The sequence below is a fragment of the Pan paniscus genome, chromosome 7 (genome assembly GCF_029289425.2).
Source record: "Pan paniscus chromosome 7, NHGRI_mPanPan1-v2.0_pri, whole genome shotgun sequence".
Classification (NCBI taxonomy): domain Eukaryota; kingdom Metazoa; phylum Chordata; class Mammalia; order Primates; family Hominidae; genus Pan; species Pan paniscus.
The window spans coordinates 35,482,973-35,627,151 of record NC_073256.2 but is presented as its reverse complement, the minus strand read 5'-3'; the positions used below and the strand labels follow the sequence as shown (position 1 = coordinate 35,627,151).

Sequence of the window (144,179 nt, the reverse complement as noted above, 5' to 3'; positions counted from 1 at the left end):
AAAAAAAGTATTACCAGCTTGTTTATAAACATCTGGATGATCAAAGAGTAAAAAGCCAAAATAGATAATCCCCTCATGTAGGATTCAACATTCTTTGTTGCTTGAGAGGTCCACCCTGCTCAGAGGGCTCAAACTGAACAAGTTTAGCTGGCACTCATCTTTTGATTCATCCAAGAAACATATGTCCCAAATGTTAGTACGTGTCAACGTCTGTGTTAGATACCAGGGCTATAAGAGTGCATAAACCAGACATGGTTACCGCTCATGAAATTTTCTGTAGATTATTTTCAGATAATAAGAAAAGTTAAGCTTGCCTAACAGAGTAAAGCCTTTTTAACTTGGATTGAATTAATTCAGATATCCCAGCAACTCGTACACTGGTATACAAGATTCTTTTTGGTAACCTTGTAAATTACATTGAAAGTCATCAGAGTCAGTAATAAGTTCAAAACAAGGGTTCAATGTGCACATTGTTAAATTCTCTGTCCTTCCCAACTTGATGGGCCAGTACATGTGGCAATGTTGATTCCTCCCTCCTCCTTGATACCCTTTCCTCCCCAGGCTTCAGGACACCACACTCTCTCAGTTTTCCTTCCCGTCATTGGGCGCTCCTTCTCAGTCTTCTTTGCTGGTTCCTACTCATCTCCTGAACTCTCAGTGTTGGTCATCTTTGGTCCATTTCTCTGCTCATTTACGTTCTCACATGTGGTAGAACAAATGTATCCAGTGCCAAGTCTTTAAATCCACTTACATGCTGAAGACTCCTGAATTTATTCCCACATTCTATACCTCTCTCCCAAATGCCAACTTCATGTGTGCAACTGCTTACTCAGCACCTCTATTTCATGACAGCACATCCATTCCAGATCTAATGCAACCCTCCACGCCACCTAACTGATGCCTTCTGCGTCTCAACTGATCATCCTTTCGGTTGTATGGGTCAAAAACAATGGAATCATTTTTGACTCCGTTCTTTCTTACACAACTCAAATCTGTCTATGAGTTCTGCTGTCGCTACTGTAAAAATACGTCCAGAATCTGACCACCTCTCACCATTTCCAGTGCCCACGCCATGGTTTCACACACCATCATCGCTCACCTGGATTGATGCAGTAGCCTAGGTCCACAGCGGCCAGAAAGATCTTTTCAAATAAGTCGCAGCACATCACCTCTGTACTCAACACCCTGCAGTGGATTCTCATGTCACCCCACGTAAAACCAAAGTCCTCACAGTGGCCTCTGGCCTGAGGCCCTCCATGATCTCTGCTTTCTCCCCACATCTCTGACCTGTCACCTACTTCCCTTTCCCTTGCTCACTACACTTCAGCCAAAATGACCTCCTTGCTCTTCCTCACACATGCTGGGTTGACCCCTGCCTCTGTGCTTGGAAATCAAACTCCCCTGGCCGGAGATATATTTCTCCACAATACCCGCATGGTTAAATCTTTCAGCTCCTTCAGTTCTCTGCTTAAATTTCATGAGTTCTTCTCCTTCTCTGGCTACTGTATTTAAAATTGAAACCTTCCTCTAGCATTCTCAGTCCTTCTTGCCCTACTTTTTGCTTTGTGTCATGCCACTGATGATCCTCTAACAAATTGTCTAATGTACTTATGTTTTTTATTTCATTTTCCTTCCCCCAATTAGAAATGTAAGCTCCAACATCTGTCAATAGATATTTTTTGAATGAATAAATTAAAAGGGTGTCCAATGAATTATGGACAGTTAAAATGCATTCAGTTCTTGGATTTGTAAAAGGGCAAGTTTATGGGAGGCTATGGTGAATCACTACCCTTCCCCCTCCTTTGAATGACATACAGTTCTTTGTTTTGTATATCTTAATTTTCAGTAGGTATTAGTCCTGGAATAAATTGCATTTCATTAAAATATGCTACAATTAAGACCTTGATTAAGTCAAACTGGTCCCTGCCCTTTATCTTTTCCCATTCACTGACCTCTCTGAAGATGCCCTGGCTAATCACTAGTCATAGTTAAGTACATAAATCCCTGACTGCCTTTCTTCCTAAAACAGGTCACATGGAGTTGCCCATTTAGTAGTAAACTTGATCACAAGTTAGCCCCTGGAATTTGGAGCAAGCTTATGACTTTCAGTGTAAGACTCATAATTGAAATCTTTTTCATGCTCGCAGTTGGCCTCAGGTGTCTCTCACTACAGCTCCAGCTCAGCTGTTCTGGAGTGGACTGTCTTTCCTACCAAAATACTTCCAACGTGCTATGTACATTACAAACGCAATTCCAAATCACACCATTCCTCACATCCCTACAAATCTGGTGAAAAGCCATACTTTGATTCAGCTCTTCGAGAGGACTCATGGGATCCAAAGGGATGAAGGACACAGTTCAGTCTGAATTTTAAGTCACCTTACTCCATGTACTCACCCTTACTCCATGTCACATACCCTTCAAATATGATGAAAATCCATTCACATAATGCAGTAAACACAGAGACAGAATTTAATTTTATCTGTACGTAAGAAAATAGGTAATCATGACAAAGCCCTTCTGGTTTCCCAAATTTCACTGAATTATAATCACACATAATTTTTGAAACGATATGAACTTATTTTTATAAGGATTATATCTTTTATAACATGATCATGAAGATAGACAACTACCTAGAAACTATTTTATTATTTGGATGTTTTGTTTCAAAAGAATTAGAGAAAAAGGTTTTTTTTTATTGTTTAGTGTATATTTTGCTGATGAACTCCCCTGCACCACTCTGTTCCTCTGGGGTGGCAATGCTAGTGAATAAAAGGTCTAATTAATTTAAGTATGACAGGAATGCTTAATTGTATACTTCACATGAGGAGAAACTTTAGGACACCAGGAAGAAATACTGGCAAAGAAATAAAACCCAGCCATCCATAAACGCACTTACTCATTTGCATTTTTAAAATGTAATCCAATCAATAACATACCTAAAATGAACTACCATTAAGTATGCACTTCAGAGTGAAGTGCTAAGACGAGAAATGCAGCATATATTTTCGCTTGTGAGTATCTCTCAAATAAAAATGGATTTTATAACACTTCAGGCAACTAATATTTATAACTGAATTTAAAAGTCATGGCCAGATAAAAAGTCAAATTAGGAAAAATGCTACATAAATGATATAAAGTGTGATATTATCATTTTGAAAGGAAAATTCTCAAGCAATCATGTCTGGTTTCTTTACAGCTATCCTATTGTTCTCAAGAAATCAGAGCATCCTACCCAGCGCCTCCTCCTCCTACCCCCTGCCTTGATAATTTCGCCCTTTTCACTTCTGCCATTTGATTGAAACAACAATCAAGACAATTATAATAAAATTCCCTTAAAGGAATTAGGAAAAAATTTTCAACAATTTTCTAATGGACTATTAAAAACCTCATTCAATTATTTTATGCTTTCATTATAAATTCTCTGTAGTATTTCTAAATGGTAATATGTAATAACAGAATTCCACATAATATTAAAACTGTCTTTCTAATCATCTTTAGAATATTGTTTTCCCAACAGACAGCATTAAGAATCTATGCCATATTCTAATCTGTCATTCTGCAAGATAGACAAGATAAAATTTCTACACTCATCATAAGCAGTGCTGGAATCTCAGGGGACCCATGAATACACCACTTCCTGGAGAAGAGAAGGCTGGGTGATATGATACAACTGTCAAAACGCAGTGGCATAAATCAGCAGTATAAATTATGAAATGTAAGTATAGCTCTATTTTTCTGAGAAGGAAAATCACAAATTCTCCATCAAGATAAAACATAAAAACAAATGAAACAAAAAAATCAATGAGGACCATTTCATGGAGAACCCCTCGCCCCCATATATACTCATCTATGGGATACATTTGTCTTTTTTCCCCACTAGCACACTTCTCACCATGGTAACGAAAAAAGATCAAACACCTGAGCTCGCTGGACCATGCAGCCTGAGATGTGGGCGCAACCACCTCAGCCCTGCCAGCTGGACACTGCCCAGGCTGGAACACTGGACCCGCTGTTACCAGGCTGGGGGAGCCTGGAGCACAGGTGGTTCCAGCGCTCTGTGGTGACCGGCTGCCAGGCAACAGCTCTTTCCAAAGGCGGTTCCTCAGGTGCAACGTCAGCTCCGCTTCACCCGCCTGCCCTTCGTTTCTGTCCATTTCTAAGCTAAGCTCTCCAGGCTCGCCGTAGATTCAGAGAGTTGCATTCATGCCCAGTTTCACCCACAAGGTCACAGGCCCTGGGCAGAGTAAAAGTGGCCTGAGCATCAGGTAAGAAGTGAGGGAGCTAAAACAACCTCCTACTTCATAGCAGAGGCACACACTGCTGCTTATAATCTTACTCTGAGACTATGTCAACCACTAAATATATGTGGTAAGATCTGTAACATGACTTAAAATTCATTTCTACTTACGTGCTCCCCAAAAGCTCTTTTTACCTGCCTCATTGTTTATCCTTTTCCATTGGCCAGGCAGCCAACTCACATGTCTAGGAGTGAGACGTTTTGCTTTCCATTTCTGCTTTCCTACCACTCTGCTGTGGAAATGGCATCCGGAAAGGTGGCAACTCCTCTCCTCATGCCCAAGCCAGCTAGAAAGCTTTGGTTTTGGGTTTTTTCCCAGAGGCTGTTTTTTTTCCTGACTACTAGGAAAAGATCTCTATTAAGTTATCTTCTAAATCATTTCTGTGGCGGGAAATGCCTGGCAAGTAAATGCTTTTGAATGAACCCTACCCAAGCCCTCAAGAAGCTGCCTTCTTTCTAACCTCATGGAAACACACCTTCTCTAGAGACAATTAATTATCTTGATTTAAGAAACCATCCCATCAGCTTCTGTTTAATTACTGGAAACATTCCTGCAAGTACCAATTTAATGGCATGGAAGACATTCTCAGTAAGCAATTGCAAGCGAACTTTTCCATAATAAGCCTCAGTTTAAACTGAGGTTTGACCCCAGATCCTGTCCTCTCACTTATTTGCATTATACAATTGAATAAGACTAAGTAGAAACTATGAGATTAATTCATTCAACATTTATTGCGCATTTGTACATGCTAAGACTGTGCTAATTGCCTTAAATGTTTTTCTCTAATAGGGTTTAATAGCAAATAGTAATGCTGCATTGTCCAGTACATCAAAAGAAAAGGAAGTCTCTGACACACTAAATGGAACCAAAAAAAGCATTAAGCAGAGCCCTTTCTCTTACTCCCCTTTCCGACTTGACCATTTATATTAAAGTAAAATGGCAGCACGGATCAAGAGTTTGGAACATATCATATTTTATACATTTGAATTTTTGATTTGAAGAAATGTTGAGTTTTTATTACCCTATTCACATAAATTCAAATCTTTAAAATATTCAACAATATCAAGAAAAGTCACAGAATATATTTTGAATCATATTGCTAACAACTAATAATTTTTTTTGTTTTTTTTTGAGACAGGGTCTCGCTCTGTCACCCCAGGCTGAAGTGCAGTGGTGTGATCTCGGCTCACTGTAGCCTTTGCCTCCCCGGTTCAGGCAATTTCTTCTGCCTTAGCCTCCCGAGCAGCTGTGACTACAGGCACGCACCACCACACCTGGCTAATATTTGTATTTTTTGGTAGAGACAGGGTTCCACTATGTTGGCCAGGCTGGTCTCAAACTCCTGACCTCAACTGATCCTCCCACCTTGGCCTCCCAAAGTGCTGGGATTACAAGGGTGAGCCACCGTGCTGGCCAATAAGTAATCATTTCTAAGGTGATGTAGGCATTAAATGTTTTGCATACATCAGTTTTCTATGGATGTGCCTTACATTCCACTTAAAACTATTTTAATATTTAAAACAGCTGGCAAAACCAACTAATGGCAAAAACTGCAATTACTTTTGCATCAACTTAATAGAACATCTGTATTCCCAAGATCTACTGCCTGTTCTTTTTTGTGAAAAATGCTTTATTGTCCTACACAGTTTTTAAAGTAATAGTTTAAGTATCAGGAATATCAAGATATTAATAATATAAAGCAACAGTTTAAAATCAATAACAAGAATACATTTCTTCTTCTGTGTAGCTCAAATTCATTTCATGCTGGAAAACAATTGAGAGCCCCAGCAGTCTCTATCCTTGAGTCTGCAGTGGCCTTGAATGAATGGTAGGTCATAACTTCACAGAATCCAAGTAGGAGGCTTTATGTATTTTGTTCTTAGGGATGTTTGTTTTCTTGTTTGTTTAAAAGAATGAAAACATGGCTGCGTATCTCTCAAACTGATCCCTAAGTATTATAATCACTGTGGAATATAATAGGCTGCAATCACTGCTGAAGGATGTTTAGTAATAAAGACAGCAAAACTGCGAGTAAAACCTCAAGATTCTAGTGGTCTACCTTCCCACATACTCCAAAGCTCAGCAAACTATTGCCCAAGGGCCAAGATTGGCCACATATTTTTGTTGAATAAAAGCCACTCCCATTTGTTAAAGTATCTTCTATGGCCGCTCTCTAAGAGTTGAGTGGCTGGAACAGAGACCACACGGCTTGCAAAGCCAAAAATACGTACTATATAGCCCCAAACTACAAAGCCCTTTAAAACTCTAAAATTGTGTAAAGACTGTTGGCTTATTTTCAGAGCTCTGTCAACTCTCTGTAAACGATAATAAAGTTAAAAAGAGTTGCTGCATAACTTCAATGGGCTAAGATATTTGGAGAGGGCTTTGCTGGGAAAAGGAGACATCTGGACATCTGCATCACAGCAGCTAAGGTCATAGTTGACACCTCCGCTAGGTAACTCAGAGGAAGAACATTGAACTTGTGGCAACTCTGGAATTTAGTTTAACTCTTTCATTTAAAAATACAGAAGGGGTTAGCCTGGATGACCTTTAAGCTTTTCAAAATTCATGATTGTTTAAAATGACGAAACTAAAACCATACGCAAATTCAGAACTACATAAGTGCGCAACATCATCATAAACGTCTCATAGCACCTGCCTAAGGAGCAGGAAAGTAATATATTTAAGAAAAATGGGAACTGAACTGGTTACACAAGGGTATGTGGAAGTTTCCTGTACTATTGAAACTTTTCGGTAAATTTGAAATAAAGAAAACGGTATGAAATAGTTAAAACAATTTAAATGTTAGCACTTAAAAGGGGAAACTTCAGTGAACCTTCTTCAACAAGCGAAGTTAACACAGCAGCAGCCACAAGGGATCTGTAAAACATAAACCACGTCGTGTGCTCGCTGAATGGAGCATGCCTGAGGCTGCAGACCACCCTCACTCCCTCTCATAGTGCATCCTAAAGTTTCCCGTACAAATGTTACCTTTGAGTTTATCTTACTTGATGGAAACCAACCTAATATCTAAAGAGAGCAAAGAGAGTTAAGACACGAAAGAAGCCAGGAGTGGAGAGAGGGACAGGAGGGACAGGGGAGAGGGAAAAGGAGTGGTAAGGGAAGGAAAGGATGGAGGGGGAGGAATAGGAATAGAAGAGCCTCGTTCATCAACAAACGAGATAAACGTGGTCCAAATGATTAGAAGTATAACTGTCTTTTGTGATCTTTTCTTTAGCAGAATAGGAAGCTGACTTAACCAAAAATACTTGACTCTCACACAATATATGTACATCCCATATATTTTACATATAGACGTATTCCAAAAAGAGGTTATTTTTATAAAATACAAACACTAAGCAAAAATTATGCTAACTGAAAAAGTGCCTAGAGAGCCACATACATCCACGTTGTTAAATATAGAAACTAACTGTAATGAGAATCATTATCTCCAGTTTCCAAGGATACCAGGATAAGCACTACTCCTAAATTGCAGTTCATTCAGCAAAGGGCACAGAATAATTTATATTCAGGGTCATCCCTAGCTGAGAGCAGATGCGGAAGGAGGACCAGGGTAAATCACCTTGTTTCTTCTATTCCATTTGCTACCTGATCCAGTTCCCAGCCCTCGACCCCCACACTCTGGTCCCAACCTTGGCCAATGTTTTATGGAAGAAATTTGGAAAATCTGCTTGTAAATGGCAACTTCCAAGAGAAAAAGAATCTTCAAAAGGCAGGGCAGTCTGAGATGTGATTAATGCTGGGGGTGGGGTGGGGGCTGGTATTTCCATTTGCTTTGTCTGTGAAAAGGAAAGGAGTCTGGGAGTCTGGTTTTGTGTGTCAGTCACACTAGTCGCCATCTTTCCCAGTGCCTATAAGGAAATTTCAACTTCCCACTCAACCAAGGCTATGCAAAGCTTGCCAGTCATAAACTGCCATGGTCTCTAGAATCAAATTCAGCTTCAACTTGTTCTTCCTTCTTAGACTCTAGAATCTAGATCTTTCATAACAATTACTTTTTGTTTCTACAGCAATAAAAATATAAAAGCTACTTTCTGAAAACCTAGGAGATAGTGCCTCTGAATCATTTATTTGTTTATTCAAGACCACTTACTGTTGCTTTCAATGTGGCAGGCATTGCGCCAGGCCAGGCAGACAGGCATTGCGCCAGGCAGACAGGCATTGCGCCAGGCAGGCAGGGACAAGAAGTGATAGATAAGGTATCAATTACAGGCCACGCCACTTAGGCAGTTTAAAAAGAGGCATTCTTCCTCTTAGTCAAATCGTCACTTACTAAAATACTGATGCGGATTTTATGGATACTCTAGATTTGTCTTAAACTTACAGAAAGTACATATAAACATACGATTCAGATATAATAGCAATTTTCCATTTAGTTCCTTCCCCATCACCTGTCTACCCAATACAATAGTAAGATCTGCCATATAGCACCTCAGCTAGGAGCAGACATCCTTCTAACGGGCAGAAGAGCTCTCTCTGCCTTCAAATGCTTCTTCTTAATGGACATGAGACACTGTACCAAGATAAGCGTCTTAGCTTAATGTGATAATACAGGAGAATAGGCTATTTTGATAATGAAGGCCTTCTAGGATGTCCCTTCTTTGCAGGTTATATTAATCGATACTGGTCACTGTTTTTAAGAGGACGAAGGAATGAAACACAACAAAGGTTCCCAACAGTTATGTAACATATACAGTCTATCTCAATAAGGCAAGCTATTTTAATATTAACAGCTAATACAAAATTTACTACACGTCCTTTCCTATATATTTTAGATGACTTGACGACTGCATACCTAAATGCATCCTCATGATAATGCCTGTACAGCCTCATCTTTTCCTAACAACAGACTCAAGGTTTTTTTTTTTTTTGGACTATTAAGCTTGTTTCTAAATCCCTTCAAGTAATAACAGCAAATTTTAAAACTATATGAAATAAAAGTCTCGGTTCTCTTACAACTTACATCAGTGATTATTTTGATGTATTATTATGACACTTTCTCACAAGGCGCAACATTTTGAGGTAAGATGGCTTCAGACAAGATTTTATGTCTGAATCTTGAGGCTTTGAAAATGCTGAGCTTGTGAAGGCTCAATATAATAGGCCACTATTTAATCTTTTCCCTTGTCCCACCCAAAGCTAGCACTTGGTAGGGCAAAAACAGACACTTTGTTAGGTGGAGCACGAAACACAGAAAGCATTCACAAGTCACTGGCAGAAAGGTCATTTTCTGTTTTAACATCTTTTTCTGATAACCCAGATCAGTTTTCATAAAACCCCTGAAGGTAGAAACCAGCTTACATTAAGCGACATCATTGTACTCCCTACTTGTGCATAATAATCAACTTTTTAAAAAATTTTAATCTTCAGCATTAAAAGTATCCTACCCACCAATTCAGGAACCTCGAACTCGGACTGGAGCCACTTTGCTCTCTGGATGTAAAAACCTCAGACGATCACCTCTTTTTTTCTCTCCCTACTGTTCAAACACCTAAATTATGGTTTAGTGTGTTGCACATGTCCTCAAAAATACTTTCTAGTAGCTCACCTCCTCCACATCCTTTTTAACTAGAAAAGTGTCCAACTGGCAATCCTCAAATCATAAAGGCAGCAAAAACGCCCCTGAGCGCTGTCACAAATTTCTAACGAGTGGATTGACGCCAACCAGCAAGGGATCCAGCTCCGCCGCCAAGGCCAGCACCCCCGCGCGGGTCTGGCGCAGCTCGGGGCCGGGCCCAGCTCAGCCCTTCAGCCCCCGGCGCACCTCGCCGGCCTCGGCCTCCCCTCTCCACAGCGGTCCCGGGGACCGTCCGCCCCTCTAGGGGGTGTGGCCGGGGCGGCGGCGGTGAGCGGAAGGCGGCGGGAGGCTCGGCGGCGAGTGCGGGGCGGAGGCGGCACCATAACCCGAGAGTTGGGAGGGGAGGGCGAGGGGCGTGCGCGTGGAAAAAGCTGCCCCGAGGCTGCTTTCGGCGGCGGAGCCGGCGGGACGCGGCAGGTTGGCAGCGCCCGGGGCGCATCCGGCGGGCGAGAGCGGTGGCGCGGCTGAGCGTCCCGGGACAGTCAGGGTGGGCTGCGCTGCGCTGGGGGCGCCGCGGCGGGGGGCGCACTCACCTATGCACAGCTGGATGGCGTAGGCGTAGTAGGACCAGCCGAGCAGGAGAGTGATGAAGACCACCGGGATCCAGTACAGCACCCGCCGGCACCGCCGCCTGGCGCTGCTGCCCGGGCCCGAGGGCGCCATCTTCCAGCCGCATCCACCTGCCCAGCTCCGCCGCCGCCCGCGGGCCTGGCTCCGGGGCGGGCTGGGCGGGCCCGGCACCCCTGGCTGGACGGGCTCCTGGGCGGCGGCGGGGTGCGCTGCGGCCACTGCCGCCGCCGTGGCGCTAACTCCCCATCCCGCAGCCCCGAGCCGGCGCGGCGGACTCCCGGCTCCTCAGCCCGGCGGAGGCGGCGGCTGCGAGCGGAGGACGAGGAGGCGGAGGGGGGCGGTGAGGCGGCGGCGTCGGGAGGCTGCGCTCCGCCCCCGCCGTTCCCCGCCGCCCGGCCGCCTCCCCTGGCGTGGCCGGCTGCGCCCTCGGGCGGGCTCTGCGGGGATACGGAGCCCTGGCTCGGGCCACCTCGCGGGCTCCCACCGTGGCCCCGCCGCCTCCGGCTCGGCCTCTGGATTCCGGGGAGGCGGGGGCTGCTCGGCGCTGGCCCCCGGGCGGAGGGGGCGGTGGCGGCCCCTCCCTAGGCCTCCGGCACCCGGGGCAGTTGGGTTGCGAGCGCTTCCGCGCTTGGCGCAGGGCGGGGGTCGGAGGCGAGGCCGGCGGAGCAGCTGCTGCGCGCGGGACTCCGCGCCTGCTGCGACCCAGGCGCCCTGAGAAAGTCTGCAGCACGGAGGCCCGCGTCCCCGCAGCCCGCGTGGAACCCTCGCGCTTCAACTTGCGGGTCCCTGGGAGCCCGCGGGGGCCGCGAGGAGCCTCCCTTTACTACTCGGGCTTTGGGGGGAAGCAGAAATGCACAGCGAAGAGGGGGTGCCGAGCCGGCGTATGGCATGGGAGGGGCTGTGGAGAGCGAGGAAGAAGCATTTTTGGTTGTGAATCCAGGCACCTCTGGAGTTAGAAACACAAGTTCTTTGCTCTGAGAATGTTGATGCTTTGGATAAATGATTGAGTGATTGTGACAGGGGCCGTTCCCACTGTCCCCTCCCTCGAGTACGGTGGTTCCTTCCACCAACTATTTATTCTTTTCCTCAACCCGCTCCTCACTACGGTGTTTACTTTCGTGGTGGCAATTCCAAACTTAGCAGATAGCTGACTCCAAAGCGGTTCCCAAAAAACACCGTAAGGGAACCTAAAGGTAGTCAGCCCAAACCTCTGATTTTATGATTCACGAAATGGAAAATAAATGCTTCCTTTGCTTTTCCTTCATCTGATTATGAACGCACCTGATCCACAGGGAAACATTTCAATCAATGAGTGTGTGTAAATTATGTGCATCACTACTATACATAATAAGCACAATTTTTCTTAACATTAGTGAATATGTGTATTTACACCACACAGCAACCCCAGTGAATGAAATTACTTCTTATTCATGTGTAGAAGTAAAAAAAAAAAATACTGATTTACATGAATTCAGTCAAAGAAATTTAGCTCTGGTGTCTGCGATTATCTTTCTGTGACTGGATTACACAACAAGCTAATCTCTCCCGAAATAGCTATAGGTTACCGCCCCCCCCCCCCCACATCTCTTTCCATTTCTCTTCAAAAATGCATAGAAAATGTCAGTCAAGTTTCTGTGGGACTTTAAATAATTGAAAAGAGAGACATATTATGTCCCAGTGAATCACTTGATTTTGCTGTAGCCTTTTATATTCTCTGTGGATATTCTGTATATTAATGTAAAAATAAAACTTCTCTGGATTCCTTAATGTTTTCCATGGATATTAATCCTGTGTTCCCCCCCAATCAGAAGAGAGTAAAAAACAGGAATTAAAAGTTCCTCCTGGGACTGAAATACCCTCACAAAGAGAAGCAAATCAGTGACTGAAGGTCAATAGAGACCATCAAGGAATGAAAAGGAAGGAGTCGGATTTTCCATACTGGAAACAGTGGAGAAAGTGCAAATAGTGCCTCTGTAGATCCTGGATGCGACGATGCCCTGTGCTCTTCCTCCTCTCACAGTCTTACAGGGTCTTGAAATCGGAAATGGAATAGCATTCTGCCCAGTTTTCACATCATCTACCCTTTTGGAAAAGTATGCAGGTGTCATATCTCTGAAGGAGCTACATTTTTATTACTCATCTAAGATGTTGTTTAATTGTTCCTATTTATAATAATTGTGAAATATTTTCACAATTTAATAATTTTCACAATATAATAATTGTGAATAATAATTGTGAAAATATTTGTGAGATATTTTCAACTTTTTTTTTGTTATTGCCATTTTAAGGATACTACTATTACTGGGTTTTTCAAGTTCTCTTATCTTAAATACAAAAAAAGTCTGGAGTAGGAAGAAGCATCTCCACAGCCACAAGATAACAGGATTGATCTCTGCGTAGTCTCTGATTAGGCATAAGCAGCATGCACAAATGTAAGCTCTTTGGTGAGTAGCCAATCTCTAGATACTAGTCTTTGATGAGAGTGGAAGGAGAACTTTTATTTTGAGGTATAGAGAGCCTTTGATTTATTTTCTTTTTCTTTAGGACTACATAAACAGAAAAAATAATTTGAAGGTCACAGACAAGAAGAAACTTCACTAGAGACTTACTGTTTAGAAATACAGAAGATTCAACTCACGAATTTTAATTCAGATGTTCAGTAAGCATAAGAAATTGTAGGTTTCATGTATAACTGTGATTAAACTGATATGACCATTTATGAAAAAGAAAGCCAGCCACAGCAAAGGAGGAAGAAGGCAACGCTAAGGAAGAGAAGAGACGAGCGGACAGCCAGGCAAGGAGGAGGGTGAGGGGAGTGACTGAGAACGGGAGAAAAGCCCCCTTGCTAGATTCATCCAGTCCCTAATGACCATGACTCCATCCTCGCTAGGCCTCTGCCTGTATGCTCCTTGCACTCAGCGGTCTAGCAACATCATTCACCTCTCAAACTTTCACAACTCTTATTTTCAGTTCCTGCCCCATGAAGGAATCTCACTCTTTTTTTGAGACATAATTTCGCACTGTTGCCTGGGCTGGAGTGCAATGGTGCCATCTCGGCTCACTGCAACCTCCGCCTCCCGGGTTCAAGCGATTCTCCTGCCTCAGCTTCCCGAGTAGCTGGGATTACAGGTGCCCGCCACCGTGCCCGGCTAATTTTTTGTATTTGTAGTAGAGACAGGGTTTCAGTATGTTGGCCGAACTGGTCTCAAACTCCTGACCTGGTGATCCGCCCGCCTCGGCCTCCGAAAGTGTTGGAATTACAGGTGTGAGCCACCGTGCCCAGCCCAGGAACCTTAAACGTTCCTCCTCTCCCTCCAGCCCAGTCCCCCAAATTCTTGAGTTCCCAAACCTCAAGTCTACCGTACTTTCATGATTAATACTGCTAATCTTCCTTCTGCCTGCAGATCCAGATTACCATTTTAACATAGTCTCTTGCATAGTATGAATCAAACATAGCATGCTAGCCAAACCCAGGAAGGCGTGGACGCACCTGCTGCTAGAGAGCACAGATCCCCCTTAATGTTGCCTATGCCAACCTCATCTCAAGCTTTTCAGCCAAACCACCTACCAGAAACTATTAGGACACTTGCTTGATATTTACTCCTTCCTTTTGGAAGGGTTCTTAGAGGGCAACATTGCAACAAGATATGAGGTCAGTCGTATTAGTCTCATGTATATGAGACGTTGATTGTCTTGAGTTTGCTAAGAGGGTATGATACTTCACAAATACAAGGAGTTCTAAATCTTACAAGGATTGGAAGCAATGAAGCTGAGGTCTGGATCTATATCTTATTTACTCATGGCTCTCCCATCCTTACTAGAGTGGTCTGCATGAATACTGATAGATTCTCTTTCATTATTTTCTCAAACTTAATCTTATCACCTTTTGGGGGAGAAGAGCTCTTTAGAAGGCAGCAGTCCATGACATCAGTGACTCCAGTGTCAATGTGCATGTTTATAATAGCGGTCAAAACATTCTCTGTGGGAGAAGAATAGCATGCCTAAACCACTTTTTGTTTCTGGAGATACATAAAATAAAAGAAAAGGAATCGTGCTTAGGGAATGTAGGAATGAAGTTAGATATGTTTTGGCTGTCAGAGATTTATGTTTGCATTTCAGCTGTAATTATATTGAATAAAATGGGAGATAATTTCAAAAGCCTAAGGATGTCTCTGTATACAGTTGATTGGGTCGAAACACTGGGAAAATGTAAAGTGGAGCAAACTGTCCCTGGCAAACCTGCCTTTCAGGCACACTAGGGCTTCCACGGTAGCATTAATGTGTCCTGCCACTAGATGGCAGGCACACACCAAGCAGTGCAGCAGTCTTCACCTTTTCTCCATAGATTTCAATAGTTATCAACTGTTAGCTTAAGCAAGGCAATTATAAATATGAATTATAACTTCATGAACAATTATATATCATTGTAACTAATTATAATTATGCTATAATTGGTCAGGCGCGGTGGCTTACGCCTGTAATCCCAGCACTTTGGGAGGCCAAGGCGGGCAGATCACCTGAGGTCAGAAGTTTGAGAGCTGCCTGGCCAACATGGCGAAACCCCATCTCTACTAAAAATACAAAAAATTAGCTGGGCGTGGTGGCAGGTGCCTGTAATGTCAGCTACTTGGAAGGCTGAGGCAGGAGAACTGCTTGAACCTGGGAGGTGGAGGCTGCAGTGAGCCAAGATCACGCCAATGCACTCCAGCCTGGGCAACAAGAGCAAAACTTCTTCTCAAAACAAAAAGTTATGTTATAATTATACAGTTTTTATATTATAATTTAATGGCTAACGATTAATAAAAATGACAACCCTATTCAAAAAATTTAAAAGACTTAAAGCATTTTTCTATATAGTAAATCATTCTGATTCTGCATGCACTTCTTTAGAATTTGCACTAAGGTCAATCTCTTTGGAAATAAAATAGGAAATTTTCATTGAAATAATATTTTTGCTTACACTGATTCCCTTCTTTGCCCCTAAATGGGGAGGAGCACTGTCTATGAACCCAAAAGGTGAGCAGACATGTCCTTCCAGCGGACTGACACAGCTATACTATGGATCTCTAAGGGGTGATACGATGTCCCAAGTTCAACTGGAGATTATTAGAAGTGGCCGTTGTGGAGTTGAGAGCTGAACAGCCAGCAGAGAGTGACCAAGGGCAGCAGAATTCTGCAGTGTAGTGGCAAGTGTCCAGGGATGTCAAGAACAGCAATGGCATCCTAGGTTGACCGTTCTTGGTGGCAAGATCTTGGCCATGCACCAGCTTCCTTTGTTCCAGCTCAAGCTTCATTCTCCAGGCTTCCTTTTGATTTTGGAGGAGTGCCTGTATAACTGCATAACATTTTTTATGTAAGTCAACTAGAGTTGACTTGTGTTTACAACCAAGAACTCTGAATGGCACGTAGTTTTAATTTCATTCTGCATTTCATTGCTTAAAGAGTTAGTTTCAGCTCACGGAGACCAAGGCACCTTGAGAAATAGGGATACAGGAATTTGGGGGTGAAGAAGCTTACTTGGTGCCATTCAAATCACACTCTCTTGACCTGCATTGTTCAATAAGTACCCACTAGTAACATTTGTTGCCACTATTCAAATTTGTTAAAATTAACATGAAATGAAATTGGAAATTCTTAGTTGCAATAGTCACATTTCAAATGCTCAATAGCCACATGTGGCTAGTGGCTACTGCATTGGATGCTGCAGATCTAGAACATTCCATCATTGAAGAAAGTTCTGTTGGACAGAACTGGTTAGACATTTTGTCTTGTCTGAATATTCATAAGGCTTTATTCTTGTAAATGTAAGAAACAAAAAAGTCCCCTATGTAATAATCCCTTCACTGTTTTATAGAAACAAAAATTAGAGGTAACAGGAAGTTGAAAACAATTTTACGTTTTGGTACTAGGAAATTTCTTCCTTTGAAGAGGAATCCAAAGAGTAAAGAACCACCTTTTCGCTGTGTCTACTGTGAGAATGAAGACCATTCTCTGCAACTGGACTGTCCATATTCCAGAAAATGTAGATATCACTTTGAAGGGACACCCAGTAATTGCAAAAGGCCCTAGAGGAACGCTGTGGATGGACTTCAATCACATCAATGTAGACCTCAGTCTCCTTGGAAAGAAAAAAAATGAGGCTCCGGCACTGACAAAAAATGGTGGGGAAACAGAAAGGAACTGGCTGCCGTTTGCACTATTTGTAGTCATGCACAGGACATGGTCAAGGATGTTGTGCTGGGCTTCCGCTGCAAGATGAGCTCTGACTCACTTCTCCATCAATGTCGTTATCCAGAAGAATAGGTCTCTGGTTGAGTTCTGAAATTTCCTCGGTGAAAAATAAATCCACAGGGTTTGGCAGTGGCCAGGTGTTGCTTGTTCAGTATCTCAAGCCCAGAAAGATGAATTAACCCTTGTAGGAAATGACATTGATCTTGTTGCAAATTCAGCTGCTTTGATTCAGCCAGCCACGACAATTAAATAAAAACAAGGATATCAGAAAATGTGTGGATGGTATTTATGTCTCTGAAAAAGGAACAGTTAAGCAGGCTGCTGAATAAGACCTAAGAGTAGTCCAGCTACAGAAACAAGATGCCGGATGATTCCTAAGACCTATTTGTGATATTTAAAGGATGCAATAAAAGACCTATTGATTTGGGGGAGAAAAGAAGAGTAAGGTGCCAGTTGGATCATAGAAAAAACACTATACATCGATTTCTTCAACCTAAGGCTTATATGTGTAAATGTAAAAAACAAAAAAGTCCCCTATGTAATAATCCCTTCACTGTTTTATAGAAACAAAAATGAGAAGTAACAGGAAGTTGAAAACAATTTTACGTTTTTGGTACTAGGAGATTTCTTCCTTTGAAGATGAATCTAAAGAGTAAAAAACCATCTTTTCGCTGTGTCTACTGTGAGAATGAAGACCATTGTCTGCAACCAGACTGTCCATGTTCCAGAAAATGTAGATATCTACATGATTACTTTAAAGTGTATGCACGGAGAAACTTAGAATGCTATGTCCAAATTCCTTTACATAAAGCTAAATATTAGATTTAGATTTTAAACCAACAGTGCTTGAAGATATAGCTTTATTCCTGGATAACTCCAGCCTTGAAACACAGAATGGTGTCTTTATCCAGTGGCCGTTAAGACCTTTTCTGTTCTGTTGGAAGAGCAGGTAATCACTGGGGGCACCTGAGGAATAACTGCTTATATTCAGTTCTGTCTCTGTCAAATTGTAGGCTAGATTAATCATGTTGGGTTTTCTGTACAGCAGATATGAGTGGAGGTAAAGTCAACGTGTCTTGCCCAGTGGTCTGTGGAAACCCACATTGGTTCTGGTTCAAGACATGCTCCCCTGGAGGAAAAAAAAGAAAGAAAGACAGAAAGAAAGAAAACAAAATACATCAAATAAGTTTTAATATTTCATTTTAATAAGTATGGCTAAGTATTGTCAAAGACTTTAAATGTAAGTTGGACATGAAGTTTACACTGCAATTTATAACTGTACAAGGAAAAAAGGCTAACCAGAGTTTTCTCTGGCCTTCAAAAAGAGCAGGCAAAATAAAGAATAAATATTTAATGATGACATTTAACAAAAAAGGCATGTTGGCTTCGGATTTGTAGGAGAAAAATTTTTATCATCAGGGATTCTTCCATCAACTAGAATTTATCCAGGGTAATTACGTCCTATAGCTCAAAGACTTTGAATTATTATTTTCAAGTGATACTCAGGCACTGTGTATTCTGAATTTCTTGGGATTCTTTCCATGGTTGATAAAACCTTTCTCTATTTGCTCATATTTCAGTCTTCTTGGTAATGGGTCATGTTATATGAAATGCTAGGTTGATAGTGGAATATCAATAGCCTTTATATCTGGAGTACGAGACAGGATGTGTTTTTGTTTTTCAGACATTCAGTATAGATGTTGAGGGTTCTGAATCCAAATGATTAGAGATTTTGGATTTTATGTTTTCAGCCAAATAAGAGGTTTGGGTAACACATTTTTATTCTTTTAAGCTTTCTCTTGAATTCAATAAAATGTTAAAGATGACATTTTTTAACTTTCAGGAATCACAAAAGATTTGACAACGTGGCATAATCACTTTGTGAATTGTTGAAAGAATATGTTGATTTAATTATGATGTAGAAATTACACAGTTCTAAAATTTTTTTTAATGAGTAGAAAAGGTAAATTGGACTATATATATGATGTGATACATATATATATGTGTGCGTGTGTTTCCAGTAATAACAATAGTGACCTATTCCTAATTATAGACATTTATAATTACTCTTTAATGAGCAGCATTTTGGAATATGAATACACAAACCTGAATGCAAATTCCAAGGACTGAAACTAAAGTTAAAACATCAGTATTCCACTGTTTGGTGAAATATAGTAAGCACTGCAATGAATTATATACTGCAACCAACACTGGAATAAAATACCTAGCTCAGCTACAGTTATTAATTCATTTTCTTTATAAAGAGGTCAGTTATAACTGTTTTCATTATAAAATAGCTAAAGTATCTGATGTGTTTGCAAAATTTAAGAATCATAACCCTATTGAGGCTGCTTAAATATGACTAGAAATTTTTCAAAATTTTGTAGTGTATTATTTAACAAATATTTACTAATCGCCTGCCATGTGCCCAGATATTCGTGATATTCAAATTTAAAAATTTAGGCCAGGTGTAGTGGCTCACACTTGTAATCCCAGCACTTTGGGAGGCCGAGGCAGGCGGATCACGAGGTCAGGAGTTAGAGACCAACCTAGCCAACACAGTGAAATCCTGTCTCTACTAAAAATACAAAAAGTTAGCTGGGCCTGGTGGCGGACGCCTGTAATTCCAGCTACTCGGGAGACTGAGGCAGGAGACTCACTTGAACCCAGGAGGTGGAGGTTGCAGTGAGCCAAGATCGCGCCATTGCACTCCAGCCTGGGCGACAAGAGTGAAACTCTGTATCTCTCTCTGTCACACACACACACACACACACACAAACACACACACACAATAAATAAATAAATAAAAATTTAGTCTTTAGCTTCAAGGAGCTTCTGGGCTAGTGAGGAGATCAATGTGCAAACATTTTCTATAATAAGATAAATAACAAGTACATTGGCAGTAAAGGAGAAGTGACTCAATGTGCCTGGAATAGTCAGGAAAGCCTTGAGAGAAAAGTAGAATTTGTGCTAAAGCTTAAAAAACATGTAGGAGTTTGCATCATGGAGAAAGGAAGGGATGATTCCCTTGTGCAGGGAATGCCTTCTCTTCTGGAGAGGCCAATTTTGAGAACTAGAAGAAAATAACACACGAGGGATTTCAATGGGAGGAATTTAAAACAGGAAATGAAATTCAAAGATGTTGGAACAGTAGAATGAACAATTAGGATGAGGGGAAACAAACACAAAGATTACCAATTGTAGAAAGTCACTACCACCTCTAGGGCTGGAAGGACAAAGGGAAGGTGGTGTTACTTCAGCCCAAGATGAATCATGGGTCACCTGGTAGTTGTTGGGGACCGTGGAGGTGATTTAGCCACTACTAGAGACATAGCCTGAGACACACACACACAGAGAGAGAGAGAGAGACAGAGAGAAGAAAGAAGAGAGAAAGAGGAGAGAGAGAGAGAGAACGCAAATTTACCTGAAAGCCAGATGGTATGAGAGCATGGGAAATGTAGTTTGCAGGGGTCAGTGCCCTGTATATAAAGTAAAGCAAAAGAAAAACAATCTAAGACCAAACAGGCAACCGACTAGAACAAGCAAGCTTAGAAACCCCCGCCTGGAACACCAGCACTTTGGCTTTGGGAGGCCGAGGCAGGCAGATCACTTGAGGTCAGGAATTCGAGACCAGCCTGGCCAACATGGTGAAACCCCGTCTCCACTAAAAATACAAAAATTAGCCAGGCGTGGTGGCGGGCACTGTTAGTCCCAGCTACTCAGGAGGCTGAGGGACGAGAATTGCTTAAACCTGGGAGGTGGAGGTTGCAGTGAGCCACTCCAATCTAAGCACTCCACTCTGAGACAGAGGGAGACTCTGTCTCGATAAGAAAAAAAAAAGAATAGAAAAAAATGAAATCTTGGACTGGGACAATGGCAAGAGGAATGGAGAGGAAGAAACAGATTCTAGGAAAGGCCCAGAGACCAGTTAGCTAACAGATGTGAAAGACAGGAAGAAGCAGGTGTTCTAGATTTTGGAAAGGAAAAATCTGCAGAAAGGAAATCCAGAGGAAAGGCTTTCAAGGTAAATGGGCCCATCACACTCCATGGGGCTCACCGGCAACTAAGGAAGAAAAAAGACTTTGGCCACCACATCTACTATTAACTACAACCTTCACGAGACTGTGACCTCCAAGTGAGACGCAGAAAAGAGACACAGAGTTGGGAAGTAGGAATGGTTATTTCTGCTTCAGCGGAGGCTACATATGCCCATCCCATTTGGGTGTTAACTGAGGTAACATCTGAAGTTTTATCCTTTCATCATTCCTTCAAGCGTTTAACAATAACTCTTTCGTTTGGCTCCGGTTTGCTTAGCTCTGCAGCTACTCAGAGAATGTTAGGGCTGCACCTTTGAAAAATTATTTCATTGTGTGCACCCTTTCTCATGCTACAGATGAGAAAACAGGAGCACGAAGAAATTAGACGAGTTGCCCAAGGCGACACTGCTATGTGGACAAGCCAGGAACCCGGGTCTCCTGAGGCCCAGCCTGCTGTTCCTCCCACATCACCGCGAGCCAAGAGGATCAGCTTGTTTTCTCTTAGACTCCAAGCGTGGCAAGCTTAATCAAAGAAGCTAAGCCCGGGAATTTAAAATTCACAGGGGGAACCAAGTAAAATGTCATGGTTAGGTTTTCTGAAAAGAATATTAAGTATACCCAGGATAGTTGATATTCTTGGGTAAAAGATCTAACCTAGAAAAAGCAGAAGAATCACTGAGGGGCTACAATGCTATGGCACTGGGGGCATGACAGTTATTCATTGTGTGGGGCTGTCCTGAGCACTGCAGGCCATTCAGCACGTCTGGTTCCTTTGCACAACTAAATACAGGGCCACCCCCTTTCCTAGGCAGTATGACAAACAAAACCATCCTCCTACTGGGTGGGGATTGGGGGTGGGAGAGGGTTTGGAAAGAGTACCGGCTTCGAGACAACCGCTGATAGACTAAAAAAATGGTACAGAAGTTCCATCTTAAATAGGCATTGGTGGGTGGGGTTATTTTTACCATCATGTTCCCTCACACAGAAAAAGAATACTTTCATGTCAACTATATAATGAAACAGTCTCATTCGGAAGAACATTAAATTTGTTTCCAGAGACAGTGAAGAGAAGATAAAGTTTTATCATGTTTGCACTGCAGAGGGATAGTCATATTTCAGGCTAGATATTTAGAAGTATAACTGAAATACCAGTGTAAGAGTCTGATTTCCCTCGGAGGGTTGCAACGGAAACATCTGTGTTTGAATTATACTTCTGTCACCTGCTAGCTGTTTGATCTTAAGCAAGTTACTTAAATTTTCCAACGTTTCCTGAGACATTTCTTATTTCCTAAAGAAGAACACAGGGAAAGTAACATGTGAAGGTCCTTTAACAGGTCCATCCATTCATCCATTCAACACATTTGGATGACTTCCTGTGTTCTAGGTATTGTGCTTGGCGATGGTTATAGGACGTGCAAAAAAATAAGCCCAACCAAACCAAAAACAAGGAGCTTGCCTTCGTGAAGTTCATAGCACAGATAAAGAAAATGTCTGCTCCTACAGCTCTTATTTGAATGGGGATAATTTTATCAGGAGGTCATTGAAAATGTCCTGCTGGTTTGTACACTGTCTCTGCTTAAATAACACTTGCTATGAAATGTGTATTAGGTTGGTGCAAAAGTAATTGCGGTTTTTGCCATTACTTTTAAAGTGGTGGCGCATGCCTGTAATCCCGGTACTTTTATTTTTTATTTTTGTGTTATTATTATTATTTTTTCTGAGATGGAGTCTTGCTCTGTCGCCCAGGCTAGAGTGCAGTGGCGAGATCTCGGCTCCCTGTAACCTCCACTTCCTGGGTTCAAGCGATTCTCCTGCCTCAGCCTCCCGAGTAGCTGGGATTACAGGCACATGCCACCACGACTGGATAATTTTTGTATTTTTCGTAGAGACAGGGTTTCACCATCTTGGCCAGGCTGGTCTTGAACTGTTGACCTCATGATCCACCCGCCTCGGCCTCCCAAAGTGCTGGGATTACAGGCGTGAGCCACCACACCCGGCCCATCCCAGTACTTTTAATGGCAAAAACCGTGATTACTTTTGCACCAACCTAATATATCCAGACACAAGAGTCAGTTTGAAATGCCATGACCTAAACTGCAGGCAGTCTGTGTCTAAAAGCCCAATTATCCATAATTAGTGGGTTACCTGGACATGTTTCTGTGAATGCTTTGATGCCAAAATATATATTCCTCAAATATTGCTGATGTAAATTTTTAGTATAAAGATACAGATTGTAAGTAAGAGTTTTGGAATCTTCTCATCAAAGCAGCACATGCTGCAGCTCCGTAACACAGTCCCTTTATTGGATATTTGCATTTGCACCTCTAGATGCCTTCTCCACCCTTGTGTTATGGAAGGCTCACCCTTTAAGATCTAGGGCTCCTTTGTGTCTGGATTTTGGTTGGTTCAACCAGTGGGAGGTAGGCAGTGGCTCAAAGGCCGGACAAGAATATGAGGATGTTCGTTCCACCTCCCCCAGCCTGACACTGAAGATCACAGCTTCTGTGGGATACAGTACCTGTCTCTCCTTGTCCCTCAGGCCTGGGATGGGGGTGAGCACCTAACTCCCAAGGGTACTCAACCACACTCTGTCGGTTTCCTTTAATTAAATTCTTCTCAGTTACCAAGTTTGAGTGCATCATCTCTTCCCTTACTAATATAACACCCCCGCAGCCTGTCTGTCAATCTCAGTACAGTCTATTTTTGCTGAATAGAAAAAAAATAACATAAAAAATAACATAAGGAAAAAAACATAAAAGTTGGCCAGACGTGGTGGCTCATGACTGTAATCCTACCACTTTGGGAGGCTGAGGCAGGCAGATCACTTGAGGTCAGCAGTTCCAGACCAGCCTGGCCAACAAGGTGAAACCCAGTCTCTACTAAAAATATAAAAATTAGCCGGGTGTGGTGGGAGGCACCTGTAGTCCCAGCTACTCAGGAGGCTGAGGCAGGAGAATCACTTGAACCCAGGAGGCGGAGGCTGCAGTGAGCCGAGATCACACTACTGTACTCCAGCCTGGAGACAGAGCGAGACTCTGTCTCAAAAAAAAAAAAAAAAAAAAAGTCTACTGAATTCCTTATTTAGAAAGTCAATATTATCTTTAATTATCTCTTTTAAAATAAAAAATAACAAAATTATATATAGCAGAACAATACATCACAGTTATAGAGCAGAAACTCTGAAAACAGAGAAAGATAAAAACTTCCCATGATTTTACCAATTAGCACAACCATTGTTATTTTAGCTTGTTTCCATCTGGTCTCTTTTTGTGTGTTTTCTTTTTAGAGTTGAAATGATAGCCTACATACAATTTTGTGTTCTCATAAATATTTCATTACAAACATTTTTTTCATGCTGCTATACAGGCTTCAGAATTATTTTATTAAATTAAAAAAAAGTTTTTTGAGACAGGATCTTGCTCTGTTGTTCAGGCTGCAGTGCAGTGGCATGATCATAGCTCACTGCAGCCTCCAACTCCTGGGCTCAAGTGATCCTCCTGCCTCAGCCTCCCAAAGTGCTGGGATTACTACCATGCCCAGTCTAGAATAATTTTAAATATTTGCACAGTATTCTATTCTGTAGACGTACTATAATTCATTAAACCATGCCCTTATTGTTAATTATGTAGGTGTTTTCTAATTTTTCACTGGCATAACATACCATAAATGACTTGGCTCATCTAACATTCCCCTTCTATTTAGTTGTTTTCTTTGGACAGGGCCGCAGAAGTAAAATTAAATCAAAGAGTCAGTTTGAAAAACTATGTAACTGTGATGATTTTAAATATGTGCACAAATTCTTTGATACTTTGCCTTTCAAGAAGTGAAGGCTCATCCCCTACCCCTGAGTGCTGAGTGGACTTAGTGTCTTAGTCCATTCTGGCTGCTATAATAAAGTATCATAAACTAGGTAGCTTCTAAACAACAGAAATTTCTTTCTCACAGTTCTGGAGGCTGGGAAGTCTAGGATGAAGCCACTGGCAGATTTGATGTCTGGTGAAGGCCAGCTTTCTGGTTCCCTCAAAGATGCTTTTTCTCTGTACTCTTACATAGTAGAAGTGGCCAACGCGCTTGCTGGGGCCTCTTTTGTAAGGGTGCTAATTTCTTTCATGAGGGCTTCATCCTCAGGACCTAATCACTTCCCAAGGCTCTGATATGGTTCAGCTGTGTCCCCACCCAAATCTCATCTTGAATTATAGCTCCCATAATTCCCACGTGTTGTGGGAGGGGCCCAGTGGGAGATAATTGAATCATGGGGACGGTTTCCTCATACTGTTCTTGTGGTCATGAATAAGTCCCACGAGATCTGATGACTTTATAAGGGGAAATCCCTTTCACTTGGCTCTCATTCTCTCTTTGCCTGCTATCATGTAAGATGTGCCTTTTGCCTTCTGCTATGATTGTGAGGCCTCTCCAGCCACGTGGAACTGTGAGTCCATTAAACCTCTTTTTCTCTATAAATTAGCCAGTCTTATGTATGTCTTTATCAGCAGCGTGAAAATGGACTAACACAGGCTCCACCCCTAAACGCTGCCATCACCTAGGGCTTAGGGTTCCCACATATGAATTTTGGCAGAACACAAACATTCAGACCATAGCACTTAGTGACTCACTTCTAATGAATAAAATAAAGCAGAATTAATAGTGGGAAATTTCAAAGACTGGTTCAAAAAAAGACACCACGGCTTCCTCCTCAGCCTCACATCACTTGCGCCGTGAGAAGTTAGCTGCCCTGTCATGAGCAGCCCCATGGAGAGGGCCATGTAGCAGAGGATGGGGGTCGCCATGTGAGTGAGTGTTCTGGAAGTCAGTCCTCCAGCTGCAGTCATTCCTTCTGATGCCTGTAGTGCGAGCCAACAGCTTGACTGCACCCTCAGGAGAGACCTTGAGTTAGACTCACCCAGCAAAGCTGCTCCTGACTGACTCAGAAACTGTGGGAAATAATGTTTGTTTTCTTAGGCGCCTGCAATTTGGGGTAATTTGCAATGCCGCAATAGATAAATAATACAGCAACAACGGAACTATTGTTTTGGAGCATTTGTTTAACTCGGTTCGAACATGAGGCACTTAATGAGCATCCCAACTCCAGTTAAACGCAACAAATTACTGCCATTTAAGGTACATGTAAAGAGCCAGTGAGGGACATAGGGAGGACGAAGAGGGAGAGAAAAGGGAGAAGAGAATAAGAGAGGAAAAAAGGAAAATATAAGTTAGCAAGAGAGGGACATGGGGAAGATGACTACATGTCCTAGTTTAGCTTGGACAGTCCCAGTTTGTAGCACTGTCTTGATGTAATTCTGAATAGAGTCCCTTTTCACTTTCAAAAGTGTCCTGGTTTGGATGATAAATTATATGACCCTAGATACAGGCCAATAATATGCCTTCCCCCAATCCAGTTCTTCGCTTTAATATTCCGTCTTTTCCCGATACCTCGTGCCCAGTCTGCTCCAGCTCCACAGCAATGGTCAAGAGTCCTAAATTTCCCACCAAACCATAGTCTCACTGGCACCTCTTCCATGGCTTAGAAGTCACCTCTGTTTACTTCCCAGTACTCTTGCATCACAGTAAGGAATTCATCATGGTGGTTAAGAGCTTGGCTCAGGAATTAGGCAACCTGGGTCTGAGTCTTGGTTTTATCCTTATTGCTATATAACCCTAGGGAAATTACTTAACTTCTTTATGCCTCAGGTATGAGGTGGGGCTTATATTATCTACTCTCTCATAGGAATGTTGAGGATATTAATAACAGTATGTGCATAAAATGCTCAGCATAGTATCTGGCATATATGTATGTATATATATGCTAAGCATTTTATATGCATAATATATGTGATGACTGTATGTTAGCTACTATCAGCATTTAGTACCCGAGAAAAAAATCCGTCTCATGGAGATGCTTTTTTTGTTGTTGTTTTTGAGACAGAGTCCTGTTCTGTCGCCCAGGCTGGAGTGCAGTGGCGTGATCTCGGCCCACTGCAACCTACACTTCGTGGGTTCGAGCAATTCTCCTGCCTCAGCCTCCTGAGTAGCTGGGACTACAGGCGCGTGCCACCACGCCCGGCTAATTTTTTGTATTTTTAATGGAGACAGGGTTTCACCCTGTTAGCCAGGATGGTCTTGATCTCCTGACCTTGTGATCCACCCACCTCAGCCTCCCAAAGTGCTGGGATTACAGGCGTGAGCCACTGCACCCGGCTGGAGTTGCTTTTTAGTTGCTGGGACATGCGTCTTACTAGAAAACTCTCAAGTAAGTCATTGTATTTTTGTTTTAATGTTAGGAGGTAGAAAAAGTTAGGAAATGTGTCAAGCAGTAAAGGAAAAGTCAAGCAGACTATATCTATCTTTCAGGCTCGATATGCCTTACTTTGCTTATTCATTCATTCATTCACTTATTTTTCAACAAATATATATTTGTTATCTATCAAATACCAGGCACTATGCTAAGCACAGGATTAAACAGCACTTTTCAAAAAATAAATACCTAGAGCTTTATTCCCATTTCTTAAAGGAAAATCTTACATTAAAAAAAGCTGTTGTGTGGCACTACTAAGTAAGTAGGGGTTTGAAGCCAAATTTAGAAATTATATATAGACACATATGTTTTTCTGATGATCAAATCTTTCAAATTGGCTTTGAACAAACAGGAGCAATTTTCTGCTATAAAAAGGAATGCATTTTAGCTTTTGACCTAATGATTAAAAAAAAAAAAAACTAAGAGTGGGAAAATGCAAATTACATGAATATATAATTTGGCATCGGTGAGATATCAGCAGAAGGAGCTGCTGACAGGAAGACAGTTTTTTTTTTTTCTTTTTAGCCGTAGGCATTCCTCATTTCTGTTTTTAGGAACAAGGAAAACTAGTAGACAGAAATATCCCTGGGTACATGGACTACATATTTCACATGCACAGCATAAAATATTTAATAAAACGAAGGAGGTGCCTGAAAAATCGAGACTTCAATAGATGAAGGTGGTCACAACAATTAAAATACATCCTTTCTTCCCCCTCATGGAACAGGATAATGAGGTATAGAAAAAACATGTAGGGTTGCTTTAAATTATTTGGCAATATTTGCCAGATGAAATTTTGAAAAAACATTTTCTTTTCACCGTTTTCATTCCACTTGAATAATGAGTACCACATTATAGGTTTCGATAGCCCATGAATTTTTATCTTTATTTTAATCGTTAAGGTCAAGTTAGCATTGATCACTAATAAGCTGATTCTCAATGAATAGTATTATTTTAGGAATAATAGGAACTAACGTTTATTAAATGTTTACTATGTGCTCAGTTCAGTGCTTTAAAGGCGATTTCCCATTTAATTCTCACCACCACCCAAGGACACAGCTGCTATCATGATCTCATCTCACACATGAAAAAGCTGAGAGGTGGAAAGTGTTACGACCTTGTTTAATTACAAAGGAAGTTAGCAAAAGAGCCAAGACTAGAACTCAGAGAAGTCTGACTCCAGAGCCCATGCTTACCTGCCATGCTATTCTGAATGGAAGGGCTCATGTAGTTCAACTGTTTATTCATATTTTCTAATTTGTTCTTTTTGAAATAGCGATTCCTGTTCAGATTCCACTTTTAATCCTTGCCCATTTTCTCAATTCTATGCAAGGCTCATTTAACTTAATAGTTATGCAAGTCCACACCTGTCTGAATGATACACTGGCTCGTTCATTTAGTTGAAAGGTAGACACCAAATTAATTTTTAAAAAGACATATGAACCTAATTGAAAAAAAATTCATGAATCACCTTAATGAGGAATTGGTACCAGGAAATCCAGTACAGAGAACCTTAGACAATTTGCTTTTGGAAAAGCGCTAATCAACCACATATTCATCTGGAATGAAAATGCCTCTCTAGCAAGACATTGTGTGATAATGAAGTACAGGAGGTGAGAGCCGTCTCAGTGACTTTTAATTATTTCTCATTCTGTGTCTGAAGACGATGGTGCGTGTATTACCGAAAAGTGAGGTGACCAGTATTCTTTCCAGCATTGGGTAAATTAAAGACAAAGTGGACATCATTTGCGAATTCTTGCATTTTTTTCTTTGCAGCTGTTGTTCATCATTTCCTTCCCTAATTTGTTCCAAGATTAGCTGACTTGTGACAGTCATTTCCTTGTGGTCCACCACCCTGCCATGACGGTTGAAGGTATGTTCTGTGTTCTTTAAACCTCTATTTCTTTTTTTCCGAAACAGCTTCTGCCTCATTCAAAATAAGAACATTATAACATCTTGCTATTATCTATTTTACATACATTTACATTCTGCTGGAGTTACACCCTTTTTAATGCAAACCTCTTTGGAATTTGGTTGTTGAGTCCCTCATTCTTATTGATGAAACTCAAGAAATCAGATCAGACATCATAACTCTTTAAACATCAAATTCTCTTAAGAGTTTATCACTACGCGGGTGACATCTTTGGTATCATGAGCATTTTTACCATCTTAATATTCCTTCCTCCATTATAATTTTGAGAAAATCAAAATCCACTTCCATGTAATAGAAAATATTACTCTTGGCTGGGCATGGTGGTTCATGCCTGTAATCCCAGCACTTTGGAAGGCTGAGGCGGGCGGATCACAAAGTCAAGAGATCAAGACCATCCCAGCCAACATGGTGAAACCCTGTCTCTATGAAAAATACAAAAAATTAGCTGGGCGTGGTGGTGTGCACCTGTAGTCCCAGCTACTCAGGAGGCTGAGGCGGGAGAACTGCTTGAATCTGGGAATCGGAGGTTGCAGTGAGCCGAGATTGTGCCACTGCATTCCAGCCTGGCGACAGAGCGAGACTCTGTCTCAAAAAAAAAAAAAAAAAAACAAAAAGGAAAAGAAAATATTACTCTTTCCCTTGTCTGTTTCTTACCATCCTGTATTTATCCAAACTTAGACATACTTACATACTTGCATACTGGCCCAAATTCCCATATCCCAAGAAAAGATAGGCTACATAGTTTTTGAAGCCCAGTGTGAAATGAAAATACAGGGCCCTTTTTTTTTTTTTTTTTTTAAAAGCAGGAAATAGTGTGGTTTAAGGTATTAAATATAAAACTTTTTTCTTCCTTCCGTGGTCTGTCTCTCTCAACTTGTCGTAGTGTTTTTATGTGCTATTTAATGTCATTCTAAGTAAATAAAATTTAAAAAAATTTATTAATACGATGTTCTCACAGCCACTGGGAGAAAAAAATTAGTATGATGTTTACTGCTTATATTGGGCAATGCCAGTTTTAAATGCAAATAGAACATTTAACTCCTACGTAGAATCACTGAAATCACATAATTCATACCTCATGGCACTGATAAGCCAACCTTAGATAGGGGTACATAGGCAACCCCAAGGATATTGCAACCTTTGGGCTAGAAGCCTTTACGTACTTGGATTGAAGATAAGTGAAAGAAAGGTTTGGACGGGAATGGTGGCTCACGCCTGTAATCCCAGCACTTTGGGAGGCCGATCATGAGGTCAAGAGATCAAGACCATCCTGGCCAACATGGTGAAACCCCGTTTCTACTAAAAATACAAAAATTAGCCGGGCATGGTGGCGTGCACCTGTAGTTCCAGCTACTTGGGAGGCTGAGGCAGGAGAATCACTTGAACCCAGGAGGCGGAGGTTGCAGTGAGCTGAGATCGCGCCATTGCACCCCAGCCTGGCAACAGAGCGAGACTTCGTCTCAAAAAAAAAAAAAAAAAGGTTTATCTCCCCTGAGTTGTGGTCCCCAGTTGGCTACAGCCTCTGCACCACGGCACTGCCAGCCTAGGGTAGAATGGCTTCCACCATGCTCTGCCTGAAGACTTTCTGGGTCACGTATGCCCTGCCCAACTCCTGTGTATACCTGCACCCAGGCCCCTGTTGGGGGATGAAGACTGGCAGCAGTAGCTGGACAGGGTGGGAAGGGTGAGGCCCTTGGCAAGACAGAGGGTAGCCAAGAATCCTAGGAAGGTGGGGACGGAATGGGAAGGAGAGCCATGAGTGAGCAGAGGCTCTAATCCCCTCCACAAGCTCCATTTTCCCAGTGACTTAAAAATTGTTAAGAATTTCAAAAGGGTGACAGCGGAGGATTAAAACCCATATGTGGGGCCCTTCTGACATGGAGCTTCGTGCAACTGCGGTAGTCACAAGGCCATGAACCCAACCCAACTGTACAAGGGACTTCGTATTTAACCCAAGGAGATAGGTATAAGCAAACAACATTGCTTTACAATAAAATAATGAAAAATAACTTTTTTATTGTTGCTGTCCGTGATTCATACATAGAAATCTAAAAATACCTACTTTATTTTCTTTAAAAATATATGAGAAATGTCCCTCTCATGAATATAAGAAAACTCTTAGGGAAATATAATTTTCCCTGCTGTAACCGTATTCCAGCCTACTGGTTAATAACCATGATGATGATACTAGCTGAACATACCCTATGTGTTGTGTTGGAGATTGTGCTAGGTATTTTCCATGAAGTTACTTTATGTGAATTATCTCAACTATGTCCTATAACATGGAATAAGTACAATTTTTAGCTCTACTTTATAGATGAAGAAGCTAACATAGAGAAGTCAACTTGTCCAAGATCAGAAAATGAAAAGAATGATCTAGTTGAGTTTATTACACTAACGTAGAATAATTTAATATAGGAAGCCTATAAAAAGATATATTACATCTGGAGATCAAGTTAGAAAAATGATATAACCGATTTATCAGTGACTACTGAAAGGCATTTGAGATGATTCAACACTCAATCCTTTTTCTTCCAAATCCAGGAAATAAAGGATACTTTCTTCTGATCAACAGCAAAATGTTAATTTGAAGGATTATAGAGATCATCCTACTAAAATGGGAATTCGAAAGATTTCTGCTGCCTCTATTAGTATTTTACACTCTTCTGGAGGCTATGATCAATGCGATAATACAGAAGATAGAAATAGAAGCAATAATGTAGATAGGGCAAAGACACATTTGCCGTAGTTTGCATGTAATATGACTGCCCACCAGAAAACCTAAGAGAATCAATTGAAAAACTTTCAGAACTACCAAGAGTTCAGTTAAGTGCTGAACAAATAAAATCAGCTGCTTCTCTGTATACCAACAAAAATCAGATAGAAAATCTAACGGGAAAAATGTCCTTTTTTTTTTTTTTTGAGACAGTCTTGCTCAGTTGCGCAGGCTGGAGTGCAGTGGCGCAATCTCAGCTCACTACAACTTCCACCTCCCAGGTTCAAGCAATTCTCCTTCCTCAGCCTCCCGAGTAGCGAGACTACTCCTGCCCACCATCACACCTGGCTAATTTTGGTATTTCTAGTAGGGACGGGGTTTCACCATCTTGGCCAGGCTGGTCTCAAACTCCTGACCTTGTGGTCCACCTGCCCTGGCCTTTCAAAGTGCTGGGATTACAGGCATGAGCCACTGCGCCTGGCCAAATGTCCATTCTTAAAAGCAACAATAGGTATGCATATTATAGGAAAGACCATAATTGTAAGAAGCAGGCATGACCTGGATAATGAAACCCATAAATCTTGACTTGTAAGTAGAATATACAACTGAACTCAAATAATTATCACTGAATGAAATGGTATAGTATAAAGGTGTTGTGATGGTTAACGTCATGTGTCAACCTGACTGGGCCATTTGGTGCCCAGATACTTGACAAATGTTATTCTGGGTGTGTCTGTGAGGGTGTTTTTGGAGGAGTTTAACATTTAAATCAGTAGACTAAAGCAGATTGCTATCCCTAATGTGGGCAGGCCACATCCAATCATTTGAAAGTCTGAAGAGAACAAAAAGGCTGACTTTCGGCCAGTGTGGTGGCTCACGCCTATGATCCCAGCAATTTGGGAGGCCAAGGCGGGCGTATCACGAGGTCAGGATATCGAGACCATCCTGGCTAACACGGTGAAACCCCGTCTCTACTAAAAAATAAAAAAATTAGCCAGGCGTGGTGGTGGGCACCTGTAGTCCCACCTACTCGGGAGGCTGAGGCAGGAGAATGGTGTGAACCTGGGAGGTGGAGCTTGCAGGGAGCAGAGATCATGCCACCATACTCCAGCCTGAGTGACAGAGTGAGGCTCCGTCTCAAACAAACAAACAAACAAAAGGCTGACTTTCTTCTGAGTAAGACAATTCCTTCTGCCCAACTGCTTTCAAGTTGAAACATGAGCTCTTCCTAGATCTTAAGCCTGCCAGCCTTTGGACTAGAACTACACCATTGGCTCTCCTGGTTCTCAGGCTTTAGGATTGAAATAAGAAATACAACATCTGCTCACCTGAGTCTCCAGCTTGCCACCTGCCCCTGCAGATCTTGGGATTTGTCAGCCTCCATAATCACATGTGCCGATTTCTTACAATAAATCTCTTTATGTACATCCCATTGGTTCTGTTTCTCTGGAGAACCATAATACAATTGTCAATCAGTCCAAATTAATTTATAATTTTAAAGTGAGTAAATAAAAATCTCACTTGGAGAAGATGAAACAATTCTAATATTCATCTGAAAGGATAAGCCAGTATGAATAGTTTTTAAAAATTAAAAAGAAGAGGAATTTACATGTGGCTATTGAAGAGGGAGGCACGTTAGTCTTACAAAATAGTCTAACATATTATAAAGTAAGTAAAACAATGTAGTTACAAGAACAGCCAGATAGTCCAAATGAAGAGAATAGTTTATTTCTTTACATCCCCACACAAGGAGTATGCTGAAATAGATTTAGGTATGTAAAAATCTTTTTAAATATTTAAAATATAATTTGCATTATATTAGGTGGCAAAAAGGAAGAATGATTCCATAAATAGTGCTGGATAAGTTGGTTAGATATTTGTGGGTCAAACAAACTAGGTCCTCATTTTTTACCAGGTAACAAAATTAGTCCCAGGTGGATTTTTTTTAGTTATATGCAAAGAAAATAGAAACAATAAAATATATGACAGAATATTTATTAAATTGGAAGAGGTATTTCTAAGCTTAAAAGCAATAAGGAAATGGCAACTAAAAAGATCACATCCAAATATATAAAAATGAAAATCTTTGAGATATATATATATAAATAAAACTGAAATAATACACTGGAAGAATACGTGCAACTTATAGGACAGCCAAATGATCTATATATTTGATATACAAAGAGAGTGACTGAATAGATTTAAAAAAATATATGTGGCAAAAGACAGAAATAGATAATCCATAAATAACAAAAATCTTAATGGTTAGCAAAAAATGTCAATAACAAAGGGGTTTATTTCCAGCTTCTGTTAATAGTGGAGCAGTTTGATTGGACTAATCCTCCAATTAAAAACAAACAACTAGATAGTGCACTTTCCCCATCATAACCAGAATACAGGGGTTCAGGAATCAAAAGTAGGATGAAAGAATGGCTCCTCTATTATATTTGTCTTAGTCTGTTTCAGCTGCTATAACAAAACACCTTATACTGGGTAATTCATAAACAACAGAAACTTATTTCTTACAGTTCTAGATGCTGGGAAGTCCCAGATCAAGCAGATTCAGTGCCTGGCGAGGGCTTGCTTTCTGCTTCCAATATGGCATCTTCTTGTGGCTCTTCACCTGGAGGAAGGGGTGAACAGTTCCCTTGCACCTCTTTTACCAAGGCACTAATCTCATTTATGAGGGTTCCACTTTCATGACTTAATCACTTCCTAAAGGCCCCACTTCTTAATACTATTACGTTTGTGATTAGATTTCAACATATAAATTTTGGGAGGTCACCAACATTCAGACCATAGCAACACTTAACAACACACTTGCAGAATATTTGCTGCTGCTTCTGGCATCTTTGAGCTCTGCCATTTCAGAGATCTGAGTTCTTAAAGGGAACATGGTTTCCACCATAAGACACAATGGTTCCACTGAATTGGAGAAAGATTTCCATTTGGCTATTCTGGACTCCTCATGCTACTGAATCAACAGGCAGAAGAAAGGTGGATTGCTCTACTAGGTGGAGTGACTGATCCCTATTGCCAAGAGGAAACTGGGTTGCCTTTATACATTAGGGGCAAGGAAGACTATGTCTGTAACCCAGGAGACAGTTTGGGGTGTATATTAGTACTCCATATGCAATAGAAAAGTGTAGTAGAAAAGTACAGAAACCAAAATAAAAGGCAGGATAATTGAGGACTTGGAACTTTCAGGAATGAGAGTTTGAATTACTCTACCAGGTTCTGGCTGGAGGTGGGCGAAATCAATGAACAGTAGAAGAAGTAAGCCATAAGTAACAATTAGGGCCTTGTGACCAACTGCAGAAAAAAGGGCTGTAGTCATTTTGCATATTTCCTTTTTTGCTCTTCATATGTATGTAGTTATGTATATATGCTCACATTTTCCTCTTCTTGCTCCCTTCTATAACAAAAATTTTATATGCAAGTTGCTAGAGGTTAAATTCACAATTAGTCTTTGGGCAACAGACTATCCAGTGGAACTGTGATGATTCTAAAGGGCAATTAATATAGCCACAGCACTGTATGCAATGATTGTTGCATCTCCTCATTTTGGAGATGATGAGTATCCTGTTAGGTGAAATGTAGAGTTATTATTGTATGGCATTCAAGTGTGCGTAGAAGGTATATATGGACAGTGAGTACTCAAAGGGGCAGACTATGCTGTTTATTGATTTATTTCCTCTTAGCTCCAAATTCACCATATTTTGGCCTACTTTGTAATAAATGAAGATGGATTTTGGAAATATTTCTCCTTTGCTAGCTAGCCGAGTGTTAAACCTTGTCAGTAGAGGGTTCTGGAGGATGCTGGAGGAGGAAGGGATTTTCCTTTCCTGGTTCTGGTATGATTCACTCTCTAGGCTATTGTAGGGCACACTCCACCCTCCCCTGCATGCTTATTCCCTGTGTGGTTTCTCCCATGCTGCAGGCTGCAATTTTCTCAAGTGTTCAGCTGGAGATTATCCGGGATTTCCCAGATGGTATGGGCCTGCACACCAAACCAAGTCACTGCTCCCCACATCTTTTCAGTCCTAGAATCCCAGGGCCGTCCTGCAAGCATGCTGGGCTCCTAGAGGGCTGCTTCTCCAGATTTCAGTTCCAGCAGTGCCCAGCCACCACCAGCTCCCTCTGACACTCAGTGAGTTCACTCTGATGATTTAAGACTTCACTTTCTGTGGATGGCCCCCCTGGCACCCCAGAAACTTCTAGCAACTCCCACTTATGCTCCCACTTACGAGGCACCTTAGTGACTTCTCCACTATCCAGTGAATCAAAGGTGTGCCCTTTCCAGAGACATCTGGATTTCAGCCCTAGTAGGGGGAAAGCTCTGTATTGGGAGCTCTATCTCAGTCTTAGCCATAACGGTTGCTCCTGATATCTGCTAGTCTTTTATTTGTTAAAATTATCTTAACTTTCACTAGTCAATTTGCCATTATTCTAATCATTTCTTACATTAAAATTTCCTTGTTTAAATGGTGGTTTTTGTCTCCTAACTGGACCCCAACTACTACATCTGGTAATACTCCTTGCCTTGGCATCATTTTGTCTGATGTTAATACAGCCACTCCAGTTTCTTATTACTGTTTACATAGGATCTTTTTTCTCTATCATTTTACATGTACTCTATCCATGTCTTTATATATAAAATACATATTTTCTAGGCAGCAGATAATCTTCATTAAAAACTGATTAACATCTGAGTTTTAGTTGGAATGTTTAGTGAACTTACATTTAACAAAATTACTAATTTGGTTGAATTTATGTAATCACTTTGCTATTTCATTCTATTTGTTGTACCCATTTTTTTGTTTCCTACTTTCCTGCATTATGGTTTAGCCATTTAAAAAAATTACTGCATTTTAACTCACTTACGGTTCTATGAGTCGCAATCTATATTAACTGAAATAATACTATGCCATTGCACCTACAATACAATCTTACAACAGTATACTTCTATTTGCCCCTTTCTGTCCTTTGCAATATTATCAAATAATTTAATGATAAACGCGGCAATGCATTATTTTCATTTTAAAGAGTCAATTGCCTTTTTCTTTTTCTTTTCTTTTCTTTTTTTTTTTTTTTTTTGAGACAGAGTCTTGCTCCCAGGCTGCAGTGCAATGGTGCGATCTCGGCTCACTGCAACCTCCACCTCAATCAAGTGATTCTTCTGCCTTGGCCTCCTGAGTAGCTGGGATTACAGGCATGCACCACCACGCCCGGCTAATTTTTGTATTTTTGTAGAGATGGGGTTTTACCATGTTGCCCAGGATGGTTTTGAATTCCTAACCTCAGGCGACCCACCGCCTCAGTCCCCCAAAGTGCTGGGATTACAGGTGTGAGCCACCATGCCTAGTCTCAATTGCCTTTTTATACACTTAAGGGAAAACACTGTATATTTTACTAAACATTTATCATTTACATGGTGAACTTTATTTTGTATGTATCAAAATTTTTGGCTAGTTTCATTCCCCAACTGCCTAAAGAAGTTCTTTTAACTCTTCCAATGTGCAGGTCTGCTGGTTACATTCTCTCCGACAGTATTTATCAGGAGGTGTCTTTATATAACCATTATTTTAAAAGACTATTTTACTGAATATACTATTCCAGTTTGACACTTTTTTCTTTCCACCATTTAAAGATACTATATGATTATTTTCTGTTCTCCATTGTTACTGATAAGTCAGCACTGATTCTTATCATTACCCTTGTATATATCTTTTGTCTCTGAAAAAAAATTTTTGTTTTTGCTTTCTAGCCATTTAATTAGGATATGAACTGATGTGGGTTTGTTTGGGGTTAAACTTCTTGAAACTCTTACACATTTCTTCAAATTTGGGAAGAATTTTGGTTAGAACTTTTTCAATTTTTCTTTTACTCTCCCACCCTCTTCCCCTCTTCTTGATCTCCAATTACACTTACAGTAGTCTGTTTTGTGTGGTTCCATAGTTCACTGAGCTGCTATTCTTTTCTTTTCCTCAATAGTTTTTTCTTTTGTGCATCAGTTTGGATAGCTTGTATTTCCCTGCCTTTAAGTTTACTGATCATTTCTTCTGTCTCCAATCTTCTATTAGGTTCACAGAATGAATTTTTATTTCAAGTACTGTATTTTTCAATTCTAAAATTTTCATTTGGTTTTTATAGTTTTCATTGTTCTGTCTGTAATTACCATCTCTTTACCTATTATGCTATTATTTTTACTTAAACCCTTGAACATGTTTATAATAGTTCTTAAAGTTTTTATCTGCTAATTCAAATATGTGGGTCACCTCTGGGCCTTTTCTATGAATGACTTTCTCCCCTTTTTAAGGGTCACATTTTCCTGCTTAGCCTAATATTGGCTTACTTTATAGTGGATGTTATGGATACTACACTGTTGACAGTAGGAATTTGCTGTCTTCCTGTGCAGGTATTGAGTTTTGTTCTGGCAGGTAGCTGCGGTACTGATAGGATAGCTTGGTCCTGTCAAGGCTTAATTTTAGGATAGGTCAAGAGTTGTCTTTACTTTAGAGGTACAGTAGCCTTACCCCTAACCTGTGACCTTTACTTAATGCTTGGGTTGTTCAGTGAGACCTTCACACACTGGCTGATTTGAACACTGATGGCTCCCAGCACTATGGGACCTCCAGTGACTGTTTTCTGCCGTGCCCCATGAAGTCTTGCCTTGCTTACGTACAGCTTAGTATTCAGTCAGACTTAAGAGTACCCCTATGCAGATTTTTGGTGCTTCTTTTCTGCACAGCTCCCCTTCCCTGGTACTCTGTCCCATAAATTTCAGCTACTTGAGCTATTCTTAACTCTGGTCCCATTTCTGCCATCCCATGCAACTCTTTTTTGTCTGGGCTCCACTTACTTCTGCTGTAGTTTGGAAAGCCCTTCCAGGAAGAAAGCCACTGAATGCAGAGTTCCACCACATAGTTTTCCCTTCTTTCAAGGATCAAGGCCCTGAATTATTTGTTGTACAATGTCGTAGTTGTTTATGGTAGAAGGATAAGTCTAATAGTCATGGCTCTCCAATGGAGGTTTTGATTTCAGCAAATGCTTATTTCTAGAAATTCTATCTCATAAGTGTATCTGTTTAATCCCTACAGTTTTCTCATTTTGTGTAACAATTTTTGAAATTTCAAAGTTAATTTCACATATAGCCTGTATTCTGTATTTTGTATTCAGTTCCAACATATGCATTTTCTGCAGTCTAAATGTATTGTTGCCTTTGATTTTCACTCATAGTGGCTACCTTTATCTGGATTTGGTTGAATTCTTTAAAAGTTTATGCTTGATTATCATGTAAGACTCTTCTGGGATAGTTTCTTCTGCTTCATTCTGGGGTGTGTGTGTGTGTGTGTGTGTGTGTGTGTGTGTACACTGATCTCAGGAACTTTTGGGATTCCCTTAAAAGTTTTAACTCAGAAGAGGAGGGCCCATTCAGGTCCTCTCCCTCACTGCTGTTTCAAAGCTGAATATGCTCACACACTGTCAGTAGAGAACTCTGGCTTCAGGGCAATCCCTCCTCTCCATAAAGCCCGCAGGCTCCCAACCATTCCAGTTCCAACCATCTGTGAACTCTGTTGCTCTAGCTGAGGAGCCTCCCCTTATGTGGTCTGGTTCCTGGTGATTTCTAGCAAGTCCAATTCAGGCTCTAAACTGATAGTTTCCACTCCTGGCTACTTGGGGCTCAGCACTTAGATTTTTTAAAAAAATATTTTTACCCCGTTTTTGTTTTTTGTTTTTGAAGGGAAGACATCACAGGACACTAGAAATGGTTCAGTGTACATTGTATTTGGGGTTTAGCTATTGTGGAGCAGAAATTAACCCAGGCTTTTAAAACCTCACATATCTGGGAGCAAAAACACATAAGTTAATTTGCTAATCAGTCAAATAACAAAAATAAAAGGCAACAAATATCTCTATCTGAATTACTACCATACATCTTTATGTGGCAATTTATCACTATGAGAAACTGAATTAGTAGCATAATCTATTTAGTATTTCCTTTTGCTTAATTTACTTCTCAGTCCAAATAGTAAAGGATACTTTCCATAGACTGAATCTTTGTAAATTTTAGAAAAAACATATTTAAGTTGACAAATGAAGGCTGACATTTGGCTATGCTTTAATAGGCTGAACAACAAGCAAATCCTATTGCTTTATTTGTTCATTTTGCAATACGTCTTGACATCACCTTCTCCTCTTTCTTAAATTTGCCTACTTAGCAGGGCACAGTGTAGTTTTGATGTGCAATCTGATTTCAAAAGAATCTTTGTGACAGCTAATCTTCTGTACACTCACTGTAATTAAATATTACAGCACGAATGGTACATAAGATAATCACTTACTTGACAAACTCTTAGCACCAAAGAGCAATAACATAAAAAAGTATAGATTTTCAGGGTGCTTTTCACAGATTTTTCAGCTTAAATATTTAACTCTTATAGCACCTAGAGCTTGCAAAAGCATGATATAGCATACACTCAAAATATCTTTACTGTCTTTTATTCTGTCCTAAACTCTCATTTTACCTCAGTTTAAAATCTGCTAGCAGGCTAATGTGCTTACCTTTAAGCTACTTGCTTCATTCCTAAAAAATACGCATATAGGAAATGCCATATTGAATTAGATTAATAATCAAGTTCATTTGTCTCTGATGGTAAATGTGACCAGAATATACTGTGTCAGAGAGTGTAGCTGCCATCTTTACCTTTTTTAACCGAGTAACTGATTCCCCCTGATGTTCCTTTTTCAATTCTTTCCTTCTGCAGTCCTACCATCCAAACCTAAACTGTGTGGTAGTTCCACAAATTTACAATCACCATAATACTTTTATTTTTTCTTCAAACCATCTCTTCCCACTTCAAGAAGTAGTCTAACTCTAGATTTGGTGAATAAATTCACCGAATACATAGCCTTCATGATTTATTCCCACTTTTACCAGACTGAGATCCTAAGTGTTAAAAATGTGCTTTTCTTAAAAAGTAAACATGCCCATGCTAACAATACTCTAATAGTTCAATAACAGCTCATTAAATATAACCACGCCCCCATCTTCAAAGATAACCATCCTTAAGTTCCTTGTGGGTACTTCCAGATATATTAGAACTATGTGTAACTATGGAGTTAAATATGTTGTTTTGGATGCCGATTTTTCCTCACTCCCTCTTGAAACTATACTATAATGACAGGAAAGGAATTTTTTTTCAGTATAGGTTTCTTTCTCAAGGACAGGAAAACTGGAAGAGAGTACAGAGACAAAATTTTTAAATCTCAGAAACATATGGTAATAAACTCATAGACCATAGAGAACTTAAATGCCTGCAATACGGAGACACCTTGAAAGTGGCAGACTCACCCCACAGAGTTCCTCAAAGGCTTAAGTGAAGGATTCAGGTACCTCTCAAGGTTGTACTATAAGAATGAATGATTGAAACTGTTTAGGAAGAATTTACATTACAGGCTCCTCCCTGCCTGAAACTCATCCCCCTGGATCTCCCCTTCCAAACACATCAGCAGAAAACCCTTCAGTGGTCAAATCAGAGAGAGGTTTTTTTTTTGTTTTTTTTTGTTTTTTTTTTTGAGATGGAGTCTTGCTCTGTTACCCAGGCTAAGTGCAGTGGCCAAATCTCAGCTTACTGCAACCTCCACCTCCCAGGTTCAAGTGATTCTCCTGCCTCAGCCTCCCGAGTAGCTGGGACTACAGGCGTGCACCACCAAACCTGGCTAATTTTTGTATTTTCAGTAGAGATGGGGTTTCGCCATCTCGGCCAGGCTGGTCTTGAACTCCTGACTTGTGATCCACCTGCCTCAGCGTCCCAAAGTACTGGGATTACAGGTGTGAGCCATCGTGCCTGGCCACCAGAGAGGTGTTATATGCACAAGGAGAAGAGAGGATTGAAGTTGGGGGTAACATACTGAAGAAAGGGGCTTCAAGATTTCTTTCTCACACTCAACTTTGAACAAAATAGCAGCCAACCTTTAAACTGCCAGGCAGGCGAAATCTGGCCAGCCAAAGAGAAAAGACCTATACATACTGATAGTCAAGATTCCTCGTATGAAATGCCCCAGCTACAACAGCAAATAATAAAATCCATCAGTCAAAAGCTCATCTCAGCCACACAGAGATTCAAATTTCTTTGTAAATATGAACATATACCAAAGGATTACCAGATATTTGAGAAATACCTCTAATATGAGAAACCCAAAATACAAATGGGAAAAAAAGAAATAAGGCAATGAAGGGAGCACAAGAAAACTTTAAAGAAACTGAAATAATCAGAGAGAATAAAAGATAATAGATGAAATGAGAATGGGAGAAAATAAAAAAGGAAAACTCAAGAAAAAAGAATATGATGAAATTAAAAAAAAAAAACCTCAAGAATGCAGATAGAAGACTAAGAGGAAATCTTTAAAAGGTACAATAAAAAGACAAAGACATGAACAGTGGAAAAGAAAGATTACAGGCTGAGTATAGGAGATTCATTATCTGAATAATAGAAATACCACGAAAACCGAGCAGAGAAAACAAGAGGGCAAGAAGTTCTCAAATAAATAATTACATTTTTTTTCCAGAAATGAATGCCATGAGTTTTTAGGTTGAAAAGACTGTTGAGTGCTCAGCACAAACATCAAACAAAAGACCTTTATCAAGGTACATTAATTTGAAATTTTGGAATAGTAGGGGCAAAGGGAAGATTCTACTAAGTCCTAGAAAGAAGAGAAAAAGGTAATGGATCAGAATATAGCATCTGATTTCTTGGGAACAAACTGGAAGCTGGAAGACAGTGGGGCAATGCTTTCAGAATTCTGAGGGAAAAGGTATACCATACTCTATTTCTATCCCTGGACGAGCCGTTAGCCAAGTAGAAGGGTACAATAAAGGCATTTTCAGCATACGAGATCTCAAAATTTACTTACTGTGCAACTTTCTCAGGAAATATGGAGGTTTATGCTCCATTCCAAAAAATAAAAGATAAGAAACAGGATGACCTAGGAGATAGAGAGGGTTAAATACAATCTTGAAGAGAGAGAGAGGGGAGATCCTAGAATAACACCTCTGGGCCAGGCCTAGAGGACAACCATTCTAGATGGGACAGTAGGATGGAAAGCTCCAGCAGGCATTTCTAACATAACAAAACCTTACCTATTACCTTACATATTTAAATATATTAACCATGCATGTATAGTTCTGGTCACCAGTCTGGGAGAACTTAATCATAACTAATATATAGTTCTGGTCACCAGTCTGGGAGAAGTTAATTATAACTAAATAAAAGGTAGACAAACAAGCAAACTGCAAAGGAGAAAATTAACAACTCTAGGGAAAGTAAGAAGATGTATAAGGAAGCAAATATAATAACTGAAGATGACATCATAATTAACTCAGGTTATACTGTATACTGAAAGGATAGTGGAGGGGAAACATGTCTGTGTGTCTTGGAGGGGGACTTGAGTAAGGGAGACAAATCCTTCTTTTCCATTGTAGGAAGTCAATAAATAGTTAACAAGCTAAAAATAAGACCAATCAAAAATGTTGATATAAACATATTATCTTGAAATATGAAGGTAGATACCAAAAGAAACTGCCAAAAGATTTGAAAGTGATTGCCTCTGAGAAGCACAACAGAGGGATGGTGGTTTTTTTTTTTTTTTTAAAGACTTTAGAGTTGTCTTTTAAAAATATATGCATATAACTTTAATAAAACTAAAACATAGTTCTATGCAATCAAAGTATATTCTAAACACAAACTAGTACAGTACACATTCTTTCATACCTTACTTTGCTCCCATTAAAATATTTTACAGATCATGTCATATAAACATAAGTGGATCTCCTACTTTTTTCAGTTATTATTTTAATAGTTATATAGTATTTCATTGAATAAATCTATTTATTGACATGCAAATTTACTAACCCATGTATTGGGATATGATAGTCCCACAAGTAAAACTGTGAGATATTTCTCTATTGCCCTCCAAAGATGCTGCCCCCAAACTTACAGCTCACCAGCAACATTCGAGAGTTCTGAATTGCCCCCAAGCTCAATACTATACATTATATAACTATCCTTTCAATGTGCAAGGTGAAAAGATATGTTGTCATTTTAACTTGTACTTCTTTACATTTATTTTTCCAAAAACTGTCTACTCAGTCCATTAAAAAAAAATCTATCCTCATTCAGATCCCTCTCCATTCTCTTATCTTTTCTATTCTATTTTTCGTAAGTACACCTCTCTCTCTTCACAGTGTTGGACAAAATTTATCTTTCCCAGAAAACTTTCTCTGTGCATATAGTCACAATTATAGGTATATTCCTCCATTTTTAAGATGTGTGCCAAAAATACTGATTATGCTACATAGAGAACTACAAATAAAGTATTTCACAGAATCTAAGATGCAACATTGCAAGGTGTACCATTATTTTATGAACTACTAAGAAATTAAAAATGCTACCAATTTTTTACAAACCACAGTGATTTCTTATCACTTACAATTTTTATTACACTTTCTGAATATTATGGAATTCATATTTTTATATCTTTTGGAAGTAAAAGCATTATATTTTAAAAAGTGTTAATTTACTATATGGCTATGAGTAGTAGGATAATAACTAGTGTATTTTGAAACATTTCTAGGTGTTACCTTAGTAAGATGATACCTACAAAATTAATACTCCATTAAGTCACATATAAACTTTCTGAAAAGTTTTCCAGTACCAATGACCATAGTTCTATAATTTAGGAATTCCTACAATTTACTTTGAGAAGCCTTATAGCTCTGTGAGTTACCTACCCACAAAGGTGTTGATGAGATAAATGTCATTAGCATGTGTTGCCACAGAAGAGGGAATAAAATCAAAAGAGGTTTAGTAACCCATAAAGATTTCCAAAGTTGGAAGGTTACATTTTCAGAAAGTCATTATTAGTCCACAGATACATATAAAAGCCAAGTACAATGTTTCTTGATTCAAGGGCAGAAATATTTATTTTAAGATAATGTAAGAATGTAAGACAGGTTGCTTTGCAATTTATAATAAGAACAGTAAGTTGGAACTTAAGCTAAATAAATTGCTTATTATGAAATGATTCTGAGAAGTACCATAAACTGTTTATCATGTATGCTTTCTGTAAAAAGTTTAATATGAATTTTATGTATAACTTAATTTTTCCAAAGAACAGTTTATAGAAGGAAACACTGACAATAACAGCATACATGTAGTCAGTACCTTATTATTTTCAAACCACTAGCAAATTTTAAATTGATATAAGTAACAATTCAGTGAGATATTTTTATCTCTCATTTTATAGATGATAAAATTCAAGAGTGATAATATGATGGAAATCACTTTAATTTACTTTCTTTTCTATTTTATCAGAACATTTATTTATTCACATTTTAATATTATGTTGCAGCCTTACAAATGTTTTCATCCACTCACTCTGATAAGCAATAAAGAATAAAATAAAGATTGCATATGTACAATGGTATTCTTCCTTGGGAAAATGACAGAATTATAAAGGATTTCAATGGGCTAATTTAATTTTTAATCTATATTTGCAGGATTTGCCATGTACGCAACATAGTATAACTTATAGTCAAGGATTAAAGGAAATTGCATTTTTTTCAATTACTTTAGGTACCAAATCATATTAAGAACATTCAGTGTAAGGTAAAATAGACCTGAGGTATGTTATATGAGTGGGTAGGCATTTTCATTTAGTCAGTCAATTAAATCAACTTTCAAAGCAAGTGAAATTATATTCTTATACTATATGGGATCCTTGAACTTATGAATAATATATTTTAAAATTACGGTCATAAATAATATTAGATAAACAATGTAAAAAGTCTAACATACAAAATCAATGCTAAGAGTAACATTTTCTTGGAAATAACATTACTTTTATAAATAAGCTGATGCAGATCAATTTCACATTTAATAACTTATAAAAACAAAGTCAGTGTTTTCTAGTTTCATATGCAAAAGCAAAGTAATAGTTGGAGTGTATGTAACCTACATTAAATATGTCTTAGAAAGGAAGATAAATGAACTTATCTTCCATATGCAATATGTAAATACGTTAATTTAGATTAATTGTTCTATTTTTGTGTAGTATCTTTGTATAAACTAAGCATTTTTAATTGAACAGATTTCTATTAAGTATTATCAAATTGTTTCTCTATGTACAAATCTAATTTTGTTGTGATTCAACAGAAAGTTTTTATTTTCCCTCAAGACATATTCTTTTGAAATAATAAATTATATTTAAATTATTATTACTGGCTGTTTAGCATCACTTTTCAAGTGGTCCTTTTGCAAGAAACAAAAATATTAGCTTCTACTTAATATATACATCAGTCTTATAAACCATTTTATATTAGTCTTTTACAATACTTATTTGATGCTAGACATACATTAACAATATGCAGTAAGTTACAGAGTGTAAGACGTTATTTTTACTAGTGTTATTAACGTGTACCACCTATGATCAGGAGCAGCTTCATGTTTAAGAAGATAATGACAATGACAATGATTACTGTTACAACAACTACCACTGCTTCTACTATCAACACATGACTTTTTGGGGGAGGAAAATTCTACACTTTAAATTTCTTTACTGTATACATAAAACAATAACAGACATTCTGTTGACTGTGGCAAATAAACAACAATTTTTAAAAACTTTATACAAGTCAAACAACATATGTTAATTAAGTACTTTTAAAAGTTAAAAGTACACATAAACAATTGTTTTATATAGTAGCTTAATTTCTATTTGTTTTCAAAATTATCTCAGTGTAATTAAAAACTGGGCAAATAACAGGAATTTAATTCTAAGGGTATTATAAATCTCAAGCAATATTCATCTCTGAAAATAAGTTCACAGTCCAAAATCAAAGAAAATGCGATGTTCATTTTTAGGCGATCAACATTCCATGAGTCATAAATTATTTTGAAATGAGGAAAATTTCTAATGAATAAATAAATAAATAATATTGAAAGTACATTCATATGTAGTCACCGGAAGTATCTATATACTTCTGAAGGGAATGAAAAAGTGCAGAGAGTTCAGCAAATCAAGGCAAAGCTCAACTTGATTTTATATATATAACATTTGTAGTAACAAGATGCATTTTATCTGTTTTATGTTTAAGAATTCAGTTCCAGAAAAAATATCAATTTCATAGCATTCACCTTTTCCTTCATTCTCTACTTCTTCTGACCTCAGACCTGCTTCCATTCTCAAAATGTTGCTTCTTGTTATTTGTCACACAGATAGTAATCCTTTAAACTTTGTTTTAGGAGTATCTAATTAAAAAAAATAATAACACAAAAGCAATATTTATTTAGGATATAATTCTGAGGTGATAGTGTTAATCAAATATTCTTATAATAATATGAAACATAAGGAATTCAATAAAAACACCCCACATAAAATATAAGACACAAAGACTTAAAAGCTGAGTGTTTTGTTTAGTAATCTGTGCAATCCTCAATCTTAGGCTTAGAGAAAGGTAGCCACTTCCCGGTATGGCTCTATGCACTATTACTTAGAATCAATGGTGCCAGTGTGATACTACAAGTCGGTCGGGAACACTACCTGTGTGGACATACCAGACAATGGTCCTCCTTTTTTTTCAATGTTTAGTTTAAGAATTTATAAGGCAGTTTAAAATTCCTTAAAATGGAGATTAGGAAGACCTGACTTCTTTTGTTAACTCAGCTACAATGGTTACCACCTTAGACAATAAGTAAGCCTGCTTGCCTCTAAACATTTTAGATGAGTATTTCCCAAAATGGATTCCATAAAACACTAGATCTCAAACCTAATTTGTAAAATGCTGAATACTGCCATTTCCTTTTGGCAAGACAAAATGCATAGTAGCATATTACAATCTAATAAACTCTATGGGGAAGAAACTTATTTAACCAGTTTTATTATGATATTTCTTAAACTTGACTAAGCAACTTTTTTTTTTAAGTATGCATTGATGTGCTGAGGAACCACTTTGGGAAACACCTCTATCTATCTATCTATCTATCTATCTATCTATCTATCTATGCTTCAAGCTTGAGAAAAACAGCAAGAAACATATACATGAATATACTTGCAAGCATTTTTAAACCAACAATAAAATCTCCATTGCAGAAATCTAACTAATAAAAACCCACAACTGACCAAAATTTTATCGCTACAGTTGACTTTTGAAAGAAAAAAGAAAAAAACAAACCCCTCGCTTGGAGATTAGAAACAAGTTTGACACATTTCTTTGGGTTATAAATAATAAAAATGTGATAAGGAATAATAAGTTATAATAAATAGGAAGTAATAAATGAATAAGATAGAATGAAGCTTAAATTCTGGTTTTCCACTGACTAGCAAGTTATCCTATGCAAGTTACTTGTTAAACATTGATTTTTCTCTGTTGTTAAATGGGATATCTGTGAGAATTAAATGAGATACTACTTGTGGAAGAACACTTAATATAGTGCCAGACAACTAAAATAACTAAACAAATAAGCTGTTATTTTCTGTGGATGCTCAGAATCATGATCCTAAAAAACAGTAACAAATATTCTTTGGGTGCTAATTATCCTATATTATAAAAGTCCAATTTTGATTCATTACATTGTCTGCTCACATACAAAACTTCAGGTTTAATGTAAAATTTTTCAATCAAGATACTCTAATGACTTAAAAATTAAAAATAAATTAGATAATTCTATTTCTTTCAGCTATTTTCTAAATGTTATAACAGAAAAATAAATTATGATCCCTATTGTTACTGAACAAATTTAGACAAATAGAAGCTAACATACTTATCTGCTGTGAAGTTCTTTCTTCAGGCAGGATTTGAAAGTGGGGTACTTCTGGACTGTTTTATAACCCTGTAAAACAGAAGAGCAAAGTGTGCAAATGTACAGAAAGACAAATACAGCGTGATTTCACTTACATGTGGAATCTAAAAAGTCAAACTCATAGAAGTGGAGAGTAGAATGTTAGTTACCAGAGGCTGGAAGGCTGGGGGACTGGGGAGGAAAGGGGGAAGGTGACCAAAGGATACAAAGTTCCAATTAGACAGGAAGAAAATGATTTTGAGATCTATTGTGCAGTAAGTTGACCATAGTTAGTAATCATGTATTTCATATTTCAAAAATGCTTTTAAAAAGTACATTTAAAATGTTCTCACAATAAAATGTGAGCTGATAGATTTGTTAATAATTTTGATATAATCATTCCACTATATATATACCAAAATATCACATTTACCCCATAAATACATATTTGTATGCTATTATTTGTTGATTAAAAATAAAAATTAAAAAAAGGGCAAATGTAAATAAAATGCTAAAGGCCACAGGTATGTAATAAATAAAAATAAAAACATAACACTTAAGAGAGCAATACAGTGGCAAACGTTTCTAGCGTACTTTATATTTAATTTGATCTTGCTCCTCTAAAATTTTTGAGGCAAAATAAACGATTTTCAATGTATCTTGTTTCAAGTACTTCTGACATCATCTAAAATGTTAACAACTAACCACCAGGTGGCAGTTAAGTACACAGCATCTTTACTCAAGTAGCTTGGACTTGAGTAAGTCATTTAAAGTCATTTAAAGTCATTTAAAGTCATTAAAAATCTTTAAAAATACTGTCTCAGATGAATCTTGAGGTTTTGGATATATAACTTTTTCTCTTTTAAAATGTATAATACTGGCTGGGTACGGTGGCTCATGCCTGTAATCCCAGCACTTGGGAGGCCAAGGCGAGAGGATTACTTGAGGTCAGGAGCTTGAGACCATCCTGGCCAACATGGCAAAACCCTGTCTCTACTAAAAATACAAAAAATTACCCGGGCACGGTGGTGCACACCTGTAATCCCAGCCACTCAGGAGGCTGAGGCAAGGGAATCTCTTGAACCCGGGAGGCGGAGGTTGCAGTGGGCTGAGATTGCGCCACTGCACTCCAGCCTGGGCAACAGAGCAAGACTCCCATCTCAAAAAAAAAAAAAAAAGGATAAAACTTAGGGATATTCTTGCAAGAGGGAAGATTGAATATTCTAGCTCTTAATTTTAACAGAACATTTTTTCTCTTTTTCTATTTGTGGCACATCCATAATATGTTAGATATGTACACATTTATTGATTCATACTATATTTCCAGCTTTAAAACATGTTTCTTGGGGGGAAAAAATCACTGAATTTCTGGTAATTATTTTTTACTGTAAGATTTCGATAAAAAAATTTTTAACTTATTTTTCATATTAAAAAGTAATGATTATGCAGTAACATAAGAGCATCAAGTTACCTAGAGGAAATCTGTGTCATCTAAAATGAGAAATAGTGGCCAGGTGTGGTGGTTCATTCCTGTAATCTTAGCACTTTGGGAGGTCAAGGCAGGAGGACTGCTTGAGCCCAGGAGTTCAACGTCAGCCTGGGCAACAGAGTGACCTCATTGCTACTAAAAAAAATTATAAATTAGCCAGGCATGGTGGCATGCACCTATAGTCCCAGCTACTTGGGAGGCTGAGGCAGGAAGCTCACTTGAGCCCAGGAGTTCAAGGCTGCAGTGAGCTGTGATCATGCCACTGCACTCTAGCTTGGGTGGCAGAGCGAGACCCTGTCTCTAAAAGAATAAATAAAATTAAATTAAAATAGTGATATTTATTTGTATAGTAACAAGTCCGAAAAGCTAATATGCAGACTAAATTTTTTGAAAATATTTGGCAACATTTTTCTTCCACAAACTAGGATGAAGACATTAGATTAATTGAATATGAAAATAAATTATTATAAGGTCAAACTGATTTCACATTTTTTAAAAAGCATTCTCTTTTATCACCTCAAATTGTTTTTTAAGGGAAGTAAGGCCTACGTTTTTTCTTTTCAAATAAAGCATTCATGTTTATATCCTTAAGAAATTAAGATAAATTATTTCTCAACTTAGATAGATTGATTTCCCTCAGACTTTAAAAAGGATATCAATAGGTTTAAAATGTGTAGGTTTACCCGGAATCCTCTATGGAGTCTGTCTTTCATAATTCCAATAAATTCTTTATAACTTAATTGATCATCTTTGTCAACATCAAAAATCTTGAAGACAGTGTTCACTAAATGTGGTGAAAATTTGAGTCCAGTAGCTACATAGACGGCACGTTTAAATTCATCTAGATAAATGTTACATAGAAAAAGAATAGACTGTTATTATTTTTATAATATGTGTTAATTACTAGAAAGGTTGTAAAAGAAGTTGTTTTCTAAATGTGAATCATGATCTTATGCAACATGGCCTTCCATTAATCCTGCTGTCTTTCAGGTAATGAACATTTTTGTGGTTTAAATGAAAAGAGCCAAGCAACAGCTGTATCTTAGATTAATAATGCATTCACATTTGATGAATGTTTAATGAGCACCTACTATCAGTGACAGATACTTTAGAAGTTAGTAAGATGAATAGGTTTTCAAGAAACTTACGGTTCAGATGGGAAATGAGACCCCTGCCCAAATAATCATTACAGGGGCCACACAAAAACTACCAATAAAGTGCTATGAGAATCTGGAGATGAGTGATCGCTTCTGTGTGTAGTGTGGAGCAGGGAGAAGGGAGAGAAAGGCAGTGGTTAGGAAAAGGATGTGATTTTGTCTTTGAGCTGAACACAAAAGGACAATTTCAGCTTACAGAGATGACAGAAATGGCAGATGAGATGACATGAATGAACCAAGGCAGGCGGGGAGGTGGGAGGGCATAAAGCACATTCAGAAAACAGGGAGTCTGGTCTGGGTGGAGCCGGGGACATCTAGGATCTCAAGAAACTCTGCACAGGGACTTTGAGGCAGGGAACCAGAACATTCTTCAATAGGCAATTGGAAAACTTAAGAGTTTTCCATTGCAGATGTGTCATAGAAAAGTTAATTTTTTAAGAAAGATTATTCTGTCAGGTGTGTAGGAAACATCAAAGAGGAAAGCAGCTAGTAGCAGGATTGTCACTTTGGTGGCTACTACAATATTCCTTTTAAGAGGTAATAACCTGAATAAAGACACTTGTGATGGCAAAGAGATGGACGTATTTCTAGCGCCTGCAAGACAGGTGACACCATCAATTTTTTTCATTTCCCAGTTCTAAAAAACAAACAACTTTTCTATTCTGAACCCAGTAACCAGATATTGATTTGTTTCTTTGCACGTTGATGGATTTATCACAGCAGTAAAGGCTAGTCTGTAGAGGCAGAGTTGCCAAAGGTTTTGGCTTTAAAACACTAAAATGGGTTGAGAATATGCCATATTTGAACATCTAGACTACAGAAAGGGTAAAATATAAAATTTTTCAGGTTTCTCTTATTCAATGAATAAATGAATAAGGCCACATGATGAAATCAGTATCTATGTTTTTGGGAAAGAGAAATTATCATCAGCACTTAGGGACTGCAATTTGGCTTCTCTCTAGAACATAATAATAGCCTGTCCTCTGGGGTTTAAGCTTGTGCATTAACACAGATTATGGCAGAGACAGGTAAAATCACCTTAAGACAAACAAAGTCCCCATAGGGCAAGAATTTTTAAAAAGGACATGGCCATGAGGGGAGGGAAGGTGATCACAGCCACAGGATCCTAGGAAAAGGGCTTGGCTTCTTAGTCCACCTACAGCCAAAGACAGCTGGCTCTGAGGACACCAGCACTCGGGATTCTATGACCACTGTATTTATTTGAAAATTATGCAAAACTGATACTCAATTTTACAGGTTAGTTGGTTAATGTAAATCCATGGCTAAGAGGTGGCTCTGCTGAGAAAATTCCAGTTTCTGAGTCAGCAGGCATTAAATTAGTAAAATAAAATACCATCCTGTGAGAACAGGGCATGACCAGCTGCTTCCTCCATAGGTACACACAAGTTCCTCAATGTCACCCAGTGGCCATGAGGTTTCTTCCCTCATGGCTATTTTCTAACAAGTACCAGAACTGACTTGTCACTGAAAGTATACACCGGACTTTCACACAAGTTGATGGGTGATATTTCATATTTAATTAATTGGTTGCCAAAATCTATAGAAACAACGTAGTATTACTTCTTGCTTTTAATTTTTGTAGATGATTACTTACCTTGCCCTATAGAACGACTTGCAAAGTTATACATATTCAGGGCTATTGCAAAGTCTTCTAGGTTGTTTAAAAACTGGAAAAATGACCTGAATTCATCAAATGTGATGCCCTATATTGGGAAAGGAAATGGAAATACATTTAGTATTGCCAAATTTATTAAAATCAGGATCTACACATAAGAGAAAAAAACAGATTAAGCATTTGCAATGTATCTTGTAAGTAAACATTTCCAGGGCACATTTTGACGTTGTTCTCCAACTGGAATGTAAAATTCACTCAGACTTACTTTCACTGGGTAGTGCTGCCTGCTATTAGAATAATAGGTAAAAGTATTTTTTAAACACTGTCGTGTCAGCACAAAATTCCAAAAAAAAAGCTCCAATAAAAAAGAATTAAAAAGTTTCAATTTTGAAAATCCTCTCTTTTATGCCTGATGTTTTTTAACCTTGTAAGGTAAATATGATAATAAAGAAAAAAAAAACAGAAAAAAAAGCCATAAAAAAGTTTCCCCTGCACATGTATTCCTCAAATGGAATTCAGCATCATCAGATCATGAATGTCTTTATAATGACAATGCAAAATCAAAGTGCTGACTCCATGTCAACGCAGTGTATTCACACTTGTTCCTGTCACTATAGCACTGCCAGGGCAGTGGCAGGAAGTGCAATGACCTCAGAGGTACAGTTCTGGGTGCCTCCACACTGGGCTGGTGTGGGATAATGTGAAGGATTGGTGGTCAGGGTGGCCTCTTCTGGAATGTCATGTGTATAAACTGCAATTATTGCCACTGCTGTTACTTCAGTTGAATAGGGAAAGTCTTTGAAATAACTACAATGTATCTTAGAGAATACACATTTGGACAAGAGGAGCTGCATTTAGTTAATGGGTTCTCCTCAGCAAATTAACATAATTAAGAAAGAGAACAGAGAGAAGAGCAGAAGGCCGAGTTGAGGCCTAACAAATTCTTACTTAATACAAGGGTGAGAGGAAAGGACACTAACAAGGCCGTGTTGGAAGGCCAGGGAAAGCCCCACAGGGATCTAGTTTCATATAAGCCAGCTACTGATTAGATCAAATGATTTATTACCCAAACACTCAGCTTTTGGTATATGTTACTTCAATTACAACTCATCTTTTACTTGCAATGGGAGAATCCTTACTGTCTTTTCTCCTCACATTGTTTACTTTCCTTTCCTTATATTAATCATTTATGACCATTCCAATCTTGGATCCTGCTTTGTGACTCTATCCCACCCATCACGTTTTCTGTAGAAGGCTGTTTGAATCAGTTAGGAGGACTGCACCAGAAAGGGTTTGTTGTGACGTGGAGAGCTTGTTGCCAAAAAAACTGGTCACTGCTGTGGTTCTGCACCAGTTTATGCTGCAACCCGCTGCCATAACAGCAGTGTCTGGGTGACAGGCTACTGTTAGTAGGAGTAAAACACACGAGGATGGAATATTTTTAAATAAAGGGAAAACAAAAATATCAATATATTGGGGGGCAGGCATGAAATTAAGAAATAAATTTAAAAATGACAGACTATAATGTTCAACATCTGAACTTTCAGATTTTTCAACACATGGTTCTCATTTTTGGAAAGAGGTCAAATTCAGAACATACAATCATTCTTTTGTGTAGATTAAACACTTTGTGTTTAGAAATATAAAATTATAAAATAACAAATGGGCCATGTATTTTGATGGAGATAATTAAAGCAATGTTTCTTAATGGCCAAGAGGGACAGACAGTCAGAGAGGGGCAGACAAAAGGGGTGTGGCCATTTCTTCACTCTACCATCCTCACCCTCAGAATCACTACTGGAATAAACCATCAGGACTTGAATGGAACTTGTCTTAACTGTTAGAAATAAGGTGAAAAGAAGTAGCTTATATGCTAACAAAAATAAAACAATGATAACTGAAAAGCTGAAAACATCAAAAAATACATGCACTGAGAGTACCGGAATAAACTCAAATATTTATGGTCAACTGACTTTCAATAAGAATGTTGATATGGTTTGGCTCTGTGTCCCCACCCAAATCTCATCTCAAATTGCAATCCCCACGTGTCCAGGGAGGGAGGGACCTATAATCCCCCCATGTTGAGGGAGGGAAGTGACTGGATTATGGAGGCAGTTCGCCCCATGCTGTTCTCGTGATAGTGAGTGAATTCTCATGAGATCTGATGGTTTTATAAATGGCAGTTTTTCCTGTGTGTTCCCTCTTTCTCTCCTGCTGCCTTGTGATGAAGGTACTTGCTTCTTCTTTGCCTTCCGCCATGATTGTAAGTTTTCTCAGGCCTCCCCAGCCATGTAGAACTGGGTCAATTAAACCTCTTTCCTTTATAAATTACCCAGTCTCAAGCATCTCTTTATAGCAGTGTGAAAGTGAACTAATATAGATGTCAATACCATTTATTGGGGAAGGAATTGTTTCTTCAATAAATGGTGCTATGACAACTGGATATCCACATGCAAAAGGAAGAAGCTAGACCCTAACTTCATACCATTTATAAAAACTAATTCAAAACAGATCAAAGTTCTAAATTTAATAGTTAAAGCTAGTAGACTTACAAAATAACCAGACAAAACTTCATGACCTTGAATTGCCAACAACTGCTTAAATATGACACCAAACATATAAGGAACAAAATAAAAATAGATAAATTAGACTTCATCAAACTAAAAACATGTACATTAAAGAACACTATCAAAATTAGCTGGGTGTGGTAGCATGGGACTGTACTCCTAGCTACTTGAGAAGCTGAGGCAGGAGGATCACTTGAGCCCAGGAGTTTGAGGTCGCAGTGAGTATGATCATGCCACTGCACTCCTGCCTGGGTAACAGAGTGAGACCCTGTCTGTAGAAAAAAATTAAAGATAAATAATAAATAAAAATAAAGTGAAAAGACAATCCACAAAATGGGAGAAAATAGTTGCAAATAATATATCTCATAAGGCTCTAGAATCCAGTTTATATAAAGAACATGTACAAAGCAGTAACAAAATGATAAACAACCTAATTTAAAAATGGGCAAAGGACTTGAAAAATCATTTCTCCAAAGAAATGGCCAATAAGCATATAAAAAGATGCTGAATATAATTACTCCCCGGGGAAATACAAATCAAAACTACATGTACACATATATTCACAGCAGCACTACTCACAACAGCTAAAGACAGAAATCGCCCAAATGTCTATGGAAGGATGAATGGATAAACAAATTGTGGTATTTACATAAAATAGACAATTATTATTATTCAGCCATAGCAAAGAATGAAATACTGATACATACTACAATGTGGATGAACCTAAAAAACACTATGAGACCAGGTATGGTGACTCACCCCTGTGATCCCACTACTTTGGGAGGTTGAGGTGGGAGGATCACTTGAAGTCAGGAGTTTGAGACAAGTCTAGGCAAAACAAACAAACAAAAAAAAACCCTGTCTCTACCCCCCCCTCCCAAAAAAAATAGCCAGGTACAGTGGGACATGCCTATAGTCCCAGCTCCCTGGGAGGCTAAGGTGGGAGAATCACTTGAGCCAAGCAGTTCGGGGCTGCAGTGAGCTATGGTTGCACCACTGCACTCCAGCCTGGGTGGCAGAGAAAGACCCCATTTCTTAAAAGAAATAAATTTAAGTGAATAATAAAAATACTATGAAAGAACCCAAACAAAAAGGTTACATGCTATATGATTCCACTGAAATTAAATATTAGAATAAGTAAATCCACAGAGACAGAAAGCAGAGTGATGGTTGCCAGGGACTGAGGAGAGAAGGAAACGGGAAGGGACTGCATCACAGGTACGGGGCTTACTTTTGGTATGAGGAAAATGGTTTAGAAGTAGAAAGAGGTGGCAGTTGCACAATATTGTGAATTCACTAAATCTCACTGAATTATTCAGTTTAAAACGGTTAATTTTTTGTTATACAAATTTTACCTCAATAAAATAAACAACAAAAGGCTAGGAAGAGGAAAAGACTAACTCAAAAAATCCAAACAAATCATTACAATATAGTATTGACTAAATACAAACAGACGTTCAGAAAACATGGTCTTATGAGGCTTTCAAGTGTATATAAGCCATGTTTGTTTTCAGCACAAAATTCATGCTGATCCCATAAATTATGCCACAATATATACTGTTCAAAGTTTATTGGTAACTGATGTAAATGGCAAGTATATAATAACTTTTAGAAATATAAGTGAGTTTAAAAGGTTAGGAGAAATAAATCCAAACTCCAAAATTTACTGGCTGAATGACCTAAGGTAAGCCACTTAAATCTTTCTGAATATCCATTTCCTTAAAGCTTAATAACAATAATTATACTACTTTCTTGTTAACATTTGCATTACATGGTTAGTATGAGAAGCCATCTTTCCATCCCTTCTGGTCACTATCTACATTATCTCCTAGATAAGTTTACCTAGTCCCATGGCATTTTAAAATTTTTTAAATTATTTATTTAATATATTCACTTGTTCAAAATTCAAAAGGCCCAAAGATTGTATAGCACAAAATGTCCCTTCCACCCTTAGCCATGTAGTTTCCTTCCTTAGAGGAAACAATTTCTAGTCCTGTGAATCCTTCCAGAGTTAGCATAAGCTTTTTATAGTCTACAAACGGCTCTAAATCATGCCCTTTTCACACTTAGTATATCTTGGAGATAGTTCTACACTAGTAAAGAATTTTTTTCATCTCTCTTCAGCTGCACCTTATTCTATTCTATAGATATATCATGATATATTTGATCAGCGACTTACTGAAAGACATTTAGGCCATTTCCAGCCTGTTGCTATTACAAACAACATTATAATTAGTAACCTTGTACATGTGCCATTTCATCATGAGTGAATAAATCTGTAGGTAAAATTCATAAAACAAAAAAGCTTCAAGTTCTACATTTTAAAATACCATCTATCCATCAATTAACAAGAGTTCAACATAATATATATATTTGCATACATATACATAAAACATATTTGTTAGGAATTAAGCAAATTATACAGTATGTTAGAATATGATTATGCTATGGAAATAAAAACAGATTAAGGTAGGAAGGAATAAGGACAGCCAGGAGAGGGAGTATCATTTATATAATAGGTTATATATTATTCATATAATAGGCTATTATTTATATATTAGATTAGAAAGGGTAGGCATCATTGAGAAATAGCATAACGAGCCATGTGGCTATTAAGGGAAGAACATTCTCGTCAGAGGGGACAACATATACAAAGCCCTAAGACAGAAGATTTGAGAAGCAGTAAAGAGTTTCTGTGGTTGGTGCAGAGTGAGCGAGGAGGATCAGAATATAGGAAGTGAGGTCAAAGGTAATGAGGGAGCAGTGTGTGTAGGAGCCACTGTAAGGATTCTGGCTTTTACTTTGAGAAGAATGGCAATCTTACTGTGGTATGATCGAAATCACAGTCAAAAGCATTTCTGTGAATTCTAAATGCAGAATAGATTGCAGGGAGGCAAAGCTGGAAGCAGAAGGATGATCTGGGAGGAAATTCCAACACTCCAGGCAAGACAGAATGGTTTCTTGGATGGTAGCAGTGGAGGTGGCTAGGAGTGGTTAAATTCTTATACAGGTAGTATCAATAGGATTTGTTGATAGACTGATTGTACGTAGAAGGTGAAAAGAGGGAGTCCAAAATTTTGGCCACAAGAACTAAGAAGAACCGAAGTCCTATGAACTGAAACAGGGAAGATGGTTTGCAGATCAAGTTTTATGGAATGACCAGGAGTTCAGGTTTGCAACCATTAAGTCTAAGACATCTATTGGATCTTCAAGTGGAGATGCTGAGTAGGCAGTACATTGCAAAAGCCTGAAATTCAGGGGAGAAGTTTAAGCTGCAGACAATGTGGATATACACTAATGACTACTAATCAGTAGTCCTGACTGCACCCTTGACCGCTAGATTCACATATCCAACTTGCCTGCTTAATTTTTCATTGAGATAACTATTAGGAATCTAAAATATGACTGGTTCCTAATAAAACTCTTGATTCCCTCCTAACCCTAAATTCATGGTTTTGCTTAGCTCAGCAAATGGCATTGTTTCAGCCTGTGGTTCAAGCCAAAGCCCTAGGAGTTCCTGATTCCTTTTTCTCTTATAATGAAATATCCATGAACAGGTACTATCAGCTCTACTTTTTAAATGATCCAATCAATATCTGACCCCTTTTCCCTACTCTTACCCTGGTCCAAGCCATGCTTATCTATTGCCTGGGCACCTATAACAGTATCTTAACCTGTCTCTTCCTTTCAAAGCCAGGCCACCTAAAATCTATTCTGTTATGTAGCAGCCAAGATATCTCTTGAAACATGAAGCAGATATCTGGCACATGAATTAGACCACATCTGAGTGTCACAGTTGATTGTCAATACTTGTTGAATATTTGCTGAATGAGCATCATGCCTATGCTAAAGCAAGGTTCACAAACTTTTTCTGTAAAGGGCCAGAGAGTCAATATTTTCATTTTTACTGGCTACATGGTCTCTGTTGCCTCAACTTTACCATTATAGTGTAAAAACAGCTGCAGACAGTATATTAAATGAATGAGCATGGCTGTGTTCCAATACAATTTTACTTACAAAAATAGGTGCAGTAGTTTGCTGACTCCTGCTTTAAAGTTTAAATACTATAGTGGCTTCCCATCACTCTTACAGTCACTATTTGAATAACTAAACTTCTTACCTTAGCCTACAGAGTCTTAAAAGATTTGACCCATATCTACCTCTCCTTACTCATCTCCTACAATTTTCCTGTCCACTTACTTTACCTTTTGGCATTTTCTCAAATAAACTAAGCTTCTCTGTCCTCAGGCCCTTGGCATTTGCTGTTACCTCTGTCTAGAAGACTTTACCCAGAAGTTCGCATAGCTCATTCTTCACAGTCTCTCCCCAGAAGTTACCTCTTCACTCTTCAGCAAAGCTCTAGGTCCTAACAGTCTACCTTCTTTTCCAGTCCCCATGACTCTTGCTCCCTTTCATAACATTTATCAGTATCTGAAAGTATGTCTTTTTTTACTTGTTTGTCTCTCCACGAACATACATTTCCATGAGAGAAGGATTTTGCTTATGTTGCCACTTTAACCCCAGTGGTTGGAATAAAGCCAAGTAAATAGTAGATGCTCAATAAATATCTGCTAGGTAAACAAATGAAAATGAAAGTAATTTAGAAATGTAAAGGGCTATTCAAATATTAGTAGCTGTTATTCTTCTGGAGAGAAGGAGATGAGAGATGGAAGGAAGGGGAAGAGTTAAGTAGGTGGAAGGAGGGGAAAGACATAAGTAGAGTGTGGTAAGAATGTCATTGGCTTAGAAAGCCTTGGATTTGAATCCTTGGACAACGGCCTAAGTATCTGAAAGCCTCAGCTTCCACTATTCTAAAAGAAATATGCTGAAGAAAGTTGTCAAGCCTGGAAGGTTGCTCTGAGGATTGATGAGGTAATGTAGAAAAAAAAAAATCAATGAGAATCAATTAATTTTGATTCACGTGCAAATTTTTCCATTTCTACAAGTAATCATTTGTGGTGCTTAAGATACTTCTAGAAATTGGAATTTTTCAGAAACTGAATTTAACTTTAAAAAACTTAACCTTTTAAGTTACAGATTTTAATATTTCCATTTAATAAAAGCAAAAAAAAAAAAAAGCAGATTCAAGTCCCTAAGTAATACCTCAGTAGCTGGAAAAATTGCACTACTAGGGTAGTACAATTTTCAATATTTATTTTTAGGGAAGTACCTATGAATTGGAAAAATTCCGTTTAACATGGAAAACAGACAAAAAGTACTCTAATTTGGAGATATCGTAAACTAATTGCCAAATGCATGAAGTCTTTTTTTTTTTTTTCATTCCTTAGGGGAAATGGAGAATTGTTAACATTGTCACAGTGTATCCATTCTAAACAAAGTCAAACTATTTGCAAGTTTTTCTTGGATGACTAACCTGATCCTTGTCTGAACACAAATAGAAGGCAATATATCTAAAACATCCCACGCTTGAAGAGGTGCTTGTAACACTAGTTCTATTTGGTGGCAATGATGCATTCAAATACCACTAGATAATGCAACTGTTCAGAAGCACTGACAACACATTTGTTACTAAACAAATAGGCAATCAGTTGTCCCAGGTTCTTAACCATTCATGCCATCCAAACTCTTTGAAAAACTTCACTTCAGCTGATGATAAGATCACTCACTCATCAATGGTGGTCTTCAAATGACCTTTTATTAAGGGTGTTACGGAAAGGAATAGAGTGTGACAGAAATGATGTCAACATAAACTGTTTTTTATGAGGTGGTATTTAGGTAGTAGTCAAAGCATAGAGCTAAGTGGAATTCTCCTGAAAAATGATATTGTTAATTTGAATAAAACAACTGGTAGTAGCCTAAAGGAGTTTTGAAATACCTAAGAAAAATGTGGATATCTACCCAGAATATACAATTAATTTATTTTTAAAAGTGTAGCCAGAGCATTTAGGACACAGAATGAAACACATCCAAGATATCTTTTAATCCACAGAGAAGCCAAAGAACTAACAAAAGGGCAATGTGTTTTAGAGGCACATATTGCAAAACAGTAACATAACCAACTAAATATGAGGATTAGATACCTTTTCTTCAGGTATACTGTAACGCACATTTTCTAAAAATACTGATGTATTTTCCACATTTGTATATCGTAAAAGAATATGAGCAAAATCTTCTTCACTGATGGTATTCATTCCATTTGAGTAGGAAAGGAATTCTATTTCTAGAACTTCTGTTTGGAGATTATCCATGAATCTATGACAAAAATGTAATAAGGAAGGAAAAAGATAAATAAAGAGTAATCGTAACAGGAGATGAGCAAATACTCACTGTCCTAGAAAAGGTTATATGGAAATAATTGTATGATGACGCAAAGATTAATAAAGTTCCTCCCTGTAAATGAGAATGAAAAGAGCACACGATCGCTTTACCACTTAATGACTGTAGCACCCAGGGCAAATAACCTAGCCTTTCAGGGGTTTAGTTTCCTCATCTATAACATGGGGATAACAAAAGTACCTTGCAGAATAGCAATGATACTTAAAACTACTTGTTACTGTCACTGCAGCTTATTGAGACAAGGAATTGGCAACATACTTTCTTCTGAATATACAAGAGATAACAATCAATCCAGATATCTGGAATTTTTAAAAAAATTCAGTAACTTCCTGTTATAATTATCAATACAACCACTGGCATGTAGGTACTGATAAATGTGGGTATTTATTATACAGAGGATCTTATTTAAAATTAAAGTAACAAAGAGGTGAGTATTGCTGTACTAGACAATTTCTAAAGATCCTTCTGATTTCAGTAGGCTAATAATTTTTAATAAAAATATAAAAATAAGCTCACCTATAAAAATCTTCAAAGTTGAGCTCAGCTTTTCCTTTCTTTCCAAAAAAGTGTACAAGAAGTGTAGTATCTGTTACTAAACTTGTGATGTCATCAGCACGCTTAAAAAAAAATCACAATTTAAAAGTTAGCTTCAATAAAAGAAACAGAATAGGGATACCCAATATTTCTCAAAGAATTCTGTTATCAACATACAAACATCAAGAATGTAAATATATTAATATTAGAATGAAAAACACAGGCATATTAATACATGCAATTATAGTTAAAATAAAGCTCACATTTTAATAATAGAACTTTGAATGGAACTGATCATTGTACTCAAAAATTTCTGAAGATGTGATTTAAGAAATGTTTAATCTCAAATTATGCATATAGGATTCTATCTTTTAAATTATCTAAAATAATTGAAATCTTTTAATAATCATCTAAATATTCTATTTTTATACAAGTAATTAGTTTGGATTTTCCTAATCAATCTGAAAAATCTGTTTTTTTAAATGATGTTCCAAAGAGTTAACCTCTTCAGATATATTGAATAAATGGAGCTGACAAAAGAAAGGTCCCAAGCTTCACAAAACAGCTTCCTTTAACCACTGTATTCCAAAATTATGATACTTTAAATGGATACTGTATTGGGAAAGAGAAAAACTAAAGTAATAATATGACCTTGAAAATTTATATGATCTATAATTTTTTCAAAGTCTTACATAACACGTCAAATGGATAAAAAATTAATTCCAGAGGATTTTTGCTTTCCCACTCAATAAACTAAGTTCTAAGTATTTTCTTAAAACTGCTTGGTTATAGTCCTTATAAAGTATAATGGCTTATGAAAATCATCCACCTTCCTTTAATATAGCTTTATAGATCTTACTTTTCTCTCCTTCCCTTCCTTCCTTCCTTCCTTCTCCAGTTGGCCATTAACTCATTTCATAAACTCAGGTACAAAAAGCATAAAATTCAAAGGATTGTAACTCTCCTACACATCATCCTAGGAAATGTGAAAAAAAAGAGTTTAAATAATCCTATTTTTTATTCAAGAAAAATAGCTGTAGATAGGCACATAGTTTTTAGCTTTTTGTCCAGAACCCTTATAGTACTCCATAGAAAACATAAGACAGAAAACAAATACTTCTCTACAAAGGATCAGTCTTCTGTGGTTGCTGACCAAAAGTTTCATTCACCCATATACTAAATTTTCATATTCCTTTGATTCCTCATAGCCCTCTTCCTAATCTTTCATAAAGATGGCAATTTTGTCCTTCATAACATTTGTTAAATCTTTATTTCCTTTCTCCATGGACCAAATCTTCTTCTCTTTTAATGATTAAAATGGAGTAACAAAAACCACACCTGATTTCCCCTGCACATGTCCCCTTTTAATGCATTAAAATCTGTTTCTAAAGTGACTAATTATTCACATGTCTTAAAAACTCCAGCATGTAGGGTCATCTGTACTTTAAATTATCTAAAATTGTTGACATTCTTTAGTAATCGACTGAATATTCTATTCACATTTAGGTAATTTAGTTTAGATTTTCCTAATCATTTCCAGCATATAACCTCCTTGTCATTGTTTGGTAGATCTCTACTACTACTTCTCAGTTTACTTTGTTGAGAAATCCCAAGAATTCTCCATAGCTGGAATACCTGAGAAGTTGTCTACAATAAAACCAACTTCTTTGAGGATTTGATAGTAGTTTGATCTGTTTGCCGGGAGGAAAAAAAATACAGCCAGGTAGCCAAGTGTCACATACTATGTTTTAAATGCATCTTCTTGAATAAGCTTCTTATGAAACTTGAGGGATATTAGTGGTGCCAGTCTTTTGGGGCTCCATAAGTGAGGGGAGACTAGTATAATTGGAGTAGCTCTCAAAGGCATTACTGTCCCCAGAACTTTAAGTTGAAGAGGCAGCCTGCTCTAATAGAACAAGATTTAAAATTAGAAGACATGGGTCACTGACTTTTTTTTACCTTCAGCTTTCTTATCTATAAAATGGGAATAATCCTAACCATAACAACAATTTTGAGGATAAAGTTAAAATATAAGCAAACAAATGTTCTTATTAGTAGTCATAAGATGCAAATAACTTTTGGGAAAAAAGAAATCTGCTATTAATTATAGGCACTCTTTTTGTGATTTAATAGAGTCTAGCTTAATAAGTTTATTATCTTACTTATTATCCGCTTAAATTAGTAGTAGGAGGAAATATTTCAGAGGTTACTCCATGCTCGAGTGGAGCATAAGAGTAGAGGCGCCTCTGTCTGGAAGCTAGAGGAATGGGGTGGGAGGAAAGGAGACAAGAGTAGATCAGAAGGGGGAAATGTTGTTTTTGAAAAAGTCGCTTGCTTCACAAATAGCCAGTATTGTGGTGAGCAAATAAGATGAGTTTAAAAGTCAGACTGCTGGCTTTGAATCCAGGCACTTCTCATTATTTAAGTGACCTTAGAGAAGTTAATCTCTCGAGGATATTACTATCTTAAGGAATAATAATAGTATCTATCCCAAAGGGTTGTGGTAAGGATAACACATTTAAATCATTTAGCCCTCTGACTAGTGTACTGTAAATGCTCAGTAAGTGTTAGCTGTTATTATGTATTTTTGTCAAACATATTTCAGGACACTGAAAAGGGACTAGACACAGAAAAGAATGTTGAATCTTAATGAAAAAAAGATTTTTACATCATACACTCTTACTTCTTTTTTGCTGTTGAAATTACATATTATATACATCTGGAAAAAAAGCCTTAAAATGAGTGGTTACAGGAACACCAAAAGTTAGTGAATTCAGATAACATAATTAAGGAATGTTTTCTTACAGTGTGGGATGTCCTTTTCAAGACACAGTATACTAAAATAAGATGGCTTTGTCTTATACAGGTTTTAAATAATGACCTCATTCAGCCAGTTTTTCTCCTGCCCACTGATCAGAGCAGATCTTCACTTAACAGTCTTTCAGCATCAAAATGTTATGAGATGTATGTTGCGCTTATCCAGATAATCCAGATCCAATGAGGCATAAGTAACAGTGACATCAGAGAAACGAAAATGAAAATGGGGAAAACTTTTCCCCCATTCAGTGAAACAGAGTACTGCTCAGCCACTGAAAACTATACCAGTGTCCTTGGGATCTTAACAGTGTTATGTAACTTACATCACCCAAGGACTGAGAGAAAAATAGAGACTTTATCCCTGTGATTCTTGTGCTCATTGTTAAAATAAAATGAACTCAGGTGTTTTCATAACAAAGGGAGAAAAAGCCACCAAAGAACCCCATGGGCCATTTATTCAAAGGACATTATCTTACTTTGTTTTGATTAAAAACTATTTAAAATGATTTCATCAAAAATAAAATAAATAAACTTGCATGAAATATAAATATATCAAACTATTAAAGGGTTTAAAAATATTCTTTTAACATATTTTTATTGATTATAACGTGATAATAACCCTACGAGGTATCCAAGGGCTAGAGGAAATCTTCAAACTTTTGATTTTGTTAATGAAGTTTTTGAATAATCCATTGAAATTTACCAAGAATATGTAATTTAAAGCAAATTTAAAGCAAAATTTTACATTTCATCTGTAGAACTCAAAACAGTGTTTATAATTTTGACACTGACAGACTGTATTCAACAGTTGCACAATATACTCATCATACTGCACTAAGAATTTATTATATATGATTTTGGTTAGAAAGTGGTCTTAGCTCTGATATTCAAATTTTCATTATATGGTTTCACAATAATTGGAGACACAGAGTTTTACTGTAATTTTAAAAATCTATGGTTAGAAACAGCTCCAGACTAGAATATGAGGGGCTAATAACCCAATTTCCCTATAATAAACAGATTTTATCTCAATAATTACATATTAAATATATAATAAAGAAATACAAATAACAAATAGATTTCCAAGCCTTCTTTCTGAACCAATTTGAATCCTGAAATACTAATACTATAAACAATTCTGTGTTCCACTGGTATTCACAGTAACCTATAAGGATTTATATAATTAGTTGTAACTGAACTGTAGTTAATTCTCAATTATTATTCTAATGTGGGAGGGTAGTAACAGATAATCCCCAAGTAATTATTTTACTTTGCAACACGATATAAGTTTTGTTTTCTTTTCCTCTTTTTCCTTTCTTGATTGTCTCCATCAGATTTACTTTCATGAAATTTGATTCAATTCATTCATTAATTTAGCAGCTTCGGATCAGAGTGTGGATTAATTACAGCCAATAGTGTGCTGGCAAACTGAGTTGTCCAGGAAAAAAAAAAAAAAAGGCTGATTTGTAATGTTGGCCAGTTTCTGTGGTATTCATACTCCTATCGTGGCCACTTTCAAGTAACAAAGGGGGTGTCACAGAATGTCGAGTTGGGAAGAGGTGTGCAGAATTAATTAGCTCTGGGAAGCTGTAAAAGCCCACAGCTCCTCCAGTCTATCTACAACAGAACCATATACCTTTTCCAAAGATCTTACAGAAATCATATAATTCTCTGAGTACACAGGAACTGACTGGTTTTCTGATATTAAACTTCCCAAGATTTAAATTAAATTCAACATCTGATTAGCAGATTTTGTCTAACTGAGAATGTCTACCAGAGTTAAATGGGATGAAGATAGTTGGAGGCTGGAAGGTGGATACTCTAGTATGGGGAGAGACAACAATGATATGACTGTTGATTTGAAGCATGGAAGCTAGGACACAGTTGACTTGTATGGACTCTAAGAGTCCCAGTTGCTCTTATTTTTAAGCACTGACTACTACAATGTGCCTACATAATGATTACAAAATAAAGTGCTTCTAAAATATCTGTAAATGGAACATCTGCCACTTCATACCTAAACATGGCTCATATTGAAAAGGTAATTTTAAAAGGTAATTGTTGGTCATAATTACATCACATTTATATATCACAGACACATTAAACATAGGACAAAATACTTTAATTGCTTTGGGACTTTAAAACTGAGCAAGGGTGACAAAATTAACATTTTCAAGTGTTTGCCCTAGTCTAGATATGTCAATAGAGTAACATTGTATATATGGATAACAGAAGTCACAACTGATTCCAGTTTACTTCTCCAGATATTTTCAGGTGTAACTTCTAAAAGTTAAATTTAAAGTTTAGAAAAAGAAATGAGAAGCCCACTTTAAAGAGAAAGAGATAATGAAAAATAAATCTCAGTATTTATTGAAAAGTCTTTTCTGGTAAGACCGCTAGCTGCCTCTAATAAAGTTCTTAGGAAAAATTCTTAATAAGAAACACAAAACAGTGTTTCTAAGATATGGCCCATCTTGAAAAACTAGAAATCCCTATTGACAGTGGCGTAAGAATGGGATAATGGAAGCAGCCCACTCCGATGCAGCAGTACGATGCAGATCTGTAACAAATTCATAAACGGTAATAGAACTGAAATAAGGTCGGTCTGCTTTTTATTTTCACTATGCACTGGCAATCTTAATGTCAAGGTAAAATATTCCTCCCTTCCTTGACTGGCTGTTCCTACCACACCTTCTCAAACTCCCATACCCCAGGCCTTTGGTAAGCCACTCACTATCAATACTAGGAAATTTGTTTATATCTAACATAACTCCGAAGAGTCAGGTATCTTTTACTGGGGGAAACATTTCAGCATTTCATGTAACATGGTAAATTGTAAGCTTAAAAGATTCAGTGAAACTTTAAAATATATATATTCTAATTTCTAGAAAGTGATCCTTAAGTTAAAAAAATGCCATTTCCTTTTAATTAAGTTGAACTGTCAAAGCTGATGTATTCAAATACACAGTTTATATATAGTAATTTTTGCTGTACTAAAACAATGGAAAATGTAACATACATGTTGGGTTTCATCACTGTGACTAAAATGAAATGAGGACTAGATTAACAAGATGGCAAATAGTACAAGGACCTTGTTGAGGTTTAATTATACCTCTGCGAGGTCTGAAAACAGTGCTTGGCTTGTGTTACGTCTCAGTGTATCCCAATAGCTTCTGGAGACAAGTTCCTCAGCATCTGTTTTAAGTACCTGTAGAAGTTTTAAGAAGCACAACTGAAATCTAAAGAATAGTTACAAAGAATGATAATTTATACACTTTAAATCTAACCAACCTTGAAAAGGAAACACATTAGCTTACCTTTTTTTGTTTGTTTGTTTTGTTTTCTGCTGTGCACCACAGTATTGTATTACACTGCTGGTAACTCACATACTTTCAAAGGTGTAATAGTATATAACCACTATTTCTAAGTACAATGTAGCTTTGTCGAAAAGAATCAAATTCTCCGATCTCTCCTTCTGCCCCTCTACTGAAACGTGTGTAACTTCTAAGAAAGGGTGAAAAAAAATTCTGTTCACACCTTGTGTGAAGTAAATTTGTTTGGGAAAAATTTTGGTAACTTTGTAGCAACCTATTAAAAGATACATTATTGGTGGCTATCATTCATCTTGCTAGTGTATCAAAGATTCAAAATAACTTTATCTATACTTTACAGAAACAAAGTTTAAATTCATCCCAAACTTGTCAAAAAGAAATAGACCTGTTTTAAGTCAAAGCACTCAAAACTACTAGAGATTTGGCAGGTGTTTCTATTGTGAATAGTTACGGTACTTATTATTTATTACAAGGACAGGATACTAAATTCTGAGAACAGGGTAGTCTGAAGGAGATACCAGGAAGTGTAGATTAAAAAGTGTAGTCTAATCACTCTAGGAAGATGTCAAACTGCAAGCCTAACTTGGATCCCCATAAACAAAAATAATTAAACCCAGTTTCTGTCAGGATTTATCAGGGAAGATTTCACAGGTTCTCAGGTGGTCTTTTGGTTAATGTGAGATGAAATGCTGCATGGTGTACTCAAGAGTGACTGGATGAAAACATAACTTTTCTTTCTTTCATTTTGCCTTAATCTTTAAAAGTCCAGTGCTCCTAATAAAATTATATGCATCTAGGAATTATTTCAAAGGTCCTCTAAGTTTCAATTCACTATTACTAACTAGAAACACTGCCCACTGCCTATATTTTAATAAAATCTTAATAAAATGTAAATAAAGTATTATTTAGCAGGAACCATTTACATAACACAGACATAAATATTACCATAACTATAAATGTAGCAAATTAACAGAGAATCTGCATCACTCCCTTTATAATGATATAAGCTTTAACTAAGCAGTTATAAACTGAACAGGTAAAACTAGCTAAATATAGAACTAATAACAGTTCATTTTATTTTATATAGATATGGAATAACCTCAATAAATACTAGCTAGATCAAATGATTGATCTGAAAATATTATTCACATATTTTGAATGTGGATGCGTTTTAAAAGTTCAACTCAGAAGGTTAACGTGTGATAAAGAAAGGAATTGTTAAACCCACCAAACTAGAAAATAAGGCTTACTGTGCACTACTGTTAGAAGGGTAGCAGGAATGATTCACTTTGTGAAGCCATGCCTCATCCTTACTTCCAAACACTGTCCACCATCACACACACACACACACACACACACACACACACACACACACACATATATTTAGAACATATTAAGAACTAAAATTAGTTTAACCAACCATGTATTTTGTGGGCAAGAAAAAGAAGTAAATATATTAATTATTTCCAAATGTTGGGGTTAGGATATTTTAAATTTTCTTCTTGCTTTGCCATATTTGAAAATATTTTTGAAAATGTATATTTATCTATTAGGATAATATACAACTTTTCAAGTTTAAAAAATCTTATTTAGAACATAACAGTTTTACAAGTGTCCCGCTGCAGAAAGCTTTCTGGTTCATCATTTAGCCTCAGGGATTAAATAATGCTAGGATATACTACTGAATTGCTGTAACTGGATATATTTGTTTTTGTTTTATCTTACATCATCTTTTAAATAATTATAAAGTTTCTGAGGGCAGAAACAACATCCTTACAGCAACTATTGCTGCAGGAAAAAACAGCTAATAAATCAGTGATATGCCTGGCACACTCACTGATTCCTATATATGTATCTGTTCTGGAGACAGTTTTAAATGTTTTAAACAATTTGAACGATGAAGTTAAGAGTACATTCTCAGAATATGCAAACTAGTAGGAAGTTTTATCACCACGAAAATATAATACAGTAAGGATATTTTACATAAGCTTAAAGTAGCAATGAAAGTCAGACTAGATTTTAATAGCAAGAAATGCAAAGCAAATATAAAACCAGAACATATCTATGCATACAGGCTAAGTAAGGAAAGGCTGACAGAGAAAAATGCCCAGGTGTAACTGGACACTTTGATGGCTGTGAAACAGACAACTATGATGCTTTGATATGTAAATAGTAGACCAATACGCAAAGACTTCCTGAAGTTTTCTCAGTTATCGTTGTTTGCTATCTGAGCTACTGGCCCCTTTACCAGATGTCATGTAAAATGTGTAGACCTTCATTAAAAGAGGTAAAAGAATATACAGTTAGGTAGCCCAGAACTTCACAAGTGAAAGGCACAGGCAAAATGATGTCCTGGATGTAGTGTGCCCTGTAAGTCTGACACATTTTTTGCTTAAGTTCAGAGTCTGTTATTGATAGAACTTCCTTACACTTTGTAGTTTTGGTCAAAAGCGCCCAGGGCCTTTTTGGCTGAGCCAAAGCAGGATCCCATTCAAGGCATTCCATGCCACATATGACTGAAAGGGAGGAAGGCAGCAAGAAAGGAAGGAGACAAAAAAGGAAGGGAGGAAGGAAAGAAGGAAATAAAGAGGGAAGGAGGAAAGGAGGGAAAAAGGCAGTTAGGAGGAAAGAAGATTGATTTAGAGATGGTTAATATATCACTGTGCTAAGCAGAATAATGGCTCCCTAACGTTGCCCATGTTCAGAGAGCCAAATACCCTGTCTGAATAAATGGTCTAAGAAGGTTCTATTCAGAGATTAAACAAACTAGGGGAAAAATAAAGTAACAGCCCATAGGAACAGATAGTAAACTGTCTTTGCTATTAGTGATATTTAAACACAGACAAACACACACACATATTAAAACTATATCTTTATAATTCGTGTCACTATGACAACCATGGCCCTAAAAACTGTAATCTGAGACTTGTTATTTAAAGTTACATGGCACCCTAGGTATATCATAGGAAAAAAAGAAAAAGAAAACTGAATACAATCCTCCCAGGAAGAACATATCCTTAATCTAGTCCTTAAAGAATCTGAAGAGAGACATTCCAACAATTGTATGCCCAAAACACAAAACTGCTACAGACAAAAGAACATTAAGCCACCCTAAGTGAGAGCCAGCAGAAACAAACAACAGAACCAGATGTGCAGACTTCCAATACTGAAATGCTTAGATACGGAATACAAAGTAACTTTGACAACTTTGAAAAATATGAAGCTAGATTTGAAAGAATTATTCAGGAAAAACAGACTATCAAAAATTGTTTTACTCTTAAAAAAATAGTCAAATAAAACTCTTAGAAATTTAACCGCTGAAATTTAATATCAGATTATATATCTCTAGTAGAATTAATGAACCGGAAGATAAACATGAAGAATTATGCACAATGCAGCATGAAAAGATAAAAATACGGCAAACTGTTAAGGAGAAATTTAATATCAGATTATATATCTCTAGTAGAATTAATGAACCGGAAGATAAACATGAAGAATTATGCACAATGCAGCATGAAAAGATAAAAATACGGCAAACTGTTAAGGAGAAATTAAGAGGCATAGAAGAATGAGTATCTTTTTAATATTTGGTGTGATGAAACAGGAAGTGTGCATACAGCACTACTGCTGCATGCTGAAGTACCATGGTTGTCTTAAGAAAGAACACCTGTGTGATGGTTTGTGTTGCAAGCTGAACTAGCCACTTTTTCATGAGCCACCACTTTTACTTGAAAGAACAACTAATAGACAAACCACGGTTATTCAGATTTCAGTACCTGGTAGACAATTTTTTTTTTAAAATAAACCAAGCGAGAGCCTGTCACTTGAAAGTAAACAACTGACAGTACTTATTGCCAAAATAACATATTGCAACAGATCGAATGCAAAACAGCTATGAGAAACCAGCTGTCTTCTAGTAAGCTAGACATTAAAGAGATCTGCAAAAAATGTAAAACAATACCACTCTTCTCACTACATTTTTCAAGTTGTTTTTCCTACATTAAAATGTTTATGTTAACATATGAGTTTTTAAATTATTGTTTTAAAATAGACTAATATTTTTAAATTCTCAGTTTTAACTTCTAATATGGTAAATACATAATATATAACATACGTAAACAAAATATCTTTTGGATCCTCAATAACTTTTGACAATGTAATGGGATCACAGACCACAATGCTTGAAAGCCACTGTTGACAGCAAAAAAAGTGAATTAACTAGGACTACATACAACACAGATGAAACTGGCAATCATGATGTTGGGTCCAAGAAACAAGAGACAGAAACATTCATATAACATGATGCCAGTTACATAAAGCACAAAAAGGGGTAAAACTAAATTACACTGTTTAGGATGCATAAGTCGGTGGTAAAACCACAGAACAAAGCAAGTAAGTGATTTACATAAAAGTCATGATTGTGTTTAACTTTTGAAGGACATTGAGGGATTATGAGTGGGGACACACATGAAGGGGATTCGTGGTATATGGCAGTATTTTACTTCTTGATCTATATTATGGTGGTTATAATTTTATCATTATTTATTTTATTGTATATTTACGTTTTAATTATAGACAATTTCTGAACTAAAATATATTTTAAAAATCAGGGAAAGCTCATCATCACTACAGGAAAAAACAGTAAGTAGTATAAAACATTAAAATAGAGGTAGGTAGTATATTTATTCTGATAACTAAAAGAGATTTTAGGGCAAAAAACATTTCTAGAGATCTAGGGATAGCATATAATAGAGGATTCAATTCACTAAGATGATATAAATAATCTATAATCTTATACAGGTAACAACAATTCAAAATACATAAAACAAAAATTAAGAAAACAGTAAGTAGAAGTTAACAAATCTATTGTAATGTGTAATTTAACATACTAATTGACAAATCAAGCCGACAAAAACATTAGTAATGACAGAGAAGATTTAAAACACATAACTAACATGCTTGGTAATATACATCTGTATATATTACACAACCCTGTACCCCAAACTGGAAAATACACATTCTTTTCAAATACAGATCATTTAAGAATATTGATATTGTTTTAGTCCATAAAAAAGTCTCAATATACACCAAAGAACTGGTATAAAAACTGGTATGTTTTCTGTCAGCAATGAAACTAGGAGAATTTAGAATAATCTTCTAAAAAAATCCTCTAATACATGCCAAAGTCAAATGTACTTGGCTTTTGGCATTATTTATCCTTTTGAATTTTTGTACTTCTTTTCATCACTGTGCAATGATGACATTAAGAGTTGACCACATGAGAAATAGGAAAAGAATCACGGTTATTTGGAACAGAAAAGGTTATAAGGTAACAGCTGTCTTCATGAATACAAAGGTGTATGCTCAGTTTTACACTGTAGCAGGAAATAACGTGATGGAAAATAGGCAGCATCTACTGTAAAAGTGATTAAATTTTGGAACAGTTCACTACAGGGACCACAGAGTCTCTATCTCCATAGTAAAAAGCCAAGTGGGTCACTGCTTTCCCTGAGGAAACTTCTTCCTAAAGGTAGAAACTAGCTCTTACAAATCTCTTAGTTTATATCCGCTCCATGATCTATACTCAAATTAGACACTTGAGTTAATTTACAACTCTGGAAACTAGCAGATAATTGCTAGTTAATTCATAACACCATACTAATAGATTTGTATAATACTTGTATCAATGATATTTCATATACATTTTCAGGCTGTTGGAATTTTTTTCTAATTGTAAATGAATGTCTCTTGTTTGCTTGTAGTTTGTGAAAATAATAACTCCTTATTGAGCAAATATTTTTCTATTATAGGAAATTTAGTTTATCTAACCAAGTAAACTCATAGGGGAGTTGAAAAATCCTGTAATATTTTAGACTATGTAAAAATGACATAAAGTTACATCACTTTAATGTGTGCATTTTACATGAGAAAAAGCTGTCTTCTATAAAATGAAAAAAAGAAAAAAATGTTACCACAATAAAATGTAAAAATCATAATTTTTTATTAAACAGGCGTAATATAAATAAAATTTGCGATTTAAGTCTGCTTCTCAGTATTGTCTTAATGTCTCAGTGACTGCAATTTGCATATGTAGTTTAAACTAGAGCAACATTAGGATCTATTTTCTTTTAGCAACGTTATTCTGAGATGTATTTTTCTAAAAAAAATGCATAATCACCCTATATGAAAACAGCTTATGAGATTAAGGGAAAAATAAAAATTGTTAAAGTTAGAAAAATGGTTCATACAATGATGACATATTACATTAGAAAAATAAATCATAGGTCAGGCACGGTAGCTCATGCCTGTAATCCCAGCACTTTGGGAGGCCGAGGTGGGTGGATCATGAGGTCAGGAGATCAAGACCATCCCGGCCGAAATGGTGAAACCCAATCTCTACTAAAAATACAAAAATTAGCTGGGCGTGGTGGCATGTGCCTGTAATCTCAGCTACTTGGGAGGCTGAGGCAGAAGAATCACTTGAACCAGGGAGTTGGAGGTTGCAGTGAGCTGAGATCACGCCACTACACTCCAGCAGGGCGACAGAGCAAAACTCCATCTTAAAAAACAAACAAACAAAAAAACCCCCATAAAGTCCTAAGTATTATATGGCATATGGCATTATAATCTGTGAGATTTTCATCTTACACATTCCAGAAATTGTTGAAATCATTAACAGAGTAATCCTTTAAAAAATGTAAAGGAAATGACAGGCTTTACTTAATGGAAAAGAGTAGTGATTTCTGTAGAAAAAATTTAAAGTATCTTGTAAGTAAACAAAACAATTACTTATATGGATCCTATGGACTTGGCTTGTTTCTCAACCCATTCCAGGTCCATTTTGTATAATGAGGAAAAACATCTCAGGTTTAGTTTACGGGGATCAGCCTCCAGTAGCTGTTTAAATCTGTGACAGAATTAGTTTTTATAGTTTGGAATTTTGATTAACTCTCCAATACAGGAGACAATACACCTACTTTAAGAATTGTACACTACAACTAGAATACTTTTAGCACGATAATATTAAATCAGTGACCCTGAATTCAAGGGCTCCTATGGTGGAATTTGCAAAAATTGAGGGATCCTTGCAGGAGGCTTAAGGATCCTTGGGGAAATTAAGTGAACTGCACATGTTTACATTCAAAAAGGCCCTGGCCTGTTCTTCTTTAGCAGCTGGGCTAACCAAAAGTGCTGACTTTCTCAGGAGAAAAGAAAGAAGAAAGCTCAGCATAAGAAGAAGGGTACAACTGGAAGTTCATCTACAGAAATTCTCAATTTTTTTAAGACAAGAAAAGTCTGAAAGTCATTATCCTCTTTAGAAATAATATGATAAACTGATATAAACATATCAAGTAGCAGCTTACACCAGATTTTTGTGTAGAGCAGAGGAAATGGCAGGAAACAAAGGCTTTGAAAAAAAATTGTGAGCAAAAGTGAAAATGAAAAAAAGTCTATCCATTAAGACACTTATTAGAATTGAACACAGACTGTACATAAGATGGATAGATCTGGTTCATAAAATACCTGTGTTCTGCAGGAACATAGCCTGAGAATCTGCTCTCTCTACATTACTCTTCAAATACTGCTAAAAAATATAAAATTTCAATTATTATGTTTTAATTGTTGTACACTTACCTTTTCCTTATTTTAATCTAAAGTTAAAGATATATAATTATTCTGCATATTTTAGTCTTCGCATAAATCTAGGAATGAAATGTAACATTATGGCTTCATTGCACCTATTGTGTTCAATAAATTCCGAAACATTCTATTAGTAAACAGCAGATATAGCTTTATATAAAGAAATAACATTATCAAGTATAACAGGTGAGGGCTATATACATAAAGAACATTTAAAGTATTGTACATACACTATTAGTAGGAGAATGGTATCCATAAAGTTGAAGACGCTGACATAGAGCACAAAGGGCCAAATGAAGTGTCATATTTCAGAATGAACCCAAGTACAGCAAAAGAAAAAAGGAAAAAGACGACAAAATAATCAATTAGGAAGGGCAAATCATTATGCTACATTTTATATAGAGCACACGAACAATACAAGTGGGATAAATGTTAAAGATGAGTAGCAAAGTTTTAAAAATCTCAGATAATTAAACATTAAATGAATTTTTGCTCATTTCAACCATTTCATTATAACCTTCTAATAGAACTACTGCTTTGAGTAAAACACGTTGCCCTGAAGTATGCGGTTTGATTTGGACATGCTTCCGCAATGCTACATGGCATAGGGGGAAATCCAGATGCAGCAGCAAGGCAGTGGAAATGGTATGAGAGACCTGTGCTGGAATCCTGCTCTGCTGTCATCAGTGCTGTGACATTAGGCACATGAATCTCTCTAAGACTGTTTTCTCATCTCCAAGCAGGTATAATACTTACCTGGTAGAACGGTCATGAGGACTAAATGGGAGTAACATTAACAATGAGTATAGCATGGAGCTCAGCACATAAGTGTCCCAAGAAATGTTATGTTCACTTCCCTTTTCCCTTCTGAATCACAGTTTTATTTTGGCATATAAATATTTTTAACTTTAGTTTTGATTTAATTTTTATTTAGGTATGTTAAGATTCAGTTTAAAGTAGTTACATGGTTCTACTAACTAAAGAATAAGTTTCACTACTAGCTAACCTTTTTGAGTGTTTATTACATTTCACATGGTTAAGTAGCTATGTGCTTTAACCTCCATACCAATCACATGTGGTCATTACTCCTAATGCCCCCATCGTACAAATGAGAAAAAACTGAGGAACAGAGAGGTTAAGGACATTGTCCAAGGTCACCCAGGTAATGAGTGGCAGGGCTAATACTCAAACCCCAAAAATCTGGCTCCTGAGCCTGTGCTATGCTGTCTCTCTTATGTAATTCATATATTTTCACAATAAGTTAAATTTTAATTGCCTCAAAACTCAGCCAAACTATTCTAAGAATATGTGGAATCATACTGTCATTTCTATCACCTTGATAACATCACCTTACATTTTACATAATCTTTTCTAAGTAAAGTAGTATAAATAAAAAAAACTTTAAAACTAAAATCTTTGATAACTAAATTAATATAAAATAAAACCTCCCTGGTTCAGATTTGCATTATTTAAAATGTGATTAACAATGTTAACACTAATTACCATTATTGCTAAACACAGTAATGACTATTTGGAGAGCTATAGTGTAAAGTGCTGTTAGTTCCAAAGTTGTACTAAAGATTATTTCTGAATTGTTTTAAGGAAGAGCTCTGATAGCTACATTACAAAAGTAAGATTTTAGAAGCGCTATTTAAGTTACATAAAACGAATACTTCCGAGGTACCTGTGGATATCAAAGACTTTAGTAAGCATTCGTTTATATATAAACAAATTATATATTACTTAAAAGTTATTTTAATCTGTTCTTTAAAACAAATCTCCTTCTCCATATATTTGAAAGGGAATGGTTCATTAACCCATATAAAATAAAATAATACAATTTAGGGTATGCTGGTATAATTTAGATTATATAATTCAGATGGATTTTCCCTAATTAATCTAAGTTAATGAGGTTTTACTCTATCACTATTATAAAATATTTGCATTAAATCAATATTAAATTTCTTATACCTTGGCCGCAGTGATGCTCAGAGCCAAATTTTGTGCTAACACTGTAGGTTTTCTCAGTGTGCATTGTCTGCTAATATTTTTCTCTTTTTTATCTCCCTTTATTACTTGATGGATGTATTAATAAATGTTAATGACTAGAATAATACTGTATTTTTACTGGAAAATGTGTAAGTCCTCTCTGGAAGTAGTATAAATAAACAAATAAATAAAACAATTATATTTATATCCACTGAAATACTATCTACTTTATCATTAAAGTATATCAATAGATTCATTAACATTATTCAGCCTCCTTAAATAGTATTTTATTAACAACTTGCCTATTCAGTCAATTATAGTTAGAGGTAATATATCAAAATTAAAATAACTGTTTACTCATTTAGTATATTATTTACAAGAAATAAAATTTAAGAAAGTATTCAATTCTCTAGTCTTCTTTGCTAATACTCTAAACAGTTGCAATTATGGGGCTATTCATGTAGGATTTATTAATTACAATTTGAAAATCATGAGACCTGAATTAAGTAGAGAACTACTACTGCCCCTTTTAATACTTGACTAACATTACAATGAACTCTTCGATTTTTTAAGACTGTCTTCCATAAGCTTTGTCAATAGTATACTGAGGGATGTTCAATGACTACTGAGAATTATAGCATGGTCAAATATCCTGTAAAGCAGTATGTGCTATATAATCTTGATAATCTGCTTTCATTCAACTAAATATAAACGTATACTTCATAAATATATTGGGATTGAATATGGCACCCATCTGCTATAGATAATAATCTATGTTAAGAAAAACCTAATACATATTCTTATAAAAATGAGAATAATAAAAATAAAGTTTTAGCTCTCTGAAGTTAGTTATCTGAATTCTATGTAGGACAATTAAACTACTGCACAGGGCCATCAATTTGCAAATGAAACAAATGTCATTTACATGCCAACAAAATTCACTGTATTTCTGGTTATCTAAGTATCAGACAAAGAAATATGTCACAATGGATAAAAGTGAGGTTTTGGAGTTGGCCAGACACAGGTTCAAATCTTTGGCTTTGCCATTTAATAACTATGTAACTTTGGACAAGATACTTAACCTTCCCAATTATCAGTTTCCTCATCTATAATTATGGATACTAAGAGAATTGTTGGGTAGCTTAAATCAGAAATGTATGGAAAGCACCTAGTATAGTGTCCGATTGTAAGGTCTTAGTACCTGTTTGTTATTTTTATTATGTGAACCTGGACTATGGTCAGGCTGAAATACTTCAGATAAAAAGAAAACTGGTTAGGAAGATGGAGGGTAATGTTGCTTAACTCTAACTTCAGAAAAAGATGAAAATATTATATATCCCAGAAGAAGAATCTCTAATATATACATCTAAGAATGCAAGAAAACATATTATCTCCTTCTATTCGTTTCGACAGTCACATTGTTATATTACCACTAAATTCTCTCACATTATAATTAAATCTTTGCAATTCACCTTTAAATTTTTACATGCATAATGATCTGTATTAATCTATTGTATGATATACCCTTCAAATCTCACAGATAACAATATGGATGAAAATGATTTAATGAATGATTATGGATACAGATGTTTAATATCAATATTTGAAGTAAATATTGATATCAATGCATATAAATACTGAAGCAATTTTTCTACATAAAAACTTAACAAAGTTTTCAAAAAAGGGACAGCTTCAAAGTTACAAACTTTAATTATTGTTTCTTAACATGAATAAAATAATTGTTGCCTAGAAAAGCCACCTAAAGCTACTATAAAGTATTCTTACCAGCATTGCACGCTTTTCTTCATCTCCTTTAGTTTCTCTCTTTTCATTTTTTTTCCTGAATATCTCTTGAAGCTGACAAAGAAATCAATCAAGAATCAAATATCCAACAAGAGTTTCTGGGCATCTATCTACTATTCTGGACTAGGTATATTCTAAAAACAAAGAAAACAGCTTCATCCACCAAGAATATTTAAACTGCTATAGATCTATTTTCTGATTTCAGTTTTTTCCCCCAAGAAGATATATCCTTTGGTATTGGTAACCCATAATTAAGTTAAATGTACTTAATGTTACAGTTTTACTTTTTCTCTAAAATGCAGACATCCACACAGGCAACTTCCAAAGGAGTGAGTTCCAAAAGTTAATCTTTTACTTTAAGTCAGGGGGATGGAACTTGGCAGTGTGGACATAGAACGTTCTGCAGAAAAACAGGCCCATTCTGAAAGTTCCTAAAATACAGTTGTGTACCATCATAAGAAAGCAACACTAACCTTGGCCATTTTCGGATGGCAGAAACACATCTATATCTATTGTAATCAAATTGAAAACCGCCATCTCCCCATCATTCTGCAAAGCACTGGAATGAAGGCTCCAGCTCCAGTGGCTTGGCTCAGGGACTACACCTGGGCAAGGGCTGCGTGGGTGAGAGTTTAAGTCTACTGATAAATCCCAGGAATCAGTCTGCTTGTTTCCCTTTGAATGGCTACTAATTAGCTTCTGATGAGGATTTTTATATTTTCTCTTTCCTACTAAGAAAAAGAATGATGTCATAGACTTCGTCTGAGTTTCAGCTTCTGAAGTAAATATGAAGCTCTTTCAGAGGTTTTCTGAGGAATTTTTACAGCTATGTTACAAAGGAAAAGTAGAAAATAAAATGGCTGTTCAGGAGGTAGGGCCATAATTTAAAAAGAAAACAAAAGAAGAAAAGAAAATGGCTGTTGATTTCCCTTTCTTTTTACTCGGAGAGTGTAGGTAAAGACAGAGTGTAATATATATGCTAAAAGCAGAGCATGTTACTCTAAGGAATACATTAATAGTATTTTCTGTTTCAGAGAAAAAAATAGACTAGGCATTTTGTCACAAAAAGAGATGCAAAATACATGGGTAAAACAAACAGAAAAATTCTGGAAGCAGGGTTTGTGAAGTTGAGTGAGCAACTGAACTCACTGTCAGACCAGTGCCAGAGCTGGACCCGTCAAAGAAACATCAAAAGGTAAATATCTAAGAACTATCAGCCTATGGTCAAAGATAACAGAAAGGAACAGGGAAGTGGGGACAAGACTGGAATGCAAGGCAGGAGTAAGTGGAAGAGAAAAGAGAAAGAAAAATCATGAATCCCATATTGAGAAGGAAGAGAAGTTCCTATGGAAGGAGTTGTGTGCCTAGGTGGATGACATAATGGGGACTGAATATTAACTGGGCATGTATAACCTGAGGACTGCCTGTTATCCACCCAACAGAAAACACCTGACACATTTCACACTTTTATGTAAGGTAAAAAACAACGATAATCATCATCATACACTGAATGTAATTTATATTTGTAAAATGTAAATATTGTTCAAAGTACCTGAGTATATACTTTATTAAGTAAAGGCAAAAGCGTAAGTTTTTCACTCTTTTCTCTACAGTAGTATTCCCAATAAGGCAAAAACATAAAAATATAAGTAAGCAATATTTAATTATTGATAAAATGCAGCATCTAATATACATACCACCAAAAACTCTTTTTTATCTACCATCTCATTGCCATCAGTGTCAAACATGTTGAAAGCTATTCTGAACCCTGCATGTGGCTCTGCCAGAAAAAACAGAGAAGGTATTCACAAAATGGAAAAATGTATTTTAAAGCACAAAATCCATATTAGTTGTAAAGTTACTCATATTCTGTATTGGTTAAAGATAGTAAAAAGCGTATAAAAGTATACATATTTCTGCTTTATAATTAGTACACTTAATAAAAATTGATAATATACTTTAAAAGTACTTCTGTGATACTCATTGCATAGCACTGAGAGAAAAATTTGAATACTTTCCTAAAGCACTTTTTTTTAATCCAAAGTCTGTTAGTTTGTTTAAAAGGAAAATATCAACTCGTCACATTTTAAATATATTCAGTATGTTCAGCTACTTAGATCGGCAGAAAAAAAACACGACACAATGAACTAGTTCCGATTCTTGGGAAAATTATAACTAAAATGACCTAAGAAAATAAATGTTAAGCATAAGACATTATAGTTTAAACTTCTAGAGGCTTCAAAAACAGAAATATAAAACAAAAGAAGACTGAATATGTAATTATCAATTCCCCCAAAATACAAGGAACAATTGCTTTTCTGAAAAAGACTTTCACATACTATGAAGTGCTTCAATTTCATGAACCTTATAATAATGAGGTTCAATCTCTTTCTCCTTTTCACTTCTAGAGCATAAAGGAGAAAACTTGGACAGAAGAAAACTTGAAAGTGTCCTTCAAAGAGCAGCTCAGTGGACATGCCCTTCTCAAAACACTGCACCTTTTATTTTGAGATGACCAGGGTGAGGGGCACAAAGTTGAAAAAGGGACCCCCCACAGATACATTTGCTACCACCTGTTGTGAAATCTTGAACCCGCAAAAGAGGCACAGATAGTGTCCTACTTTCTTAACTAATAACAGCTGTTTCTGAAAATAACAGAAACAGAAGCTCACTTGTTGCATGTATTTCAGAAATCTAATACAAATTTACACCATCTCTAATAACCAAGTTTTACACTTTAAAAAGATCTTGAAAATACATACAGAAAAGAAGTCCTCCTTACAAGCATTGTTTGGAGGGAAAAATACAGTACAAAGTAAAGAGGGAGACACTTATAGACAGGTAACCAAGATTATGTAGCCCACTTCTTGCCAGCCCTCTTTTCACAGTTTTCTTAGTTCTAATGTAAACAATATCCCATAATTATTCAATTCAAACTCCTTAGAAGCTTCTGTTGGTGAGTCCTGAACTCCAAAGGAAGCTTCACAGCACCCAAAGATCCTAACCTTTCTGTGCCAAAACGCACTATGTATGTTTTTTCTGACCCTCCTAAACTATACCCTGTCCCATCTCAACAAGTGGCTTTCCTAGCCAACACTTCTTATCCTTGCCTATCACTCTGCTGGTTTAGGTACTTAGTTTAACTTCTAATATTGGATCCATCATTGTTTTGGCAAACAAGGTAACTTTTCAACACATCTTTGAGACACTCCTTTGCACTCACTCTCATTCTCAGGGTAGCATCATTGACTGGACTTGATTCATTACTATGGCTTTGCAGAGTGGATCAACCTCAGGTAGCCCTATTACAAAAGGTACAATACTAGTTCTTCAGCACTAACATTTTAATTTCGTTTGAAGTCTGAAACTGCCATTGCAAAATTATAATGGAGACAGTGAAAGAGATCTGACTAACCAACTCCATCTTGCTTTAATCTCCAAGCTGTGTTTGTTCATTCAGTTGCTTCTTGTTTAGTTAGGCCAAACTAACTTTGGGAGGAACTTAGTTTATAGTTTAAAAGAAAGATGATAAGAGCTCTTTCCCGTAACAAACCTCCTTCTTGCCTGGGGACTAGATTGCCTTTGTAGGACTAACAAATTAGCCACAAGATTAGAAATTATGGTTTAGGAGTCATGCAGCTGGAGCTACAAGATTCTGACCCTCCCTAAATTGCTCCTGGGGATAACATCTCTATTGTAAAACCTAAGACCTATGCTTGAGATGTTTTGCAGACCCCACACTTGATGGATCAGCTGTCACTACACAGAGCGATAAACTGGCTCATCTGGTCTTGTGGTCCTCACCCAGGAACTGACTCAGCTCAAGAGAAAAGCTTCAACTCCCTATGATTTCATCTTTGACCTGACCAACCAGCGCTCCTGACTCACCCACCCCCTACCCACCAAATTATCCTTAAGAACTCTGATCCCTGAATGCTCGGGAAACTCATTTGAGTAAAAATAAAACTCCAGTCTCCTGTACAGCCAGCTCTGTGTAAATTACTCTTTCTCTGTTGTAATTCCCGTCTTGATAAATTGGCTCAGTCTAGGCAGTGAGCAAGGTGACAAGTCCAAGAGAAAAAAATATTTTTTGAAATACACATATGTGAGTGCACGTACATATTCCTTGTTCTCAAAACTTACTGTAACAGAACTCAATGTTAACGTCATTCCTCGCTAAGTTACAAAGTTAAGAATAACACAGTGGTGTGAATTTTTTAATCAAAGAAGTACAAGGTATTTTTAGATTGTTTCTAATGACAGAGTTTTACTGATGTTCTTGTTTCCATGCATCTCCACACATCTCCACAACTGGAAATTCTACTAGCAGTATGCTTTCATGTATTCCTTTCTTCATTCATTCACTAACTACTTTTTGGAAGGGTACCATGTGTGAGACACTGTTCCTGATACAGAGATGAACAAAAAAGAAAAAATCTTTGCCATAATGGACCTTGCATTCAAGTGTGGGGAGACAAGAACATGTAAAGCAATAATACTTTCAAATAGTCTGATATGAAGAATATGCAACGCAGTAAAGAGATATAAAGAGAGAGGTAGCTATGTTAGAGAGGCTGGCCAAGTAAGGATTTGCTAAATCTTCACATTTGAAAGGAAACCTAAATGATGTTTATTATCACGGGGATCTTGAGGATAAGTACTGATGGCACAGGAAGCAGAAGGTACAAATCCCTGAGGCGGCAATTCAAGGAATAGAAAGGCCAGGTGGCTGGAACACAGTAAACTATAACAGATTGTCTCCATTAAATGTAAAGAAATTTAACTGAAAACATAGTAAACACTTCATATATTTCCGAAGAAATGCTGCACCTGAGAGGGAGAAAATAGAAGTTTTAGATGTGAATGATGGGTATTCTGAGACTCAGTAGTTAAGAGACACTCTCTCTCACATCAGTCTGGCAGAAAATATGATTCAAGTGAGTACAGTAGGGAATTTATAAATTATTACATGTCATGACCTTTGGAGTCTGAGGTAGATTAAAACCACAAGAATTGACACATAATATTAAATTTATAATTTATGAGCATTTATTACTATACCATAAGCTGTAGCATTTATGTTTTTGACTCTTTACAGTGCTATGCTTAGCATTTTTCTGCGGCATTAAACATGAATTTTGCAGAACAGCATGGATATTGATTTTCAAGAGTAAGAGAACCTAAGATCTGCTTTCCAAGATTCTGTTTAAAAAATAAAGCTGCATCCAGAAATAAAAGTAATAAGTATACTTACTTGTTAAAATACATAAAAGAAAAAGATATTCTGTGTAAGAAATCACACCTACAAGAAAAATAGTATCAGTTATATGTATAAAATATTGTTCTAGAAGCAATAAATGCTATAAATAATGAGCTTATAGTTTAAAATAGATGCTAGGTATTATTTTAAATGACAATCATTATTATAAAATCATAACAAAAGAAGCAACAAATTTAATTTTACTTTAATTGTTCCACATGCCTTTGTAGATATCCATATAAAATCATTATGCTCTCAAATATATTGGCAAAAAAAGCAAAATTATAACGCATACTTATAGCAGTAACTTTTAAACTTGTTGCTAGTTTCTAATGTACGACTCTTAACATAAAATAAAAAAGTTGTCAAGTCCAACAGAGCTTAAAGGAGAAAACAAGTAAAAATAAAAAGGTTGGAAATAGTTAATTAACACTGTAAAGTGCTTAATTACTTTTTAGTAACACTTGGATAAAACACTTAGACCCTGTTACTTAGAAATGTGATGTTTGTTTCGCATTTTAAGAGTAAAGATCTATAGTTACCACTTTTCTGCTTTCAAATTATCTTCGATGCTTCTATTAAATGTACCCTGAGGAGTTTTTATTGTAATTAAACGGCTTATACTTTCTGTACGTCGCATCCTGAGTTCTCAGTAACTCCATACTTGCAAATTTTAAAAGGAGTGCTTTTGAAGTAAATAAAAAAGTGCATTCTGTTACTTGAATTCTTGCTTTTGGAATACAAAACCCAAAACTAGATTTAGTGCTTCAACTGACCTTCCAAGTAGATACTGAGAAGATTGACATCAGCAATCTGTATCTATAATACTTATTTAGATATCAGATAGTTCTGACGCTTGGTAAAAGGGTGTAAAAATCCTTAAAATAACCAGATTGTGAACTTTAAAACTCCATTTTATCTGAGGTTCTTTGAGGCTGTCTTCTTTGTTACAGAACAAAGAGAAGAGGAGTCACTGTCAGGCAGTTTGTCAGAGACATGAAGGGCACTACCCAGGAGGCCCTGAAAGCATTCATTCCCTTCTTTTGTTTATACTAGAATATTGTGACCTATAGACAGATAGTTCTGGTTGATTGCCATGAATGTTATGGGAGAAAGATTCTGGAATGGTCAATGTATATAAAGATACAATACTTAAGAGTCTGTAGTGATCCCTCAAAAAATGAAAGAAGAGCATAAAAGAAGGGGCGAAAAAAGGAAATGGGATGGGAAATGGGCATGCTATCTCCATAATCCCATCTCACTGACTGTTGTTCTAGTTGACCTGGTAGAATACACAAGAGATGTTGGTTGATATAAAGAACTTTAATAACTGTTATGCATCTTTTATTTGATAGTTAACTCAAGATTTCCCTCAAGGAAAGGACTACTTAATAGTGAGTGTCCAGACCATGACTATCATGGTAGGCATTTGTCTGTAGGATCACATGGTGATTGAGGTGGCTTAAACCACAGGGAAGAAAAATGAAGTGAAACCCATGATATATTATAATTTAATAAAAATGGTCAAGGAAAAGAGAAACTACTACTGAAGATGAACAGTATATTTTTAATGCTTTCCAATTATACAAACAGAATACTATAAAACTAACTCTTCAATTTATTTATGGCGTGCAGGATCAAAAAATAAAAAAAAAAAGCTAGGCATATAGTAATGGTGTGATCTTTAGCAACAGAGGATAAGAAAGATGCCAACTAGGTTTCTTTCGAAAATTCAATCAAAACAAATTTTAAGGGAAGTTCCTTAAAAGCATTACATGGCTTAATTCCTATACACAATACATTGCAGTTGGCTGTTATAATTAAGTCTCTACAATACATGTTCTCATGAATGCATATCAATTTTTTTATTATTTAAATGCATAACATTTTCTCTCGAGGTAATATTTTAAGTAGATAAACTTACAATTTTAAAATTAGTCTTTAGCCAGGCATGGTGGCTCACACCTATAATCTCAGCACTTTTGGGAGGCCGAGGCAAGAGGACCGTTTGAGTCCAGAAGTTCAAAACCAGCCTGGGCAACAAAGTGAGACTTTGTCTCTACAAAAACTCAAAAAATGAGGGGGAAGAATCACTTAAGCCCAGGAGGTCAAGGCTGCAATGAGCCATGATGGCACCACTGCACTCCCGCCTGGGTGACAAAATGAGACCCTGACTCAATAAATAAATAAAATAAAACAAAAATAAAAATAAAATTAAGTCTTCAATAGCTCTAAAGATTTAGTCTTAAAATTTCTCTGCCACTTAATCACTATTTAAAAAAAGCAAGGCTCTTCTAACTTCTCTATTTTACCTAACCTAATGATTCTAAAACTTTCTGGGATCATGCATCACCCTGATGATCTAATTAATATGATACAGATACGCATTGTACTACAGGGTGTAGCTATTTAAATTTAAAATACTTAAAATCAAATACAACTAAAAATAAGTTCCTCAGTTACGCTAGACACATTTCAAGTGCTCAACAGCCATATGCGGCTAGTAGCTACCATAAGAGACAGCACAGAAACAGAGTATTTCCGTCATAGTGGCGCAGCATAGATTCTATCCCCTGGGGAAAAAAATGCAAACATGTGTATAACATGAGAAAGATTAGGATATGCCTAAACCTAGGACTTCCAGATTAAACCCTCCCCTTAACTTAAAAAAGGTTCTTTCTTCTATGCATTATTTTTCTCAGATTATATTTGATCCAATTTGTATTTTCCCATGAGGTCTATTAAGAAAAATGTTTGAAATTCACCATACTTACTTGATCCTTATGAGTTTTGAATTTTCCTCATTCTATTATCTCACCCTAAGATCTGAATGGCAATCTTTAAGACAACATCTAGGAAAAAAATTTCTAAGATTTTTTTAAGACACTTTGGCCTAGGTTTCTTGAAGATTTAAAAATCTTACTTATGAAACACCTACAATAAAAGATATGGTGTCTCTTCCTTTCAGATTCTATGTAAACCACGTGGAAGCAATATGAACTTTCTAATTCTACTTAAATAAAATATATGAATTATAACTACTCCTTCAAAGTATTTGTCTTCAGGCTGAAGTACATTATTTTCAAACCAATATTGGTTCAAATTGATGAAAAGGGAAAATATAACTGCTTATGTAATTTCTTTAACATTTTTATTTTGCATATTCCTGTATTTGAGGATACAAAAAATATATTTCCAAGAAATATTACTTTTTAAGATTAAAAAGATTAATAAATTTTTTCTACAAATGTGTAAAAAGGTACCCTGTAAAAGAAAATTACAATAAAAGCCATATAATTTGATTGCCAGGAAATGTTTAAATTAATGAATTAAGCTAATATTGATATTGATAATAGAGTAAGTTGAAACAGGTATATTTGCAGTAAGTGTTGGCCTTTAAAGGAAACATGTCCAAATTAGGCTGTCAAAGGACACATCCACTAAATTTTTCCTGTTAATTAGTTTAGGAGCATCTATAATTCCCTCAGAGCAAAATGGAAGGAAGAAAAACAGACCTTTGAAGATCTAGTATTTTTGTGAAATGTTTTCTTTGGGTAAATATAAAATATACTTTTTGATATGGTTGAAGAACAATTTTTTAAACTATGTAAGTCCATTCTGATATAAAAACAATTTGGAAGATACAAATAATATATAAACAATAACATGAAAACCACCCTTAATGAAGGGTGGAATTACCCAAGAGCAACATTAATACCCAGAAATGTTAATATTTTGCTGTTTTCTTCTTCAGTTTTTTCTCTATGCATACACATAGATGTAATTTAAAAATTATTTTAGGTATGGGAAAATATGCATATATAAATAGTATACATAATATAGTTTAAAAAAAGAACAAGTACTAAGGTTAACTCACCTCTTTCTTTAAGATTTCGAAATAGCTTCGATGAGCCTTTCCAAACTGGTGGTGTTTCTGCGAGCATTTGATTTAATTCCTATGACAGAAGTTATTATACTACTGATGAATTGGTAAACCACTTACTAATAAAATAGATCAAAAACATGTTTAAATGTCCATGCAAAATTCTCCACTTAAAAGACCTGAAACATGGCATTATTTATCCTATGTTATGCCTGTGGTTCATTCAAGCGCACAACCCAGTATTTGCCCACGGTTCAAACATAAAATAAATGATGAAGAGGCTACATTAAATTTAATTAGAGCTAACTAAAATTTCAGATAAGTTGAATAACGGGAGGTTATACATAAGACAACCAAATCAAGATAAAACAGTGAGTTTAAGTTCTGGAGCCGGTTATAAAGGGATCGTTTTAGGAAAACCATGGAAAAACATGGATTTCCATATCAAGGTCGGAGATGGTCACATCACCCGGCTTCACGTAACGTCTCTTCTTTGTAACACGTTTGGATTTAGAGAGCTTTGTGTAGAGGAAGTAAATGAACAAAGAATTATGTTAGAAAGGAATGAAGAGTATTTTAACGGTTAGTGACTTAGAGAATGATAACATTGGATGAAGCAGAAAGACAAGGGTACTGAGTCACTGTGGTCACTGTTTCAATTTGTTTCTAATTTTAACTTAAATATTAAAGAACACAGACTTCAACTGCTGCTTAGCTTCTTCTTTTTTAAAAAAGTCAAACTATCACTGCTGCTCGGAAACTATTGGAGAATTTAGACATTTGAATCATTACTCATATGCTAAATCAATTTTGAATTTATTGTGTATAGTCTGTTAAAAACAACTAAGTGAAAACTATAATTTGATTAATTGTGAAGAAAAATGATTAAAAGACGGTGAGATAACTTGAAATAATTTGAAACAACAAAGTTAGTCTGCTTAGAAACACATTAGACAAACACAGAACCCACTTCTATTTTCAGATCTGACACCCACTCCTCAGAGCATGTGGCTCCCCAATAGTTTGAGCATCACCTGAGAGCTTGTGCGAAACGCAGAATCTCAGTGCCCATCCCAGAACTACTGAACCACAACCTGCATTTTTAACAACATCTTCTAATTTTTACACACATTGAAGTTTGGAAGGCATTTCAGACAAACCATTTCTGACGCAGTTGTACCTAAAAATGCTTTCTGACATTTACAAATCATTTTTGTTTAACTGCAAAGCTGAGCTAGCAGGAGGAAAAATTCTTGGTATGTCAAAGGCAGGAACAGCATTTTTAGGGGATTTATGGACACCTTGAAGCCCATATGTGGATTCTTGTGTTTGTTTTTTTCACGTTTCTGTATATGCACTGCAGGTAAAAGATGCCAGCAGATAATCAGTGCATCTGATTATAGAATAGCAATGGCACAGAATAATTCAGGTGCGAATTGTAATGAGAAACTGGGATATTTATTGTTTAGACAACAGTAAACTCAAATATTTTTGTTAGATTGAGAGATTAAATAAAACATTCTGGGCTAGACTCAGTGGCTCAGGCCTATAATCTCAGCACTTTGGGAGGCTGAGGTGGGTAGATCCCCTGAATCCAAGAGTTTTAGACCAGCCTGGGCAACATGGCAAAACCCCATTTCACAAACAAACAAACAGACAAACAATTAACTGGGCACGGTGGCGTTCATCTATAGTCCCAGCTTACTCAGGAGGCTGAGGTGTAAAAATCACTTGAGCCCAGGAAGTCGAAGCTATAGTGAGCCATGATCACACCACTGCACTCCAGCCTAGGCAAACAGAGTGAGACCTGTCTCAAAAAAATATTAAAAAACTTAAAAAACAACATTCTGAATAAATTTTACATAGCTTAATTTATACCATCTCTATTGTAACTGTATAAATATTAACTAATCTTTCTCCATTTTAACTGTTTCCATGTCTTCCAACCTCATCTGTTCTAACTTAAACTCAGCTACAGTGTAAGACTGAAAAATCAAAGCTACCTTTTATTGGGTGCCCTCTATGGGTTTGACAATAGGCTCATATAATAACTTCATTCTAAAAACAATCCTCATTATGCATATTTTACCGAGACTTAAAGTGGATAAGTAACACCCAAGGTCACAGAACTAATAAATGACAGAGCCCAGATCCTTACTGACACCAAGTAGCTTATTTTAGTAATAATCTAGTTTCTCCTGGTCTAAATCATCCAATCAACACATTCATCTTGACTTCTCTGTTAACTTTAAGGACCTCTAAAATTTATTAAAATTTTTATATTTCCACCCATGTCAGGAATCTCTCTCCCTACTCCAAACTCCCAGCTTGGTTTCGTATGTAGCAGTGCCATATTATAAAGAATTTGGCCTTTGTCCCTGGGTCCTGGGAGCAGACTCTAAATCCTTGGTTCATACCCGAGTTTATGCTAAGGAGATGACTCAGGAGGGGAACTGCTTACCAGAAAGAATAAGTGTGATTACAGAGTTGGGGCTTTAGTGAGCTTGACCTCTGGGGAGAAGAGAGAGGCTACAGATTAAGTTCAATCACACAGCCAATAATTCAATCATGCCTATGTAATGAAACCCTAATAAAAATTCTAAGCACTAAGCTCAGAGGAGCTTTCTGGTTGTTGAACACACTGCTGTGCTAGGACGGTGACACACCCCAACTCCATGTTCTCAAAGAAGGCATAGAAGCTCTGTGTTCAGGACCTTCCCAGACCTTGCCCTCTCTCTTCAGCTGGCTGGTCTTACTCTGTATTCTATCTAATAAAACCATAACCATAGGTACTGCATTTTCTGAGTTCTATGATTCATTCTAGCAAATCATTAAACCTGAGGGGAGCTGTGGCAACTTCCTAGACTTGTAGACAGTAAGGTCAGAGTGTGGGTGGCCTGGAGCCCCGAAACTTGCAACAAGCATCTGAAATGAGGGCAGTCTTGGTAGGCACCATGCTGAAACTCGGAGTGGTTAGCGTCAGAATTAAATTGTAGGTAGAAAATAAATATTTGCTGAATTAAAGTCAGTCTCCTAGAATTATAGTTGCCTTTTAAAGGAGTTACATAATTTTCTTAAATAAGTACTATTAAAAAAATTATACAGTTAATAGAGATATATTATAGAAAAATTAGTAAGTACAGAAAATAAAAACTAATTGTAATCCAGGGATGACAAACTTAAGTTTTAGACTAAAGTTAATTGTCTCTAGGGGTGGCAAGTTAAACACACACACACACACACACACACGTTTTAACATCATTTTAGTCTGATTCTCCAGCTAGGCATATTTCTATAGTATTTTTGTTGTTGCTGCAAATATTAAATCATTCTCTACATACTGTTTTATAATTTACCCTTTACATTTAATATATTATAGTGAGCATATTTTCCTGTCAAATATTCTTCATTTTCATTTTAATGGCTACACAGCAGTTGTCTATAGTAGCAGTTCTGAAAGGAAACTCTTCACATTCTTAAAAATATTATGGACCCAAAAGAGATATTGTCTATATGGGTTATATCTATCAATATTTAATTTATTTGAAAATAAAAACAAATTTTTAAAACACAATAAAACACAAACACACATTCCATTAGTTGGTAGAGCAATGGCATCATTACCAAACAGCCTCTAGAAAATTCCACTATACAGGCCGGGCACGGCAGCTCACACCTGTAATCCCAGCACTTTGGGAGGCCGAGGCGGGCGGATCACGAGGTCAGGAGATGGAGACCACGGTGAAACCCCCTCTCTACTAAAAATAAAAAAATAATAAAAAAAAGAAAAAGAAAAAGAAAACTCCACCATACACTCATGAGAGAATGACAGTGAATAAAACAAGTATCTTCTCAATATTATGATGAAAATAGTTTTGACTTCATGGACCTTTGAAAAGGTATTTGCACTTTAAATGACTGTCAGTTAATATTATTTTGCAACTTGCCCTTTTACTCAACCTTGTTTTCTAGTTCTACTCATGTTAATACACATAGCTATAATGTATTTATTCATTTTCACTCTGTAATTCTACATTTATCCTGGGTTTCTCTATTTCACAAATTTTTCATTCACCTGCCTGATGATTGACATATTGTTCCCAAACTTTTGCTATTACAATTGATGTTCAGGAAACACATATAGCAGCAGTCCCCAACCTTTTTGGCACCAGGGACTGGTTTCTTGGAAGACAATTTTTCCACAGACCAGGAGGGAGGAAGAGGAAATGTTCTGGGGATGATTCAAGTGCATAACATTTATTGTGCACTCTATTTCTATTATTATTACAATGTAACATATAATGAAATAATTATACATCTCATCATCATGTACAATCAGTGGGAGTCCTGAGCTTGTTTTCTTGCAACTAGATGGTCCTATCTGGGGGTGATGGGAGACAGTGACAGATCATCAGGCATTAGATTCTCATAAGAAGCACACAACTTAGATCCCTCACATGCCAGTTCACAATAGGGTTTGGGCTCCTATGAGAATCTAATGCTGCCACTGATCTAACAGGAGGCAGAGCTCAGGAAGTAATGTGAGCAATGAGTTATGGAGAGTGGCTGTAAATACAGACGAAGCTTCACGGGAAGGGAGCGATCTGATATATAGGATTTCTGTGGCAAATCTGAAAACATTTCTCAGTATGCATTTCTACAAGAGGGATTTCTCATATGCATTTTCAACATTATTAGGTATTGCCAAATTTCACTCAAAAGTAAATCTACCCCAGCCTGGGTGACAGAGCAAAACCCTGTCTCTACTAAAAATGCAAAAATTAGCTGGGCATGGTGGTGTGTGCCTGTGGTCCCAGCTACTCAGGAGGCTGAGGTGGGGGGATCACTTGAGCCCAGGAGGCAGAAGATGGAGTGAGCCAAGATCGTGCCACTGCACTCCAGCCTGGGTGACAGGGAGAGACTCTATCTCAAAAAAAATTAAAAAGTAAATACACCAGTTTATATTCTCACCTGGTTCCTTCTTGTTCTCCTTGCTAATTATCGGTATTATCAGATTTCTGGAAGCTAACAATCTGGTGGGTGTGAAATAGTAACATATCATTGGTTTAATTTGCACACCCTAAGTTACTAGTAAGGTTGACCTCCTTTACATATATTCAGTGGCCACTGTAGGTATGTTTGTCTATTTTTTTCTTATTAAGCCAATTATCTTTTTTACAAAGATAAAAAAAGGGGTTCTACGTGACTGCAAGACACTTACCCTCTTCTGTTAATATGTTGCATGCATATCCTCCCATCCATCATACATCTTTTAACATTGTTTACACTGTGTTTTGATGCTAAGCTTTCAAATATTTAATTTAGTAAACATTGCCAATAATTTTGAGTTTTGCTTTGTGTCTTATCTAAAAAAAAAAAAACCTCTCATGCCTCTCATTTTTGCTTTTAATCTTAGAGAATTTTTGTCACAAATAAGAACTTAATCCATCTGAAATTAGTTTTTGTATATGGTAGTAAATCTGAGGCCTAATTTGCCCCCTCCATGGAAAAGTTATTATTCAAACATCTATGATTGAGAGGTCAATCTTTCTGCCACTGATTTACAGATCTACCTATATATACCTGGATCTGTTTCTGGATTCTATATTCTATTACCTTGATCTAGTTTTTAAAAATATCTTTGCAATGATGTAATACTACTTTATTTATTATAGCTCTATTTCTAATCTTGATATGTGATAAACCCCATTATTCTCATCTCAATGGATTTTTTTTCCTCTTTCCTTTTCAGAATTGTTCTAAATATTTTGGGGCCCTTACTCATCCAGATTAATTTTAAAAGTTAATTTCGGATCAATTTGGTTGGGATTTTAATTGGAGTTACATTGAATTTATAGATAGATTTGGAGGATCATTATCATAAGGAAATGGCGTATTACCAGTATGAACATGATACAGTTCTCCATTTACTTGTATTTTTAAAAACATAATTTAATAATGTTTTGTACATCTTCTGTTAGGCATTGCTTTTAAGTACCTAATAGTTCTCGTTTCTACTATGAAATGCATTTTATTCAATACTAGTTTCTAATTGCTCTCGCTGGTGTGGAGCATCTTCTTAACTTTGGTTTATTGCTGTTATATCCAGTAGCAATCTTGCTAAACTTTTATTAAATTTAAACAAATCTAAAATTTATGTATTTTTACATTTTTCTTCCAATCACATTCTATTCTATGCCTCTATTCTAATCCTTAGAGCCTCTTCTTTTTTTCATACTACATATTATGGTCTCAATTGTGCCCCTCTCCCCCATTCATATGTTGAAGTCCTAAGCCCCAGTACCTCAGAATCTGACTGTTTTGCAGAGAGGACCTTTCTTTAAAGAGGTAATTAGGTTATTATATAAGGTCATCAGGATGAGCCCTAATCCAATATGACTGACGTCCTTATAAGAAGAGATTAGGACACAGACATGCCCAGAGGAAAGACCATGTGAAGACAGAGGAAGAAGATTGCCACCTAAAAGCTAAGGAGAGAGGCCTCAGAAGAAACTAACCTGTTGACACCTGGATCTCAGACTTCAAGCCCCCAGAACCGTGAGAAAATAAATGTCTGGTGTTAAACCCACTCAATCTGTGATATTTTGTCATAGCAGCCCTAGTATACTATACTAGCCCAGACTTCCAGTAAAATGCTATGGAACAGTTGTGACAGCAGGCATATTTGCACTGTACAGTAGTTCCCCCTTATTTGAGGCTTAGCTTTCTACAGTTTCTGTGACCCTCAGTCAACTGCAGTCCAAAAACATTCAATAGAAAGTTCCAAAAATAAACAATTCCTAAGTTTTAAGTTGCGCACTGTTCTGTGTAGCATGATGAAATCTCACACTGTCCAGCTCTGTCCTATCCAGGATGTGAATCATCCCTTTACCCAGTATATCCACGCTGTATATGCTACCCACCTGTTAGGCACTTAGTAGTTCTCTCGTCTACCAAATTGAAATAACATAGTATATATAGGGTTCAGTACTTTCCAAATTTTCAGCATTCATTACCAGGGGTCTTACAGCATATTACCCACTGATAAACGGGGACTAATATACCTAACTTTAAAGACAATGTCTCTCAAGTTTCACAAATGACCATGACATTTGCTGCAGGCTTTTGGAGGATTCCCTTTAACTAGTTAAGGACGTTCCCTAGATTTCTAATATTCTTTTTAAAAAAAAAAAATCATATCTATAAAAATATAAAAGGAATATATATGCAATTTATAGTTAAGAAATAGTTAACTTAAAAAATAGAAAATTAGCAGTACTTTAAAGCCTCTTTGAGCCCATCACTGATGATATTCCCTGCTATCATCCTGAAGATGAATACTTTCTTGAATTTAATGTTAATTATTCCTTTGTTTTCCCACGTATGAATGTATCCTAAATAATATGATTTTACTTTCTCAGTTTTGGACTTTATACAAATAGAATTATACTTTGTATTTTTGAACTGCTTATTTTCTTTACCATCATGTTTCTGAGACTTATTTAGTTAAAGCACTGTTATAATTCATTTGTTTTCACTATTGTGTAGTATACTATATGAATATATCAACGTTTATTTATGGTATAGTATTGATATATTAAAGTTTTGGGGCCATGATATATAATCTATAAACATTCTTGTGAACCTCTCCTGCATATAAGCAAGAATTTCCCTAGGTATATACACTGGTATATGCTAGATACGAGCGTATTTAGTATAGAAATTACTAGATCACAGAGTCTATTCAAGTTCAACTTTACAAGGTACATGTGCATGCACTACTGCAGAATTTAAATGCAGGCATGCATTTACTAGGTATAGGGTAGGCATATCGCCAATTTTAGTAGATAATGCCAAATTGTTTTCCAAAGTGAGTATACCAACACATGAGATTTACCAGTAATCTACATTTTCACCAACCCTTAGAAACGTCCACCTTTTTATTTTCTGACAATCTGGAGGATAAAAAAAGGAACTCTGATGTGATTTGATTTGCCAAAAAATCATAAAATATATAAAAATACATAATATATTTTATGAAATATATTTTAATTATATATGTATATATGCATGCACATATAAAATTTGTGTATATCTACCAAGAGCTTTAACTCACCTGTTTGGAAAGTGACTTCCAAGTTTTGGCAACTAAAATAAACAAATGTAAGATAATTAGATAATAAATACTTCATGGAATATATATCCATATTTGCTAACCATCTACAACCATAACTCATAACCAAACTTTTATGTCCAAAAGGCAAAGTTTTCTTTTAACCTCAAAATTTGGATCTGTGATATGATCTCATATATGTTATCTATTTGTTTCATATATACTATGCACTGTTCATAGTAAGTATCAGTGATACAGGAAACATTTCTCCACAGCCGTATCATCTTAATTTGGGCTTTCTGGACTAATAAAGTAAGCTAACTTTCTTCATGTGAAACATCTTGTGGGCTTAAAAGCACAAATAATGATACTTATAAAATATTCAAACTAGAATATAAAATAACATTAACATAGATAAACTATAATTTTAAGGTATTACTTGTGATCTTTGCTGTACTAGTGTTCCATGACATAATTCACAGGTCAGGTCTCTCTAGGATGAAGAAGGATTGGGGAAAGAAAAAAAGAAAGGAAAGGGAGGCTAGGCAAAGTGATGGGGAAACTTGTCCTGTTTCATTACTCTTCCCTACAACTATTCAAGAAGCATCACTGGAGTAAGAGTGTTACAGCTGAATAAAATGTCAGGGATCACTTTCTTTTTGTGATTCCTCCTCACACCCCCAAAGATCTCAAACACTGTAAAACTTAAAATGTTGGGACAAATGTATAGTCAGTATTGCTATTTCCTTTGCTCACATTTGAACACTGTAAATATTTAATGCCTGCCTAAGAATTAGCACCAGATTTACATGTGATTAAGCCCTGTAATACAGCTGTATTAGGAAACTGGTTAATATTAATTATTTCAGCTATATTACAATAATGCCAACCAACATCTTTTTCTACCTGGCAATGGGGCTATTTTTGTATAATTAACAATATATCAAATTCAAAATTACAAAAAAAGCAATTTTTGCTGTGTAATTTTTTTCTTTATTAGGCAACAAAACAACTCAATTTAAAAGCAAAAGAGAAGAAATATGTTTCTAATGATAGATTTCTTCTTGATGTAGCAACAACATCCTTCATCTATCCAAGATAGTTGATACAAATGTGTAATCAAGTGATTCAAATCACAGGTCTACAAATTAGAATTTAGCATGTAAACTTAACTATGACACTGGTGCAAAGACACTTCCCTTTGAACAATGAACAGAACAATACAAATAGTATTTATTATTCTGTTGCTCTTAAAATATAGCAGTAAGAAAAGAGGAAAAATAAATGGTAGAAAAGTACATGCACATGCTCTTATGCAATGCTCTGAAGGTATTTATCGAAAGAGGAAGTTAGAGGTACTCTTGAGTTTTGCAGGGTTTATGAGATTTCCATGGTAAATTATTCACAAAAGACATATTCATTCTGTCGGAAATGTCACCATGTTCAATACTATTATCTTTTTAAATAAAGACTAAAGAGCCATTAAGATTGCTCTTCAAAGGATTTTCTGAATTCCTTATTTCATATGAAGTTACTGCATATATAAATATAACTTAGGTGAAGAAGGACTTCAATTCTAGTGGAAATATTATTTCTTAAGCTGTAGGTTGATGTTCATTATATTTTTAATACGTTTTTGTATGTCTGAAAAATTTAATATATTTTTTAAAATCTAAATTAAAATAATTCTTGATGCTATGTTGGAAAATAATTACTGATTTTAGTTCTAGAAAAGAAAGTCACCATTTAGGTTCTATTTAAGTATGCAAAATAAGATTATAATGCAAAATCATAATCAACAATCAGATATCTCAACATTTATTGATCTATAATTTTTAAGCAAATATTTACACAGCATACCATTTTTTCCCTGTTGAATGTCATCATAAAATGATATCAAAAACTTTCAAAAATAATGGCTATGATTTTAAACAGGGAAAAAAATGGTGTGCCATGTAAATATTTGCTTAAAAATTATCACAGCTATGGGCTGGGCGTGGTGGCTTACGCCTGTAATTGCACCCCTTTGGAGGCCGAGGCAGGAGGATCACCTGAGGTCAGGAGTTTGAGACCAGCCTGGCCAATATGGTTAAACCATGGTGAAACTCCAGCTCTGCAAAAATACAAAAATAAGCTGGGCATGACAGCAGCTGCCCGTAATCCCAGCTACTCAGGAGGCTGAGGCAGGAGAATCACTTGAACCCAGGAAGCGGAGGTTGCAGTGAGCTGAGATCACCCCATTGCGGTCCAGCCTAGTTGACAGAGCGAGTCTCCTCTTGGGGAAAAAAAAAAAAAATCATGGCTATGAATTCTGATGACGATGATGATGACATACCAATATTAAATGTTTACTGTGTGCCAGGTACTATACTAACCATAATTCATTCGATCTTCAAGAAAAACTTCATGAGGCTGTTAGTTTTATAAATGAGGAAACAGAAGATTAAATAACCAAGTTTTCAAAGCCAGTAAATGCCAAGGTTTAAACACAAGTCAAATTTCATTACGCTACAGTTTTAACATATCTGATTTAATACTCAGTACATGAAACATTGTTCTATTCTTTTCCTTTTCTAAAACCCCAACTTTCAAAACAGGATTTATGAATATCTTGATCTTTTGTGATTGTTCCTAATTATGTTTGAAAAGTGCTGGTTAGAAATTAACTGAAGTTGTGGTTGTAAAATATCCTGTATAACTTTTCTATAATAGAAACCAGTTTTTTACTCTTAAGTTATGGTTTTAAAATATCTATGAGAAGAATCACAAAAGTTATTTCCAAAAAGCAAAATCAAACAGTGTGCTTCCAGTGAATGTATTCTGAAGAAAAAAATTCTAGAAAATAATGAAGTAAAATTTTTCAAAATATGAAACTGTGGCCAGGCACAGTAGCTCACGCCTGTAATCCCAGCACTTTGGGAGGCTGAGGCAGGTGGACTGCTCGAGCCCAGGAGTTCAAGCCAAGCCTGGGAAACATAGCAAAACCCTCTCTCTACAAAAAAATTTTAAAAATTAGCTGGTGGCATGGTGGCATGTGCCTGTAGTCCCAGCTACTTGGGAGGCTGAGGTGGGAGGATCACTTGAGCCTCGGAGGTTGAGGTTGTAGTGAGTAGTGATCACGTCACTGAACTCCAGCCCGGGGGACAGGGCAAGACCCTGCCTCAAAAAAAAAAAAATATATATATATATATAGAGAGAGAGAGAGAGAGATTATTAACAATCACTTAAAGAATAGCTTTCAAATATGTTTGAAAAAATTATAGAATTTGATATAAAATACCATTTAGCATCTAACAAATTCCTTCCTTCAAGAAATATTTATTGTGTACCTATCATGTGCCAGGTAACCATATTCTACCTTGGAGATGGTTCTGTATCTTACGTCGTCTTATAATATCGTAAGTTTCCTGAGTGCACAGACTTTGTATCCCCCTTAGCACACAGAAAAGAACCTTAATACAGAAGTAGACATATAAATATTCCATACATTTTTATTTAATTGATTTGGTACAACATGGTCTCTATATTTATTAGCAAATTAGTATTAAATCTATACTAACTCACTAATAAAGAATCTACATTGTACCAAATGGATTAAATAAAAAGGATATAACACTTATCACAGCCTTAAAATTCGTAAATAAAAAAAAAAAAAGAACTCTACTTAATTTTTCGCCTTTCCCATCACTATATGGCCCTACATATTCCCAAAGTGGCTACTATGACTATACCATATACTGTCTTGATTTCATGTTTTTGCTTATGTAGTTTACATTTCTTTAAACGCTACTCTCATAGTTTCTTGTTAAAATCTTTTTTTAATTTAAAATCTTGCATAATCAAAAGTGTCTACTTCAAATTCCATTACAGCTACCTTTCAGTTCTTTTCTCTTTTGCAATCAAATATTGTAAGAGAGTCCTTTACACTCATCGTCTTCATTTCTTCATCTGCTACTCACTCCTGCAATTGCCCTAATGACTCCACTGAAACATCATTTTAAGAAACCATCAATAACCTTCATCTTTTTAAATCTAGTGGACATTTTCCTGTTCTCATCTAACTTGAATTCTCAGTAACACTGCACTCAATTGGCAATTCTGGCTATTTTACTTGGCTTCCATGACTACATACCCTTATGATTTTTCTCCTATGTCTCTGGCCACTCCTATGTCCCCTTTTCTCATCCTTTCAAAGCCTTTTGTCCATTCATCTTTTAAAGAGCAGAAATTCCTCAAGGCCTAGTCTTTGGTTATCTATATTCTCATCCTATACAGCTTCCCTAGGCAATTTCATTCATACACATTCTATGAATTAGCAATAATGCAAAGATGAATCCTAAATATATACCTGAATCTCTTCCTTGATATCCAGTGGAAATAATCCAAAGAATCAAAAATTCATTAAAAGTTACTATGTCAAGTAGCCAATTTGTCAAATTATTGAGGATTTATTTTAAGGTTCATTTTTGCCATATTGCTGTCTCTGGAGGAAAAAATGGCTATAATTGTTCTAGTCTAAGTTAAAGTATTTGTGTGACAGTTTAAAGCAGATATGGGTCGAACAAATGATTATTTGTTATACTGATTTTTAGTGAGTGATCTTTCAGTGAAGTGAAATGAATTATTTAAAAAAAAATCCACTGTATCCTTTTATATATCCAAGGTATCTCAAATAGACATGACCAAAATTGAAATTGTGATTTTTCTCCTCAAACCTGGTCCCTACTGCCATCCATCCAGGTAAGCCAGCCAGAAATCCTCGGTTCTCATTACTCTTTTACCACCATCTATAGAGACTTCTGAAGCTGCAACTACCACCAGCCAATTGTGATACAGTATCAAAGGAGAGTACCTACAATAATCTAAAAAGGCAATTAAAATACTCCTTTTTTTACTATCCATGTCTGTGAGGTAGATTTTCTTCATATATTTCATGGAAAACAACATATTATAACAGATCAAATAAAAAAGCACACATGAGAATACAGCTGTCTTCTGTTAAGTTAGATATTAAGAGATTTGCAAGAATGTACATACTTCCGAAAATTTTGAGAACCATTATTCTAACATATGAAAAGGTGAGAGACAATGAAACTATTAATATATTTACACTGCAGGAGCTATGACAAACGCAGAAGAGATACAGGTAGAATTCTTGCCCGGGGCTAACCTCAAAGCCAGTCCTCTGAACTACTCTGTTCAGGTTTGATATAAGAATGAATAGGCAGAATATGAGTCTTTTATAAAGAGTATCAAAAGTAAGATGGTGTTAAGCTGAGAAAGATGGAGCAATTGAAAGTTTCTGAAAAGAGAAGAGATGTGAGTAAGAGTTTGTAAGAAATATCAGTCTGTAACACTGAATAGCACAATATCATGTGAAATACCACATTACTCAGTTCTTCTAAAAAACTTATACTGCTCCATCCATTCACAAGCTAGAGATAAAAAAATTATACAATTACTAAGATAATTTCAAAAGTATACTTACCTTTGGGCTCATCTGTTGTAACAGCCAAAATGAAATCATACGGAGTCATGAATAACTGCCCTTCACATTCTATAGAAGCAAATAAACGAAATCGCCTCTCCCGAGATGTGGCATAAAGGTCTAAGTCTTCAATGTCTGTTCTGCCAACAGCAACCTAAAGTTAAGAAAGCAAATACATTTGGATGATGTGAAGTAATACCTCCCTCTAGAAGATACTTTTAATTATGTTGAAAGTGAATAAACAGAGTAAATGAGGAAGTGTGAAAATATCGTCTTCTGAAAAACATTAATCACTTTATAAATAAATTATTAACATAAATAAAATAAATTAATATTGGAAAGATTCTACAAAAAATATCATTAAGAGCTTAAGGATTTTAAACTGGCACTTTGGAGAAGTGATTTGTGGGTTTTTTTTTGGTTTATTTCTTAAGCTTCAGTCTTAAAGAACATTAAATTATGGAGCCAGTGGTACTTTTAGAAGGAACACCAGCGCTTGCTGAATGCCTACTATGTACTCTTATAGGCTAATGTATTTAATTACAAGTCTATTCACTAACATCCACTAATTTTCTAAAAGAATAAAGTAAAATCCCAATAGGCTACTTATAACTACCACTAAGGAAACCATTTAGTGGTAATATTTAGATTAGAAGTGAAATTGCTAATTCCAGATCACTACAGTATAGTGGCCATCATTGGTCTGAATTTTATGGGTCTCTTTTCCTTCAAGACCTTTCCTTGTAGATAATATTCCATTGTTATTTTCTCTCTGAAGTAACTAGAACAATTTTTTTAATAAAAGGATTTATTTTCCTGATTACAAGAGAAATGCAAAGCTCTTACATGTAATTTAGAAGACAGAATTGTAAAAAATTTGTTAAGTATAATTTTGTTTTCTTTTTGGCAAAAAAGTGGGATTTTACCATACATGCTGTTCAATAACCTGATCTTTTTCACTTATCAATTATCAGGGCCATTTTTCTATGTCACTAAATATTCTAGTAGTTACCGTATAAAATTAGAAGACAGAATCTAAAAATTTATAGATAGAATTGTTTTTGCTTTCTTTTGGCAAAGAAAATGGGATTATACCATATCTATCGTTCAGTAATCTGACCTTTTTACTTAATAAAACTTCGGGGCCATTTTCCTGTGTCACTATTCCTGTACAAGACCATTTTTGTTAACTGTATAATATTCCATAGAAAATGTTTATAGTATAACATAAACAATTCTACTTGGTTATTCATGTTGACTTCTAATCTTTTGCTATTACAAAACAATGGTATAATGACCAACCTTGAAAATATTCAGAAATATCCATAACAGTTCTTCAGGATAAGTTCTTTTTTTTTTTTTTTAGACAGAGTCTCACTCTGTCACCCAGGCTGGAGTACAGTGGCATGATCTCAGCTCACTGCAACCTCCACCTCCCAGGTTCAAGCGACTCTCCTGCCTAGCCTCCCTTAATCCTTAGGAGTGAAACTGATTAGTCAAAGAAGACTTTTTAGTCAAACTGTCTTCATGGAGTTTATAGCAATTTACATGATTATCAGTAACACACAAATTATACTTTCACGTATTTTATAAAATGATTTCATATAAGAAAAAACTGTTTAAATATTTAGTACCTTGAGAAGCCATAACAAAAACAACCCAAAGAAACTTTTGGCAAGAATACTACTTTATTTCTAAGTTACATCTCATTAAATGAAAAGCCAGGCAAATGTTTAATCTTTTCCATCATTCTGAAGACTAAGACTTCTCAAAACATTACAGTAGTAGTCAAATAAAAACTGAAAAAAAGTTTCGCTCCCCACTTCTAACGGCATAAGAAATGGAAGTTGCGGTGTCCGTCTTTAAGGAATGAATATCAATCTATATGGAAAGAGAGAATGCTGGCTGGAGAGACAAAAGGCACAAACAGAGAAACGGAATGGGTTAAATGCAAGCAAATAGAAGAAAGGTGCCATAGGCTGGGCTTAAAAAGAAGGCTTCAGGAAAAATGATAAATTTTAATGTCAAGAAAAGATATGAACATGTGGGGTTTCTACAGCATATTTGAAAGATGGCCATAATCTTCCTGGGCAGAGGATTCATATTCATGGAGAAGTGTAGTAAAAGGATGGTGAGCTAATGATTTCTGAATGCCAGACTAAAGCCCCGGAGTTTAATTTAACAGTAAACAAATGGTCTTAGGAGATTCTTAAGTGGAGCAATGACTCAAAGAAAATGGTGCTTTAGAAACATAAAGCAACCTGGTACCAAAGACAAGTTGGCTCAGTAGTATATTGATAACAGTTGCTCAGGTGTCCACAGGTATTGGAAAATTGTTTTGGCCCTGCCGTGGGTGAGACATGAGATACTGAACCTCTCACTGGTAAAAACGAGCAATCATCTCCCTGAATGGTCCTCGGGGATCAGACTACCATCTTAGTCCCCTTGTATATGCATATCTCGGGGTTTCTTCTTCCTCTCAAGGTGGGAAACCAATCTCATCTGTGACTAGAGTTTACTTTCCTGCTTTTTTCTTGCTAGGCCATTTCCCTGGGCCTAGGTGACATCAATCAACCATGATTTATCACTAGTGAATTTCATGGAGGACCACTCAGCCTGGAGCTCCCACTGTTTCTGCACCATGATCTGAATGAAGCATGCCTCGATCTACCATTCTGCACCCCAAGTTTCTGCCTATAACATCTATATTTGATCTGTGGCTTCTGTCTCTACCTGGTGCTACTACTGCTCCTGATATGCCTGTTTTCTCACCAAACTTTCTTTCCTTAAGCATAGTCTATCAATCCCCCAGCTTACCAAACCCTGTTACCTCCTGAGATGTCTGTTTTCTCATCTCTTGCCACTACTGCTCCTGAGATGCCTGTTTTTTCATCAAACTTTCTTTCCTTAAGCATAGTCTATCAATCCCCCAGCTTACCAAACCCGCCTGACCACTGCAGCTGGGAATGTGATCCACCTTCTTTGAGCTGATGCTGACAATCCCTCCTCCTTTACCTCTACTAACAATCAACTAACAAAGCCTGCAGTCCTCTCTCTAATTTCACACATCAAAACCACTGCCACCACCTTTGTTCAGGGACTCATTACTACTTTCCTACAGTTTTATAGTAATGCCCTGTGATTGTTACCTCTAATCCATCCCATGTTGAAGTGAGAGAAAACATGCAGAACTACAGAAAAGTTTGCATTCTTTAACCACCTAAGCAAGGGTAGGAAAAGAAATCTTACCAAGCAGAGTTGAAGGTTTTCATTAAAACTCCACTTTACGAATCCACTCCTGTTGGCTTAGCAATAATATTAAGTGGGGCTTTTGACAATGGTATTAGGTGCGGGCCCACATTTCTATTTAGCACCACTTTAAAAGAAGGTCAGTAAGGAGTTTGGAAAGGGTTTGTGCCCCAGGCAAAAAAAAAAAAAAAGTTATATCCTAAAAAAAAGAATATGTATAAAAGAGATAACCAGAGGACTGGTGCTTAAAAGGGCTTCCCAGTACCACCAACTGGTTGCTTCCTCCATTGTCTCTGCTCAATTTAGTATAATAAAGCACACAGTCTACTAAAACACATTAATACCACTCAGATGAAAAATGGACTGGTTAAATGTAAGTAATGGCCAGGCGTAATGGCTCATGCCCGTAATCCCAGCACTTTGGGAGGCCGAGGCAGGCGGATCACTTGAGGTCAGGAGTTCGAGACCAGCCTGGCCAACATGGTGAAACCCTGTCTCTACTAAAAATACAAAAATTGGCCAGGTGTGGTGGTGCATGCATGCCTGTAATCCCAGCTACTTGGGAGGTTGAGGCAGGAGAATCACTTGAAATCACTCGAAACCCAGGAGGCGGAGGCTGCAGTACACCAAAATCACACCACTGCACTCCAGCCTGATCGATAGCATGAGACTCTATCTCAAAGAAAAAAAAATAAAAAGTAAACAGTTTCCCCATGATAACCCAGTAAATTGGTCTGATCCCAGAATAGTCTACTTATTATCAACTAGGAGAACTCAGCTCATCTGGATGGAGAATGAGACAGGATGGAGAGTGAAACAGAAACTCAATACTTGGGTTGGTTTTTAAGTTCTCTGTTCTCTTCTACAAACTTATTTGTCTCTTTCTACTCAAATACCATACTGTTTTAATGACTATATCTTTTGAATATGTTTTGACATTAAAACAAGACTGTACCTGTCAATCTTTTTAAAAATATATGTGATGACAGGTAATTTTCTATTCAAGGTAAACTTTGAAATCAGTGTATCAAATTCTGTTGTAAAAATCCTACTAGTATTTTGTTTGAGATGACATTAAATTTTGGGAGAATTGCTAGTCTCACAATATTGATTTTTCCAACCTAGGAACATAGATGTCTATTTAATCAAGTCTTCAACTATGTCTTTTAATAAAGTTTTGTAGTTTTCTTCATATAAAATTTAAATTTTCTTTGGTAGATTCATTCCTAAGCATTTCATAATTTCTGTGTAATTTGAATTGAGAATGGGATCTTTTATTCTATTACACTTTCAGTTGGTTACTTTTTGTTTGGGAAGGCTATTAACTTTAGTGTATTTGCTTCATATCCAACTATCTTATTAAATTCCTTCACTAAACTTTTTTCTCAGATTTGCTAAGTAGGTAATCACAAATTCTTTCAAAATGGTGACAGTTGTAGCTTCTCCTTTTCAGCATTTATATCTCATTTTCGTTGCCTTATTGCTAGAGTGGTAGGTCTATAAAAATGATGTTGAATATTATCAGTAATATTAAGCACTCTTGACTTTTTCTACGTTTTGAAGAGAATGCTTCTAATGAATTGCCAATAAAAGCAATGGCTGCTGTTAGTTTTGATAATTATCTTCTACCTTTTATCAGGAATTGGTATTCACCTGGTCTACTTTGTTCTCTGAAAATGAGTTTAGAGTTAGAATGGTCCTTAGAGATCATTTGGTCCTCTTGTTTCTTCACCTTTTCATCAGAATAGAAACGTAAATACTAGTCCCCAAACAAATATTTAAAATGTGTTGGGTGAGTAGCAGCATAAATAGGAATCCCCAAACAAAAACTCAAACTATATTGGATGAAACTCTATTATTTGCATTCTTTTAAGCTTATATAGTTTCCAAGATGAATATTTAATGTCAACAAATGACAAATGTAAATTCACTGACTCATTCAACAGGTACTTGCTGTGTGCCTATTACATACAAATGAAATATTATAAAATAATTAGTCAATTGGAAGATTACCAACATTAACTAAAACTGTTTTAGGACAAAACAAATAAATAAACTTGGTTTAATCATGTTCTGCCTACATATACCTAACTACTTTCAAACACTTCAAGAATCCATATGCTTATGTCTCTGGAGTTTATCAATAGACAGTTTACTTAGAGAATGATCTAATGGCATAAGATGAATAATTTGTCGTTTGTTACTATGATATAGTTCCGACCAAGCTACACCTCAGAGTGCATAGGAGACTGGCTTGGAGCAGTCCATGAAGTTCTGCTGAGTATACTCGATCTACTGGAACCTCTGAGAAAGAGGCGGCAGCTGGCCAGCAGACCATCAAAGTGTCAAAAGGAACTCAGACCTTTCAGAGATTGAGCTTTGCTTCTGAACTTTCCAAAGTTTAAAAAAACCCCAAAGTCTCTGAAGTTTTAACATCACAATTATAAACATTCAAGAAAAAAAAAAACATCAATAATAAAGGCGGAACATGACATTAAACCAGTTTACTAAACCTCTTGTGAGTCTTGCTTGTTTACAAATGACAATGATCTTGTATCACGTTCATGTTCTGGACCTTTTAAAAAACAAATATAGCCATTTCACTGGAGCACAATGAATCTGTGGTTCTGTGATTAGGGGTATATCCTTATATTACTAGGAATAGGTTTCACTGGCTGAGCTACTTCATTTTAAATACCTTTTTTGCTTACCTAGATCCAATATATCTTTTAAAGGTTAATTTCTAATTTAAAAATCCTACCAAAATCAACCAAAACATCTTTCATTACTATGTATTATTTCAGTAAATGGTACTTTTGGCATCACAAATTGCCAATGCAGTAAAAACTTGTCGCTAAGTATAATATGTCAAAAGTCAATAGGGTACTTTTGGAGGCCGAGGCGGGTGGATCACCTGCGGTCAGGAGTTCGAGACCAGCCTGGCCAACATGGTGAAACCCCATCTCTGCTAAAAATACAGAAAAATTAGCCAGGTGTGGTGGCGAGTGCCTGTAATCTCAGCTACTTGGGGAGCTGAGGCAGGAGAATCACTTGAACCTGAGACGTAGAGGCTGCAGTGATCTGAGAACACACCATTGCACTCCAGCCTGGGCAACAAAAGTGAAACTCTGTCTCAACAACAACAACAACAACAACAGCAACAAGAACAACAACAAAAAACGAAAAAAAGGTCAACAGGGAAAGCTAACCTTAAAGCCAAGAAAACCTGAATTATATTCATTCATGTGTTAAACCATAAATTGCTAAACTGAAAATCATTATCATCAATTCAGTGTTACATACTTTAAAATATGCCTTTCAAAAGTGGTAATGTAGGAGGAGATCATTTGCAAATTGGTAGGGAAGAGACTGAGAGGAGTTATAGAATAAAGCAATTATATAAGAAAAATTCTTAATTTCTATAGATTATAACATATTAATTGTAACAATAATTATAAATTATAGCTATTATCAATGTTAAAAATTCGCTCTAATTAAAAATTCTTAGAGATTAAATATAATTAATACTGTTTGAACCTTGAATTATTGTTTTCATATAAGTTTTGGAACCAATCCTGTTCCAGGTTGGAGGTAACCACATACTCTCAGGCCAGAGATCAGGGTGTCGCCTGTTATGTTCTGGGAACAAGAACTGAGCTCCTGATTTGCTCCCTATCCTTAGAACCAACCCATCCCTGATTTCCCAATGTCTGTACCTGGGTTCCTGTCAACCTGTGCCTGAGACATCTTCCTCCTGCTCCACAGGTTCCCTCTGGAACTGCAGTGCATGCTTACCTACCCACCCCAGTGCTTGGTGTTAGGCTGCTACTTACCAGATCTCCTTAATGCTTCTTTCTAAACTCTGTCTGTTTAGAGTTCTGCTAGTTATCAACACATTCAATGGTTATTTACTGACAGAACTTCATAAAATCAACTAAGCTAATACTAACCAAACTCTAAGCTTAACCTGTTGACAGAAACAAGAATGAGTCTAATTTCCATCTGAGCTTAGGATAAACTCTGGAAACCGTAATGGTCTCTGCCATGGCCAGCTCCGGGAATATTTTAGATCTACTTCAGTTCCCTGCTTAACTTCGCAATTTCTCTGGCGATGACTCCAATACTTTTCCAGCTATTGCCAAGGAAATGAATCCACGATGTTCCATATCAAATGGAATATGTGATTCTTTTACTCAGATTCTCACGAAGGCCACCTTCCAGAAAACTTCTGCTGCCACACCCTCTCTACTGTATAAGCTACTGACTGCTCCACATCGATTCCTAATTAATCACATCCCTTGTGATAGCATACCTTAGACTCTGACCACACAGCTTCCCTGTGAGCCAACACAGTATCTGGATAAATCCTAGCGATTTCCTTTATATATCCCTATTACATCACTTGTACTCCTTTCCTCCAGTCACACCAGGTTGCAATTATCTGTTTATGTGTTTGTCTCTTCCATTCAATCATGAATTCCTTGAGCCATAAGTTCTTGCAAGGAAAAGAAAAACATAAATATCACTTGGAAGAGGTTCAAATGAGTAAGACTGCAGGAGAGCACTACACGGAGGACTGCAGGAGCAGGCAGCAAGTGGAGGGAACAAGAAGCCAGACAGGAAAGGTATGGGAGATGCAGCATATGATTCATTTGGCACAATCCTTAACCAACTTCAAGACCCAGACTATGAACCTCAGCCAGGAATAGAGGAGATTACAAAGAGGTTCAAGCAGCAGGCAAATTGACTGAAGCCCACTATTAAAAGAAGAGTAAGAAGATAAGAGGAGCCTCCATTCAGGAAGAAGAAATGTAGTCCCTGGGGAATTGACATAAGGTCACTGGGATCCTTTAAGTGACCTTCTAAGGTAGGAATCTGAAACAGGGGATTCGGATAGAAGACTGGGGCTAAATCACAGGGATCAATCAGTTACATTAATAATGTCAAGCGGCCAATTAGCTATTAATCTAAAGCTCCTTATATTCTGTGGGTCTTAGTGTGTGTGGTGAGGTTGAACGTACAGGCAGGCAGTTAGGTGAACTTTCATACTGGGAGGACTTAAGAGACATGTCTAGCTGACAGTTAATTCACCTTTATCCAAAAACAATCATCTCCCTTCTCAATGATCAAGACCTTCACCAATTAATCCCTTCTCTACTGTATTAGACAGGGTAGGCTAACTTCCTCAAATGTAATGGCTCCAACACAACACAAGTGTGTGTCTTTCTTTCTCACATAAGAGCCCCAAGAGAACGTACTAGGACAGGGGCTGGGAGTGGGATCAAGGAGCTCTGCTTTATATAGTCATTCAGAGACCCAGGCAGATGATGACTCTGTCATTATCAACGAAGGGAGAGGGAAATAAAGTATGGGAGAAGTTCATGTGAGAAGCTTTTATAGGCCAGGCCTAGAAGTGGTGTAAATCACTTCTGCTCACCTTCAACTGAAGAGAACTTAAGTCACACAACCACACTGAAGTGCAAGGAAGGATGGAAAATGAAGAAGAGCTGGACATCTATACCCTAACTATTATGGAAAAGGAGAAGAAATTGTGCTCAACAGTTTGCAGTCTCTCTGTCATACCAACTTTGGGTGACAACATCAGGGACTCATGGAATATTAAGGACTAAAAAGAAAAACATTAGAGTAAGTTTAAGAAAGATGGAGAGACTCACTTCCAAAACAAACCACATTTGTAAAATTAAAAGCCTCATGGGAGGTAACACTTCTAAATCACCTTCATCATTGTTTCAGGAAACACTAAACTGCTGTGATTCACTTAGGTTGACAGTTCCATACATTTCATCTCCTGCAGACTGTAATCTCTTTCCAAATTCTTAGACATAGCCATGGGCTTGATATTTAATGTTATTTGCACTTGTACTCTGGCTGGCCTTGTTTTCCAAATTTGGCAAAATGCTTCCGTAACTCTGACCTTTTCTCAAAACACTGCAACAGATTAAGAAAACGTTTGGGGCTGGGCACGGTGGCTCATGCTTGTAATCCCAGCACTTTAGGAGGCTGAGGCAGGCGGATCACGGGGTCAGGAGATCGAGACCATCCTGGCCAACATAGTGAAACCCCATCTCTACTAAAAATACAAAAATTAGCCGGGCATGGTGGCGGGCGCCTGTAATCCCAGCTACTCGGGAGGCTGAGGCAGGAGAATCGCTTGGACCTGGGAGGCAGAGGTTGCAGTGAGCTGAGATCGTGCCACTGCACTCCAGCCTGGCGACAGAGCAATACTCTGTCTCAAAAAAAAAAAAAAAGAAAGAAAAAGAAAAAGAAAACATTTGGGTCTGGTCCTCAGTCCTTGAATGTTGAGAGATGTTGAATGTAAACAAATGGTTTTTGCTCTGCCTCCACAAACCTACCCACATTACCTAAGGGAGACTGAACAGTAAGTATTATTAGTATCCTACAGTTTAATTTACAAAAACTGACTGAACTACCTACAGGTCTTCACATTTTGCTCTATAGTTATGCAACTGAATTATTCCTAAACTTGGTGGCAGATTGCTATACTCAAAGTATGTAACAAAAATAACCAAAAATTCTAAATCTAAAATCTAAGTAACAGAAACAAAATATAAAACTCCCCGCAAATACATATATGTATATAAACTTAAGTTTTAAATCCTAACAACTTCATTTCTTTCATTCATATAGTAAAATCCATTCTGAAAATAAAATATCATCAAACTTCAAAATAATGAAATCATGGCATGTATGATTTTGTCAAATATTACCTAGTAAATGTAATAATATTACAATTTCTTGGCTTCATATGGGAATATTCTAACTAGATATGTGAAACTTTTTATAGTGCTATTTTTCACCGAATAGGAAAATATAGACATTGTGAAGTTCAAGGTAAGGTATCATTGCAGTATTTTTAGATGTGGCAAATTTTGCTGAAACGGAATTTTTTTTCTATCAAAAAGACCTTGCAAAGCTCCTGCAGAAAACTGCCCAAGCACAGATCACAGATCTGGCACATGACTTACCTTATTTATAAGTGTGAGGCCACACAGTAGAAACATGAAATCACAGAAATCGAGAGCTAAAAGATAACTGAAATTTGCCATTTCATGTTACTCCTTCTAGGAAATTACACATTACACCTTCTAGGAAATTATTTTATGGGAATTGCCTGACAACCTTTTCACATTTGCTAAAAACGTTTAGGGAATCTTCTTCTTTCTACCTCTAGAAAGCTCTATTTCTTCTGTTTTATTGAGAAATTGTGAGCTATTTATGAGAATTTACGTTGAAATGATAAAAATATACATGATTTCTTCATAAAAATTAAGTAATAATTCTTTTTAGGTAACTTTGTGGATGCTTTAAGTCATGTTGACAGAACTAAGATGAGAAGCTTAAAAAATGACAAAAGTTTCATTTTTAAATTACCTCATCTTTCCCAGAGAAATAAAAATATTGTGTCAATACAATTATCTTCTCTGGAATTTCCAAACTCAGACCTTTGCAACCTTACTTAGATGTTACTTGTTAAGGTAGTGAGGCTAGGGCCTTCAGGCAACAGAGTACATCATTATCCTTCCTATAAAAACAGAAAACAAAGGTTCATTGCCAAGGCACAGGCTCACGTTACTTCAGGTCAGCAATTCAAAAATTTACTCTGTGTTAAGGTCTAGTTTTCCCAGGGAGGCAAGACTAAATGCCAGATAAAGGATTCACTACTTGACAATTAGAGAAACTTATGCCTACCAGCTGATAATACCCTAAAAGAGGCAATTTAAAACAATTATATCAATTATCTAAACTGCATAATACCTTACTCTGCATAATACCTTACCTTTTAGCAACCGTGAAACAGAGAAATGAGAATGAACAATGAAAGAAGAAAAAATTAAAATCATTTGTATTCACCAATATTATTTAGATTACTCATCCTTATTAGTTTCTTTAAAACACATTTGTTTTATTCAAAATTTTAAAGAGTGATTTTAAAATGTATTAATTTCATGTAGGGAATTGAGCACTGGTATTAGGATTTACCCTATGTTGGCAACTGTACCAACATTTTTATAAAACATAAAAAATAATCTTGCAAATTTATATTTCTACACTATATTATCTGGGCAAGAATCTTATGGAGTTGCATGGGATACTATTCAAGTAGCTAAAAAAGATGTTCATGGAAGTATTACATTTGGTTTTCCCAAATGGCTTCAGGCTTATTTAAAGGCATCTTGAAGATAAAAGAGGTAGCATTTTCTTTGCTTGCTGGGTGGTCGAAAGGTTAAACCTCAAATTCCCAGTGTGGGAAAATCCCAAGTACTCTAAGTGAAATGTTTTGATGCTTAGTAAATGTGTCTGTGTGGAAATACACACAACTGAAGACAAGCTAATAGTACTTCCCTGGCTGAGATCAAAGTTTTTAAAAGTTGCTAGATAAAGCAACTGACCATTTATAATTTTTAAGGCCTCTAATTGTACAACGATAGTTACCAGACTATGGGAAGGGTGAGTGGGGGTTGGGGAAATGAAGACAGATTGGTTAATGAGTACAAACACAGTAAGATAGAAGAAATTAAATTCTAGAGTTCAATAGCACAGTAGGGTGACTGTAATTAATAATAAAATTCAAATATTTCAAAATAGCTAGAAGAGAAGATTTGAAATGTTCTTGACACAAAGAAATGATAAATGTTCAAAGGGATGGATAACCTAAATACCTTGATTTGATCATTACATACTGTATGCATGTATCAAAATATCATACATACCCCATAAATACATACAAATATTATGTATCATGTTAAAAAACAAAAAAATATTTAAGTCTCTACTTGTATTATTATAGTAGCTTACATTATAGGGTTCTTTACAAGTTTATAAAGTACTTTCACATACATCATCTCATTATTTGATTGAAAGATGATATAAATGAAAGTCTTTTTCTCTAGAAGCAGTATAGCATAGTGGTTCAGCGTGTAGACCTCCTCTTTTCCTGCCTATTCAGACTTTGGTTCAGCAATACTGCCCTGGCCCTGCCAACCTATTTTTTCCTCTTCCACTGTATACTTCTCCTTCAGCATAACGCACGTTGCTATTCCTCCCACCTTAGAAAGTGCCGTGTCCCTCCTCTCTATTTAGCTACCTTTGCTCTCCTCCCTGCCATTTTTCTCCTTCCCTTTACAGCAAGGCTACTGGAGAGTGTTGTTTACATTTCCTCTCATTCTCTTTTGATCTTACTCCAGCAAGGCTCTCTTCTCTACCATGCCACCAAAACTGCTTGTCAAGGTCATCAATTACCTCCTTGTTGCTAAATCCAAAGGTCACTTCTCAGTTTTCCTCTTATAGCATTTGACACAGTTGGTGGCTCATTTCCCCTTGAAATCATTTATTTTCTGTTTGTAAGATTTCACTGTCTTGCTTTTCCTCCTATCCCTCTGGGTATTCCTGTTTGGTATTTTTGCTGGTACTTCCCAACTACACTGCCCTAGGGCCAATCCTTGGACCTCCTTTCCTCTTTTAAATCTACAATTACCCACTTGATGATCTCATCTAGCCTTCAAATATTATAAATATGCTGAGAAATACAAAATTTGTCTCCTGCATTCCACAATATAAATTCCATGAACGCAGGAATTGTTTACTTGGTACACTTTAGTTTCCCCAGTGCCTAGAAGAGTTTTTGGCTTCTAGCAGGCTCTCAACTATTTGCTGAATAAATGAATAAGTGAATGTGGGTGTAAAGCTTACTATAATTGTTAAATGGTGATTGCTTTAAAAATTAAAATATAAAAAAATTAAAACATAATATTAAAAAACCAATACCTATGTGGTACTAATACTGTAGCTGACTTCAGAAAAATATAAGGTGGGGAGGGCCATGTAATAAAACATGTTCAATGAACTTTTTTGGAATAAAAAATTTTCTGATAGTGATTTTTCCTCAAGTTTCAGATGTATATAAAAAACTGTTTATATGTTATGTGTAACCAATTGAAGACCAGAAACAGGATGCATGACTTTCAAACTACTCGAGGGAGAGAAATAATAAGAAACTGGACCAATCTAATGCCAGGTGATAAAGTGGTAACACATGCTCATAATAACACAGCAAAAATAAATGCAAACATGTTCTCAATCACAATAAATAGGATAGGTTTAAACTCCCCCATTGAAAAAAAGCAACTCTTATACTGCGTTTTTTAAAAAGCCATAAAAATGTCCCCTACAAGAGTCACTGTTAAACATTACCCAGAATGTTAAAAAATACATGGAATTAAGAGTCAAAAGCATTAAATGGGACAAAGAAAAACTCACCAAAAAGATATTACACACATGAACTAAACAGCTTAAAATTACATAATGGAAAAACTGTTAGAGAATAGCAATGAAAATTTATCAGTTCACAATCATGGCTGAGACTTGAATAGATCTCAACTAGAAATGGACAGATCAAATAGAGAAGCCAAATAAGAAAAAGGATCTGAGTAACAGAATAAGGTGCTTGTTAATTTTGTTTTTAATAAACAGGGACTATATAAACTGACCATTTATCAATCTTCACAAAAATATCAATAAAAATGGAAATTATATCAGTTTAATGAAATATTAATAAAGTGGTATATTTTACAGTAGTGAAAGTAAATTAACTAGAAGTACATGTGTCAATATGTATAAATTTCCTAATATAATATTAAATAAAATATATACTTTATAGAAGGACATATTATTTTTAAAATTTACAAAAATATATGTATATTGTTCAGGGATACAGCACTTGTAAGAAAACTGCTCATTACTTACTACATGTAGAAGTAAATCTTAGCGTACCATTCTGAAAGATAATTTTAAGTTTCTATTAAAATTTAATAGCTATAGATCCAACAATTCAATATTTGCATGTACTTAAGATCCCTGGAGAGTCACTGCAGCATGTTTCCAATAGTAAAAAAATAGAAACAATCAAAATTTCCAGCAGCAGGACAATGGGTAAATAAATTATGGCACACCCATGGAATAGTTTGTGACTATGGAAAGGGGTATGGTAGATCTAGAGGTGCTACCATAGAAACAGTCACAAGATACACACTAGGGTGAAAAAAACAGGTTGTAGAAAAATAAGTAAAAAAACAAAAGTTCATGTCTTATAGGAATATATGTATGTAAAGATGTAGATAAATTTTGGAATGGAGTATTATTTTTTAAAAGGCAAGCAGACATATATTATTAGTGCAACTGTACAAAAGAGTTAACTTAATCTATAGGGGCCTTCAACAGGGTCACATAGGCAGCAAATGGGTCTGGGACCAGAACTTCAGTATTACAACACACAACCCAGTGTTTTTTCACATTACACAACTTGTTATATTGGAATGAAAGTATATGGGTTTTGCAATCCTTCCGGCCTATGTTCAAATGCCAGCTTCATCCCTTCCTAGTTTGGTTACCTTGGGAAAAATAACTTAACTTTCTGCAAACTTTAGCATTTTCAACTATAAAATGGACAAATAAATACTAAGCCCACAAACTGTAAAGATTAAATGAAAACTACATGCAAATACTGACTTTTCCCTTGGCCCACAGAATCAAGAGACTCTACCTCTTGATGTACTATTAACTAGCTAGGTCCAGAAATAGTGTTTGGCTACTCAACTCCAGGCCCAAAGTTTATAAATATCTAGAACCTCTGTGGCACTATAAGTTAGATATTCTCCAAATACGTCCAAGGAGATAAAACTATTCCAACTGTCTGGCTTTTTCTTGTGGGTTTCACTGCCTCATGCTCTACCACCCTTCCCTCGGTCTTCCTGGCTCAGTGTCCCAGGATACAATGGAACACTAGGCATAAATGGGTTAAAATTTTTACCTGAAGAGTATTGTTTAGAAATTTAGTCTCATCATTGAAGAGAAAAGTCTGAAATGTTCCCAGTCTGAAATATTCAGTTACCTATGAAAGAAGAGAAAACGGCTTACTCCATTTCAAAGAAATGGAGTAAGTTATCCATCCCCGAAATACAGAACTGTGTACTGTTTATTTGCATGGATCCATAATAAGCTCATAAAATCCCAGCACATTACAGAGTATATGCACCCAGACCAGGTTCAAAGACAGGTTGGGTGCCTTGCTCACGTCGAAAATCTCAGCACTCTGGGAGGCTGGGGTGGGAGGACCACTTGAGCCCAGCAGTTTGAGACCAGCCTGGGCAACATGGTAGCAACCTGTCTCTACAATTTTTTAAAAAATGTATCAGCTGGGTGTGGTGATGTATGAGGTAGTCCCATCTACTCAGGAAGCGGAGGCAAGAGGATATCTTGAGCCCAGGAGGTTGGGGCTGCAGTGAGGGGTGATCACACCACCATACTCCAGCCTGGGTGACACAGTGAATCCCTGTCTCAATAAAATAAAATGAAATAAAGAAGTGGTAGTTGTGAAGAAGATTCAATTCAAAATCTCATCTTGAATTGTAGCTCCCATAATTCCCACGTGTCATGAGAGGGACCCAAGAGGAGGTAACTGAATCATGGGGGTGGGTCTTTCCCACACTGTTCTCGTGATAGTGAATAAGTCACACCAGATCTGATGGTTTTATATAAAGGGGCATTCCCCCGCACATGCTCTCTTTCCTGCCTCCATGTAAGATGTGATTTTGCTACTCCTTTGCCTTCTTTAAGGCCAGTGAATTTCTACTTCATTTTTCTATTGTGTTTTCTTTTTCTTATTAATTTGTAAATCTACACAATTAGGATATGTAGTCCTTGTGAGGGCTATGTACTATAAATATCTTTTTCCATTCCAGGACTTCTTTTTATTTTATTAAATATTTTAAATGAAGTGAAATGTAGTAATATTTTCCATTCTAGGTTTTGCTTTTTATCTTGTTTCGAACATCGAAACATATATATTCCTCTAAATATCTCAAAGTTTTACTTATCACATGTAGGATTCTAATCCACCTGGATAATTATGACATGAAGAAGGGATCTTGGTTTCCCCCATGAAACACTTTAACTCATCATGCCCCACTATCTTGCGTATCAGTTGTTCACTATTTGAAATCCACTTCATTGTAACTTCTTTTAAAATAATAATAATTGTTGTTGTATACAATCAATGGTTAAGAACTGCTCTCATTTTTACTAATTTCTTTGTTCTCCATTGCTTCTTGAATTTCACCCCTTTTTATGTTAATTCATTTCATTTCTTCCTGATATGCACTCTTCAGTGGTTCTTTCAATGATGATCTGATACTGGTAAACTCTCAGTCTCTTATGAAAATAAATTTATTTTGTTCTCATTCCTAAATAACTTACCGAGGTATAGAAATCTAAGTGGCAGTTATTTTCTCTCACTTTTGAAGATATAGCCCACTGTCCTCTGGCTTCTGTCTGTTGCGATGGATTAGTCTATAATCAGGTCAACTGCAGTCCCTTTGTAGGAAGTCTGTCCTGTCTCTCTTTATCTTTGATTTTACAGTTTCACTTCAATGTGACTAAACATTTTTATTGATTTTGCTCAGGACATATGAATCTGAAGATTAATGTCTTTGTTCCTTCCTGGGAACTTTTCAACCATTATCTCTTGGGATACTGCCTTTCTCATTCTCTCTCCTCCTCATCTGTAACCCCTAATAGATGAATTTTGGACTGTCTCAGTCTATTTTCCACATGTTAAAAATATTTCATAATATTTGACATATCTTCATTTCTGTGTTACATTCTGTGCAGTTTCTTCAAAATTATCTTTCAGATTATTAACTGCTGCTACAGTTCTTATATGCTGTCTAGCCAACCTGGCCTCCAATGGTTATATTTACATTTCTAGAAATTCTATTTGATTCTTTATAGCAATCTGCTTTTTCATGCTAATTTTTCATTGTATCTTCAATGATTTTGAATATACTTAATTAACAGACTCAACCAAATTATCCTATTATCCAGCTGTTAGGAATCCAATCATTCAGTTTACTGACTCTTGATCACAGAACTTCATATATTTTGTGCTTTGGATTACGAGCTCATTCTCATCTAGATTTTATCCATAGGAATCACATATGGCCAGTGTTAAGGGCTTTTCCTTCCAAAGAAGTTTTGCTTTTCTTTCTGCCAGCTATGTCTGCTCCTTCTCTGCTTGGGTAATGTAACTTCTAACCCTGAGCCCACATGAGGTGGTATGGAGCCATGTGTATACATTCTCAGAAGAGTCTTCTTTTCTACTCTGAGCCCAGGAGGAAATTTGCAGGTTTCATGTCATCAGCTTATACCAGACATAAGATTTTTTCCTTGTCCATCCTTTTGATGAGAATTCTGGCGTTAGGTAGGTGGCATCTCACTTCCAGCTTCCCAAGGTCTAGTTTTCTGTCCCCACATGAGCACTAAAGTCCAAGTGCCTAGAATTCCATGAATCATGACACCTCTCCTCCCCCAAGTAAGTCACAGTTCACACACCATTGCAGTTATTAGTTTCTTCTTTATTTCTGTCCCTGGCAATTTCTCTCAATTTCTTATAAGTACAGTGTGGTATTTAGTTACATTTAAAAGATTTTTATGACTGATTCTATATTACCAAAAACAAAAGGATAAAACTTTATCAAAGAGGTATTTGTTTGTAAACGCTTAAACCATGTTTTTCCTCTGCTCTCAGACCAACACAACAATCATCACAGAAGACTTCTGTGACCAAATGTGAGGTATGAGGAGGTTCTCCCCATCATCAAGCAATCAATCAGTTCTGCAGCAGCCACCAACTGGGTGTCCTCCAATCAATTCTGACACTGTGTACCTGGACATAGTGCTAGATCCCAAAGGTTAAGGGCTCAGTTCCCAAGATTGCCCTCTTCAGTGAAATTTACAAGTCCAGGCCTCCAGAACTTCTGACTGACTAGCTTCAAGCTGGGGTTCACGTGATCCCTCTTTGGATTCAAATAATTTGCTACAGCAGCTCATAGAACTCAGGGAAACACTTACTTACATTTATCGGCTTATTATAAAGGACACTGCAAAGCATACAGATGAAGAGATGCTATGGGTTGGCTGTGTCCCCACCCAAATCTCATCTTGAATTGTAGCTACCATAATTCCCACATGTCACGGGAGGGACCCAATGGGAGGTAACTGAATCATGGGGGCGGGTCTTTCCCATGCTGTTCTCATGACAGTGACTAAGTCTCATGAGATCTGACAGTTTTATAAAGGGGAGTTCCCCTGTACATGCCCTCTTGTCTGCCTCCATGTAAGATGTGACTTTGCTTCTCCTTTGCCTTCTGCCATGATTGTGGAAGTGTGAGTCCATCAAACCTCTTTCCTTTATAAATTACCCAATCTCAGGTATGTCTTCATTAGCAGCATGAGAACAGACTAATATAGATGTGTAGGATAGAGTATGGGGAAAGGGGCACGCAGCTTCCCTGCCAGCCTGGGTATGCCACCCTCCAGGAACCTCAACATGTTCAGCTATCTGGAAACTCCCAAACTCTGCCCTCTTGGGTCTTTTTATCGGGACTTCATTGGGGACTTTTTATGAGGCCTTTTTATGGGGACTTCATAAGCATGACTAAAACATGGACAACCATGTTGAAATGTGACTGGATAAAAAAGGTATGATCTAAACCCAGCTGGCCTGTCTGTTCAGATTCTTCTTGACCTCTCTGTGCAGCATTCCTTCCTCCAGGGTATGGGGCAGGATGCTCCCTGGAATGAAAGTCTTATGATCTTCAATCAGATTAGAGTCCTGCTGTGGGCAGGTGAAAGGCAGGCAGGAGAAAGAGAGAGAGAGTCTGTTTATCAAGGACTATGGTAGTTACGAGCCAGGAACTGTGGACAAAAACATATGTTATCTATCTACCTCATAACATCAAAGTATTCCATAATTTATTTTTGAGCATTTTCGTTTAAAAGCCTCTTTCTCAACACTATAGGCTTCATCTAACAAAGACTAGCAGATACCTCCGATTATTCATTCTCCAATTTTCCTTTAAAAAAAAAAAGAGCCCTGGTTTTTAGCCAGACATATGAAATAAAGGTTACCTTTTTCAGGCTTTGTTGCAGTTAGACAGGGCCACTTGACCAAGTTTTGGCCAGTGAAGTACAGATAAAATTGTTTTTTGGGAATTTCTGGAAGGCCAATTAAAACGTGTTCCCTTAGCTCCAGGAGCATAGGTAAGGAATGGCAGCATCATGATTTTCATTCAGGTCTCCTGACCCACCCCAAGCCAACTGCTCCTTATTACACCTGCTTTCACTTATTTCAGCCTATGTTATTTCCTTAATCACTATAATCTCTGAGCCTGAAGCTGCTGTAGAGGCCAACTGTAAGGAGAAACAGGCAAGGAGGTCACTGTAAAGTGAGGACATGTGGAAAGGGAAAAGGAGGAAGATCTATATTTTCCCAAGCACAAGCTAAACAACTACATGAAGATCCACATTGCTTTTGGACTAGGATGTAGTACTGTGAATCAGTCAATCAATATACCACAATGTTTTCACCAATTTTTCTAGGTTACATCCCTCTGATCCCTCTGTCTTCAGTGCTTTGTTTTTCCAAAAAAAATTTTTAAATTCCTAGGGAGCTACTCTGCTCTCCTACAATTAAGAAAACACTGCTGAAGAAGATACTAGAATTACACAGTACCATCTAAGAATGCTACTTTCTCTGTAGATCCTAACAGACTGCTTCCTGAGTAAAACATATCACCAAAATATATGAGACATGTTTTTATGACTTCTGTATTAGCCTGTAACCAAACAACAGCCTCCTACTACCTGGGTAACTTCTGCTCTTATATATCTGACATTCAAATAATGAACTTTCAGGTTCATATCCTTCCCATTTTGACCACTCTACTGAACATCAATGTTCAACCCAATCTACGGCTTTAACCATGTTCCAAATTCTGCTGTGTGAAAGGTGTGGGTATAGGAACAAAGGCACAAATTGTTGCCCTCCTATCATTTGCTAGCAAAAGGCAAGAACCTTAAGTGTGCATTCTTGCCTAAGGTTTTAGAAATATTTATAAACGACTACTATAATTCAGAATAACTTCAGGATTTTAATTATTTGGTGACATGTATGTGGGATATTTTTCATAGTTCACTATTTAATACACATTAGAACCCAATATTTGTACTTATAACTCACAAAATTTACAATATTGAATCAAAGTATGAAGGATATATTTTACCTTTCTCTCCAAATAGGACGTCTTGACTTTGATTTGTTAAGTTCATATTATAAAAGACTTGAATCAAAACTCTTACTTGACTTTTATGTTCATCAACAAAGCTGGCAGACAGAGAGAATCAGACAGACATATTTGATAGCACATCTTCACAGTACTGGACCAAAAGGTTACTGTGTATTCTTTACTATAAGAACATAAAATCCTAATGTGACCCATTTATTTGGATAGAAAGCAGTCTGGAGGAGGTCATGTGACAGCAAAGATTGAGCCCAGAAAGGAACTAATGTTTAAGTCACACTGATCTCCATTCACCACAAGCCCTAGTCCAAAACCTGCCTACCACTGTCCTTATGACTATATTTTTAAGCTTGATGATAGTAATATCTCAAAACCTTTCTCAATATCCTGGGGACAATGTATGTATATGGACAATTACAAGTAACCTCTTATTGTCAGATTAGTAAGAATAATTTTAAAGCAGTTGGAAGAGGTTTAGATGATATTATTTTAAAATAACTAACTTTAATAGGTTGGAGCTAGCTTAAACTGTGCCTAAATTATAAGGACCTTTCTGATCTGATGTGAAACCAGTTAAAAAAATCACTTTGAATTGCTACAAGCAGTTTAAACCATCTATTATAACCCTTTGAGGAAAAGGGACAATCCAAATATCTCACCTAGTCAATACTTACAGTGTCAACTGGATAGATATCATCCTTATCAGACAGGAAAAAAGGATTGTTTCGAAATTCTTTTATATACACTTCCGGTACTCTAAATTCTAGAAATGGAGTTTTAGAACGGTTAAAAGACAATTAATTAGAAAATAGGAAAAAAAGCAGAAAATATAGATTCTACTTTTCTAATTTAGAAAAATAACTCTTTAATGAGCAAAAACACTACTATGCTATGGTAGCACTACTATGGTAACCAATAAAACAATTCAGCACTGAAGTTCCATATTTTACTTAGCTTACATAATATATCAATACATCAGAGAATAAAGGGGTAAGTACTTACTTAAAGAGGAAAGGGAAGAAAATAATAAATCTAGAAAATCCTCTTTAATACACAAATGACTAGGCATTTTCTTTAATGCTAGATAGACAATGCCATAAATCGAGCTTGTTTGATTTTTTAAACACATTTTTTCTTTATCACAGGAGTGTTTACATAAAATTAAGTTACATTCTCAGCGTTTGGCACAATTACAGGAGAGCAGTGAGATCTAATATTATCCAGTTAAAACTTGTCTATCAAGTTTAAACAAAAATAACAAAATCTGCATTGTATTATAAGTTTGGTGCATTTGCTGTGTAAGTTAAATATTGCATCATGGGTAAAAAAAGTACTAATTAGATCAGATTACTAAGGTTTATACAAATCAAAAAAGAGATAACATCAACAACTTATAAATTAGAATAGTAAAAGTTGTGACCATGAAAAAACTGCATTTCATGAGCAAGTTAAAAATTACTTTCATTGTTAAAAAGCTCATATTGAGCCTTGCAATTACAAAACATGAACAAATGTAAAGATTTCATGGTTTTCTTTTACAGTGGCTAGGTCAATCCTCCACTTTCCCCCAAACCTCTATCATAGTTACTCCGCATATTTCTGTATCTTGCTCCGAGAAGATGACATCACCTCCTATTTCACAGAGAATATAGAAGCCATCAGGCAAGAAGAACACCTTCAACTACTTGCCACTAAGCATACATATAGTGTCCTTGCATTCCATCCTCCTGTCATAATGGAAACAGCATCCCTCCTATTATCTAAGATTAAACTCTTTCCTTGTGCTTTAATTTTTATCTCCTACTCCCACCTGGGTCCTTATCACATCAATTATTCTCTTTCCTTTAAATTTAATCTTCTTTTTTCCATCAGCATTTAAACACGATCGAGGGTCTTCCATCTTAAAAAAAAAAAAATCAATTCCATGTCCCTCAGGCTACTATCCTCTCTCTTCTTCAGAGCCAAATTCTTGATACGGCTGTCGACACTTACCTCACTTAGTCCACTTTACCTTTTCTTCACATTTACTCAGCTTATCCAACTGTAATCTGATTATCACCTCCAATGTCTTCACAAAATCACCCATGACTTCCTTGTTGCTAAATCCAATGCACACTTTGTATTTCTATCTCAGTTGACCTCCTTGGATAGCTTTCAGTATAACTGACTGCTTCCTTTCCGAAAATATAGTATTACCTTTTTTTGACTTCCATGGCCCCGACTTTTTTTTTTTTTTTTTTTAACCTGTCTTGACCTAACTTTTCAGCTTTTGCAGACTTTCTTTTCTCTGCCGGTCCTTTAAGTCATGGATGCTCACCAGAGTTCTCTCCTTAGATGCTTTTCTCTTCTCATTCTACATATTCTGAGCAATGTCATCCATTCTTATGATTTTTAATACGTGATGATTCCCAAATCTATTTCTATAGTAAGGATTTCTCTCCTGAGCTTCTGACCTATGCATCCAAATGGAAATTTACCTTCAGCTGTCCAAAAGACACCTTGATCTATTGTACAAGTTACAGATTCATCATCCATGCCCATTATTCCCAACCTGTTTCTTCTCCTGAAGGCCTAGTCTCAGTGAATTGCAGCAAATCCACCCAGTTGCCCAAGACAAACACTTGAATAACACCCTTGATTCTTCCATTTTCCTGACCCCTAAAACCCTAGAATTTCCATTTATTATTTTCAGACAGAGGTTGGTCACTGGTAACTGAAATCATAGAAAGTTAACCTGCAGATACAGTGGGACTACCATATATAATTTTACATGTGCCACTATATAAAAATAAGAAAAACATTAAAGCATTTGACCAGCCACTAATACTGAAGTCTAAGGATGCCTCTAAAGAAAATGAATTTTTTTTCATATGTTTATGGGGGAGAAAATAAAAATATATAATCTCTGCACTTGCTATTTCATGAAACTGTAAGTTACTAAATTCACCATTACTGCTAAAGCTACTACGACTCAGTATCCAATCATTAATGCTTACAGGTAATACAAGGTAACAGACATCTATTATTTTCCCCTTCTGTTAGGGTGTTTATGTGATCTTCTGATCTCCATAAAGTCCAATGTAAATTTGCATGAATGAAATGATTCTGTATAAGCAAGATTTTGGAAGAACTATAATAATTAGAAAAATTGTAATTTATTTCTGGATTTTTAATTAATTTGGTCATTAAATAAGGATTAAAATCTTTTGAGATACAAGACTTGTATGTTATAGCGTGGGTAATGAATAAATCTTCCTCAAAGAAGCTTTAAAAATTTAAGGTTAAAAATATGATAATGGGGCCAGGCACAGTGGCTCATGCCTATAATCCCAACACTTCGGGAGGCCGAGGTGGGCGGATCACCTGAGGTCGGGAGTTAGAGACCAGCCTGACCAACATGGAGAAACCCCGTCTCCACTAAAAACACAAAAATTAGCCAGGCGTGCTGGCGCATGCTTGTAATCCCAGCTACTCAGGAGGCTAAGGCAAGAGAATCACTTGAACCTGGGAGGTGGAGGTTGCAGTGAGCTGAGATCGCGCCATTCTACTTCAGCCTGGGCAACAAGAGCGAAACTCCATCTCAAAAAAAAAAAAAAAGAATGCAAGATGATGGATACCTTCATGAGCTTGATTTAATCACTCAACAATATATACACATATCAAAATATTACACTGTGCCATAAATATATAAAATTATTTTATAGGGTTAATATCATTGTTTAATGATCCCAAATGTTTCCTTTAATCTTTGGGTAGAAAATAGCATTCATTTCTCAAAAATTACTAGAGATAAATTACATATTCAATCTGTAAGAGGGCAGCTACATATTACTTAGCACTTATAAAATAGTCCAGCCCCAAATTATGTATGTATAATCCTATATATAGCATTATATGTGAGAATCAATTAAGAAGTCACATTAAACCCAAATATTTACTAAAACTGAAAAGTAATCTCTACTCAAATCATTGTATGTGACTCTATTAGATGGTCAGGCCATTATAAAGCATACAGACTCTCGTGCACTTGTCATGGGGTGATTGAAGAAACTAAGAGAGGGGATCAGCTATTTAGCTTCTCATACAACAATGCTATTCCACATAGAATTAGCTTATCTTCAATTTCATGTCTATGTAACTTCCCTCACTATAAAAAACTGGGACTTTTCTCCATTTACAGGCATACTTTGGATACACTGAAGGTTCAGTTCCACACCACCACAATAAAACAAATATTGCAATAAAGCGAGCCACATAAATATTCTGGTTTCCCAGTGCATATAAAAGTTATGTTTATGCTACAATTAGCCTATTAAGTGTGCAACAGCATTATGTCTACAACAGTACATACCTTAATTTAAAAATACTTTATTGCTAAAAAAGTGTTAATGATCATCTGAGCCTTCAGCAAATCAAAATTTTTTGATGCTGAAGGATCTTGCCTTGATGTTGATGGCTACTAACTGATCAGAGTGGTGGTTGCTGAAATTGGAGGTGGCTGTGTCAATTTCTTATTTTTATTTATTTATTATTTATTTATTTATTTTTTTGAGACAGAGTCTCGCTCTGTTGCCCAGGCTGGAGTGCAGTGGCGCAATCTCAGCTCACTGCAAGCTCCACCTCCCAGGTTCAAGCCATTCTCCTGCCTCAGCCTCCCGAGCAGCTGGGACTACAGGCAACTGCCACCACGCCTGGCTAATTTTTTGTACTTTCAGTAGAGACGGGGTTTCACCGTGTTAGCCAGGATGGTCTCAATCTCCTGACCTCATGATCTGCCTGCCTTGGCCTCCCAAAGTACTGGGATTACAAATAAGTCAACAATGAAGTCTGCCACATCGACGGACTCTTCCTTTTGTGAAAAAAAAATTTCTCCGTAGCAGGTGATGCTGTTTGATAGCATTTTACTCACAGTAGAACTTCTCCAAAACTGGAGTCCATCCTCTCAAACCTTGTGTATTAGTCTGTTCTCATGCTGCTAATAAATACATACCCGAGACTGGGTAATTTATAAAGGAAAGTAGTTTAATTGACTAACAGTTGCACAAGGCTGGGGAGGTCTCACAGTCATGTAAGAAGGCAAATGAGGAGCAAAGTCATGTCTTAACATGGCAGCAGTCAAGAGAGCATGTGCAGAGGAACTCTCCTTTATAAAACCATCAGATCTTGTGAGACTTATTCAACATCATGACAACAGCATGGGAAAAACCCACCCCCACGATTCAATTATCTCCCACCGGGTCCCTCCCATGACACGTGGGGATTATTACAATTCAAGGCAAGATGTGGGTGGGACACACAGCCAAACCATATTATTCCACCTCTGGGCCCTCCCAAATCACATTACAAAATTGATCATGCCTTCCAACAGTCCCCCAAAGTCTTAACTCATTTCAGTATTAAGTCAAAAGTCCACAGTCCAAAATCTAATCTGAGACAAGGCAAGTCCTTTCTGCCTATGAGCCTATAAAATCAAAAGCAAGTTACTTACTTCCTAGATACAAAGGGGGTAGAGACATTGGGTAAACACACCCATTCCAAATGGGAGAAACTGGACAAAACAAAGGGGCTACAGTCCCATGCCAGTCCAAAATCCAACAGGACAGGCAAATCTTAAAGCTCCAAAATGATCTCCTTTGACTCCATGTCTCACATCCAGGTCACACTGATCCAAGAGGTAGGCTCCCACGGCCTTGGGCAGTTCTTCCCCCGTGGCTTTGCAGGGTACAGCCCCACTCCCGGCTGCTTTCATGGGCTGATGTTGAGTGTCTGTGGCTTTTCCAGGTGCATGGTGCAAGCTATTGGTGGATTTACCATTCTGGGGTCTGGAGGATGGTGGCCCTCTTGTCACAGTTCCACTAGGCAGTGCCCAGTGGGAACTCTGTGTGTGGGCTCTGACCCCACATTTCCCTTCTGCACTGCCCTAGCAGAGGTTCTCCATGAGGGCTCTGTCCTTGCAGCAGACTTCTACCTGGACATCCAGGCATTTCCATACACCACATGGAAACCTCCAAGGCTTAGGGCTTGCACCTTCTGAAGCAATGGCCTGAGCTCTACATTGGCCCATTTTGGCCATGGCTGGGACACAGGGTACCAAGTCTCAAGAATGTACAAAGCAGCAAGGTGAGAGGTGACAGCGTGCTGGCAGTCTTCACAGCCCTCGCTCGCTCTTGGCACCTCCTCTGCCTGGGCTCCCACTTTGGCGGCACTTGAGGAGCCCTTCGGCCCGCCGCTGCACTGTGGGAGCCCCTTTCTGGGCTGGCCAAGGCTGGAGCCCACTCCCTCAGCTTGCAGGGAGGTGTGGAGGGAGAGGCGCGAGCAGGAACCGGGGCTGCGTGTGGCGCTTGTGGGCCAGCTGGAGTTCCAGGTGGGCGTGGGCTTGGCAGGCCCCGCAGTCGTAGCAGCCGGCCAGCCCTGCTGGCCCCGGGCAATGAGGGACTTAGCACCCGGGCCAGTGGCTGCGGAGGGTGTACTGGGTCCCCCAGCAGTGCCAGCCCACCGGCGCTGCACTCGATTTCTCGCCGAGCCTTATCTGCCTTCCCGCGGGGCAGGACTCAGGACCTGCAGCCCGCCATGCCTGAGCCTCCCACCCACTCCGTGGGCTCCTGTGCAGCCCGAGCCTCCCCAACGAGCACTACCCCCTGCGCCACGGTGCCCAGTGCCATCGACCACCCAAGGGCTGAGGAGTGCGAGTGCACGGCGCGGGAGTGGCAGGTAGCTCCACCTGCAGCCCTGGTGTGGGATCCACTGGGTGAGGCCAGCTGGGCTCCTGAGTCTGGTGGGGACGTGGAGAGTCTTTATATCTAGCTCAGGGATTGTAAACACACCAATCAGCACCCTGTGTCTAGCTCCAGGTTTGTGAGTGCACCAATCGACACTCTGTATCTAGCTGCTCTGGTGGGGCCTTGGAGAACCTTTATGTCCAGCTCAGGGATTGTAAATACACCAATCAGCACCCTGTGTTTAGCTCAAGGTTTGTGAGTGCACCAATCGACACTCTGTATCTAGCTGCTCTGGTGGGACCTTGGAGAACCTGTGTGTCGAAACTCTGTATCTAACTAATCTGATGGGGATGTGGAGAACCTTTGTATCTAGCTCAGGGATTGTAAACGCACCAATCAGCACCCTGACAAAACAGGCCACTCGGCTCTACCAATCAGCAGGATGTGGATGGGGCCAGATAAGAGAATAAAAGCAGGCTGCCCGAGCCAGCATTGGCAACCCGCTCGGGTCCCCTTCCACACTGTGGAAGCTTTGTTCTTTCACTCTTTGCAATAAATCTTGCTACTGCTCACTCTTTGGGTCCACGCTGCTTTTATGAGCTGTAACACTCACAGCGAAGATCTGCAGCTTCACTCCTGAGCCCAGCAAGACCACGAGCCCACCGGCAGGAATGAACAACTCCAGACACGCTACCCTAAGAGCTGTAACACTCACCGCAAAGGTCTGCACCTTCACTCTTGAGCCAGCGAGACCACGAACCCACCAGAAGGAAGAAACTCCGAACACATCTGAACATCAGAAGGGACAGACTCCAGACGCGCCACCTTAAGAGCTGTAACACTCACCGCGAGGGTCCACGGCTTCATTCTTGAAGTCAGTGAGACCAAGAACCCACCAATTCCGGACACAAAGGTACTAGTCCCGGCCCATAAAACCATTTTTTCCTCCTAGGCTTCCAGGTCTGTGGTGGGTGGGGCTGCTGTGAAGACCTTTGACCTTGCCTAGAGACATTCTTCCCATTGTCTTGGTGACTAACATTTGGCTCCTTACTTTTGCAAATTTCTGCAGCTGGCTTGAATTTCTCCTGAGAAAATGGGGTTTTCTTTTCTATCACATCATCAGGTTGCAAACTTTCTGAACTTTTATGCTCTGCTCCCCTTTTAAACATAACTTCCAATTCCAAACCATATCTTTGTGAATACATAAAACTGAATGCCTTTAACATCACCCAAGTCACCTCTTGAACACTTTGCTGCTTAAAGATTTCTTCCAACAGATACCCAAAATTATCTCTCTCAAGTTCAAAATTCCACAAATCTCTAGGGCAGGGACAACATGCCACTAGTCTCTTTGCTAAAACATACCAAGAGTCACCTTTGCTCCAGTTCCCAACAAGTTCCTCATCTCCATTAGAGATCAACTCAGCCTGGACTTTACTGTCCACATCACTATCAGCATTTTGGTCAAAGCCATTCAACAAGTCTGTAGGAAGTTCCAAACTTTCCCATATTTTTGTGTTTTCTTCTAAGCCCTCCAAACTGTTCCAACCTCTGCCTATTACCCAGTTCCAAAGTCACTTCCACATTTTTGGGTATCTTTACAACAGCACCCCCCTCTACCAGTATCCATTTACTCTGTTAGTCTGTTCTCACACTGCTAATAAAAACATATCTAAGACTGGGTAATGTATAAAGGAAAGAGGTTTAATTGACTCACAGTTCCACAAGGCTGGGAAGGCCTCACAATCATGGCGAAAGGTGAATGAGGAGCAGAGTCACCTCTTACATGGCGGCAGGCAAGACAGTATGTGCAGGGGTACTCCCCTTTATAAAACATCAGATCTTGTGAGACTTATTCACTATCATGATGACAGCGTGGGAAAAACCAGCCCCCATGATTCAATCACCTCCCACTGGGTCCCTCTCATGACATGTGTGTGTTATTACACTTCAAGGTATGACTTGGGTGGGACACCGAGCCAAACTATATCACCTTGCCACTGCTCTATCAAATAAGCTCATGGAATATTCCAAATCTTTGTTGTCATTTCAACAATGTTCACAGCATCTTCACCAGGATTAGACTACATCTCAAGAAACCATTTTCTTTGCTCATTCATAGAGGCAAGTCCTCGTCTGTTAAAGTTTTATCATGAAATTGCAGCAATTCAGTCATATCTTTAGGCTCCATTTCTAATTGTAGTTCTCTTGCTATTTCACCACCTCTGCAGCTACTTCCTTCACTGAAATCTTGAATCCCTTGAGGTCATCCATGAAAGTTGGAATTAACTTTTCCAAACTCCTACTAATGTTGATACTTTTACCTCTACCAGTGAATCACAGATATTCTTAATGGCATCTAGAATGGTAAATCCTTTCCAGAAAGTTTTCAATTCACTTTGCCCAGATCCATCAGAGGAATCACTATCTATGGCAGCTATAGCCTTACAAAATGTGTTTCTTAAATAATAAGACGTGAAAGTCAAAATTACTCCTTGATCCATGGACTGCAGAATGGATGCTGTGTTAGCAGACATAAAAACACTGATCTCCTTGTAAATCTCCATCAGACCTCTTGGGTGACTACGTACATTGTCAATGAGCAGTAATATTTTCAACTGAATCTTTTTTTCTAAGCAGCAGGTCTCAATAGTGAGCTTAAAACAATCAGTAAACCATGCTGTAAACAGATGTGTTGTCATCCAAGCTTTGCAGTCCCCCTAACATAACACAGGTAGCATAGATTTAGCATAATTCTTAAGGGCCCTAGGATTTTCAGAATGGTAAATGAGCACTGCCTTCAACTTCAAGTCACCAGCTGCATTAGCCCCTAACAAAAGGGCCAGCCTATCCTTGGAAGTTTTGAAGCCAGGTATTGACCTCTCTCTAGCTATCAAAGTCCTAGACGGCAGCCTTTTGCACTAAAAGGCCGTTTCATCTCTATTGAAAATCTGTTGTTCAGTGTAACCACCTTCATCAATTATCCTAGCTAGATCTTCTGGATCACCTGCTACCCCTTGCACATCATCATTTCCCACTTCACCTTGCACTTTTATGTTATGGAGAAGGCTTCTTTCCTTAAATCTCATGAACCATTCTCTGCTAACTTCCAACTTTTCTTCTGCAGCTTCCTAACTTTTCACAACTTTAAAATAATTGATGATAGTTGGCCAGGCACAGTGGCTCACACCTGTAATCCCAGCAATTTGGGAGGCCAAGTCGGGCAAATCACGAAGTCAGGACATCAAGACCATCCTGGCAAATACAGTGAAACCCCGTCTCTACTAAAAATACAAAAAAATTAGCTGGGTGTGGTGGTGGGAGCCTGCAGTCCCAGCTACTTGGGAGGCTGAGGCACAAGAATGGTATGAACCCGGCGGGGCGGAGCTTGCAGTGAGTGGAGATCACGCCACTGCACTCCAGCCTGGGCGACAGAGCAAGACTCAGTCTCAAAAAAAAAAATTGATGATAATTAAGGCCTTAATCTGGATTAAGCTCTGTCTTAAGGGAATGTTGTGGTTTGGTCTTCTACATAGACCACTAAAACTTGCTCCATCTCAGCAGTAAGGCTGTTTTGTCCCCTTATAATCTGTGTGTTCACAAAGAGCACTTTTAATTTCCTTCAAAAACTTTTCCGCTGCATTCACAACTTCGCTAACTCTTTCCACAAGAGACCTATCTTTGGCTTATGTAGTATTTCAACATGCCTTCCTCATTAAGCTTAATCATTTCTAGCTTTTGATTTAAAGTGAGAGATGTGCAACTCTTCCTTCCACGTGAACACTTAGAGGCCATTCTAGGATTAGTAACTGACCTAATTTCAGTATTTCTGTGACTGAGGGAACAGGGAGGCCCGAGAAGAGGGAAAGAGACTAGGGAAAAGCTGGTTCATGGAGGAAACTACACATAACATTTATTCTTTGCTGTCTTATATGGGTGCGGTTCATGGTGCATGGTACAATTACAACAGTAAGGTCAAAGATAAATGATCACAGATTACCATAACAGATAAAATAATAATGAAAAAGTCTGAAATACTGCAAGAATTATCAAAACATGACACAGAAACATTAAGTACGCATATAATGTTGGAAAAATGGTGCCAACTGATTTGCTCAATTCACTGTTGCCACAAATCTTGAACTTGTAAAAAATGCAGTATCTGTGAAGCACAAGAAAATGAAGCACAGCAAAACGTATGCCTGTAAGCATCTGGCAAATTCTTCGATATTCTGGGAAAAAGCATTATATCCTCACATCTCAAGATATGCTGCCTTGACAAAAGAGGCTGGAAAACATATAGTAAAGGAAACTTAATAATGTATGACTATTTGCAATTATTACAGATATGAAAGAGATAAAAAATTTGTCTAACTAGTTTTCCACTCCACAGTAATACTCAAATATGTTGCTTGAAGCTTTTTAAGGCGAATAAATCATAAAACAAGATCATGTCTTCTGTACAATTAAGTAAAACACTGAAGTATGTTAAGCAATCTAATCTTTTTTTTATTCTGGGCATGAAAAAAAAAGGCAGTTCTAGAACAAAATTTTTTCCCACTAATAAAAATAGTGCTTTAAGGCTAAAACTTTGAGGTTCTAATCAGAATCATCTCTTTATAATATAAATAAAGGCCAAAGCCATAGTTTGCTAAAAAATTTTGGCAACCCAAACTTGCACAATTAAAATAAATACAGTGCCACGTGATCTGATCTCCCAAAGCCTGGAATTTTGACCTTTACTGAAGTCGTCCCAATTCAAATGCTAAAAATAACTGCTTTAGCTGAACAAAATATTAAACTCATTTCTCAGTGTATGTTCCATACAAATATTTAGCATGAGCTTATTTATTCAACAAATACATATTGTGCCTATCAGACTAGGACCCTTAACAGGCAATGAAGACATAAATGTGACAAAGACGAACACAGTGCCTCTCTTTAAGGGGCTAAGACAAGTAAAGAAGACAAACAATGAACAAATAATTACAAAAAAGACATTATCTGAAAGTAGAGAGAGATATTTCAACAAGTCTATGGAGTCAGGGAAGGCATTCCGAGTTGAGAGCCAATGTCTTTGACATAAAAATCTTCAAGGCTATCATATAAGAGAACTGTATTTCTGTAAGTTACTGCTGTTCACTTACATCAGTTAAATTATTCTTATAACACATACAGGTTAATTTACACGCCAGGCTTATGCTCAGCAGCATATTATACTTAAAAGACACTTTATAAATCAGAAGTATAGTTTTAAACATCAAAATGAATCATTTATATCACTTCAGAAAAATCAAAAATAATAAATGGGCTGGGTGCAGCGGCTCACGACTGTATTCCCAGCACTTTGCAAGCTGAGGCAGGCGGAACTTGAGGTCAGGAGTTTGAGACCAGCCTGGCCAACATAGTGAAACCCTGTCTCTACTAAAAATACAAAAAAAATTAGCTGGTCATGGTGGCAGATGCCTGTAATCCTAGCTACTTGGGAGGCTGAGGTGGAAGAATCACTTGAACCTGGGAGGTGAAGTTCCAGTGACTGAGATCACACCACTGCAGTCCAGCCTGGGCGATAGAGCGATGCTATGTCTCAAAATAATAATAATAATAATAATAATAATAATAATAATAATAAATGAAGTGGCAGCATAGGTTTAAAATAAAATTTCTTTTTCTTTCTTGAGCCAAGTCATGCTCTGTCCCCTAGGCTGGAATGGAGTGGTGCAATAATAGCCCACGGCAGCCTTGAATTCCTGGTCTCACGTGATCCTCCTATCTCAGCCCCCTGAGTAGCTGGGACTACAAGCACATGCCACTAAAATAGTATTTCTGAAAAATGGCAGATTGACTCCATGATTCTCTTTCAACATCTTCTTCCCCTAACCACATTAAATTCACAGTAAAGGAGTATAAAAAGGTAAAAATACAAAAGAGCTAAGATAGAGAAAAGAATGGGAAACTAAAACATTCAAGAGAATTTATAAAATTTTTATAAAATTGAAGAGATGGAGGAGTGATAATTGACTTAAGAGAACAGAGGCACTACCTGAGTTCTGCAGAGACCAAACAGAAGTAAGGTAGTAATATTTGCTATACAGAATCCCAAAACGGACAAGGCCTTGGGAACTATGGAGCTATGGAGTCAGAGTAAGTAGTTGGGCTAAAAGCAGAGGATTAGATAACAATACCTAAGTATATCATTAGATACTCACCAACATAAGCGCTGTTACATATATGCGCACCTGTGCCTGCTTCCAGAAGACTACTACACCTCCCATCTCTATTTTTTGTAGACGCTCAACAGCATCAGAGAAAAAGAGGTATAAAATACTGACATTTGGATGTTACACTAATAAGAAGCCCATAATACTCACCAACATAAGTGGTGTTACATATATGTGCACTTGTGCCTGCTGCCAGAAGACTACTGCACCTCTCATCTCTCCTATTTTTTGTAGACGCTCAACAGCATCAGAGAAAAAGAGCTGTAAAATACTGACATTTGGATGTTACGCTAATAAGAAGCCCTTTCGTGCAGATGAAAGGACATGTTATGCACAGAGACCCTCTGAGAGTTTCTCAAGTAAGAGACAGGTAACAACCACAGATATGTGAGGAAAACCTCCAAAATGAAAGCAAGAGCTTATAAAATCAAACAGAAATAAAAAAGAACCTGGAAGAAACAAAGCAATGCACAGAGAAGGCCAAAGTTATAATTTATATCCTTAAAAGGCAAAACAAAGTTATAATTTATATCCTTACAGCAAAAAGATAAAATATAGCAGCCATATAGCAAGCAAAATAGAATGCTGTAACTCATGAACAACAGAGAACACAAAGTCGCTCTTTGAATTAAAAAAGTAGAATAGCAGAAATTAAAAAATTCAGTAGGAAGGTTGGAAGATAAAGCCCAGGATATCTCCTATAAAAACAAATAAACAGATGAAAATATTTCTTAAAACCGAAATATAAGAATGATTAGAATTAGATTAGGATCTGTCAGGAAATTTAACTTCAAAGAAACAGCATTTCCAGAAAAAGAGAATAGAAAGAGGGAGAAGAGAAAAATCATTAAAGAAACAATACAAGAAAATTACACAGAATTTTTTAGACACGGATTTCCATATTGAAAGGCCTCTTAAGAACCTAGCACAATCAGTGAAAAAATACACATCCCGAAGCTCATTACTGTGAAAATTTCAAGCACCAGGGATTAACAGAAGATCATAAAAGTTTTCAGAGAGGGAAATACAAAAGGCATGACAATCAGAAAGTAGGACTAGAGGCTAGGGAAGCATAAGACACAGGACTTTAACATTATTTGACTTCTAAAACAATGAACAGAAATTTTTATAAACACTAAGCAATAATAACTGCACAAAAGTACAAAATAAATAAACGAATAAAAAATAATTTTTTTTTTTTGAGATGGAGTTTCACTCTTGTCACCCAGGCTGGGGTGCAGAGGTGTGATTTCGGCTCACTGCAACCTCTGTCTCCCAGGTTCAAGTGATTCTCCTACCTCAGCCTTGCCAGTTGCTGGGATTACAAGCGCCCAACACCACACCCGGCTGATTTTTGTATTTTTAGTAGAGACGAGGTTTCGCCATGTTGGCCAGGCTTGTCTCGAACTCCTGACCTCAGGTGATCTGCTTGCCTCGACCTCCCAAAGTGCTGGGATTACAGGCGTGAGCCACCACGCTCAGCCAAAAAATAAATTTATTTAATGTTCTTTAGTAGTACCATTGTTTTAAATGTACTGTGTTAACTCATTTAACTCTCATAACACCCCAGGAGACTATTAGCCTCATTTCACAGGTGAGGAAACAGGCATTGACAGGTCAAGTAATTTCTCCATAATGACACAAGTAGCAAGTCGTGGAGCCAAAGTTCTAGCTTTCTGAACGTGGTCTTTTTAAAAACTGCACGATAACATCTCTCAACTGTAAAAGTAAAATTAATTTTAAGAAAGAAAAGAAAATACTACTTGAATTCCCTACCTTGCTGATCTATTCCTAGACCAACCATGGTTAATTAAAAGTTCTGCCATCATGAAAAACGCTATGCTCCTTGCCAAGCCACAAAAGTGTATGTGTATGTGTGAAGGGGGAGGGGGTGGAGATTTGAGGGTATTTCCTAGTATTTTGAATATTCATGTGTAAAAGGACTTTATGTTATGTGCTTGTGATCTGCTGCTAGATAGTCCATAAAGCAGATTCCGTAACCTAATTGCATTGACAACCTCCACCAAAGGAAATGATGCACTTACATCAGATCACCACTGTGTATTAAGAACAAAGCCTATAAAAATTGCATTAGAAACAGCATAGCTCCCTGTTTTCTAAATTATTTTCATCTACGCCGTTCACATTCTTCGAGCCTTGCAAGGAAAATCTCCTTAATTTTCCTAGTCATTTACATGACTATTAAATATACTGATGCGACAAAAAAAATCACGCTCCTTTACTCACTGTTGCCTTTCACACATCTTTACCTTGTATTATTAACTACATAATGGCAGTTGAACATTTTCACGTGACTTTCTTCTGTAGGAGTTAGTGTCATTCACAGCCTCCTACATTTGCTATCCTATCCATTTTGTGTTTTATTATACCTACTAACGGGATTCTGGCTTTAGTGGGGGAAGGAAAAAGAGAGATATGTCTCTTTTTGAACAATTTTTTATTTCTTTTCAGACCTGGTAACATCAACATTCCCTGGGTATGATAAGGACGTTAGCATGCAGGTTTAGCATTTCCTTTCTTGGGACTAATAAATTCTCATATGCTAAAGTAGTGGCTTTTGAGATCTCAGACCGCTGCTTCGAAACTCATTCTAATGCAACAGACCTCCTGGGTCATTAGCTGTCGCCCCGCGCAATCTAGGAGTTCCTTTTTCCCACACCTACAGCGGTCCACTTTCTGCCTGTCATGGCCTTCATTTCTGAATCTTTTTTTGTAAGAGGGGGAGGGGTGTTGGTTTTGGGTTTGGATTGATACTTGGTAGCTGCAGCCACCTTTAAGGTCCTGATGCATCAGGGACAGCATCACTGGTCTTCCCAATACGTGGGTGACCGGATCCTAGGCTGTCCGGCCTAGGTGTCAGCCTCGCTCACGGGAAGTTCCTCACCCGCGGCCACAGCGCTTGCACCGTCCCCACAGCCTCCAGGGTCCTGCGTACCCGGCACGAAGGTCACATCCCCCGCGCAGGTGTGACGCGCGCTCGCGCACTCACCGTCTCCTTGGCAGCCGCCACTGGGATGGGCAGCATCCCCCGGCCGCGGGGCGGGTCCTCGGGCTCCGTGGCCGCGCTCTTTGAGGGTCGCCCGGTCGCCGGCGAGCCGGCCCTGGGGTCCCCGTACAGCTGGTAGCACACCAGGCCGACCAGCCCCCCGCCGGCCGCCGCCGCCACGCTCAGCTCCCCCCAGCGCCGCCGCCGCCTCCATGCCGCCTCCGCCACAGCCCTCTCCTCATCCTCTCGGGAGGAGAAGGGCCGGCCAGGAAGGCCCAGGGTGATCACCGCAGGCCGCCCCCACGGCCCAAGGAGGGGCTGGTGAGCGCAGAGTGGAGGAGACACCCGGGGTGGCGGCCACAAGAGCCTTCGCAGCGCAGCCATAGCGGAGGCCGCCCACACCAGAGCTGGGAGGGGGCGGAGAACGGCGGGGCGGGGGCGGCGGGGAGGGGGGAGGGGGGTCGCCGAAATCTCGCGAGAAGTCTGTGCCGCGAGCTTCGCGGCCGGCCGAGAGCGACCCCTACACTCGCGCGGCCCCGGGGACCCGCGACTCCACCTTCAGCGCAGCGGTCCCGTGGTTCGGCCCGGGAAGATCATGGAAGAGGCGGCGGATCCCGGCTGCTCCCCGGCCCCGAACCCCCAGCCCAACCACGCAGTCATAAATAACCGCGCCAGCCCGGCGACACCTGGCTACGCGACAGCGCGACACTGCGGGCACAGCCGAGTCAGCGGAACTGAGGCGCGGCCAAGTGCGGGGCTCTCTGGGGCCCGCGCCGCTGCTACGGGCGGGGTGGGTCTCCGAGCTGGGGTCAGCGCCCGTCTGGGACACTCACATTCCCTAACGGTCTCCTGACCTCAGGAAACTCAAGGTCTTGACTCAAGGTCGTGAACGATTTGCAATTGTATCTTCACATATACGACACAAATGAGGTATAAGCATTTGGCTCAAGTCATAACGATTGCAAATTAAGGCAAACACTTTGACGACTGAAGGGCAGCTTCCGGACTTTTGATGGGAGAAGGCTAATGCTGTTTTTCAGAAGGATTAGCACACCCGCGGTCACTTAATTCAACAAATCAGAACTGTCTTGTGCATATAAAAGTTAAGAATTTTAAAACTTCTGTGAATAAAGATAAAATCTTGAACGATACCCTGATTTTTCAGGGAAGCGCTGTTTGTATAAATATAAAATAAATGAGAAGCGTATTGTGTCATCTTTTTGTTTTTACTATACTTTTTGTTTGCTATGTTGTCAGTATCAGTTTTTATGAGAAAGTGTAGATGAAGTTCCTATCAGTTTCTCTCCCCAGACCCCAGTTTTGGTAACTTGAATTATGTTAGCTTTTTCTTCATACTATGGAATGGTGCCAGGAGTCCCTAAAATATTGTGGATCTAAGGGGATAGACAACTAAATACAGTGGTCTCAATTGGGCTGCAGGGACAAGAGAATACACCATCAGTTGATTCTGGCAATTCTTGTAAAGACTAAAGGCTTTCAGAGATGACCAAATGAGTTTTTTCTGGCTCAGGTCCTACAATTTCTTCCCTTTTTTTTTTTTTTTCTTTTTTTGAGACGCAGTCTTGCTCTGTTGCCCAGGCTAGAGTGCAGTGGCACATTCTCGGCTCACTGCAACGTCCGTCTCCCTGGTTCAAGCGATTCTCCTGCCTCAGCCTCCCGAGTAGCTGGGATTACAGGCACCCGCCACCGTGCCTGGCTAATTTTTGTGTTTTTAGTAGAGATGGGGGTCTCACCATCTTGGCCTGGCTGGCCTCGAACTCCTGGAGGTCCTGCAATTTCTATTCCTAACACCTTGCATGTAAATAGCACATCAGGTACACCCTGTTACCTCTTATTTTAATAGAGGTTAATGGCATTTTGCTTTCTTAAAGCTGCTAAAAGCGGTAAGAAGAAAAATCTTATGTAGCAGATGAACAAATTTTGTGTATTTTAAAACCTGTCTCTGAGTTTTCTTCAGTTTCAGCCTGTGGGTTTTATGGAGTCAATGCCTAAGGAAGACTCTGATAGCGTCTTGCTTTATCACCAAATTTTCCTCAATTTATGCTTTCTCTATATTCTGTGAAATGGTAGTTTCCCCAAATAAATTATCTTCTGGGTAATAATTATATATATTATATATAATATAATAATCATATTGGCCGGGCGTGGTGGCTCACGCTTGTAATCTCAGCACTTTGGGAGGCCGAGGCGGATGGATCATGAGGTCAGGAGATAGAGCCCATCCTGGCTAACACGGTGAAAACCCATCTCTACTAAAAATACAAAAAAAAAAGCCAGGCGTGGTGGCATGCGCCTGTAGTCCCAACTACTCAGGAGCATGGGACAGGAGAACTGTTTGAACCCGGGAGGTGGAGGTTTCAGTGAGCCGAGACTGTGCCGCTGCACTCCAGCGTGGGTGACAGAGCGAAACTCTGTCTCAAAAAAAAAAAAAAATTATAATAATAGTTCTGACACTGTTAACTTTGAACTGAACATGATTTCCTGATTTTCTCATAAATTCTCAGTATAGCCTAATGCCAGAATTCTTGGACAAACTGATCAATTTTTATTAGTTGCATGTTAAAAGCTAAGTAGCTCTAAAGAAGATTAGGGAGGTAATACAATAACATCACATTACAGATGAGGAAAATGACATCCTTCATCTAAGATGACAAATACAGACACATACGTATAGATTTCTATGTAGTTTCTCTATAGTTTTCTAAATTTGATAGAGCTCCTGCAAACAATTTATCTGGTTAGAAGCTAAGTACTGCTGTGAGAAGGGCTAAGTTTAGGTTTGTAGATCAGTCAGAGAGCTTTGGATAAAATACCTCTCACGTGCAAAAACAGCTTTACTAATAATTTTCAACAGTACTTTCCCTCTAAAGGTGAAATTTCCTTAAGAATAGTTACTGTTTTCTTCCCACGTTTGATGCTCTGTAACTATAGCTACACAAAAATAACCAAATTCCCTTGTTATGTGGATATTTTTCTGAGTTTAATTCCCAGAGGAAAAATTTTAAGAAAATGTGATATTAGGAATTTGGAACCTTTTTTTTTTGAAATTTCAGATAATATTGTTGGATCAATATAGAGTCAACCCAGTATCCCTTATCTTTTATGTCAATTCTACTGAGCATTAAGAATAACCCCCAAAATGCCCCTACTCCACAGTGAGAGCCCACACCTTGAAAGAAATATCCACTTATCGTTCACTATGGTCTAAATAAAAAGAAATGTTCTGAAACAATAAAAATGTTTCAAACAACGGGGATTAAGCCAAAAAGGGTTTTCCAGGAAAGCATATACCTCAGTGAATAAGTAATAAATTAGAAGTGAAGAAATCTGGACTCCAGTCTTGGATTTGCTACATCTTAATTATAATGCTTTGGAAGCCACAGTCTCTAAAATAGTGGAGTTGAAATAGATGATCACCTCTGAACCCATCTTTCTAATGAACTAAAATGCTCCAAGTGTATCAGTAAACCATAGAAAGATATTTCATGGTATTTTTCATGTATCATTTCTCTTCTGAAAATCTACAATTGGCCTAAGATTGTTTTATTCTTTCAACTTAAAATTCCATCCCCGGACCACGCAGGCTAACGTCTGTAATCCCAGCACTTTGGGAGGCCACGGTGAGTTGATCACTCAGGAGTTCGAGACCAACCTGGGCAATATGGCAAAACTTCGTCTCTACAAAAAATACAAAAATTAGCCAGGCATAGTGGTGCGTGCTTATGGTCCCAGCTACTCGGGAGGCTGAAATAGGAGGATTGCTTGAACCGGGGAAAAGGAGGTTGCAGTAAGCCATCATTGAGCCACTGCACTCTAGCCTGGGTGAGAGAGCAAGACTCCGTTTAAAAAAAAAAAAAAATCCATTCCTTTATCTAATTATTTTAAGCTTCTACTGCATTTAAAATTGCAAATACGTTAGCGATTTTGAAAAGTTTGAAAATGTGGAATATAAGTGCAATAGGCAGGAATGTCTTGTTTAACAAAACTTCTATTAAAATATACTGCATTCCTTATTTTGGTCATTCTGAGCTCCAGATTCTTGACTAGTTAAAAGAGTAGCAGTTACATCTGAGATCTGTATCAGGGCACGTGAACCACCCCATCCCAAGGTCCACTCAAGTCTACCAGCAGAGAGCAAGGTTGCAACCATCTTCTTCTCTCTTGGGAAAGTTGTCATCATTTTCTCAAATTGTCTTCCACCTTCCATGCTGTCTTCCTTAGGGCAAAATTGACAAAGGAGACAGTGCTGGAGAAGGTATGTTCTTCCTCTTTTTTCTTCAAAGTGCTAGCCACCAGCAATCTAGAACTCAATTCCTCAGCATCCAGGGCTATGGAAACCAAGTTACGCAAGACACTGAGGGTCTGTTTTCTTTTTTGATGAGCTCTCATTCCCAAAGACTGTGAACTGCATCTCACCCTTTTTCCATTAGGCAAAGCCAAGCTGACTCTAAGCAACATGAGGCCAGGGCATGCATCTTCTAGCCCAGTTCCTGGCACACATTAGGACCTCAATTATATTTACTAAATGAAAAGCAACGTCTTGAAAAGGGGGGAAGGTGGAGGCCAACATAGGAAGGCAAGTTAGGTGACAAGGAAATACAATGGCCCATCAGACACTAAAGAAGCTGACAAACCAAGCAGCACATCAATGAGGAAATGCAATCAACACAGATGGGAGGCCAAAGGGAAAAAGCAAGGGATTGGCAAAGAAGGATCACAGATAGAGTGTGGGCTAGGCGAAGTGGCTCACACCTGTAATCCCAGCACTTTGGGAGGCCAAGGCAGGAGGATCATTTGAAGCCAGAAGTTCAAGGCTGGCCAGAGAAACATAGTGAGAACCTGTCTCTACAAAAATTAAAATTAAAATTAGCCAGGAGTGGTGGTGCATGCCTGCAGTCCCAGCAGCTCAGGAGGCTGAGGTGGGATGATTGCTTGCACCAGGAGTTCAAGGCTGCAGTGAGCTATGATCGTGCCACTGCACTCCAGCCCCTGGGTGAAAAAGCAAGACCCTCTAAAAAAAGGGCGGGGGGGGAGGGGGTGGACAACAAAGTATGATCATGCAGAAGGCTTGATTCAAGAACAGATTTTGTGATTTTCAGATTCTAGCACTGAAGTTATCCTGTTATGTATGATTTGGCCATATCCTCTTGGACTAGAGCCTTAAAGCAATAGGTTTTCCCCAAGGCTCTCTCCATTATTTTTTCTTTCTAGGCAGAGTCTTGCTTTGTCACCAGACTGGAGTGCAGTGGCGCGATCTCG

At 37.5% G+C, this 144,179-nt stretch overlaps 2 protein-coding genes, 2 long non-coding RNA genes and 1 pseudogene across 11 annotated transcripts in view; 1 reads left to right on the top strand and 4 right to left on the bottom strand.

The window, feature by feature from the left end:
• ZDHHC2 (zinc finger DHHC-type palmitoyltransferase 2) overlaps positions 1 to 10,800 on the bottom strand; it is a 66,178-nt gene extending 55,378 nt beyond the window's left edge. The window contains exon 1 of the mRNA XM_034965693.4: positions 10,434 to 10,800. Coding sequence (XP_034821584.1) covers positions 10,434 to 10,563 — 130 coding nt within the window. The 5' untranslated portion in view covers positions 10,564 to 10,800. The remainder of the gene's footprint in view (positions 1 to 10,433) is intronic.
• A 4,792-nt stretch (positions 10,801 to 15,592) lies between these two features.
• On the top strand, positions 15,593 to 17,853 carry LOC117981358 (large ribosomal subunit protein uL6-like; annotated as a pseudogene).
• A 7,907-nt stretch (positions 17,854 to 25,760) lies between these two features.
• On the bottom strand, positions 25,761 to 42,582 carry LOC134731050 (uncharacterized). The gene is made up of 4 exons (XR_010113110.1): positions 41,035 to 42,582; positions 34,206 to 34,302; positions 33,008 to 33,125; positions 25,761 to 28,953 (listed from the first exon to the last, which is right to left on the bottom strand). It is a non-coding gene; the product is annotated as an uncharacterized LOC134731050 (long non-coding RNA).
• A 2,063-nt stretch (positions 42,583 to 44,645) lies between these two features.
• MICU3 (mitochondrial calcium uptake family member 3) lies at positions 44,646 to 139,296 on the bottom strand. Of its 8 annotated transcripts, XM_034965684.3 has the most exons (16): positions 138,903 to 139,296; positions 117,624 to 117,704; positions 102,527 to 102,680; positions 97,042 to 97,073; positions 88,920 to 88,998; positions 85,037 to 85,084; positions 81,480 to 81,562; positions 79,765 to 79,836; positions 76,221 to 76,259; positions 68,130 to 68,225; positions 62,183 to 62,283; positions 61,411 to 61,582; positions 52,782 to 52,890; positions 50,693 to 50,850; positions 48,503 to 48,571; positions 44,646 to 46,990 (listed from the first exon to the last, which is right to left on the bottom strand). In XM_034965684.3, exons 1-15 carry the CDS (start codon positions 139,281 to 139,283, stop codon positions 48,503 to 48,505), a joined length of 1,674 nt encoding a protein of 557 aa, XP_034821575.2. In that variant the 5' UTR covers positions 139,284 to 139,296; the 3' UTR covers positions 44,646 to 46,990. The 8 variants fall into 8 exon arrangements, with proteins under 8 accessions (XP_034821575.2, XP_034821579.2, XP_034821576.2 ...); XM_034965688.3 differs by lacking the exon at positions 68,130 to 68,225; XM_034965685.3 differs by lacking the exon at positions 76,221 to 76,259.
• LOC134731051 (uncharacterized) lies at positions 121,624 to 138,894 on the bottom strand. Its single transcript, XR_010113111.1, has 2 exons — positions 123,627 to 138,894; positions 121,624 to 123,035 (listed from the first exon to the last, which is right to left on the bottom strand). It is a non-coding gene; the product is annotated as an uncharacterized LOC134731051 (long non-coding RNA).
• Positions 139,297 to 144,179: the final 4,883 nt, after the last annotated feature.

Bases quoted from the DNA above. Each gene is read 5' to 3' on its own strand.
- MICU3 (XM_034965684.3), bottom strand. From the start codon at position 139,283: ATGGCTGCGCTGCGAAGGCTCTTGTGGCCGCCACCCCGGGTGTCTCCT. The intron at 81,563-85,036 runs GTAAGTATACTT...TTTTTCTGGCAG, and splicing joins TCTTTTATGTATTTTAACAA to AGCCACATGCAGGGTTCAGA. The intron at 61,583-62,182 runs GTGAGCTTATTT...TTTTTGTCATAG, and splicing joins AACTTTGAAGATTTTTATAG to ATTCATGGATAATCTCCAAA.